This window comes from Argopecten irradians, chromosome 3 (genome assembly GCF_041381155.1).
Source record: "Argopecten irradians isolate NY chromosome 3, Ai_NY, whole genome shotgun sequence".
NCBI classification, from domain to species: Eukaryota; Metazoa; Mollusca; class Bivalvia; order Pectinida; family Pectinidae; genus Argopecten; species Argopecten irradians.
Genome location: NC_091136.1, coordinates 12123857 through 12237661, shown reverse-complemented (window position 1 = coordinate 12237661; position 113805 = coordinate 12123857). Strand labels below are relative to the sequence as shown.

At 35.9% G+C, this 113805-nt stretch overlaps 2 protein-coding genes across 9 annotated transcripts; one reads left to right on the top strand and one right to left on the bottom strand.

The window, feature by feature from the left end:
* Positions 1-1154: 1154 nt before the first annotated feature.
* On the bottom strand, positions 1155-110296 carry LOC138317559 (roundabout homolog 2-like). 8 transcript variants are annotated; one of them, XM_069259315.1, is made up of 25 exons: positions 110274-110296; positions 73724-73851; positions 24984-25307; positions 22220-22507; positions 21711-21849; positions 21338-21465; positions 18776-18918; positions 16723-16882; positions 16342-16536; positions 16125-16214; positions 15759-15952; positions 15344-15494; positions 15029-15132; positions 14460-14813; positions 14008-14173; positions 11491-11649; positions 11096-11185; positions 10567-10878; positions 9650-9724; positions 8431-9199; positions 7865-8073; positions 6579-6779; positions 6064-6273; positions 4956-5122; positions 1155-4336 (listed from the first exon to the last, which is right to left on the bottom strand). In XM_069259315.1, exons 2-25 carry the CDS (start codon positions 73788-73790, stop codon positions 4322-4324), a joined length of 4710 nt encoding a protein of 1569 aa, XP_069115416.1. In that variant the 5' UTR covers positions 73791-73851; positions 110274-110296; the 3' UTR covers positions 1155-4321. The 8 variants fall into 8 exon arrangements, with proteins under 8 accessions (XP_069115416.1, XP_069115414.1, XP_069115420.1 ...); XM_069259313.1 differs by lacking the exon at positions 110274-110296 and adding an exon at positions 106179-106859; XM_069259319.1 differs by lacking the exon at positions 110274-110296 and adding an exon at positions 106179-106859 and having other exon boundaries at positions 7973-8073.
* LOC138319474 (neurofilament heavy polypeptide-like) lies at positions 87718-88146 on the top strand. The gene has a single exon (XM_069262629.1). It carries the CDS (start codon positions 87718-87720, stop codon positions 88144-88146), a length of 429 nt encoding a protein of 142 aa, XP_069118730.1.
* Positions 110297-113805: the final 3509 nt, after the last annotated feature.

Sequence of the window (113805 nt, the reverse complement as noted above, 5' to 3'; positions counted from 1 at the left end):
AAAGGGAAGTAACTCATAGATCAGGATACGACCATAAAACATTGAAGTCTAACTCCATCACTTGTTGCTGCTCTCATGAAAGATAATCATTCCCATTGTTGTTTCTGCATCATTAGCTCGCCTATTCGAAGAATAGGGGGAGCTAATGTTGTCACCCCGGCGTCGGCATCAGCGTTGGCGTCCCATTTCACGTTAAAGTTTTTGAGCAAGTTTCTGTTTCGTCAATTGTTTCAGCTTAAGTCATCATAAATGTTTATGATTTTATTTTCCTAATGTGTATGGATGCTGAACGTGATAATACAACCAATTTGGGGCCCTTTAGGTTTTTTTTTTGAGTCTGTTAATTTGTCATATTTCCATGTTAAAGTTTTTGAGCAAGTTTCTATTTTGTCTATTGTTTAAGCTTAAGTCATCATAAATGTTTATGATTTTATTTTTCTAATGTGTATGGATGCTGAACGTGATAATACTACCAATTTGGGGCCCTTTAGGGGGTTTTTGAGTCTGCTAATTTGTCATATTTCCATGTTTAAATAGTAAATACTTGAACATCAACTTCTTCTGAATAGACGAGCTTTGCTGTTCTCCAACAGCTCTTGTTTTGTAGTCTGTATTTTAGTTATATGCCATTAATTTGGGTGGGAATATTTTGTGTATCCTACAAGAATCTGACAACAGGCCAGGTAACAATAGTGGATGCTAGTCAGATCTTTTCACAAAATGACTGAAGTACTCGGGCTAATCCAAAACGTCACTCTGTCATTACATGAAATCTCCTTCTGTTCAATAAATAAATATTCGTCCGATCCAACTTCACCTCCATGCAGAGCTAATTTAATGAAAGTCTGGAAGGGAGAGAGGTAACTATAGTAGTAAATTAATTCTCCAATTTTTCTTTGTCCTCGGTTACTTACTGTAAATCAACTTACTTTGGATTTTACGCTTTTAATGCTCAACAAACTTTACACATGGATTTGATTTTGTGATTTGAAATTAAAAACTTTAAATGTTTTTGAAAAAAAAAAAAAAAAAAACCAACATTGTGTGACAATTTATTTTTGCAAATTCTAACCACACTTAAAAAAAATTTAAATGAAATTGAACACGAAAATAAGTTGTATATTACAGTATTAATCAAAATAACAAAATCAACAGAGATTTAGCAATATTTATTTTTTATTTGATGAGAAATTGACTGAACATGATATTTTAATGACCATGAGAAAAATGTGAATTCTGTATTCATTAACAACATAACGACAGATCTTCATCGCAGAGGAGCACTATAAGTGTGTCCAGTAGTCTATACATACAAACAACCTTCTGATGCAGATTTACACAAAATGGCTGACATGGGGACTTTATTTAACTCTTATACTTCACATATTCAACATAAAACAATAAAACAAAAAATACCATTGCTTTCTTCCCTAACACACAGACAGCCCTGAATTTTACATTAAACTTTGGATTTATATGGAAAATGTGAAATATAAAAAAAAAATGTCTACAACACGTAAACATGTCTTCTGTGGCAGATTACTCTTAACGAAATGATTCGAGAAAATTTTGGTTTGGTTTGATATTTGGCCTTGGTTATGAACAAAAAACTAAAGACATAAAAAGAATTTCTACACTACTGGTAAATAAATTAACAAGAGAACTGAACAGGGTTGAGCAAAACAAAATATTGCACTTGAGTGAAAGCATACAAGATAGTTGTCCTTCCCCGGAACCTATAACAAAGTTTATACCGTCATCTGAGAGTAAATAACAAATCACTTCAATATTTCGCTAGTTGTATACAATGTAACTGACAAGCGAACAATAAACCTGTAGAAAAATATCAATTCCATTATTTTCTGATAATTTGACAATGTGATCTTTCTTTCTTTAGATATCACACTTAACAAGGTTATAATCATATAGCAAAATCAGTCTAGAACAGCTAAAATTTTAATAAAAACTGCTCATTTATTAAGCGATTTGCATCTTAAATATTTCAAAATTTGAATGGAAAGCTTTATAAGTGAAATTTTTTTAAATAGTAGCAATTTATTTTTCCTTAATTTTTTTCAACTTTCAAGAAAAACAGCAATCCTGACACCTGGTGGTGAATTAATTTATGAGATATAAATTTACTAAAAGTTAGAATTGGTGATTTTTGGGTAATTTCATTTCTGACATAGAAATGTGACACATTAAGCCATAATAATAAGAGTGAAGGGGTACAATAAAACACTGAGGACATGGTTGTTTGCAGCAGTAAATGGTATATACAATAACAAATATCTATATACAGTTTGTCCATAAATAAATTAATTTTCTATATGTTGACTAACTTTAATACACATAAATGGCTGGAATAACACATCTATTGCTGAGTGTACAAGGATTTTGATGGGAGTTATCTCCCTTTGGCCAAGGGAAGGCAAAACATTACACTCCCATCAGTCAACTTCTATACAACACTTTGTATCAAGTTTATATTGCCTAGAATGGAATGAGTTTGATAACGGTTGCCATGGTAACATTAATTAAAGCCAAAAATGACAGCAAACGCACTATGTTATAGATAATCGCTATTCATTAAGCACCATTTTAAAATCGCTTTCTCTCATTCTCACTGCTTGCATGACTCTCGCTCACGCTATCTCATGAACCGTGATTTCACTCACAATAAATGTTACCAATAAGAGACACATTTGGAGAAAAAACTTTTGTTATATCTTGAAACATAATTTGTAACTTCCTCATAAAATGTAAGATACAAGTCAAACTGTCATCGGTTGTGGATAAAATTCCTGTGAGAAATAATACCCTAAAGTTTGTATCTACTGTTTACGCTAACAAGTAACCACTAAACACCCCCTACAGTACAAACATTGGAACACTCCATCTAACAATAGAATCTTCCAACAGTTTGTAAGGGGAGGAAAAAGATATAGAAGATAAACATATATTTATATATGTATTAATATATACATATATTATGCAAGTATTAAACATTCAAAGTACTGTTTCCAATACAACTTCTGGAAATTGTCACCATTCAGTCAGAAACTAATCTGCTAGGTTTGAATGATGTCCTAGGTTCTCTCTACTAGAGCTGTAATATAACAAGTGCATATATTTGGCGACAGACGCACAGAAGCACATGGTGCCTATCGGAAGAACATATTCCTAACATATAACTTTGGCAGTGACTACCTGACACCCCCTTACAAGGAATGGGATGGAATCATCCAAAGTGGCAGGTAAACATTCAACATCATCTCCAGAAATCTATAATACTAATATATCACTATGGTAATTGGACGATGATAAACTGTCCTTCTATTGTCTGATTTTCAATCGTTTATTGCTCGCACTTTATATAAAGTATACAGTCTTGTTTGTAATTTGGCCCACAGACTCAGCCATGCGCAGTTCCATTCTGCTGCATTGATGGTCCACATCATTTTCCGGCTAATCAGACAGACCACTAAATATACTAGTCCGTGGGCCAGTATGTTGGCCAGTCCGTGGGCCCACCACATGGACCAGCCTCGTTACATTGGGGCCCACCTTCACTATCATCCTTAATTCAGCCTCAACATGGACCATTTACTAAATATACGAGGAGTACAGGCCTATGTTACTGGATCAGTGGTCAGTATTGGCAGTCCAGGGACTAACACAGAGGTAGTACCATGTAGTGACCATCAGAGTCCTTCTTAATTCAATAACACAGCCGTCAAACGGACCACCAGGAGCAAAACAGCTCTCTCCTTCTAAAACTTACGAAGAGCACTGGCCAAACTTGGTCCTAACGACTGACCATGTTCTTGCAACCATAGTCAGATCGCAGAAATTTAGGTGGACAAAAGTCTTTGGCATATCACATAACAACAAGAATACTAGTCCTACACAACACAAGCAGCCAGTCAATGTTTTTCTGCACTAATCACATCACATGTAAAATAAGTTCAGTTCAGCAAAACGATTTGCATGGAAGATTGTGTGGTTACAGTTTCAGCACAGCAGCTATGGAACACTGGATTTCTTATGAACCGCGATGACCCTTGAGGTTATGTCAAAGGTGGACTAACGCGCAGCTATTGCCATGGAGACAAACAGATCATAATGACCTTAATCATGAATGCTGGACTTGCAATCAATCCAGTGCACTCACTCAGGTGACGTACAACACAAAAGTTTCCACAAACATCGAGTTGGATTTCCCTGATCCTTTGTAGAACAGTCAATTTATCACAGACACATCTTGTGTAACCATGGCAACCTCAGATGACTAGAATAGCTTGACTATCTCAGACTTTGGCTACACCACTGGTACCTGCAAAACACAAAAATATACCAGGAATTAGGATACATTTCTAATGCTAGACTGCCTACATTTTATTGTTTAAAGCCATTGAAATCTACATCTGTAAACACTGTTTATGATGGTACGATAAATCAGTTTTCCATTCACACTTTATTTGTTGGTGTTCAACCACCAATAGACACCTGACTATACATTAATGATTAAGATCAGGATATGATTTAAAGAAAGTATCTTTGTTTTAAAATAAGTGCTAGCAGCAGTTTATATAAAGATCAGAAAGCATATCAGCTTAAATATTTAAAGCTAAGACTCAATCTTGGAGCTGTTTAACATGAAGTAAAAGTCTAATATCTCTATGGGAGATTGTCTGAAAACTAAGCTCATTCTGATTTTAGGTTTGTACCTAATTTCAAATATCATGTTCCAATCTTCTAGCTAATCTTTCATTTAAAGCAAGGAATTTCCATTCATTTAATTCCACTACAAACAAGAATGCCAAAACAAGCTAAAATCTAATTGGAAAATACCAAAACCACAGTCCGAATGGCAGGCCAAACATATTGAGGACCTTGACAGTACCTATAAAGATGTGACTTCTTATAGATAATGATGACAGCACACGACTTACATTACTCTCAATTACCAGAGCACCGAAGTTGAGGGCGCTGTGGTTGCCCGGACTACGGGGTGATCTGACGGAGGATGTCGGGGAGAGGGACTTGTGTCCAGTTCGTGGTGATTTGTAAGGGAGTGGCGAAGGAAAGCTAGGCTTATTGTAGGAGGGGGGTTCAGGCACTACAAAATAAAAACATTCACAGTCTAACACAGCCATTATACTTCATGCAGGAGGGGAATAAAAAGCAATGCAAACAAAATGATAAAAAAGTATTGTAGCTGTATCTTGAGAGTATACTTATGCAGAATTATCTAATTTTTCTTATCTAGTTTTTTGTTTGTTTTTCATTCCTATCACATAGTAGATGGAGAAATACATCCACACACATGTTTATTAAGTTTAACAAGTGAAACATACATCTATTAATCATCAATACAGTCTATCAAATGTTATTTCTCAAAATTGTATTTCGAAAAATCCTTGGTAGATTTTTTTTTTTTTTCTAGATATATAAAATATTTTTAACTTGTTGAGCTTTTTCAGATGATGCACATGGATGTGAACTATTTTCAAATCTATTCAGATATTCTTGGATTACTTTAACTCAAATCAACGAATATCAGATAGTTCTTTAGTAAACTCTTTCTAATTTATCAAATAAGCTTGAAAGAGTTTATATCATATTTAATGTTAAACTTGCTATAATTTCTGACTAGCACCAAATGGCTTGAATAAATACTGATATCAGCAAGCATACATCATACAGTAAATAAAAATAGTATCCAGTAAAAAGCAGCTACAATTTCCAGATAAATACATGTCATGCAAAACAAACATCAGAAAAAGAAATAAAACGTTAAAAACAAATAAAAATGTTTCTAATTTGTAAATCAAGAAACACGACATTCAGGATATATATAGACCAGTATGCATGAAGTACAGATATATTTTTGGTAAAGCACAGAGCTAAGGTTGGAGAAATGGTTGTGCAATATTTAACACTTGAATTGCATACATTTAAGCATTTCAAAATAAGAAAGTTTAAAAAAAAATGCTGATCAATTCAAATGAAGACGATCTTCATTGATGAATTCCCCACACATCAGGCCTTGGTGCGTACCTTCTTGAATACCGTGTCGCGTAGCCTGCCCCTCAGGGATTGGGGAAGGGTCGTGTTTTTTACTATCACTCCCGCGTTTTCCTCTCTCTACAAGCTGTTTCTTTCGTTGTGACTTAGGATAAGGTTTATGTACGACTGCGCTGAAGTTACTATCTGTACTATAGGGACTACTTGGCCGGGCCGTTCTGTGGTGGCGCCGCTGTCGCTTCACTGAAAAAGGGATATAATCCATTCTTAAAACATTTGTATAAAAGAATATTCTAAATGTTTCTAGGGAGTGTAGCTACATGATAGACATTCCTGAGAGAACATTTAATCATTTCATAAAATGATTGTTGACATTTAAAATATAATGAATATTTTGTTAGAATGGATCCTCTGGATAATTTACAGTATTTTTTTTTTTTCTTTTTTGCAAAAATACCAAATAAAAAACATGTTTCTGGAATAAGATATAAGATTTGATTTCAATTGAATACATTAACTATTTAGGAATTACTGCGATGATTTTTTACCTGGTTTGCCTGTTTTAGGGTCACAGACAGTCGTACCAACAACGGTAAGACCAGACATTTCTGCCGCTTTCGCCACGGCACTAGCAAAGTCTGCCTCAGTAAGGAACGATCCGTCACTGGAACTGGCTGCACTTGACCGCACACTACTACAATCTGTATTACTCTGGTCAGTCACGCTCGCCCATGACGCTAACATTGACCCTGTAACACCAAGTGTAAACTAGTCAAACACACAATCTACAAAAATAATCGCCAGAGATGATGGTTATTTCAATATTTCCTGGATAAGTGAGATTGATTGATCTAGATTTTATATATAGCCTTTATTTTATTAAGTAAAAAGTATTTAAGTATGCAGATTAAATTACTTTCTATTGTTGAAATTTATGATTCAAGATTAATTAAACTGTTATTACAACAAAATTAAATGATGTAATAGAGATATGTTACAATCATATCATACATAATTGAATTATACTATATCTGTACTGTATACACTATACTAGTATAGATAATACATCTATGTACAGAATATATATAATATCTGTGATGCACCAAGCTAAGCAAGCCGAGTTTATATAAGCAACTACACATACCCGGTACATATATAGTGCTTTTTGTGCAAAGGGGAGGTAACTCTGACAAGCAGTGGGAATCAGACCAGACAATCTCGTGGTGAAAGCTGTCTATATCTCAGCAGGGATCACGGCAAAGGGACACGAAGGGGAAGGAACCGCACACAAACAACTTCCTTATTAGGGAGAGGACAAAATCTCTAGCTGTGCAAAGCAGTAACAGAAGTTCAAGGACAAGGGGACACAACTCCATGATCATTGAGAGGTGAAAACCATGTACGTGTAATTGTTTAGAAAATTATTGCAAAAATCCTTATAGATGCTCACCGTACCCAAAATTGCTTTAGATTTTTGATAAAAAATGTAAGTGTGTTACTAAATTCAAAGCTTTCGGGCAAAGGGGAAAATATAAGATATTAAAAGGAAATAAAGAAACATTTTCGAGGGAGGCAATTGGACACAATAATCAATGGCAAATTTCCAGGGTACATTATGGATAGTAGATATATATATATATATATATATAGGTACCAACAGGAGAACCGAGCAAGAAGCCATACGTTAGTTGTGTTAGTAAATACACCAGGCAAACTATTATTGTCTTTTGTCATAGTCAGCAAATGTGAAGATAAAACTGCAAGGTCAACTAGATATTGCCAAGGTCAAACTAATAGCTGGAAGCAACTCTATCACTACAGCCCAGGCGGGTACCTGAGTCAGTACAGCCGTCTTCATTATTAACACCCTCATGGCCCGGGGGTGGGGACGGACACTCGTGCCCCGGGGGGACTCTCCCAGAAATGTCCACGTCTGACTCACCAACATAGTCTAGACCCCCCTCAGAGGTTGGGGAGTCGCCGTTCCGATTATATCCCTCCATGGCTAAACTCATATGCTGACCATTGTCATTCACTTCATACCTGTAAAACAAAACCAGAGGATTTGTCAAACAAAATCAATAGTTACCATCTAGACTGGCCACCAGTCTCTAGAATATTAAAAAAATCACTAAAATTTGGCTTGATTATTTTTGTCTCTACTACATGCCTGATTCTAGATCTAAGTTTTAAACTAGGGGGAGAAAATCTAGTAAAGAACTCTGCTGAGAAAGTCTTAGCAGCATCTTAGGGTCCGGTGGCCAGTCTAGTTACCAACACTCACATAGAGAAAAAAACTTAACCACAACCCCATTCTTACCATCAATCCATCCCTCAAAACAGAACAAATACAATAACCAAGGGGAATTAACTATCAAAAGGGACATAACTCTGACTTACCTTGGAGGGTACATTGCTGGATGTATACACTCATTGGTTACACTTGGTAACGATGATTGACAGGCACGATCCATTGCCGTGCCACCGCCCCCTCCATCGGAGCCTGACCCCCCATGAATACTGTTCATTCTGCACCCCCTGAGGGTGTGATAGCCCCCTGAACCCCTGTCACTGTCACTTAAGCACTGATAACATTCAGCATCCCTTGGCCCGGGGGCTATCTTGTAATTATGTAGAGCAGGCATGGCTGCCTGTTCATGATCACTATGGCAGGTTCGCGCACACCTCACATCCACTGGAGTTCCGCGTGAGGACGGGTGCATGCATGCAATTGTTCTTTGCCCCCATGTGTCCGCGTTTCGAGGGGACTGTGTACGCTGTTGTATTACACTATAGTGGGCTGGGTTATAGTGCCAGCTCTCACAGTACTTAGGAGAGCTACATCTCACACACCCATTGTCTGAGTAAGCTGGAACATTCCAGTTCTGTGTACCATTGTGAGGTACTGGGCAAGAACACGAAGAAATCTTAGACATTGGAGAAATAGGACTTCTCGTCCCTCCAGCTCGTTCTGAGCTCACTTCCGCATATTCTAGGTTGTTACTTGGGTTTTCATTCATGACAAGATTTCCTGGATGTCCCATTTCATTGGGGGGAGGGTGTTCTGGTGGTGGGGGTAAAAATTCGGCCCAGTTCACCATCGCCTGTTTGGGCTGGGCCATCTGTTTCTGAGATTTCTTTCCTCGCTTGATCAGTAATCCATTTTCATCTGGAACCATACAAAAGGCAGTTGTTATCTTAAGAATGTTCAAGCCCAACATTTAGACTGAATGAATGTGTAAGGTTAGGTGAATTAAAGGTAACACACATGCAAACAAGTATCTAAGTCATAATACAAGTTAAAACAATTACAATTCATTCTAACCCATATAAATATCTAGGCACAGTTGGAAAAAGTGACACAATGAATTAACTCATTTATACATTGAATTTTTCTGTTTTTCATAAAAAAATTTTGGGAATGAATACAAGAATATATCCCTGAGTTAGTTTGTTATGTCACCTGAGATACGGTTATTTGTGTATACAATTGGTGGAAAGCTAGTATCAGGCCTTTATTTGGCAACTCCTTCAAATCTACATTAAATTAATACACTAACTCAATATCCAATATAAAGTTGCTAGAGATTGTGAGAAAAGAAGATTAAAGAACATTTACCGTATTTACCTGTCGTATGGCTGCCACTATCGCTCGTCGGACTCTGCATAGCATCACTGTGATCGTGTGGAATACCTAAAGGGAGATAATCGCGGGCAGTTGCTATTTAAATGTCAGTAACCAGTCACCAAATAGCAGGCGTAGTGCATGTGTACAGGGTCCTATATCACATAACAACTCACAACTAAGGGGGATAACTACAGCTAAAGGGAGGCAACAGCATATCAATACTATAAATGCTATTTCAACTATTTCCAATAGGAAGTGAAAATTCTTATTAAGAGAATTTAACACCATTGTTTTGAATAAATGTTTGATTTGTGTTTTCTTTACTTGTAATGGTTTGAAACTACAAAATAAACAATCATGTGAGTGTCATGTGATCTTCAGTACAAATTTAACTAAATCGGCATCCACTACCAAGATACATAAGCAAATGTCAATGACAACTTTTTCTGGTATACAAATCTTGCCCTGATAGATTTTATCATTCAAATAAAAAATGCTTCTCTTGTCTAACTTTGACTATCAAAATTACAATTTGTGTTACACATTTGTAAGAAGTTGACTCCCTGTTTTCTATCAAAGCTGCCATCGACATTTGCCACACAAGGCGAGCTGCGATCACTATAATCACTCTCCTAAGCTTGACTAACAGTGGGAATGCATAGGCTAGCTTGCCAGGTAAAGAAAATCTCTCATTATTACTCTTAATTAGGTTGTTAATTAAGACAAGATACCCCAAATCTCCCCTTCCTTCTAGATCTATCGCAGATCTACTATCCTTATCTAGGATAAAATGAGAGACTTTCGTCAACAAGGCTATATATAAAGTCTATATATACCCAGTAGTATACATCGGCAGCTATGTGTAATGTGGGAGCTGATTGGTCAGTATTCAGTTAGTGTCCACCTACCTGTATTTGGTCGACTGTTGTCGGTGTTAGAGTCACTGCTGCCGTGTTCGTGTTTACAACAGCTGTCACCTGACCCTCCACTGGTGCCTGTGATTGGTCGAAACATGTGGTCCATACCTGGAGCTGGACGTCCCATACTGCCGGCGTTCACCAGACCAGCGTTTATCAGAGTGGTGGTGGCATACGGTGCCACAGGGTCCTTTTTGTGGTAAAATGTCTTCATTTGAGGAATGTTGTATATATTCTGATCTTGGAGTTCCATATCCTTCTGGTCGAGTAGATTAGAAGCCTCCGGAGACGGGGAACCCATGCCTGTATGTTCATAACAAATAATAGCTTTAACTTTGGCTCAAATATCACATTCAATGTAACAAACCATAGTTTCTTCATAAATTCTTATAATTTTTTTCCTGTAAAACAATACTTATTTTTACAATGTAGGAAAAGACCAATAACTGTGATTTAAATGAGATTATTTCTTCCTATTTTTGACATGTTTTTAAAATCGTAATTGACTAAGAAGACTGACCTCCAACACAACTGTGAATGTCCTTCTGTCCGTAACCGTTCCTGTAGAAAGAGTTGCATGTTTTCGTGTCCTCCGTTTTATGCATGGGAACTGTAACACAACAGACAGTATGTAGTTGGAGCAGCAGGAAAACCAGTGCTATAATACCATATACCAAAAGTATGTCTCTTCAACATCAGACATAATTGTAAAATCTCAAACAAAAGTTTACATAGCATCAAATAGAGGCACTCTGTAGTCACAACTGAACAGATCTTACATGCAAGCTATAGTCTTGTTGCCCGCAAGGGCTTTGCGTTTTAATAGCTTGCTACCTTGCACGGCACTGTGAACTACCTTTTAATCCCGAACCGGAGCAGTAATACTATGGTTCTTGATGTTTGTTTATAACTTACCACTGTACATGCCATTCTTCATCATCTTCTTCTTGTTAGATCGTTTGCGACAGAGCCAAACACTGAAGATACATAGTGCGATCCACACCGTTCCCCCTATCGTCCCGATGAGCATACCAATAAACCAGGTCTCATCCATGATACTAGGCTGTTCTGGGCCTGTGGAGTACATTATTACATTACTGATCACAAACTAACACAATATGTTATTGAAGCCATGTACTGACACCTTTATAATGAGCCTACAACAACTAAATGTTACTTCTAAGTACACAGGGCATGACACTTATTCAATATGTCAAAGTGCAGAATGTTAACATTAAATCATTTCTCGTGTACATTGCATATTGTTATATGTCTTTTTGTTTGATTAATATTGTTGTCTAGTCCCCAGAACTTTCACATGATAAGATTTATTATAGAAATACAAGAAGTGTTCATATGAATATACAATTTAGTAACCCTGAAGATCAACAAATTAAACAAAAATCTACCTTTACACTATTTTACAGCACAGGTAACATATTACCCATATTGATAAAGACTTATACATTTAATCAATACCCTTTTTATCTTAAAGACTTGAATTTAAAGTCAGAAGAATAAAGACTTAGTAACTATTAAATCTGGTAGAATTTGAATATCTGTTTATTTACTACAGTTAGGTAGATCTATACACATTGGACCACAGTTAGGCAGACATGCCAAATTTCCCCCCCTATATTTTCACTTGAAATGCTCTTTTAATTCAAGAGTTTCATTGGATTGTCATTAATCATTCACGATCACCCATGCGTTTGGAGGACTGGCTTGGTTCAAAGATGTTTCAAGAAGAAGACCACATTCATTCTGTCTACGACAAAGGTTAATTTGATCTGGATTTCTCCTACAGGGAGCTATTGCCAAACCAATAATGGTCTGCACTCACATTCGACTTGGCTATCTTCTTAATTGAAGTGTTTTATCAAATCCACATCGAGATATTCCGGGATATCCCTACATTTATGAAGTAAAATTTATCATTATAATTACAAACAAAAGAAATCTCTTTTGTCTCTCGTCCATCTCGAGTGACAGCAGCTTGAGAAATATCCTTTGTTTTCTCGGATACTCATTTTGAATGCTCTTTTGGTTTTCCACCGTTTCGACTCACGCGAATGACTTAAATTGCTTTTTTACTGAAAACAATATTGAACCAAATCCTTAAAGGCCCAATACTGGTTAAAGGGTAATAAAATGGCTTTGTTCCCTGGCATTCAGCCCCCATCCGTTTGTCGCGTTTATTGGCATCGCTAATGAACAGCATCCTGCTGTAGTGGTCCTGAATCGCGACACAAAACGTGCATTTTAATCACATCAGCACTATACATTAATAACCATGGTGTGTAGAGTTAGACTGTAGCACAGAACATCGGTATTAATTCACTGACAATAGCGCCCTCTATAAAGAGGCCAAATATAACTACAGAGGCCAGAAAAATAACCATTTATCAAACGTTTGTCGCGGCAACTTGGCTACATAGAAATGATTGAGGGATGTTTACACTGGGTTTAAGATCACCAATGATTCTCAACCTCTCCAATCATTTTTCGGTGTGGTGTGACCTTTCACTCCTGCGACCTTTGTGGTTTAATCTCACTAAATATTGTCACATGTTTTCTCTCTAACAGAATTTACAGAAAACCATTGTATCTTGATCTCTAATCAGACTAATCATTTTAATTCAATCATGACTGTGAAGATGTTGATCAGGCCTGTTTTTTTTTATTTATATTGTATGTATCTTAGGGTAATCAACACACCAGGGTTTAATCTAGGTTTTGGGGAAAACTAGCCTTTTTCAAAATAGGGGAAAATTTTGGTGAAATATTTGGGAATTTGGTCCAAAATTATATTCATTTGGAGGAAGAAAGGTTGTAAATTAATTTACTTTGTTTTAAGATTTAACAAAATAAGACATTTTAAGCTCAATAATTAAAAGTTTCAGTTTATAATAAAATATGCAGTAGCTGTATGATAAATGTGAAGGTATTTGCAAACAAAAGTTTAAAACGTTAACAAAACAAAAACGGTCCATTTTTTTTCAGCTTCAAAGAGGGGAATTTTCAAATCTTCAGCGGAATTTTAGGCCAGAGGGATATTAATTTCTTGAGGGGAAACTATCCTTAAAAAGTAGGAACTTGGAGCTATAGATGGATCCCTGCACATATATAATATAGTGACCTTGATTTTTATACATTTTACATGTGACCTGTCACCTATCATCACTTGTTCCAATTTTTAATTTTTTATCGTCAAATGACCTCTGACCTGTGACCTAGGCAGAATCAGTGAAAGAATAACAATACTTTTTTTAGGCTACAGCCTTCATTATCAGGTAAGATATAGATGAGATAAGTTTTCAATGAATGGTAAGATAAACCTTCGTAGTATGCTAATACCTAATTGTAATCAGACAACTTTGACATCGGCAGAACAACCTTTTACCTATATATGTACATAAGATTGAAACTTACCAACAATGAATGCCTTGCTCCATACCCCAGCCCCCTTGATGGTGCGTGCAGCTACTTTAATGGTGTAGGTCATGTCAGCATCCAGCCTCTTGATAGTGGCTTGGTTGGTTGTCCCATTGACTCGTATACTGCAGTTGTGTTTATTGTCTGAACTAAGACATTCCACCTACAGGTCAACAATCACTGGTCAGTAAAGTCATATTCCTTAATTACTACTTAAATTTTACTATTCATACACACTGCTCTCTCTCTCTCTTTCTCTCTCTCTCTCAACATTCCTCGACTAATAATGACATGTAAATCTGAAGCCCGACTTGTTTGGAATAAAGTAAAAGTATAACATACAATTCTCCTTGATTCTGTCTATTCTATTACTTTACTTTCTGAACAATTTGACAATAGATATGAACTATTATAGTAAAACGTCAAAACAACAGAATCAAACTACTAACCTCATATCCACGGATTTCTCCATTTCGATGACTTTTAGGGGGTGGTAACCACTGAATATGAATGCTACTGTCGCTCTCTTTGTGAATGATGATATCCTCTGGTGGCGCCGTGGGACGTGACTCGGATGTCTGTACCTTCAGAGGTGTACTACAGGGCGTGTGGGAGTTACCGTTGTAGTATGCCATGACACACACCTCGTACCAAGTGGAACTCTTCAGGTGACTCAGCGTAAACGCACGGTACATTGTGCCGACGGTTTGTTGGTACGATTTCCCCCGAAACAGTCGCTGTAGTTCTAGGATCTCTGTGTACTGGACAACAAAACGGTCAATCAAGTTCACCTCCTTCAGCACCTACAGGGAAACAAAGGGGAGACAACTCAATCACTACACGGTGAATTTATAAGCACTATGTTTAATATCACACAGGTATCTACACTAAAAACACAATGAAACAGCATCTTATGACAAGGCACTTGTTACTTGTAAACTATTTATATATATTTGTAGCAACAAACTACAGCTATAATTCACTGGTTTCAATGTCCCAATGTACTAAGAGTACCTACCCGCCATGTGACTCGGATAGCGCTGGAGTTGATGGTTACTCCTTCCATCATCTGAACAATAATGCCACTGAAGTTTTCATCTTGTGTTTCTCCTCTGGGTAGACCTACAACACAAATAAACAGATATAGACTGTTAACAATACCAAACATATGACAGACCTTGGGAACAACTTTATCAAGTAATATTGGAACTTATTATAAAATATAACAGATATAATGCTCTTAAATATCAACAAAAGATAGACAATTTAAACTTCTTTTTGAAATGTTTAGGATGACTGTCAGCTGATGTGAGATGGAGGCTGAGAAACTTACGTCTGGTGCGAATCGGGTCGGACAGAGGACTTGGCTGACCGATTCCATGTGAGTTCTTGCCACGAACAAGAAACAGATAGCTGGTGTCTGGCTGTAAGCCACTGATGGTATAGGATTCCTGCTGAACCATGTCTGATGCTACCATCCATCCCTGTTAACATAAACAAACATCTATATAAGTCTGTCAACATAAAAAAACATCTATATAACCCTGTCAACATAAACAAAAACCTATATAACCCTGTCAACATAAGCAAACATCTATATAACCCTGTCAACATAAACAAACATCTATGTAACCTGTAAATAAATATTGGATCATATGTAACCTGTAAATAAATATTGGAGATAAAATATGAATATTTTTTAACAATATGTGTGTTTTCATTGACATATAGTAAAACATCACACTCACATCCATAGTCTCGTAACTGAAGTACTCCACGATAAAGGCGAACACTTGTGAGTCTCCGTGATTTGCATTGGCTGTCCAGGACAATTGGGCGGTGTCACTGGTTACCTCGGTAACGATAGGTCGACTTGGAATTCCGGGATAGGAGGATGTATCGGGAGAGCGATGGTATGGTACAGTTTGATGTGAGGAGGGAGCTGAAAATAGAAATGTTTTACATTTATTTAGTATTCCGTCAACTGGTAAGAAATGGGTTTTTTTCAAAGAATTGAAGTATGGAAAATGAGCTGATTGCATTTTAGAGAGTTGAACACATATATAATTTATAAATCAATCATTGTAAGTCGTAAATTAACTTAAGTTATGCACCTTCCACCTGGAGAACAGCTGACCAAGTTGTCTCCCCTGTCTCACTAGTAGCCTTGCATGTGTAGGTACCACTGTCCGATTCACGCAAATCTAGAAAACAAAAACACAGTTCACATATTATATATAACTACTTAAAATTTGAGATATCAATATAGATGTAAATAAATATCTGTTAAAGTGTACTCTAGTTATACATATTTTATACAGTGAAACCTACCTGAGATCTGAAGAGTTCCAGAGTTAAGCTTCATTATTCTAGGGTCACTTTTTATGGGGTTGGAATCTTTAAACCACTGAACACGAGGTTCAGGGAGTCCACTCGCCTCACAGCGGAGGAAGCCCACCTCATCTGTAGGGAGAGTCTGGTTCTGGGGACCGATCTGGATGATAGGGGGAGGTCGAGGGTCACGTTCTGAAAATAACAATAAACACTTAAGTCATTATTTAGCCTTTCATAAAAATATTTATTCAAATACAATTTGATAGACAATTACTTAACATAGTGATTTACAATTCATTTTCATTTTCTTTAGTATTTCTATGAACATGTAGATAAAGTAAGAGTTATCTCTCTTTGTACCTATAGGTGACTATTTACCTCTGACAGTTAGCGTCACCCTAGCCGTGATGATACCCAGGGTATTGAGAGCTTCACATTCGTAGTCCCCTGCATCCTCCATCTGTACCCGCGAGATCCTTAGGGTCCCATCCGTGGCCACAGCATATCGACCCTCCTCAAAATTTGGAAACATCAGACTCTGTAAAAAAATAACACATTTAATTTTTATTTTCAATAATTTTAAAATAATATAATTGTAACTTCCAGACATTGTTTAGTCCTTATTTTCTCCCACAGAACTCCATTGTTGATTTACTGTATAACCAAACTGAAACCAATTTATCTGCATGTTATATGTTTTTGTTGTTGTTGAATTTTTGAAGTTTTCAATTTCATTTTGCAGGAACTTGACACCAAACATTTGGTGTTTAAACCTGCCAGACTTGTGATAAATAACTGGAGACAAACAGCCACAAATTCCTCAAAATAATGAAAAAGTGAAATCCCTGACGGTTGCCCTCCCCCAGATCCATACACGCGATAGCTTTCTCCTTACTCCTCCTCCTAACCTATCATCTTATCCGAAACATGTAATCTATCTTAAGTGTCAGAACTTTATAATTCTATTATATAATACAACACCTGCCCCCTCCCACTCCCCACCCCCCATGCTAGATTTAATTATTTTTGTAACAGACATCCGTAACAGCAGTTGTTTAATTCTCTACATGTCAGACACATACTTGTTACATAATAATGATTCATGAGTGTCAAGTCAAATATTTGGGTGTTAATTTAAAATACTTAATTCTTAACATAATTCTCAAAACTCTCATGAGTAAAACTTCAATATTTTTTTTTCTAACATACTGAGTATTTTTTATCATCGTTGAAGAGAAATGTTTTGCAAACTTGATAATTTTGCATTATTTTAATATACAAACAATTCTTATTGCTTAGCAAATGTTCTCTTTTATCTAAAAAATGAAACAATGAAATAAACATTTTAGCAGTTATGAAAATATAATTTAAACCTAAAAACACACGGAATAAAATCCATTAAAAATATTTTGTGGAATTTTTAAAAGATCCAATCAAATTCCTAATTGTGTGTCTTTGTTTCCCTTCAGGCTTTAATACCTTGGAAAAAATCCCCACCAAGGTAGCTATCTAATATTGATTTTGGCAGCAACCATCTTCTCAGACCGTCAAATTTGACAAAAATTTAATCATTGATTTAATTAGAAGCATTGCTCATCAAAAGCCCAAAAGTCAGAAAGAATTCCCAAGATTAATCTTCAAGATGTCAAATGTCAAATTGGACAAATCTTTTTACAGAAAGACGAGGCAACACTTAACCCTCTGTTGCTATGACAACAACAACGAGAAATCTTCTCTAAGAAGATTGGGAAATTCCTTAAGAGCATCAATTTGCTAGGAGACTGTTGATTGGAGGAGAGGTTCTTTTTGTTGACACAAGGGATGCGTTGAATCATGTCCATCGTATCACTGGGGATGAACAAATTCTTTGTCTCTTTTTTAGAAAGATTTCGTCACAATTTTTTCTGCGAGACACCAAAAATAATTCCAATCATGGAAATATAATGATGCTATTAGGGGAAAGGAACAAGAAATCAATGGCTAATCAAGCTCTACCACAGGGTTAGTTTGTAAACATTCGCAGAAAAAAGAACTCTTCAATCAAATCCGTCGATCAATTTAGTTTTTTATTGCCGAAGATATTTTAAAGCTAGTGATTTGTGTCATTAATATTACCCATAATCCCTGAGAAGGAGCATGGTGCACTTTTTAAGGCTTGCAGGGATGTGGAACTCTCGTGTGAAGGAGGTTATCAATCAAGTTCTCCTTCACCAGAGAGCTTCAGTGCTGCTTACCTATAAAACTCCTCATCTCACGGTCTGTGTGTATAAAAACTACCATACAGGTCAAACAAACGTTTGAATCCAATACAATAGAAGAGGAGCATTGCAAGATTATCATTTCATAATAGTAATTTGTAAATCTCTCAATCAAGCAATTTATATACATGTATGTTATGAATATCTCCTGGACAAACAACATATGTACATACCTCTTTACTAGAAGTACTGAGAGAGCGCTTCTTGTTCCAGTATATATTGGGGATTGGGTTGGCCATCACAGCACAGGGGAGAGTCACTGTCCGTCCCACCGCTACATGTTTGTCCTGGGGCTTCACAATGAACACAGGCTTAACTGGAAACGTAAAACACAAAATCGTCAACACATACTCAAGTAATGACCACAAAATGACCGAAAGTTCAACTACAAATGGTTTAGCTACATACAAAACTTTTTGTTTGGTGAGATTATAAGACATGGCCACACTTATAGTTTTTAAATAATTAATTAGGGAGGTGGGGATGTAGCCTCTGTAGCAGCTGGTGGCTAGATAACTGTAAAACACGAACGTCATTAAGTTTAGTTGGGGAAATTTTTGTCTTATTTTGAATTATGATGGCTTACGAACAAAAGCAAATGAGAGATAGCTATTATAGAACAGAATATAGGTGGCTTTGCATGGCCTGTAGTTCCAGTGAAAATATTTAAACAATTTCTGTTGTGTTTTAAACTTCAGTGACATTAATAGTTAAATAAGTAGACTGTGATATTTTGCTCATGTCAATTTCTTTAAGTCATAAGAAAACTTGACAAGAGACTTACTCTGACTTCAAAGTGCCCCATATAAGAAGCCAAGTATTCAACTCAAGATGTACACATACCAATTTGCATTTGTCATTTACAATCCAAACGACACAAACCATTTACAGAACTAGTCAAGCAAAAACAGCAATGGACATATATACCTCATTGCTAGTAAGGACATTGGACACCAGGTAAAATTTGTACAGGTAGCAAAAGGTGAGGGATGTTCCTTTGGTGTCGTTAACGAGCTGTCTTCTATTTACCTGTCTCTACGACTCCCTAGAGCTTGCTAATTACTCCAATTCCTCCGCATAAATTAAATATTGATTCCATTATCTTCACACCTTTGTTACTGAGAACGGCAGTTACGACCAACAGGACTTATAAAGTTCAAAATTATTTGAATACTTTAGAAAAAATAAATTCCTTAGTCCAATTTCAATGCGAGTATGTTGTATTTTGTGTAGATACTAACGGCCCAGCTCGGTGACAGTTATATACTACGATATCTTTTATAACCATTACAAACAGAAACCTTTTACTGTGGTCATTCAACTGGAATCATTTATTGTGAATATTTGACAATTATGATTTCAGCTTTTATGTTCCTCATTACTTGGTTGTCAACACAAAGCTTTTTTCATGGTGTGCGATATCATTTTGAAATAAGAGGCGGCTATAAAAGTGCGAGCCAGTATGATAAAGGATATATGAATCATATTTAAATGAGGAGTTTAAGGCACCAGGTCGGTGTGCTGCATAACTGATAACAGGTATTCAGAGATATCTCGTAATGATACCCCCACAAGCATTGTCTGACCTCATCCTCCCCCACATCTACTAGTCATCATCATCGTTTATCTCCCCTGTCTTTGATTGCAATTCCTGAAGTAGATGTACTGAAACTTTTGTGCCATTTCAAATTCTATAAGCAACCACTATTTTTTGCTCTACTAATTCTCACCTGCTTTAAAGCTATGGCTGAAAACCTAAAATGATTACTATTCTCTTCTGTTCTTTCACAATATATTTTCCCATATATATTCGCCTAACTTGGTTTATTAAATGATATTTTTTATGTGTCCGTTTCAAGAAAAATATTTTTGAGTAAAAATATCTTAATTCCTATTCACCTAAAAAACTATTTTTATCCTCTTCTTTCTAACTAAAACGTTTCTGCTTGAACCATTAACATTATTTTTCTGACCTTTGTTTCTGGTTTTATTCCCAATTATAAGAAGAAATGACCTATGGCACCAATTTCTAAAATTTTAACTCCCATACAAATGCAGCTATTTGTCTATTTCAAAACTGACACTAAGACAACATACCCAAAGACCCTGCAGCATTATAAATATCACAAACATTTCTTTACCTAAAACATAATGTCAATTACACAACGTTTAAATGTTAACATGATGAAGCACCAATCATGGTGTAAAACAGGTGTGTTAATAAATTGTAATGGTGATACTGCCTTGTCATAAAGACAAACACCGACCTAATCAGCCCGTGTCTGGCTAGCGGTTGACAAACGAGGGACAGATCACATGACAAGTATGTAAAGGTGTCGCAGGTGATTGAAGGTCCAGGCTCATGTGAGAGAAAATCAATTAACTTAAGCCCCAACATGTTGTGTTTTAATTAGGTGGATTTTACCCCCAGTGTGTAGTCTTCAGTGATACCTTATTGTGGGGGATATTGTACTATAGGCGGTGTTCATACAGAGGTGGACATAAGGAGGAAAATGTACGGGATATTAATTGTCTATATAGGTCAAAACAATACAACCTGTCTATAAAGTTCACTGCTCACTCAATAGGAACCTGCATTTAAAGACCTTATACAGTAAAAAATCTCCTTATTCGGTAACCTATAACAACCAGTTCAACCTGTCTATAAAGGCCACCTGTCTATAAAGACCACCCCATGTTAAAGATTTGACAGAACTCTCCATTTTTTAACGTACATTGAACTATTAATGTTGCGACAGCTTCAGTTGTTCCGACAGCATTCGTAGCCACGCAGATATACGTCCCTGCATCACTGGATTCAACATCTTCGATTCGAAGCATGTTATCAGGAAGCTTTCTCATTCTGTTAAAAGAATTGTATAAATGTTAGAATATTGATTTCGAATGAAAATAGTTCTGTGAAATCATTTGATTAACCTTGTTCTTGGAAAATTCTAATTATTCTATAATATATGGCCATGAATAGAAACAAATTAACCATTCAAGATAAATGACAGTGATACCTTCATCATTTCTCAGATTTGTTTTGGTTTTATGGTTACGAACATTTAAGAATACATTTTACAATTTTAATTGATCTCCATTTACCTTCCGTACTTGATCACGCCTCCTTCCTTCTTCCATTCCACGTTAAGTGGTTGGTCCCCGATCACGTCACATGGAAATTCAATTGTTTTGCCTTCAGTTGTCGTGACATCTACTGGGTAACGCCGAAAGCTTGGTTTTTCTGTAAAATTTACAGCTTCAATTACATTTCAATAAAGGTATTCACAGATTTTGACAACGTAATTTTAAACTTTCCATCACGATTTGATGTACACTGACATGGTAATTTCAATAATGTGTCAAACCACATGATATATTTTGACAAAGTAATTTTCATTGTTTTGTTAGAAATCTGAACATCATTATCGTAAACTACTTGTGACAGTGTAATAGACAAGGAAACTATCGCCCATACAAGTAATTACCAAATATCCATTGGTCGTTTGTAAATACATATTCACAAATCTGTACACCAAAATATGATATATCTTGAAGAACTGATATTTATAATTAAGCTGGGCAATGAACTAGATAATTCATGCCTTATTTACCTAAAACTTTGAGTGTAGCAGGGCTGCTCTCCCTCTCTCCAGCTTTATTACTGGCGATACATTTATATATGCCTGCATCTCTTTTTCGTGTTGACGTGATGACGAGGTCACCGTTGGGTTTGACCTGGAAGCGATTGTTACTACTTCCTGTCTGAATTTGTTCACTAGATTTCAGCCATAATATCGTTGGTTCTGGTTCCCCTTTTGGTGGCTGGCAGTGAAACGTCACAGTTTCACCGACGGCTGCAGATTGGCCCGATGGTGATTCTCGGAAATTGTCTTTCAAAACTACAGAATAAATGAAATAATCAAAGTCATCAAAGAAAATTTGTTAAAAAAAACATATCTTAGTACATGTTATTGTAAAGGTGTGAAGAATTTCTATAGCTTAATTAAAAGCAGAACAGTCGACAAGGTAAATAATATATACTTATTTCATGAAAAGAAAAGTTTGTGGCACTTTCAACAGAGTTGAATATTTGATGGATACCAAGGGAGTATTTGTACAGGACCACACATACTTAGCTCTAGACCACAGACATTGTCTCTCCTTCAACATTTCACATAAACATCCATCTGACTTGGATCATATATAAAACATCCGTCTGATTTGGATCACCATAATAAACTACTCGCATTTCTTATGGTCTGATGTCTAGCCTTTCACCCGTGATTTGTAGTTTCAAATTATGAACTCCACATACTTAATACGTTTTTCATAACTTTCGTATTTTTTATTGGTATGGTGTAATGTTTTGTTGAGCTACTTAAAATGATATCTATCAGATGCCTCCTGTTCTCCACTAGGGGGCGCTACATTCCCTGCGATAAGTCATCAAATTCAATTAATTTCATTTTTTGCATATTCCATCTTTGCTTGTGGTATTGAGTGGCCAATTGAGATAAGGAACCAAGCAGAAGTGCATCTCTGCGGTAAATGTCCAAAAAAAAGACGACCGTTAAATTAAAACGATACATCATTCATTGGGGAGCAATTTGCCGGTTTTGTAGTTATCTTTTTCATTTGTTGTGATTTTTCTTAAATTTGTTTTTATAACACAATAAAAATATTTCGTTAAACTAAACAGGTGTTTTTTAAAACATTTAAAAACTTCTCAGCTCCGGGAACTTTACAGTATCATAGCTGATAAGAATTACCCATAATGCCCTTCATATATATCTCAATTTACTCTGCATATCTATACGAAACCCATCAAACCTGACCTAGCTAAACAGCGGGCGTCATGCTGAGGACAATTTCGTCTTCAAACGTATAATTTTTATACAGTTTAATGATTCTATGAAAATGCTTTGAAGGAAATAAATTGAATGGAAAATTACATCAGCTTTTCTTCCTTTAGAAAATTAATTTCTGTGTTTACTTCATCAAAGAAGGAAGCATATACTCATGATGAACGACTGCACAAGGCGAATCACTTTCGATTCCTCAGTGGAGCGTGAACTTGACAGAAGATTTAAATTTCGCGACACAGCAGTGCTAATGATACTAAAAGTCAATGTAAAATCGTTTACACTATGTTAACAGTATTTTTCAAATTGTGCTCCTGGAAAACATTAGTATTTTTGCATTTCTCAACTTGAATGATCATTGTGAATACAGACCCATGCTGTTAACTGTATAGAGAACATTGATTTTAGATTATCAGGAATATATTGTAAGGAAGTCAAATTTGACTAACATTTGGTTTAATGAAGCTTACAGAACCTCTCACATCTTACAACTCAAAACTAACGCATGGTTAACTTGCAACAATAATTATACAATTTTATATCAAGCTATCAAATCATTCCCCCTAATATATCAATATGGAAGCTTCCATTAAATATGAAGCATAGTCCATTTTAAAATGTTAGGGATGGAAGTGTTTATGGCTTTACATAATAACAACCACATGAGTTAATTAAAAGCATGAAGAAGGAGCTGTGGGATTTTCTGTTAATGATGGAAATTGTTTCTTTATGAAGTTGAATTGTTCCATTATGGCAATGTAAAAGGGGGAAAAAACAAGAGAATGACATAATCTAGCACTTAAATTCTCTCTGCATGTTTCTCCCCACACAGTTTGTGATTCTGATGGCAGTGTTCAACAGCAAGTCATCCATCTAAATACAGGATCTCACTTCAGACAACTCCGAGTTGTATAGTTCCTCAAAATCGATCTTGTCCCCGATATTTTTATTCTGTATAAGTGTGTACTTCATAGGGAAATGAAGACACTAGAGTATAGAAAATGATGCTAAAAATAGCAACTGAATTTTCACCTTGACCGGAAAATCTTTAAAGTTATTTTCAGCTTACAAAGTATTCAGAAAGAAGTGGCTAATTTTTGGGCGCACAAAACAGATGGACAGAGACTCTAGTCTCCCATAGTGTCATAACAAAGGACTGTTGTAACTGATCGTTGAAATGTTAAAATTGCATGAATCTTTAGCATCAAAGCGTGACTGAAACATTAAAAACATCACCGTAGGAAAAAGATCTTTCTCATGGTTCTAACATCTCCCAAGGATTGGTTTTCTTTCGCACAGTTCTAAAAATCTTTTTTTAAGAACCATTTTCGTTCTACATTTCAAACAGGTTCCACATCACAACCAAAACATGTAAAGTCTATAAAGCTAAAACTACAAATTTCCCTACAGACGTGAATGATAGCATCTCCTGAGGAATTGGAGCCTACTAAGATATTGGTGCATGTATTTTGTGAGGATTTTAAAATTTTACTCATCAAAGTGAGATACTTACCAGCGATTTTAAGAGTTGCGTTTCTACTGATTGCACTGCCGTGTATATTGGTAGCATTACAATAATACACTCCGACGTCCGATTCTTTCCTGTTATGCGTAACACTGAGAAAAAATAATTTCCTGTCCTCGATTAACATCTTTGGCGTTGATGGATTTTCAGGGTATGTTATGACCCTCTGGCCATTGTGGTACCATGTTATGGTGGGTTTTGGCTCGCCCTCAGCCCGACAGTCCAGAGTTTCAGGGTTATTGGGTGAGAGGTAGTCATCTTGAGGATGTTCCGTTATCCGAGGGTTCGGTAAATTCTTATTCGGAGCAGCAGCTGTAAAGACACAAACAAACATTTGTATAAGTAAAAAAGTTATAACGGAAAGGCACAATGAAAAAACACACATTATCTAAAAGTAGAAAATGACAGCCATAAATCTGCACTCTTTTTCATACATAAACCTTAAATTTTCACATATTCAGATGTACAAAAGTTTTAAAAGCTAAACAATTTTTATCTCATAATAAGATATCTCCCATATTCATTTTTTTATTGAAAAAATGACACATTCCATTATAACTAACGAAACAATACTTTTTTCAATTTTTAATGGCAGTTTGTGTAGAAGCTGGAGGGTGTTTTCAGTGAGGTCTAGTTGCCATAGAAACCACATCCATGACTACAGTGGCTAGGGTTACTGTGACATCATAAAACAATGTGGTGGGAATATTAATGTCTGCTTTGATGGACAGATCCAATTTGATCTGTTAAATGGAATTCGAGTGACCAGCTCATTAACATGCTGACCAGTTCAGATGACCACTACAGGTTTATTTGTTTTAGGCTGTGAATGGACTGACCAAATGTCTATGGAGATAGCGGGCAACTTGAAAAGGTTGGAATTACAATAATGATAGCAGCAGACCTTTGGTCAGCCAATAAATGTAAATGGTCATTTTCTCCAGCCACTGACCATAAAATTGACATTAAAGTGAGTGAGGGATTGGTAGCATTGGGTGAGAAGCACCTGTTCTATAGCCAGGCTTGCTGACAGGTCCAAAGTACTTGTGACATAAGATGGCTACAGACAACTGTCCATCCATCTGGGTACCAGCATAAGGGGCAATAATCCAGTCAAAGAGGCCATCATAATATGGCTTTAATGATCTATCAAGGGAACAAATATTTAAATATTTTACAAGGTCAAAGGGACAGAAAAGGCCAAAATATCAATATCATTATAACTTGATTTACATATCTCAGCTGCCCCTAAACAAACATTTTCAACATATTTCACTACTGACCATCTGTTATTGGTCAAACAGTAGCTATTACATGGATGGTGTGACAACACCAAAATAACCCAGTGGTTTGTTAACTGTTAGGCTCCAGATTATCAAAACATAGCTAGTAATCTTATTTTATGGCCCTAAATAACATATATATCTGGACCCTTTCATCTATCTGTTGTCAGACTTATAAACAGGATTTCTTTCAAAGGGGCCTACTCCAGGACTCCTGTAACACAACCAGACAAAAACTAGGTTCATCATACATTTCCATAACTCCTTCTCTCTATCTGCGTATAGAGAGAAAAAGACGTGATAGGCTACACATAGTTTTTTTTCTTAGGTGAAAGCGTATAAATTTTATTTTGATTAGCATGGAGAATCACATGTAAGATAACGGGATTGATGAGCATGGAGACATTTGTGGATAACCTGTAAGAGTTGTAATTGACAAGTTGGTGGGTGATAAGCCGACTGATCAAGACGTATGAGGCTAGGATCTGATAACGACTGACAATCTCTTATTGGCCTAACATCACATATAGGTGTTCAATCATAGTGTGGTCAGAGGGGTACAACATCAGTACGGTCATCTAGGTGTTTGTACAGCATCTGTGTTCTTAACATAGGGTCATTCAGGTGTTTGTATTGCCCATCGATCACTACAGAGAATCGTCCCTGTGAATGCCCCTACACTATTGATGATCGTTCACCTCTATCGTCCCCCCTTACTACCTTTGATTGTACCCTGAAGTCCTCCCTCACAACCCTCGATTGTACCCTAAAGTCCCCACTCACTACCCTTGATTGTACCCTGAAGTCCTCCCTCACAACCCTCGATTGTACCCTAAAGTCTCCACTCATTACCCTTGATTGTACCCTGAAGTCCCCACTCACTACCCTTGATTGTACCCTGAAGTCCCCCCTCACTACCCTTGATTGTACACTGAAGTCCCCCCTGTCTTCGGAGAATCACCCTTGTAGTCCCCCTCACGACCCTCGATTGTACCCTGTAGTCCCCCCTCACTACCCTCAATTGTAGCTGTATTCCACGCTGTATTCCACTTTCACTACCAAGGATTGCCCCTGCAGACTGGACCCCCTTACGACCCTGGTTTGTACTCTGTATTTCCCTTTCACTACCGAGGATCGCCCTTTTAGTCCCCACTTACTACCCTCTTTTCTATCCCATCAGTACCCCTGGCGGACACCTCATCTATCATACATAAAAGGTAACTTTAAAAGCCAGTCTATGTCCTACAACTTCAAATAGCTCTATTTACACACAAATTTACAAGGTGGGGATTCAGTACTCGTGGGTATAATCCCATCCCTGTGTTTGTGTTGTCGCGTACACGTGTCTAGTGTCGCCTGGTGTCGTGTGGACAACTGTAAACAGACAGCACGACTCTGCCCGTGAATGTGAGAATGTTTGACCCCGAATGTTTACCAGAGAATAGACAAGGCGAGAACACCAAGGATTAAAGGAGTAAGATTAAAACCCTACAAAACCTAAAGCCAAATCTTTTATAGAATAGCATTTAATCGAAATAAATTCTTTTTTTATAATGTTCGAAAAAGATATTTGAACAATGTTTTGAATTACCTTGCGTATATCTCAAATATAATAATACAAATAAAACATGAGAGCCGTGATGATAAAGAGGCTGTAGAGGGAGCTAATTTAGTGCACACACTATGGCTATGATGAATGTGTATGTCTACTTTGTGAGAAAACAGATAAATGTTATAAAAATGTTTGTGTTACCAGAGAGTCATGCCATTGGGATATGGTAACAGTACACACAGTGTAAACACATGCAGTGTGGACTGCTGAGAGACACTACAGCATACACACACTACATTGTCTGTTTACATCAGGCAGAAGCTGCATCTTAGCTTCAGAATCCTACACTCCAGAATTGTAGAATATCACAACGGGTTCTCCAGGACTAACCTGAGGTGATTATCATCCTATTGGCATTGACTACATTGAGTTTTTCTTATTTAGAATATTTCTTTTTGGATTATCTCATGAAATATTCTGTATCAGAAGAGGTTCTACCCTAGTTGTAGGAGACATAGAGGAATGCCTTACACCCCTGAGCTTTGTAAACACTGACCAATGCTTCATCTCAGAAACACCCAAATGGTCATCCTTGGTCTCTATTGGGCACCTGCTAGTTAGAACTGGCCAAATATTTACACCAGATCAGGGCAGTACTGACTAAGAGAATTATATACAGGACAGCAAGATCACTAACAGTCTGTGAAGTGTTAGCATGTAAAGCTAGATTATCATAGTTTTAAAACTATATGACCAACTCCACTGTTATTAACTCAGAATTTTGCACGAAAATGTTTTAGATTTGATTATGTCGTTTCTGAAAGTCCATATTTACATCGTACAATGTAATACACCACATTTAACACCCTATTTGTGTTATTATTGTAATGTCTCAATGTATAGTGTAAAAAGGCCATATTGGTAGATCTATCACTAAGGACACAATGACCAGTGGTCATCATAAACTAGGAGGTGAGGACAGAATGCTGGCAGACTGACCATGATGAGGTGGAGGTTTCAATTACAATGGGTGGGAGGTGTTGACAGATGACTGATAGTGGACACCTCCCTGACCATTGTGTGTGAGATTGTGGGTACAAATTGTTCTGATATGGTGATCTATGGTCAGGGCAAGTGGTACATTTCACACAGAAACCCTGAACTTTGGTGAGGTCAAGCGGACTGGTCAGTATCAGATGTGGTCAGTCTCTTTTGTCACTGGACTACAAAACTGACCAATTTGTCTAAATAAATCTCAAATGTTGATAGACCAATTGGAATATTGATAAAAATGGCCTGTAGCAATTCGCTAAAATGATCCATTTGTAAATGGTGAGTCACTGCAAGTTCCTTCTGCTGTTTGTTTGTTATAACTGGACACACATCGATATATCACACCCATAATAAAATCTTCATCTTCAATGCTCTTGTCACATTTGCATAATATCACACAATTTACACAAGAATCTATATGACAAAGATTGATGGTCGGACAGAAATGGTTTTGTGGAATAAGGAAATAAGTTCTCGGCAAAGATCATCACTTCATCTCTCCGCATCGGAAACATTGGGGAAACTACCCCATCAATCCATCAATGTTGAAATGACTTGGAGGTTAGCCCCGGAGTTAATAAATGTTGAACTATTGGGTCTTTGGCGAGTTAATAAACATGCCACAATTTGGTCGTATCCTTGTAAGCACTCCGCTTTACTATTTCCTACAGGCTTGTCACTTCAATAAGGCTAATTTTCCTCTAATGATATTTCAGAGGAAATTTGTGTTGGATATTGGCAGTCGGCTTACTCTACAGGTCTCTCCTGTACGCTAATGCTACCAATTTGGTAGAAACTCGCCTGGCAAATTATTGATAATGTTAAAAGGTTCTGTAGCAAGTGGAATTACTACATCGTCTACCAATCACTGGGGCTACTGTGTCTGGCATCGGATTTACTTCATGGAGCTAAGATCCACAATCCAACGACTAAACGAGGCTTCATCAAAAACTATCAGCACTGTTGGAGTTTGTCTTAGAGAAACACAAACTAGGGAGAAAAAACTTCCAAACACATGTTTAAATCTTAAACAGATGAATCTCAATTTACCATACACTATATATAAAACTAGAATTATCTCCCCTGGTAGTTAAATCTACAGGCATTAAAAGCCTGAGAATTTAATTATAATCAGATGTTGAAAAGCACGACCTCATCTACCTGTTTGTCTTAATCTCTCGTTATCTTTGATAAAGCTACACAGCACTGCATTATAAAACCTTAATGTCCCCTGCCAGCAAACAATTATCAAGATATGCTATTTTTGATAATGATTTTTATGAGGAGAAGGTGAGCATTTACTTTCATCACCAGACTTACAGGCAACAAAAGAGCCGGCAAGCTTACACATGGCCCTTACACACACACACAACAGGAATACAAGTTATTGTACACCAGGAAACATGGGTCAACTCACACTCATACTAAATCCAGTTCTCATAACTTTCCTCCGCACCATTAATTCCCTGTACTTTTTGACAACTAAAAAACCTAATCAAAATTTAATAATATTTCATGAAACCGAGACCTGGAGGATACACCTGTTGTATAAACACACATACGTTTAATGTCTTCAACTCATTCCATTACCACGTCAAGATTTTCCTTTTCCTGGCATGTTTTAAACTTTTAACAGTGAATTAGCTCGACAAATTAAATTTTCATTTGAATTATGAGCGAACTATTTCAAAAGAGAGATAAATGTTTGAAATGTTAACTGCGTGATACCGAGTATTATATGTTAAAGATGTGTAAACAAACAGCGGTGTTAACACTCACAACTTCTAACATGGGGCATGAAATGATAATATTTGCTGGAGTTTTTTGAACAGAACGATTACCACCTGATTCACATGATGATGAGAGCGTTAAGCGACAATGATTTATTTACATACCAATGATATTTAATTTGTCTTGATCCTGTTGTAGCATCGGAATGCGAGTTCATGGTCCAATATTTACTCCTCAGTCACATGACCCACATACAACACTCTTGTTTAATTTATTTACAATTTAACTTTTTATAGAAATCTATCAGGTGTCTGTGCAGAATATTTTGATATATATCAATGAAAACGGAAAAAAAAGGCCAATAGACTCAAAATAATATATCAAACATGTCAGATAGATACGAAAAGGAGCTACATTTTTTCATTTCTTGTTATAAAACCAAGTGCCATTATTGGATTTCAATAATAATTTATTGTGAAATATTGTAAATGGCAATATTAGAAATAACTTCATGACCCTGGCCAAATGATAAAAGGGGCATAACTCTATAAACCCCTAAATTGCCATTAACAAATTATCCCAATTTTCTTTTTCTGATATGTGGGTGGGAGGGATAATTAAAATGCAAATATTAGAAATAGCCAGACATTTTGACAACCCCTGGGATATTCCACATGGTATTTTAAAATTTTGACATGCCGATTAGTTGGTAGCACCACCTGGTGTGAAAACTGGCATGCAGAGTTGTTAACGCCACCTAGTGTCAAAAGTTTGACATAGTGACTAGGTGCTGCCACCTGTTGGTAATGAACTCAGATATCCTAATAACTGATACTCTTACAACACTTGCCATAAAGCAGACATTTTTTATAGCCTTAGATCAAATTGTCTTGGCCTTATCAAAGTCATATGTAGCTTTGGTCAACTGTAAATTTGAGCTTGTGATTTCACCACGGAGTTTAACCTGGTGGAAATCGGGGCCACCCTGTAGCTTGTGCGGGGAGAGGTCTCATTTTTATGATGAAGAAAGGCGTGAAAGTCTTGTTACTGGCTCAGCTCTTTGAACCTTCCCTACAGCCCGTACACCTAACATGTGCAAGTCCAATTTAAAATGCAAAAAGGCGAGAGACACTTAAGGGAAAACCAGCATGTAGGTGTTTTAATATCCTTGTCCTGTTATTGGATACACAGAGAGAACAAGTGGTAAGGGTACTGTTAGCGGAGATTATATACACCGCTTTATGATGTTATAATTTGAATATATACAACATAACAAACATACAAGAAGTTCAATCATTTCTATATACACGAACAAATTAAATGTCACAAAGGTGATGTGTTTCTCAATCCTTTCTCCACTGTATTCAAACGTTAAAGATGAGTTGTCCACTTGAAGACCCCGTCTGTCGAGGAGGAGGCGAGGAGGAGGTGAGGTGGAGGCGGCTGTTACTGCTCTGTTAACACCCTACCAATACCAACTGTGTAATACCATATGTCTTTGTTTCATAACATGAAAGTCAATGTCTTGTTTAACATCAAACAGGCTTTAAACATTGTGCTATAAACTTAACAAACCAAGTTTGGCTATATTCCTTTGAATACAATAGAAAGTTGGCTGTTGTTCACTTAACCATTTGTGTATTTCTAAAGTTCATTCAAAACGTTGGGGAAAAGGCTCCAATGAGATTGCAATATTTCTTAATTGTTGAAATTTAAATCCATCCGGATTCAATTTTGAAATAATAACAAACTTTTCTTTATTGTTTTGAGTGCATGTCTGTAAAATAACTACCAAAGTTAAATGTAAAACTGCATGTAAATGTGACAGATGAGAAAGAGTTCGCACAAAATTTATGAGAATTTTTCATGGTTAACTTACTAATATTCTTACACCTTCAAACACATTCTTGAAACAGAGTCAAGCAATTACATCTCTCCTTGATGAGCTCCAATACTCGCTCTCTCCTTTAATTACATGTAAGTCCATGGAGAACAAATTTACCGTTTTGTTTGGCACATGTACAAAGAGACATGGAGAAGAGATCGCAAGTGTTTTGAATTAAAAACATCTTTGCAAACGAGGGGAGAAGCAACTGTAAAGTGCGCCAAAACCATAGCGAATCCAAACGTTTGCCACCCCACACGATTGACAAGTCAGGCACCGCTAACACTGTTCTGGTTTCAAGGGTTTATGGGAAGTTTCAAAATGTTCTACTGGGTACTAATTATTTGTGATGTTGTTTCGGCACTTGATTTTGTGTAGGAGATGTATAGGTTCAGATGATGTAATGCCTTTAGTTCCTAAAATATTATACTTATGTTTTGTATTTCTTTCTCTTAAGCTTTGCAACTGTCATTGTAAACTGGCACATAACTCGCAGGGTGAGAGATAGCAGAATTAATAATCAAGCAGGTAATGATATCTAAAGCACCATTTCTTATAACAAATCAAACACCAAAAATCTATTTTGAGCAAAGAATTGAATTTTCTTCAGCTCAAAGTAAAAATAAAGAGATTTTTCGCAAAAAAGACTATATTTAGAATAAATGATTTGTCTTCAGCTTAAAGAGCACTTAAATCCCATCATGTGGGAATTTAACGAAAACAAAGTGTATAATCTTCTTACGTGTAGAATTGACTGCCAGACAGTAAGGCCGGTTATTACAGGCAGCTTTTGTTCAGTGGGGAATTGTGGGACCAAGATCAAAGAAATTCCTCAAGTAAATTGTTATATTTCTTTCAATTAAGTAAATTACAAAAAAAAGAAAAGTGCTTCTGATTATAAATAGAAGATTTTCATTTAAATCAATTTTGTATGAATGTCTAGACTGAATCTGTCACAATAAGCATTAACTGCGGTTGACTGTGACAATTATACGTCTCTGACAAATGGTAACTGTTTCCCCTGGAATTTCCAGATAAAATCAACCCTCAACGATAAAGGCCTTAATAACCATACAATAATAAATTAAGGAAGGAACCCATTCCACCTCAGAACATAAAGTTTATTGGACAACAAAATAAACCACACAGAACTGCTGTAAGGTTGGGAAACTCTTGATATTACCCTGGCCCAGAACTCTTCTTGCAAAGAAGGTAAAAAAATGATTTCAGTGGATGTTTGGAACTTTTGCAAATAAAATCCCCTGATAAATGATAGTATAGGGTCTTTGTATGTAAACATGGCTACCTTTTAATAGCCAGCTTACGACGATGCCTCAACGGAGCTCTTTGGGGATGAAAAACAGAAAAGTGCATTAAGATGCACAAGACAGCCTACATTTTACAACATTAACTTAATCTTTTAACTGATCTCATTTAAATAGGCAGACACACAGATTTTATTTACAATTGATCTGGAATGGACCAAGGTTTTACTTGTAGCTATCCAAACTCTGAAATTCTGAGACGAAGCTGAGAGTTAAATGATGGAATGCAAAAAGAATATTTTAGAAATCTAGTGGTTAAAATGTTTTTAGTTACAAGAACCATTGTTTCTTTTATTCCTTTGTAATCTTTCACTGACCTATTTGTAGTATGGCTTAATTCTACATAGAAATAACAGCTCAGGATAAATCCAGTATGTTGCAGTATCTTACTATAGTTATGGTTTCCTTGGCTATCAGTTACAGAAAACAAGGCAAAGATGCAGTGAAGATTGGGAGGACCACCTGAGAAAACAAACCTCCACTTGTGAAGAGTTCCAAGCTGTGCAAACATAGATAGGACTAAGATCAATGTAGTTATAACTCCATGTTACAAACTGACTGAGGTGTCAATATACTCTACAACAACAAACAGAGGTAAACATGTGTAACACTGAACACAGGGTACATCTTTACATCAAAGATTTCTAAAATGTGCACCGTAGTTACCAGAAAAACCTATAAACCTACAGAATGGTACCTGATGCCGATGATAGTTCAGATTATGCAGTAAGGTTGTAGACTTCGAAAGGAGGATTTTTGTATGTCCAGCAAATCTCATTCTGTTAATACCTACTGAATAACACAAAACTATGAACTACTTAAAAAGAAGGTTAAATCAAATGTTAGTTAAAGCTTTGTACCACGGGAAAATATGTCCTCCGAAGAAACTTTAATATGTAATGGAAAATTGAAAGTTTTTAAAACATTAAGTTCACTCCTTTTGAAACATTTAAAGACATGTTTAAGAACTTGCACCTGCACATGAGATGTAAAGATATCAAAACATGTTTGGTGATTTTTTAAAAAAAAATTTCTTCCATCCTTTAAATAGTGAAATTCAAGTTTTATTTCCCAACCCACCTTTCTTTTGAAATGATCTGGACAAGATCAAAAAAGGACTAGCCCATCATGGTCAGATAGGGTTAAACAGGTTTTGGCATCAATAGCAGAAACACCAAGAGATCTAGATCAGTTATGTGTTTGAAACACATGCATTTGATGAAGCTTCTCAGGGGACCAGACCAGTATGGAATCGCCATCCATAAAACTAGGACTGAAATTTCCTGTTTAGTTTGGTTGACATGCAAGTTTACAGCCTTACAGCGATCCTGTCATAGTTTATTACAGTATAGCGGAGTTACAGACAGATACAGACATTTTGTGTTTATAGAGACAGGTTTACAACAAAGTCTCCATTTTCCAGATTTCCGACTGGTCAACCTATTGGAATAAAAGCTAATCTTTATGTACCCTGTCTCGACAACACAAATTCCTTTCCTTGCCAAGAACTGACAAGAATCATTCATGTATATATATTGTATTTCTGCTTTTATTATCTAATCATTCTGGAACTCTCCGGAGAAAATGGTCTGGAAAGCATCCCCATTTCCGATATATCTTACTCAGGTTTTATAGACTTGTGTTCAGGAACAATTATCTAAATAACTTGGAGCGAAGATGATCTGATAGGTAATTTGAAGTTTTCAATACAGACAGCTCACTCTTGACCATGATATAAGTGTTCCCCGAGTCCCTTCCAAATATTGATGTTTTTATGACGGTCTAGGTTTTCTATTTCTTCTGTCTTTGATAGCTATTTCTCCAGTTACACAATGATTAGCTGTGTTGTGGTGTTGATAAGATGACACTTTTTGTTACTGGTTATACCAGTACTTTCATTTGTTCCTACTTAGGTCTGGCAGATCCAGATAAGTTGTTTCCCTGACAACAGTTCTCCATTGGGTTTCCATGAAAACAACATCTCTGAAAGACTTCTGACAACAGATAATCATCTCAAGTAGTTTGATTTACATTTACCTTTATATCTAATGATGGAGTCTGTTCTACAAGTCTTTTCAAACAATATCTTTATCAAAGAACTTCTTTAAAAATTAGACAGTTTTGAATGAATTGCTAAATGCATCTCACACTCTGCCAAAAAACAGGTTCCCACATCTTATAAAACCACCTTCAAGATGTACTTGAAGCTGTCATGGTAGACTTTGCAGTTCTGGACTAGCTCAGCCTACGCTGGTATAACAAGCTTTGACAAGTCATTAGCAATAGCAGGCAACTTGCATGTAAATTCATTGGTGTGTGACAGGGAGTGTTGAGAGGCAATACCTGGTGATGTATGGGCTAGATGTGCCACTGTGGCATCAATGTGGCAGAGTCCAGGTTCATCAGCGTCTCCAGATTAGTGACAAATGTGGAGCGGTGAGGTATTAACAATCAATACTCGAGATATATTAGGCAGGGATAAAACTGGGGATTAACTGGGGAGTTTATTACGCTGATAAAGTGTTAATTTGCTTCCATTTAATGTCCTGGCTTCCATGATATCTGGCCACCACGGTCCAGGATGGTCAGCTGTAGAGGGGGACTGAGTGATGGGTACAGCCTCCCAGAATGACCAGTACAATAGCAGTATCACACCAATACTGACCAACGGTCACTAATTAAGGGGACATAACTACCATCTTTACTGGCATGATTGATAGAAAATTTCAGTGCCTTGCTGTAATTGCCAATTAGCTTGTGTCTAAGTATTTCTGCGGCATGTCCAGGGAGGTCTGGATCTTCCTGCCCATGTTAACACTACATCACAATGAACACGTAGCATCAAACCAAACTGATACAATTCTCACCAGTCCCCGTTAACATCTGAAAACCATGCAACACAGAAGGCAAGACATGCAGATTTGTCCTTCAGGTCTTTTTTTATTCTAAATTTAAGACATATGCCAATCTGCCGCACAGTGTGTACAATATGGCTGGGTATATGTAGTACATGTTTTATTAATCATAATATCCATTATACTCCCCAGGCACAAATTATGCATTTCTAGAAAAATAATTTCCTCTCAAACAAAATCAGAATTCTTCAACCAATCATAGATTATGTATAGAAGAAGCCAGTTTATAGAAATCAAGTGAGCATTTTCTACTCCCATAGACATATGGATATGTATTCAACACATGGATGTTATGACAACATCACTCGCTCATCCATTTTCTCGTTTTATATAAAACGGGGAATTAATTCTGTATCTAATTAAAGCCAATGGTGGCGTAGTCAGAGGGAGTTATCATTGCACATGTCAAAGAGGGAGAAATCATTATTCACCTTATTTCCACATGAAACAACCATAATGTTATAGGCAGAAAACACATGATGACTGATACTAAAACGAGCCTCTCCCTGCCACATGTTCAGGTAGCGGAGCCACTTCAGTCTTTGATGGGATCTGCGGCTCTGTTGCGGAATTTTATTGGGTACGAAAGGGAATGTAGGACTCCGCCTTAATGTCGTTAATTATACAACATGTAATATATATAATAACTTGTAACATACATTTCTACTACACCCAGGCCATCTATATGTCTGTCGCCAAATTTCTCTCGTAATTACGAAAATAACATAAAATCTACAGAACTACAGACATAACTCTTACTGTTCAGTGTTAGCACATCATGTGTATTACAGAGATGAAGTTTTTGACAATAAAAATAAGTTTTTGTTGTGTAGATTTTAGAAGACAAAATCAATTTGATAGCTATATAGTTTGTCAACATTTTTCTGTGTAAAAATACAAACTTGTTGACCTTTGTGCTAGTTTGACTTTTAAAAGAACAATTTGTAACTGCGGGCAGCTTACGTGGGGTCTGGTGTTTGTCAGACAAAATTAATGAGAAAAGGAATTTGAGCTATAATTGAGTAAGATAAATATAGAAACAATACAGCAGGTAATTGTTGCAAAAAACAAAAGTCAAATCCCAGAGGAACCAGTCAATTTAAGCAAAAATATGGCATGCACCAAGTCATTAAAATGCTTGACATGCAATGATGTTTACACAGGCGTAACAAACATTCTACAGAACCTGATCTATTATTAACTGACCAAAAAAGACACAATCTGTCCGTTTCTTTACAAAACAGTTTGACTTGTTTAAGATATCAGGATAATTGATGTGTTAGAGATATCAACTGATCAAAAACAGTAACACTTCCTAACGGGCTCTATAACACAAACAAAGTCAAGAAACTTAGGTAGTCAGGCCTAAACATTATCAACTGACCTGTAGCTTACAACACAAACTGCTAACACAACTACTTAAACAGCTATTACTTCAGAAAGACATTTAATACCACAAAAATAATACTGATTGAAGAGAGGGCGGTCAAAAGTCATTTAAACAATATGACATTTACAAAGTGACGCATACCCATAGAAGTTCCATAGATGTTTCAGTAGGAAATAACTCTTTGACGTTGATTTACAAGGAATTTGACAGAGCAGCCAGAGTGACCAGAATGAGAGTGGATGATGATGACGATAAAGTCTGTCCACAACGGACAGTGTCTGGTACTAACCCAGACAAAAGGGGCCACATGATGATGATAAAATATCCAGAAAGGACAAGCTGCTAACCCAAACAAAAATAATTTCTGAAATATTTACGAGCAGGAAATCACTCCCCGTGAAATTACCAGTTTCCAGTTAAGCAGCTGTTGAAAGTTGTAGATGGCAAGACAATTTATTTTCACAAAGGAAATTCTGTTAATTAGTGGTCACCTATTCTGAGAGCTAGTGGTCATTTAATTAAAGCACAACAGTGGTGGTTGATGTATGAGGTATCTAATTTATTTGACTGGACTGTGATAGGGAGAATCTGGGAGTTCAAAGCCACTAGTCCGCTCTTACTCTAGTGACTGGCCCTTATCGCAGGAATTCTACCATGACAAATTCTACCATGCAATCAAGTTCAAGCTAAAATGTTAAAGCTAAAATGTGAGGAAATTCTCAACATTCAGATCAGAGACATTGAAGAACACTTACAATTTAAAAAATATTACTATTAAAGAAAATAGAATTTAAATCCTTTTGAGGTAGAAATTATTTATAAAGAAAAAAGAAAGACAGAATCTAATTCAAATCAAGGTATAACAGTCTACACGTCAGAAATATAAAACTGGTAAGTATAAAGTTAACTTTGCACTAGGAATGGGAAAATCTACCCCACTTTTAATTGTTGGATGTTCTTACATGTACATACATCTAAATTTGGCCAACCTTGCCATGTTACACGGGACTCGGTACAATGACCTCCGACCCTCTAACCCTAGTGTATTCAATCTTTTAGATTCATATACCTACCAAGGTGAATCTAAAAGTTCACTTACAGAAAAGTTTCAACATTTAATCCAGTCTCCAGTTACAATAAAAAGGAAATCAATGAGAAATCAAAACAATTCTGCCCTGCCCTCTATCACTACAATAAAGTTTGAGCACTAGAAGTCTAACGGGGTTTTGTCACGGCAATGTTTGAATGATGTATAAATATATTGTGGATAATGTTCACCGGTACGCCGTCTGCTCTGGGCTAAATGAACTAGATAAACCTCAATGTTACTAAATGTGAATTCAATTTGAGAGAGGAAAGTCTCTAGAACGTTTGTGGCGTGAGTAAATCAGAAGAGATTTGATTGTAATAATGTATTATTGCATGTTGTGATATATAACCAGAATTACTGGCAGTCAATATAGAAAACTGGCAAAAGTTATTTCTATAACTGATTTAAAGAGACTTCAAATGTATCCCATCATGCAACATCTCACATATGCCGTATTTGACTCAATAAGAATCTAGCTATCACAGTCAAAAGAAATACAAGCAATCGTAAAAGTGTTTTGCAGTCATCACAATACTGAAAGCTGTCTTTAGGTCTGCCGCTGGGCTGGACCTTCTAATGGTTACCATGACAACTTCTAAGGTGACAGATTTAGTAAATAATACATGAAATTTTCCTCCAGAAAATAGCATTTTACTTAACTAACATGTCTTAATAGTTCTAAACATATATGATTCTATTGTTAGTAGCAACAAAATATTTCGTAACTCAGAGAAAAAAAGCACTCATATATGGACATAGGTCCTATGTTCATTAGGTACAATACCGTAGATGGTGTGATGAATATTATGTTGGAAATGTTTTTTACTGATATTAACTTCAGCAGTTACAAGTTATATTCAATTTCACCTCTCCCTATTTATTTGACTAAATTTAATAATGTTTATAGTGCAATTTGTCTCCTTTATACCAAACATTAAAACAGAATTAAATGAATCATGACAAGTTTGCATGCATAAAACCATGAATGCGTTCATGTGCATCTTTCGGTATCATTCTAAATAGATATCATTAAATGTATTTGACAGAAAATATGACCTGACAGCAACAGCGGCTAAACTCTTCACAGGCAATTTAGCTATCTTTGAAGTAAGCTTCACAAACTTAATTTATATCCAGTTTCCGTTCATTTTTCCACATTCTAACTTTGATTTACAAGAAATCAGGTGAGTTTGAACACAGAGGTATATCATGCTGAACCAAATCAGTTTTTACTGATGATACAACCCATCAATTTATTGGCCTCCTCTAAACAAATAATAAATCGCTATCGCCATAGCAAACATTAATATGTCTACTCCATTTACTGCGAGATCCCAATATTCATTGCGAGACATCTTCTCAAATTTACACAGGAGTGTCATATATATACCACAATGACATCACTGATATTGAAAACCACAGAAAATATTTTAAAATTGGTTAACATTTATTTTTTATTTTTTTGATAATCAAAGCATTTTTTCGCCTTATTATTTTTTTGTAAATTAATTTTAAATGTGATGGGGTCATCAGTGGTATGATTCAGATCATTAAATCAAAGCTCAGCAAAGTAAATGTAATGTTGGTGAAGAGAAGTGGACATAGTGACATGGGCTTATCACCTTTGATATGTGAGGTTGAAAAAGTATCAATTAACTTTGCTATTGAACATAATAATGATTCCATTTGATTTTCACTCTCTGATTTACATGGCAGGAAATTTTTGGTATCTGTTCTGCACTTCTGAGTGATTCCCGAGAGCTAATAGTTCTATCGAAGTAGGAAATGGGATTTAGTTTCACATAATTTCAAAGTGATGCTCTGAAAACATGGCCATTTTCTTTGCTGGTGCAAAAGTTCTTTTGAACCTGAGTACTAGCTGATAACTACATGGTTTCAACCAACAGAATGTACCTCCTGAAACAGGAGAGCTCTCTAACACCCCTGATAAGGCAGGAGAAAGATACAGCAGGTATTTACACTGAATTAGTGTGACATCCAAAATCCTTAAGATATTTAACCCTTTCTCCCCTTAAAGTTAGCTTATCACCTTGGGTTGTTACATATGAACTTTGAGGGAAAGCTTAAGACTAAATTTATCACCCGATTTTTATTAGATAAATATACATAGGCTTTCCTAAGTCCATGAAACTCCATGAACATGAGAAAAGAAATGCCTGGCACCTCATTGTATACATATCAAGGACAGAATTATGTCTGAAAAGAAATGCTGATGATTTTTTCTGGAATGTACAAGACTATTGCCTGACAAAAACCAAACGATTTGTGATGGATCTGAACTCTTTTGTACCTACCCTGTTACCATGACAACCAACACTAGACAGAAAGGTAGCTAAGGTAACTATAGGAAAAATAAACATTTGTTATGTCTAAAGTGCTAGGGTAACATTTCACAAAATCATTAATAATCTGTTTTCTCAATAGAGTACAAGGTACCTCTACTTGGGGAGACAGCTTAAGTCAAAGATAGAGTGTTTTCCTAAAGAACAGGTACAATATACATTAATTTTACCAGGCGGCCATCTTATTTGCCTTGAATATCATAACAAACATGTCAGATCTGCTGGAGTAGTATCATCTTATCTTATTTTCAATGATTGTTTTTGAAATGAATAAAGCACTTGAAATTTTAAGATTATTTTACAAATCATAAATTTGTTTTAACTCTGAGGTTATGAATACAGAAAAAGCTATTTCCTCAGAATTTCTTGTGAAATACAAGATTTCTCCACAAACGTATCAACTAGTCATTCCCACTCCAAACCAGAAATTAATGTCAAACATGTCTTCCGTTACTATGGTAACACAAGAGATTGGAGAATATGGACTACTAGGATTAGTATCAATCACACATACTTAAGGGGGTATGAGACCAGAGGAAGTGATCCATCATGTAGGTAAAACACATGTTCCATGTTTGTAGTGAATGGTTATAGGGTACATGTGTAACAAACATCAGGGGACCCAGATCACAGCTCAAGGGAGAGACAGTGAAAAATGAGTGGTCTATCTTCCTGGTCTCTTTGATGGTCATCTGTCTTTCTAAATTACATCCAGTCTTGTCCTGTTGAAGTTTTTGTTGCTAGCTAAGAAAAGGACAAAGATATTGATCAACTGACCAGTGGTCAAAGAAGGTAGATGATCTCTGATGACCACTTTCTAACAATGTAACAGTTCTGATGATTTGATCAATTTATCACATTATTTATGAAGCATCAGAACACTTTCTACAATGTAAAACCCAGTCACACTAAACAAAAGGATGAGATTTTTCTTTGCTTTTATGGTACGTCAAATAATGTTTTGTCAAAGCAATTTGTAGTAGTTATGCATTGTATTGGTGTATAGCACCTATTAAGTCAGGCCCAGTGGAACAAGTATTTCACTGACCTGGAATCAAGTCCTGATATTGGCGTGCTGTGCACTCAGAGGACAAACATTATAGACAGTTTTCTACTTAAGGAACTGGTTATTATAATCAGGTTACGTAATCAAGCTCTGTGATACAACCCAACACTGTACCAACAACATATCCACATCATCCTTCAAAAGGTCAGGAATCTCCCAAACTCCATTTCCGTAGCAACCAACGTAATTGCCATGACAATAGTATAGCTCTTTTGGATGGAGGTGAATAAGTAAGATTTTTGTTCTTCACGCCTGATTGGTAATAGAATTAATGAGAAAACATAATTTCTACAGAAGGAATTCCACTTTTTCCTCATTCCTAATAAGCCATCAAAGTATCATAACATTTCTGGCGTTGTTGTGAAAGCATGGATAATTTCCTGTTATTAATTGAGTCCATACATTTGGATCACAATTAGCCTACACTGTTATACAAAGGAATCCCTAACATGTCTTTTATAATCAAAAAAATTATTTTCCATCTAACTGACAATTAAAAAGCATTATAAATTTGCAAACAGGAAATTTTGAGAATATTCTTAACACTATGAGAGAGTTTCTAACCATTTCTAGCATACCACTTAACACTATGATATATACAAGAAATTGCATGGCAATATAATTGTACAAATTGTAGGTTCTTGTTTGGTTTCCCACCTCATTGTGCCACACGGTTAAAGGGATGAAATTTGTTTTGATGTAAAAAGTTTTCGTACACTATGAAATTTCATGTCTGCTTTCTATTGAGTACAAAGGCACTAAGAAGTCTAACTGAAACAAAACGACATCTGTTACATATTTTTATGTTTAATTGTGTTTATCCAATTAAAAACTATTTTGTAAGCAGAAAAATGGGAGTTTTGTAGAATTTGTGGAATACTTTGAGCGGAGCCTGGGGTTTGGAGAGTAGAGTGTGACCCTGGACCATGTAGGAAACACTCATTACATTTAAATTGTTCTGTGACATTCAGCCATTAAGATTTTCGCTCAAGAATTCTACTCCGCCCATTAAAATGATGAATGTTAGTGTCTTTGTTTTAAGTTAGTATCACCATCTGCCAAAACATGCCATCTTAAATTGTTTGCCTGCCGTTTCACACCCCTGTAAATCCTTGTCCCAAACCCTGACTACCCCCCCCCCACCCCCTTTCAAAGTTCTCCATACCCCTTCACAAGAATGTTCATCCAAAACAAAATCCTCTGTAATTTGTAAGATGCTTACTCATTTGCCATTTTCTTTAAAGGAAGGAACGGTTTTTAAATCTAGTACAACACTTGGCATGTTTCTTTATTAGTTGTGAAGCCCCTGTCCATTTGGTGCGGAGTTATTTCCCTTTGTTTGACCCCCATAACCCTTTAAACCCATCCATCCATGTCATACGTGGAACTGTTCCACACAGCCATATCTCACTAAATGATTTGTGAAACATTGTATTTCCAAAGACATTCTGAGATTCTTTACGAGTCCAAAGATATTGCTGAGCTACATCCCTTTACCTCCTGTCAGTAATTTATTTTATGATTGTTGAAACACCACAAGACTGTTTCCTTCCTTTGAAAAGAAAACTTGGGCTATTAGTATCTGTGGACTGTTATCCCAGGGGCTTTCTCTGGTCTCACTCTGAACAACTAATCATACCACTTCACAGTCCAGCTCACCGAGAATTACGTTTTCAATGATTATCCATTTAAAAGAAAACACATATTATAACTCTTTATGAAATTATATTTATGGACTAAAATAAATCTCCGAATACAAAAGATTCCTGAGTGACAAGACCGGAGAGTCGTTGAGTCTTTACACCAAACTTTACCATAAATTACTGGTGGCCACCATAATTGCCAAAATACTTTTAGAGAAAAGAATCTGATTTACAATGACTTTTCTTTATAACCCAGGAAACTACTCAATAAATCTTAACTACAAATGTTCCACTCAATTTGTCAGACATTAGTAAAACCAGCCAGAAAATTAATCCTCAAATTCAAAACCTTCTGTCCTTCTGTTCTTTAAAGGAATTTCAGTAAAATTCTTTGTAGCTTATGGTTTGTGAAAACAAGCATGGAAAATGAGTTTAAAACTGACAGTGACAACTGGTACTTTACATAAAATCATTCACCAGTAATTTTCTTACAAAGCTGTCATATTAGTGAATGATTTCTTAAATACCAGTGATGAATTAAACTATTAAATTCTGATATTTTTTTATTTCCTATGACTAAGTTTTTCTAAATCAAATTTAAAGACATACATTAAAAAATTCTAAAATGTCCGCTTACAGAATTTCTTTATTCTTTAACAGATCAATATCAACCATATCTTTGTAATATATTCATGACCATGTGATGACATCAAGCTTTTCAGTAACCCTGATTTGCTATCATTTATAGTGTATCGTTAACAAATCATCCTTATCAGTTTTTCCGAGGATGAGAAAAACTACAGAAATGAAATCAGCAGCAATATTTGACCAGTAATAATCCCTGAACCCTAGTGTTATTGATCCCGTATGACCAATCATGTATCATGAGGGCAAAGATGACCTTTGTACAGTACACTATGAATACTTGATACATATTCGATCCCGCTTAAATAGCGGAAAATTTGTTTTTATCTCAGGTTGGCAGCGGCTAGAAAAGGGCAGTGGAACCTGTCTCAGCATAACTGGGTAGGAATAAAGACACTGCTTCCTTCTCCTGCAGACCTAGCATTGATCTGTTGGTTCTGGCATCTGATCAAATCCAAGGTTTATATTGTAAATACAAGTGGAGACATTGATATCTGAGAGGGGCTATATTTCAGTTCTGACTATTGGCATAAATATGCAGGAAGTTCCATATTGTCTTTTGTTGAGATGCCCATTTCTGAAGATAAAGGCTAAATGAAGTACAATTATACCATAGTCTATGGTGGAATATGGACTGCCTAGTATAGCAGCCATTTAGGCCTGGCCCAGCTGGTATAGAACCGATTCCTTGTCTGCCCTAAAACCTTGGTCTGATCCATCATAACACAACACCATCTTTATTTATAATTGATTTTTATTAATTATGGAAATAATTTGTCATTTTTGACAAATATTCCATTGATTTAACTGTGCAGTGTATAATTACGGTCGAGGTAAGCCCAGAAAACGGTCAGGCGGGTCATTTGGTTCATTCAACATTAGTTTTTTTCCCACATGCAAGACAAAAGCATTTACAGTTTGTATTCTTTCATCCTCGAAAAAACTCTACATTTATAAGGCATTTGATTGATTGGGTTTTAATTGCGATGAAAGACAATCAATCAATTCCTCAGTCCCTCTGTATCTCTCGTAAACGATAATATTAAAGGACTGTAGCATCCAATCCCCTATTCATGTGATATTAAGACAATCAATATCGTGAAGGATTGCTAAGGAAGAAGATTGGCAGATCAAAATTTAAAATGATTTTTGTTTTCTGTTTTCATTATTTTCACATCAGACTTGAAATCTGTCAATAAATGTTTACCAGGAGACCGTTATCAAAATTTAGGTGCAATTTCAAGACACCGCTTATAATTAAATGAACAAAGTTTTTTTCATCAAAATTTTCACAATTTTTTTTTTAAATTTAAAAACTTGCTTCAACTATGTAGAATATAACTATTTGACAGCTATAAGATAGACCACACAAGCATCCTCCGTTTTTTACCAAAACCTGAACTATTCATGGCTGTTACTTTCTCACCATTAACCTCGGCCTGCATGTTCTCTGACCTCTCCGTTAAGGACACTCCCTCCCCTCCCCCTAAAACATCAGCAACCTAACACCTTGTTTTGACCATACACACCAACCTCTTAACGTTTTTGCCAAATTTAAGTCAAATTATAAAGTCGTAAATATGTGGGATAAAAGTGATCATAGTACACCATAACAGTATGGCCTCTTGTCTCTATTTCCCATTTATGTGCGACATCTGCCCAACACATTGCCTTTTCCAGATTTTTTTTACTTGAGATGTCAAGTGATAGCTGCCTCCACCACCCAAATCCTGTGTACCAAACTAGAGTGTGTATAACCCCAACTCACATGCATGGTCACAGTCCAGTGTTTCCATGGTCACAGTCCAGTGTTTCCATGGTCACCGTCCAGTGTTTCCTTGGTCACAGTCCTGTGTTTCCATGGTCACAGTCCAGTGTTTCCATGGTCACAGTCCAGTGTTTCCATGATCACAGTCCAGTGTTTCCATGGTCACAGTCCAGTGTTTCCAAACATAGATCCAATTATTCTTTATCCTACAGACTTATTTTCTATTAGAAGTTTTCAGTTGGTTCATTATGTATCCTTCTCATACAGCCTAGTTCAATACCAACCATTATCAATCAAGTATTAGTTTATAAATGTACTATAACACACCAAATTTCAGTAAATAATTTAATCAAATTTCGTCTAATGAATTTTTTTTTTCAAACTTAAGTAACCCCAGTCCCAGTAGAATTTAACTTGGATGGATTCCGTGACTCGGAGCGGTCTGGTCCACAAACCGCCACTCTGATACCTATCAACTTTCTCTTGGAACAATACTACGTTTGTCAACAAAAAATTGCAAATTTATTCATAGCATTCGTCAACCATTTTAATCCATCTCAATTGGCTGCTGTCAACATGAAAAGTATGCCTGCCTACCCCTTAACTTTCTTCTTGGACTGTGCTTACTAACAATTTGACCATACCAATAAGTTTTTGTAGGTAAGTCAGGTTTACAACTTATACAAGTTTTTAAGTCAACACTTCTAAATTACAACACTTTAAAACTAAAAAGGAATCTGAAACGTCAATTGAAATTTAATATTGGTGTCGTGTTGTAGAATCAATTACTCAAACAATGACCTGCAGCTGACATACCAGCCTCTTCAACATCTCCCACACAAAGAAATCTCTGCAGCATAAATTTATTACTCCTTACAAATTTACCTAGACCTTTTATAAAATCATTTGAAAAGGGAAAACTATCAAAACTTATTATCATATCATTTCTCCCGCATAAAGTATGAATTTCACTTTATTTTCCATGTCATGTTTTATTCAGAGACTTTCAGTCAACAAATAACGATGCTGATTAATTTGCATATATCTTGTAGAAAATGTTATCAGCCGATCAAGACATTTGTCATGGAGTATTTGACTAAATGTCACATGATATGGTAATTTCTGACAAACATATCTTTCTAATCCCCTGAAATCATCTATTTGATGGTAAATGATTCCAATTGAATGGTTCAGACAAGTTTTCAAGCTGAAATTAAGTATGAAAACAGGCTATTAAAAGTGTAGATCATCGGACATGATATTTCGCCCCGATGAACAAGGTAACTCACTTGATTATGATTAAAGTTTTAAAAGTTACATCACTAATGTGATGTACTCATGATTACAGACGGAAATTGTCATCGTCATTTTTCTTCTGATCCCTACTTGACAGTGTCCATTAATTTCACCTTGAACAAAACATTAAGGTGACTGAGGCCTTAAGCCTGCAGCCCCTTAGGACATTGCTCATTATTTGTAAAGGCACAAGAGACATTAGAATGATGGACATTGCATCAGGTTGTATAGTGATATGTGGGCTAATTTTGTCCCTTAGGGATCTGTTGGCCAAATAGTCTAGGGACAGGAAGCTTATCTGCTCATGCATAAAAAATGCTCTTTATTTTTCAAAGATATTTGTCTCCATAGATGGATTATACTGTTGTATCCCAGGCTAAGATAGGGGATATGGATAGCCAAGACGACAGGAGATTGATATGGCTTGCTTAACTATAAAATCCAGCAAAAGTACTTTCATATACATCTTAGACCTCTTTTTTATAAACAAATAAACTTCCTGGAAGACGGATTCCATTTGAACATTTATAAATTTATTTAAATCTAGATTGGAGTTAAAAGTTTTTGATTCCAACAAAACATAGATAGCATATTGCATCAGAAGTAATATGAAACAGGAAATTCACTCCTTCCAAAAGATATCAACAGCTGATAATTTCTAAAATAAAATTTTATGAACCAAAAGAGGCAACACTGCATGGTATTAATATAATACACACTTTGTACAGATCTCAGAATTCTATAAGTGTAGACTCTCACTCCCGTTTATTGGAGACATTATGGCCTGTCCCTGTACTATGATGTAACAGCAGCATTAAGATAACCTCTCCATGAGGGGTCATTACCATGGTAACACATCACAACAGATGGTTTAATATGTTTGAAGATTCCGATATTACTTCCCATAATTAGCATAGATAAGAATTATCAGGAGACCATTCAAGGGAACTAGAAAGAGACCGAGTTTACATGACGTCCCTAAAGACCCCAATCTAAGCTAAATCCCTGTGCTACAGCGGGATAACTGTTCCTTTAGATAAATCCAGAGGGATTCAGTCAAATGCCCCGACATTTTTGGAGACAACATGTGTCATTCTAATTTGAAAGGGGCCTGGGACCTAGAAGGGTCTCTGGGAGCTGAATGGTTGGGATTACAATAGCTTTGCTGCTGATGTGACCATCAAAGTCCATGACTCCTACTCCAGATGTCTCATTGGTCAGGCTTACATCACAGGGATTTCAGCCAATAGGCTAGACTATTAGGTCATACCATGTAAGGGCAGGTGATTACTGGATACTTAGGGGAGACATCAAGTAAACCTTCAGGGCTCATGTAAAATTAGCCTAACAATTAAATCTTTCACCTTTTACAAAAAGACCAGCTATTGAATCACTAATGGATATTCAAGTGTGGATTAATCAAAAGCAATCTGCTCTAGCTATAGTAATGCCATGCTTTGAGTTTCCCAAAAACTTTGGAACAATTTTGGAAATTAAAAATCCAAAAGTTTTATATGTAGAAAACTACAGAATAATTTTATGAAATTCTATGAAGGAAAGCTTATATTTAAGTGTTGATTCAAGAAAATGTTACACAGAACTTGTAGGATTTTTTTCATTTGAAAACAAATGACCAAGCTGGAATAACATTCTTTAGATGTTTTCATTTTAACTTTGTAGTTTATTTGTTTTTTTTATTCATGAAACCAAAATTTCTTATCTGAGAAATCCAATAGTTTTCTTCTCTTGTTTTTGTTTTAGTTATCATGACAACAACAAACCATACAAATATATCACAGTCGCTTTGTTGGCTTTCTTTATCCCACAAATCTCAGATTTTGCTGATAAAACAATTTACTAGATTCTCACTTGTTTTTCTCTTGAACAGTTGTGATGAATTTTTCGACAGTGAAAACAAATCAAAACTTTAAAACCATCAACATCACTTGTGCGTTTGTAATCAAGGACAAAATCTGAGATCTTTTCTGATATGGACTACTATCTCAAGTTTCTCTCACTATTTTAGAGAATGAAACAATGAAATGTTAAGCATCCTGTGGACCATGATCATTAACGGGACACTTCACCACATTCCTGTAACCAAATCGGCAGTCAACCATTTCCCATAATTCATCACTTCATTATACTGCTCGTGCCATAAATGTCTGCCTCAATCGCTATGGTAACTGAGCTTCGACTTACCTAAAGATACCTATCTGGATTCTGTCAGTATAAGTTAGAACAAGGCGAGGATTTTTTAGAATCCACTTTGACCTACTGCTTGCAAACATCAACTTAACCCTGACCTGCTTCTTACAAGCCTGAGATCTACCTAACACTGAACCAGCCTATAAATGTTTCTTTGTTCCAGACTCTTGATAAACTTTTCTGGGTAGAAGTTATCGGTTCTATATCGGAACTGCAATGATTTCTAAAGTGTTTTCTTTGAAAAACAAGGCACACATGCATTCATATCATAATGGTAAATTTGCCAGATGTTTTTTTTCTGTTAAAAACTGAGTTTTTATTTCAAGTAATAATTTTCTTTATCAGTCATTTTTTCCTTGTGCAATTTCTTAAACAGAGATTGTTGTTAACAAAGATGCAGCTTTTTTTCATAAAAATATTATTCAAAAGTAAATAATGAATAATTTATTCCATTTTTTTCTTTCTGGTTTCCACATAACAATTTAAAAACAGATAAATATATAGCAGCTGCAGTCGCAGGGGGAGGATAAAGCTACTTTGTTATTTTGACAATATACTGTGAGAATAATTTTGTGTATAGATAATGTTCTATGAGTAATTAACATGATTACTGAATTGTCTGGAAACAATTAACAATGATATATTGGTAATACTCCTAATTCATTTAACCTTGTTGGTGCCAGCCCTTGACTTTCAACGTTACAGATAGAACCATTTATCCTAAACATATTGTAGATTTTCCGTCCTACATCATTGTGTGTTCTAATGTCAACAACATTTAGCAGGAATGTTTCTTCATCGGCCATCAAGATAAGAATTTGTACCAACACAAATACCTGTATCCCCTTAAGCACCACAAAAACCTTTGCAAAAACTGAACGGCTGCTTTGAGTGGAGTATCTGATGTAATATGGCCTGAATGTAGAGAGGCTTGGTGATACCCTTGTACCTTGGAGTGGCCCTAACATAAAAAAAGTTCTTAGTTTTACTGCCATATCCTTGCCTGATTATCGTTTTCAGGGGCTCTGAGTTAATGCTCTCTGACTGTGTGTGATAAAAAAAACAAAGAAACAATCTCTCGGGTGACTATGACTTTCGTAGACTGTTTTTCCCTTGACTGTTCCTGTCTTGTCTACAAGACCTATTTCTATAGGGAATTAGATTAGATGCTTCCTTACAATGACACCAAGCACATGCTGATACTGAGAACATCAGCCATTAGCTAGACTTGCAAAAATCTTATTCTCGTCTTGCAAAAACAAAATTCAGAAATTCAGATCCAACAAAATGTCAACCTTTAAAAAAAAATTAAACAAAGCAATACAGCAACCTTTATAGTGACTCTAAGATGCAGGCAGTTGTTTGCCCTGCTATGCATCAAGTCAAATCGAGCTATCAAATTACCAACACCAACAAGGTATACACACAAATCTGAGATGGTTTTGTTTTTGTTCTGAGACTGTGGACTGGACACTGGTAAAGAGACTGTGGACTGGACACTGGTAAAGTGTTAGACTACCCAGCAGGCCACTTGACCTCTGTCCACTAAACTTAATTGACCATCTCTAATTCAAGGCTTCTGTACTGCCCAATTGTCCTGGATGATTGCATTCTAATTTGTCTAACATGTCAAAGAAAAACAGAATCGGCCTAGACACATCTACACATGTTACACCAGGGGGTACTGCTCTCTCAAAATACATAGAGTGGTCTGAATGTTCTGAGTAAATTACAAGCCAGGGTTATCTTTTGTGACCTCTGTTGTATTGGTCAGTTTATAGTGGACAATGTCCAGTGACTATGAAGGTATAATTTTCATACAGACTCTGCTCAGTAAATGGGATCCCCTGTGGTTGGTTGGCGTAAGATTTGCTAACTCGCCTCCAGTTGTGTATAATGGTACTCATTATCTCCCCTGCCTTTGGTAATAACAATAATTTAGGTGTCGGAGAATATTTGATCAGTTTTCACATCATTGTTGGATTTCTTGTGACAAACACCCCACATGGATCCACAGATATATGTTATAGCTGTGTACTAGTCCTGTGAAGGGGCCTAACACCACCAGGAAGCCATCACCAAGGGTTCTAGGGATCAATCACAAGGAGCCAGGCATCAGAAGTGGGCACAGCCAGAATGGTGTGCCAGTGTGTTTGATAGGGTCAGGTTACAAGTAATTATGAGTTTAAGGGTTAATTGCATCACTGGAGTCTGCATTCCTGTCTCTGAGGGTCTATGATACACAGGCCCACTCCTTAAGGGGCAACATCTTGTCACCTCCAAATCATTAATGAACTTCTCCTTTACTTTCATCTTTCCTGGGTCAATAACAGCTACAAACACTTGCAGGGCTTTTTCTCACTGCTTTGGGAATGGGGCCTGTGGCTTTGATTTTGGGAAAATGTGCGACAAAACAAGGATTTGGGGAAAATTATGAAATATGAAATAAAGCATAACAAATAAGATTTTTTATTTCAAGTGTAGTTTATGTACTTTTTTGAATCCAATTCATAAATATTTAAAGTCTTAACCAACTAAGTTCATGTAATATTTTTGGATAGTTTTCAAGAAATTTTGATTTTGGGAAATTTAAGGCTTGAATTGGGAAAAATTTAGAGGTTTTGCCTTGGGGAATGGGGCCGAATTTCGGCCCCAAATCATGTTGAAAAAAAGCCCTGACTTGCATAATCTATCTAACCTCTATATTATAGATCTCTTCACAGACCAATTTCTCCTAATGAAAGCATCCGGTGATGAATTCTCTAGGTTTTATTCCTCAAGATTAAAGATAAATATTGTTGTAATAAGGCCATTATTGTGAGGTACTATAAATAATCTGGCCTGGTACCAGCTAGGATTTGTTATTTTTACCTGTGATTTGTCTATTTTCACCTGCTGTTAATCAGTGGTTTTTTACCTGGAGCAGACATTAATGTTCATATAAATAATGAATCAGTTCAAATTTGTCTACAGTATGACCAGGCTACTGTCTGGTGTTGGGCCTGGGAGACAAGTTTCTGACCCTGGTACTGTCACAGGTGTTCTAACCCACATACATGGTCCTGTGTACCTACACACTGGTATCATCAGGAGACACAAACAACCTGTAATGTCACATTTACATGTACATTGTCATCTGTTGTTTGTAAACAATTAATTTCACCAAAAATAAAAGCAAATTACCGTCATAAAAAAATTCTTAATAGATAGTTAACACTGTCAGGACATCATTTTTACCACTCTGAAAATGATAATTCTAAAAAAGCATACTTTTTTCCGAGCTGACTTCAGAATTAGGAGGAAATAATAGGGTTTTTTTTACCAGCAGATAAAACCACGAAACAATGTTTGTCCTCAGACACGATACATGTGTCTGATATATGAACTACATCTCTAATAGTCCAAACCATGGTTCGTCATCACATACTGGGCTACATGATAGCCCTGATCCTCGGTCCTCTTTTGTTCTGAACAAAACCCTTTTCTTTGAGAGGCCTAGTGAGATAGAGTTGCAGGTCAAACTTAATCTATAATCCATAAAGCAATTACTGTTTCCAGTTGATAAAGTGAATACTATGGGGACCAAACCAATATCACATGTTTTTATTTAAGTTACATTTTCATTGTAGCTATCTACAAATTAATAATTTGATAGAAATGTGTTTGTGATTGAATAGAGCTGTGACAATAATTAATCACGAGGTCAGTTTGTAGGGAGTTTGTTTGGAAGGTTATAGAAACCCGTTTGGGCTATGGATGGAAAGGTATTTCAAACCAAACCAGCAGAACTCGATGATAAATCACCAGCTTCAGAGAATTACTGTCAAACAAAACAAATTGGCTCATTACTTAGTATAGAAATTAGCTTGTTGCTTTAATTATTTTGGTTGGATTTTTAGCATATTCTTTTTAAAACATTTAGCTTTCTATTTTAAACTGACAGTTCTTTGAAAAACTGGAGGAGGGGAGAGCTTATTTGTGGCCAGGCCTTATTTGTGAATTTGGCTTATTCATGAACAGGGTAAGGATTTCTTTAGTTGATAATTATGGTAATAATCCTGAATTATATGAATTATGAGAAAGATAAAGATTTTAGTATGTCACTGTGTCCATACAATCGGAAACATTAGCAGTTTAGTTCAGGTATATCGCTGTCAGCCTTCAGCGACTTCAGTCACACCTCATTAACTTAAAGATGACACCAATGATCATTAACTCTGATGTCAGGGTATATCAAATTTTGATAAGAATATTTTCATTATTTAGATTGAATATTATTTACATTGTGCTGTGTACCTGCTGTGATAGCAGCTGATCACTGATCATGGTCCTAACCAACCCATTATCATTATGTAATCTACCAGTGTCAAGCATTCAGCAGACAATGACTCTCCTCAATGTTTGATTTGTATGTAAATTGGCCTGTGTTTGTGTGGCTAGTGTCACAGTCATTACAATGTTTCAAATCTATTAGTATACAAATTGGCTAATGAAGCATTGAGATGACATACTTCAATTAATTATGGAGGACAGACATGACCTGTGGATAAAATGGCTATAATATGGACCATGGAACGACATGTCAACACTGCCCCTCATACAACCAACACACACTCAATGTTATCTTCTCTGGATCGTCAGCCATTGTCTACAGTAGCGGCTATAAACACCAACATACATAGGAATCACTGCAGTTCAATTGATATCAGTGATTTCTTTGAATTACTTCTAAAGTCAAACTTGAAAAATCATCATGTACACATTTCATCCTTATTACCTATTGTTAAATCAGGTTTTCCTGAACAAAATATTCTTTATTTTAAAGGAATGAAAAAAAGCAAACCAACGAAATAGTTCGAAAGAAAAATTTGAAAATTATTTTGAGAAAAAATTTGCAAATTTGATCAATACATCTGTAGCCCAATCTAGTAATAATATTTTCTGACAGTTGATTTTGAATAAATCCTGCTTATATAGATATTTTACATTATCCGCACCTGTCAAGTTATCAGAAGTCAAACTGTGCAAATATTCCCAACATATTTACTGAAATATAGACATTTTGGAGTGCCAGAAATCACCAGAACACCAAAGCCAACTAACAAGACATGTTTTCTACCGTAAGTTCTAAGTGCTATGTACCAATACAAACTCCAAAACGTCTTGATGTTGAGTCGCCATTTTTCCTATACACATACTATAATCATGTAAAAAATTCCTTGGTAACCATCCAAAATGTTTGATTTGACAAGTTTACACCGCGATACAGTTATAACTTGAAGGTGTTGGTATTTTGTAATCGTGGAATCATGATCTATACAGCGCATGCAACTGAGAATTGAAGATTTCACCAAAGGGAGATAAATCATAACTTATGGTCCTATTTATGGCTGGCTGGGGAACATAAATAAATGCCTCTGACATTAGCAACTCGACAAAATATGACAACATCTTCGCTACATAAACAATTTGCATAATAAGAGCAAAATGATTTATATTGATCCTGATCATGTTCGGTCCCTATGTATACAAGTATTTCTCAGCTGTGAATGGATAGCCACAGAATATTTGCCCAAGAACATTAAACAATACCTATCCTGAGAATTTGCAATAAAATTTTATTGTCGATCAATCCTGATTCATGTGTTCTGTTTTGAAATGTTTGGTTGGGGAGTTCTGTTTGGGTATCGGAGTTCCCCTGGGGTTAGGAGGCTTATATTTTGCCAATTTAGCCCTACCCCTGGGGTTACAGAGGCTGATATTGTGCCATTTCAGCCTAAGGTGTCAATGTTCCGATGTGGACCAGCAACCTCTGGTAAATCGCAACAAACATTGTGGAGTCAGAAGTCTGCTCCGTGGAAGAAAATTAGATGCAATCTGTAGAAAAAGACAGTTTGTATCTCTCTCTGACAACCATCATTATGGAGTAAAAAAATACACCAGCAAACTTTTATCTGTGGTCAGGGTTCCTGAGGCTGTTTTCTATAGCCTAGTTGGAGACTATTCCTATTGGATCAGACGTTTTGGAAAAATCACATCATTTCAAAAATAAATATGTTTGTAGTCATCAGCAAAGCTCCATCATGTCAAAGCGTAGTAATGGGATGATTGAGATAGAATTTCAGAGCATTTACCCCATTCCTTCCATGAAATGATTCACATTTCTGGGAAATTCTATCCCCTGTGAATCACATTTCTGCAGATCTATTTGGAATCTTCCTTTTTTTAAATTCTTTTTAAGTTTTTAAAATGTGCCAATGATATAGAAATGGCCTTGAGGTGCTCTCATTCCTGTCTGTATCATTTAGTAACACACACATAAATGTTCATTCTTTTTCTGCTTCTTAATCCGTCTAAATCTTGAGTGTACAGAATATCTGACAGTTGTGAGTATTTCTATAAAAATTCACATAAAGTTTCAGAAGCAAGCATTTCAAACTCAGTTAATGCATTATAATGTGGATTGTAAATAAATTCTTCCAGATATCCAGCGTTTAATGACTGCTCCCTCCACCAGGAAACTAGGTATTGACTTCTCCCCTTTTGTAGCCACACAATGTCATAACTTAGTACTGTTAGGTCATAAAAAGTATCCAAATGGAAGACTCCTGCTATTAAACCAGAAGTAATGATGTAATTCATCGGTAGGGCCATTCAGCTTTAGTTTGATTGCTTCCCTTAAAGCTTGCATTCATTTGTAATGTCATTCTATAATTGCCCTAGCAATAAATTCCAGCAGTAAAAATCAACAATTGAGCGGAGTAGGCAAACAATTATCCTGTTCTTTTGATTATAATTATAGCATACAAATGTTCATTAATGCAATTAATGTTTGACTTGGATATCTTAAATACCCTAATTCTATCATTATTTTTTCTCTATTTTTTTTTTATTCTTTTTCTTTTTTTTTCTCTTTAAGATTTGTTGAGAAAATAAGATGTTAATCAACCATTTTAAAGAAATAATGTAAAAATTTCAAGAATTAAATCGAAAGATTGAAAAGATCGAAACTTAAACAGATTATAAAAATTGAAAAACATGAAATCAGATTAGATTCATTTTTTTTTCTATTTTTTAAATGAGTTTGATCTTGTTGACGACTAATCTGATAGGTTTTAATTACTTTGTATTTGACATTACATACATGTTTATAAACATGGTGACTTGTCATGGAACAGGTGCCGGGTGTGAATTCCTTGGGCTGTATTTCTGTTGAAGTAGAACCCTTGCGTGTGACCTCTGTCGTCTGAATGCTACAATATTCCTGTTAAACCAAGGACATTATTATGCTATTGTTAAGTCGTACCATTTGCTCAGATCAGGTTTTTGTCACCATGAAATATTCACGCCGGACTAGCTGTACACATTGGAACTCTTTTGTGGTGGAGATGTGAAGATATATACCGATATGCGATAGATTTCTACGATAAGTCACCATTTTTGGCAGTACACAGTGGACATACATGAACATATTCTACTCAAAACAAAAGTAAAATTCTTTTTCTTTGTTGGTGTATTGTGGTGACAACTAAGAGCTGTTGATATTGTCTATGTGCTGCACCGTATTGTTAAGTTATATAGGTCGGAGATAACACATCACAAAATAGTTTAAATATTTTCTGTAGATTTTAAATCAGGGTTTGCATGTTTGCTGTGCGGATTTGTGATTAAACTACAAATAAATAACAAAACAAGATATATTTAGACCTCATTATAAGATTAATTATGCGTAGCTAAGTGATTTTGAAATAATCAATTAGTAGAATCATGTTAATTGTTTTAAATCCTCCTTAATTGTCAACATTAAATCAATATATTATACTGAAAACATTACAATATTCAATTATTTTTAAAATTGTTTTTGAGGCAAGAACATTTTTTAATTATGGAATTTTTATCCCTATTAACAAACAATTAATAATATCCACAGAGTGCACGAGGATTAGGGATGAAACTCTGCATTTCAATCAGATGTTGCATTCCTTTTGTGACCTTGAACTTGGTCAATTAAATGTACTACACAGACATAACTCATCAATTAGTTCTACGCACGACAATTAAAATTTCAAAATGCCAGACGGTGGTTAGAGGAAGGAAGTTCAGGTTTTTGACATATCCGGACTACCTGTTTAACTTTCAACCAATCAAAATAAAGATATTGTGAAGTAATAACCAATGAAAATCCTCCAGCTTTCATATCAACCAATCACAGTTAGTTTTTGATAATTATCAAATTGTCTCTATTAGTGAATTAGATGTTCAAATCTAGACACAGATGCTTAATTGCAAATGTGAATGGGCAATTTGAATGTCAACTTTGAGTACATTTATTTGTTTCTATATAAAAACAAAACAAAATTCCAATAATTAAACAAAATATTCCAAACTTGCATTTCTTTATAGAGCACGTTGATCAAGCCAGCTATTTTGAAATAGATATGACCAAGTTCATTTACTCAATGAAGAAAGGCAATAAGTTAAACCAATAAACTTTGTAGCATTTTTTTCTGATATGCAACAGGAAGCGGCCATTTTTACTGTCAGAGGAACAGTATCTGTAAATCAGTGTAAGGGATATTTAGGTGTGTAGGGCTATATATATATAGTAACTACAGATCCTTAACATCTCCTCACTGGACAGGACAGCTGGAGGCAAAGTCCATCCACACAGCTAATGTCACAATGAAGCTTTCTATTTGTTTTTTTATGTTTATTTTCGCTCAAACAGAAATAATATTTAGCAAATATTGTCCTAAAAACTTCTTTTTGTTTCTGAATAACAAACATTATGTACAGATATAATTGACATTGAAAATGTAACCACTCAAGTTTAGTTATGACTTCAATTTTATACGTAGAACAATCTTTTCATTAAATTTTTTTATGAAAATTCATTTTTTATATATACTAAATTCCACAATTAAAAATTTCACAAGAAACGTGACCTTCTGAAGTCAAGATCAAGCCACTTCCTAAAGGTTAAAGTTATCTGCAGGAAATGCACACAGTGGGTGGGAGGGAAATCTAGTAACCATAGCAACCAGTATCAGACAAGATAGATGGACTTGAGAGGTGGTGAATTTATTCTGTTACAAATTGGACAAATTGATTCTTATTTCCAAACCGGTGCCATTTCCCTATCTTATCTACATATTTCATATGCAGATGACCTTCTTCTTTCTCAAGGTCATTCAACCAAAGTTGCAGCTTTATTTTGGGCAAAGGACGTTTGGTGAGGCTGTTGCCATAGCAACCATTACTTTAGCGATGTTAACCCTGGCTAGGTAGATTTATTTTCTTACAAATTGGACAAACGATCCTAAGAAAGAGCATTCCTTGTTGGAGTAACTTGATAAAATGCTGGGGAGAAGTCATTAGTGGATACAAACACAGGGAGCGTTTATTAATTGGCATGGACTAATGCTGAGCTGCAGAGTAGTTACTAATGGATGATGGATAGCCTGGTTTATCTGGATTGTCCTTAATACTCTCCTCTCCTTCACACTCCTGTAGACTATAGCCAAACTATACTACTCAAAGTTAATTCTGTTTATTGCTTATTCCATATATATACATCTCGTTATCTTTGGTTGTTGGTTGACCTTGCCGTTGTTGGTTGAATTGTTAAATTTAACAAATATAACATAGGATTTACTTTCATTTTTATGAGACAATATATTACCACTTCCAGTTATCTCCCCCTATTGAATAGTTCCCTATTGACTGGGATAAATGTGAGCCAGTTTATCTGGGATAAATGTGAGCCAGTTTGTGAGCCAGTTTATCTGGGATAAATGTGAGCCAGTTTGTGAGCCAGTTTATCTGGGATAAATGTGAGCCAGTTTATCTGGGATAAATGTGAGCCAGTTTACCTATGTTTCTGAACGTCTGAACTCATCAAATAAATAAGGTAGGTTAACCCCAACATAACCAACACTAATACAGAGATACCACGCCACAAATAATTTTATACTCGCTATTTGGTAGCAAACAGACAAACTGTAGTAGTAGACTACAATTTTTGAATGAAAGAGAAATCGGAGTGTTTTAAAATCCACTCCGAGTTGGCCTAATCTTTCCACTATTGCACGCTAATGATATGAGTCACTAAGGTTCCCATACATTAACAGGAAAGTCTTGGTTTTTTTCGTCCTGTTCCTCCGAGATAATTAAGATGTTAAAAGATTACAATCTTGTTGAATCTGTGCGGAGAACAGACTGAGATACACTTACGTATACATCGTGTAGGTGATTATTGTAGATTTATGGGGAAGAACATCAAATGTTACCTCGATATCTTGTTGGAATTCCACGCTAAACTCGTGTTCCAACCCTCCCAGCTCGCCTAATCAGAGACCAGGTCTTGCTCCCTTTTAATGAACACAGAACCATATTCCCAAAATACTTTCCCTTTCATATTTTGAGTGACAAGAGCCAAGACGATTTTATCTCATTTTCATGTTATATTACTCAAAACTGTGGATAATGAATAAATTTGAGATTCAAGAGATTTTTCTAAAGAATTCAACCTAAAACTAAGGTAGATGTTTTTAGAAATACAAAAAGATAAATAAACAAAATGCTGGAGAAGAAATCCTTATTGTATCCAGGGTTTGAATTCGACACCAACGGCTAACTCAGTAATAGAGAAGCTTAATGTTGTAGAGTATCTATTGGCATTGGTGAAGTAAGGCCAAAAACCCAAGTCGAAATGTGATTATCTCTCCAACTTTCATCGAGGTGTCAGGATGTCAAAACTCCCTGCTGGGGGAGTCTACTCCCAGCAGGGTTTTACACTGTAGACCTGTACAGGGATATAATCTTGGCATGCTAAACGGTGACCTTCATCCCCGATAAAACATGGTTTATCGCCATACAAACCAAGTAACCTCCCTTTCCTCCATTTCAGCTTTTTTCAAATTCCTGAGCTAACGACCTTGTCAACAGTGATGACCTTCATGATTTTATCTTACTTAAAGTACAAGTAAAATTTACATTTATTAAAGTAGTTATCCATTGGAGTTTCACTGGAATTATGAATTTCAAAAGCGGCGTTGTGAGAATGGATACCAGGGTTGGATGCCATGTCAAGGTCTCTGTGTGAGGATAAAACATTGATATCTGATGATGATTATCAAACAACAGCTCATTCCAAAAGAAATGATTTCATATCAGAATTAAAGGGCGAGGTGTTTTCTTTCTGTGACTCAAAGATAACGACAGGGATTAATGACCTACCACACAGAAAACCTTGGAATACCAAAACATCTGCCATCATTAAAAATGGCCACCATTTCTACATTCTGCATTTTGATCATGTAACTTTCCATATTTCTTCCATAGTTGCAGTTTTGTTTGGTAACCAGCGGATGAAAGGGGCACCTGGCGTCCTAATCAGACAGGAGGGAGACGCAAACACTTCCCATGATTCAACTTATTCAGCGCAAACTAGTCACAAACAGAAACCGTTGACTTCCCTCTCTTAATACGGCTATTGGACTGATCCATCAATGTTCTCTAAAGGGATTTAAAATTAATCCTAAAATGGTTTTCTAACTTTCTATCTTCATTACCGCACACCCATACAAGACTTGGTGAAGGATTATAGAAATCTTTACAAATATCTGTAAAACAGTCTGTGTTACATGTGAGAATAAAATAGCTAACACAAGCTTTAACCAGCATAAAACACCAGCTCGCCAACCAAGGAATTTCAGATGAATAAAGATAATTTGTTATTGACAAAAAAAACTGCAAGCTATGCAGGAAAGCTTGAAGGCTGGTAAGGCTACTTGACAAGGCGTTAATTCAGAAATATATTATCTGTTTTGCTGTGACAAGCTCCCTAATAACAGTTGTGTCTGTGAGAAAATGTAGGTTGTGTAATATTTGTTTATTTCATTCCTGTCTGATCCTTCTGTCAAAAACTAGATAATATCATCTTAAACGAGAATGAAATTATCTACCAGCTCATGTTTTCAGCGTTGTGGGATTTTGACCTTTGCTCCCCCTAACCTGTCCTGACGATATTGACTCCAACAGTAAACACCAAACCGGAGCAGAATTCTGACAGAAACACCAATATTTCACTGAGCGAATTTTGCAACAACTGCCAAAAAATACTGGAGAGTACAATATTTATGTTCGTCTTAAAACACAAGTAACGTAACTTGTACATGACCTTGACATGACCTCCTTATAGAGATTATCTGTCATCAGAGAGTCAGAGTGAACTCTCCTCTTTTAGGAGGAGAACATCCACTTATCTGTCATCAGGGGAAAACTCACTTAATTACAATTTTACAGGTTTTTTTGGCAAAAGCTCATTTTTCACATTCCCTATGACCTAATCTTTATGAGATATTTTCACTTGCATTGATACTGGTATTTCTGAATTTTTTTTTGTGTCCATTCTTGTACAAATATGAAAACAATTACAAAATTTAATAAAGTGTCTAATTGGAAATGAAAATTCTTTAAACACAAATTTTGGTGATTTAACAGAAAATTTCCATTCATGATTTACAGACATAGATACTCAGATTGATACACTGTAAGGTATAGTAGCTTGGTATGTCCCCCTCGACCACCCATGGGATACCAAATATACATCTGCCCCTTAGAACTGATAAAACACAAACTACAAAGGATTGGGCGGGACCTTAGGTCGACTCCGTGGAATAACAATTGGAGGTGGGGCGGGGTTACGAGGCATGACGCATGTGCTTTACTCTATCGTAGCCAATTTGACCCCTGTATGAAGAGCATTGTAACAAAATAGCAGTGACCTCAAAAAGCACTCGTGACCACAATGGGTGTCGAAAGTAGCGACTATTTATGTTTGGTTCGGGTCTGGTGTTGCACACGCTAGTCTAAAATCATTGACACCCATACAAAAGCAAGTTTAAACCCAAAACAGTCAATGTATCACATAAAATATATACTTGAACAACAGATGTAAACTGTAAATAACCGTAGTTCATTGTTATATACCGGTAGGGTCAAAAATTGAATTTGAAAAAAATATATTAACAATCAGATTTTAATCAAAGATTGCCAATCATTTCCGCCCTTACAAGCTATCATAACAATACTCTACAGTACCATGAATACTTTTTACATGTTCCAAGTCCCCATAAAACCACAGTCATTAACCTTGAGAAAACATCCTTACATGTCCAACAAGTTCTGCTGACTTTCTCCAATTTCATTTCTATCAGCCATTTTAGAATTGAAACAATAGTATCTGTTTAGATTGATGAGAAACTGATTTCCCCTACGTTCCATGAGCTGTGTGTACTGAACGCTGTAAATCAATACAAAATATACAAAAGATTCCTGGAAATTTTGATAGACCAGTAATGAATCCTACGGAAACTGTCCTTAGAGTCTTTTATTCATTTTAAAAAGAACATTAAAATATTAATGTTCTGTACAGAAAACAATGTAGATTTCTAAAACAGTTTTAATTGAATGAAGGTCAATATTAAGAATGTATCTAGATTGAATGGATATAACTATATCTTTGCATGTACCAAGAAAATACAAAGCATAGAACTAGTCCCATGATTCTCTTTTGACAGAGACGTTACAGAGTTTATCCCAATCACACAAGCACCAAGGTATTTTATTCTGAAACTTTAATATTACCCTGATCTTAATGGTACTGCAATATTCCAACAGTTCTCCTCTAGAGAATAAGTTACCTGAATCAGACTAGTACTTCATCTACCCTATAATTGTATAAATCTTATTTCTATGAGGAAACTGTTAAAACCAAAATATCATAAAAATTATGTGAAAAGTGAGAGCGGCTCCCTTACCATTATTACAGTTATATATGTTATATAGATGGGTCAGGTCAGTTTATACCATGACAACCAGAAAAGTTACCTATTTCTATATATAGAGTGGTTGCATTTCTACTCGTTTCATTTCTACTCGTTTCATTTTTTTTTTTACATCTAGGGAATTCAAAATACCATTATAATTGTAGCTCATTAAAATTCATTAAATGGAGACAAACTAGTCCTAATAAGTGGCTTTATTGGCTAAACGTTTTTGTCCAATTTTCACAGGAAATGGTTTACATAAATAACTGACCTTTTCGTTAACATGACACATTATGAAATACAAAGGAACAATAGAAGAGCTCTATATTTACACCTGATTTCCGACACCGATAACACTGATTTTCTCATTTATAATGACTACTTAATTTGTGTGTGGTGTCAAATTAAGCACACCTGTATTTTCAAAAGACAAGTTTGATATTTTGTTGAAAGACATTTGTTAAATTTACCCAGTAACAAATCATTATTTATGGCCATAGCGATACCCAACCTTCTAACGACGGCCCTAACATACACCTGTATTCTCCGGTATCAAAGTTAACATTACCTACTAACTGTACTGTATATAAATCTATGAATAAAGTCTTACAACAATCAAAACAGATCTCCAGTTGAAAGTTATACCGTTTTTATTACTAAGTACAGCGCACCTGTAATTTGTACTTTGTGGATGAATCAGAGCTCTTCAAGTATCAAATCAATGATATGGATACTAGATCTGCTGGCTAAACTTACCGCTACACGCTGAAGCACTGCATGTAACCATCCATTGCTTCATTTAAATTCAATTTTCTATTACTGGGGTAAGCTATTAAAATAAATTTAAAATAAATATGCAATAAACCAGTTATTGTTCTATTAGGTTAAACAAATTTTGGAAAAATAGGAAAGAAGATGTAATTATTTTCATGATTGAAGAGTTTGATAACTGTAGATCGTGAGTCTGGTTACTAATAGGACATGTTACAGTCGTGCTTCAGACTAATGTGTCTATGAACATCTTTCTAATTGTCCGCCTCAGGTAAAACGAGTCAACACCCAAACAGTTTCTTAATGGTTTCCCAGGCATCAATGGAGAACCTAATTCTGTAAGAGTCGTAATTAGCATGCTTGGCCTCATCAGGGTCGTCATTATGTTTGGTTGCCATTGGATACCTGCCACCTCCTAGTGCCACACTGCAGCACCCAAGTAAACACCAGTTACTATCTTCCTCACTAAAATTTCCGGGTCTCCAGTTCCGTGTTCATTCGTTTAATTTACGTTAATGCTATTTTACAGTAATAAAATCCAGATCAAATTTACCATGCCCATGGGAATGGATTAAACTTGGTCTTAAACTCTGATTAACTACTAGAGAAAATCGAAATAATCTATCAACTAAAATGTTAATTTTCATCAAAATCATGTTTGGCAGCAATGTAGGATAAAAAAAAACTTTCAAAAGATTTTTGAAAATAGTTATCTCCCTTTAAGACAATAATTATGACGCATTAAAGTGATTTTATGTTATTTCCCTTTCAGAAGAACACAGTGCATTTTCATATCATTCAATATTAAATTTAAGAAATATTTTTTTTCACAGTAAATCTTTCCCATGTCATCAAATCTGGTACACGGACATTAAAATCTAACAATGACATGAAAATTACAACAAAATACAACTCAATGTCAGGAGACAGCAAAAAGTGGAAACTTAAAACCTGTTGTAAAGTTGTTGCTCTGACATTAAATGTAGGTCAAATGTGAATCACATGAGTTAAAACATGATCTGTATGTATCTGTGCATTTATATCTGTCCTGCAGTGTGGTATTAGATTATCTTCAGACAGAAGATACAAATTAGTAAATTCCAACCTAACTTCAGATTTGTCTCTGTTCCATCAATGTATTAATTTAGCTGCTAAATCAATTCAAATAGCAAATTAAGTGAGACTACATGATTTTTTCTGCAATAATGTATCTCTAACTATACTGTCTATTTATCTAACCAATAACTATTTATTCATTTTCTATGTGATATAAGCTATTCCTTTAAATGATATCCCTCCCTTCTTTTCCATCTCCTTTAATTTAACATCCTAATGCTTAGCTTACTACTTGTATATTTCTTTTTTATATGCAGCTATTCTGTGAAATGGTCCCATTGAAAATTTTTGTGGGGGTCAATGTTCTATAAATAATGGTCAACTTCACAAAACAATGTCAGAGAATTATCATTCAATATTGGGTTCACAAACTTTTATAATTTTCTACCAGACATGATATAAATAAATCATCCGGAGGGATAAAAAAAAAGAAAATTAAGGTGCTAATTGGAACCATCCAGATATTCTGTTTAGTGAGCTTCATCCCTAAGAGTTACAGCTGTTCTATGACATGATCCACCCTCCCCCACCTTTAGGGGTCAATGTACTCTTTGGACAGAAGTACAATTCTGGTAACTGGACAGTTAAATACAAATCTTTCATCTTTACTGCAGAGAAGCGCTGCCATTATCACCGAATGGAGAAAAACAGTAAGACATTATCAATGAGAACTAAGGAAAGCATAAAACATAACACGCAAGGGTTGGGGTGGAATAACAACTACAACTTCGCTGTAGGTCAGTAAAAAAAACATGCAAAAATGCTAACTGCCTTATAATGTACTATTAATGGGGTACAAAGAACAGTCGTCAAACAGAAACTAGCCCGTAAAATGTTTAGGACCAAATAGTAGATAGGGAATGACTCTGTTTCAGCCATCTTTGTCAAAAGATTGCCTTCAACATTGTACTATTAATGAGAAAATATGGCCTCTCACCATCCAACAGCTCTCAGCCGATCGTGATGTAATCATTTTTTTCCCATTTAGTGTGTCTCATCTAACAGGAGTAATTTTCACAAATATTGAAATCTATTACATGTTAATATTAAGTACCCTGTATCTCTCTGATGTCGACGGAACACCTTCGCATGTAATGCCGTCACCTTCATGAAACTGATTTGATTGCCACTTGTGGCTACATCCGCAGGCACAGCCACCGTGGCTTCTGTCGCCCTAATTGTGTAAGAGATCACTAAAGAGTCCTTGACGATAAAAAGCATTTGATGATTCTGGTTATTTGTTAAGACATGAACCAGTGAGAAGTGCATTTTATACGACCACGATGAAAGAATCGGAAGAATTCTTTATTCATAATCTCCTACAGTTATGAATCCGCTATATTAATATCCCCTCCTACTAATTGCCTCTGTAACCGTGGACATCTCAGGTCGCCACGACAACAGAAGTACAGGACAACTGTTGCAATTAAAACAGTTATCACAGTTATTAGGGCCATACAAAATGTATTAACTGTCTGAGAGTTCTGACAAATAAATATTCTTGTATATAACTTAAAAAACCCTGAAATCAGTACCATTTGTGAGCGCAGCTAACACCAGGTGTAGCTGACCTCAACACCGAGATTTAATATTCCCTTCTCACCCAGGTGCACAATGATATAATTAATATAAAGACATTTCCTTATCTCTGAGTTTTATTGTGGAGGCGTTCATATCGCTCCATGTCTAATTATTCCACGGATGTGCCACATCATCAGTCGTGATTAAATCACAGAAAAAGAAACCAAAAGTAATTTTGTTTGGTCAGCAAGTTCATTCACGCATTCCAATTGTTTTTTAAAAATCCTTTTTAGAATTGTTCTGATAGGCTAATGAGAAGATGGTAAATGTGTTTTTTAAAATTTAGTGTAAAAATTAACACTGAATTCATTTAAAAAATGATCTAATTAACAAGATACATCAATTTTAAAATCTCTGTACAAGTAAAATTATGACAATATTTTGATGGATTTATTTCATATCATTAAGTTATTGGTTTATAGTCACTTTTAACATCCTCTTTTGTAACTATTACATAAATGTTCACTACTTCTTTTTGCGTAGACAGTTACTTGAACGGTATGATAGAAACTGTGGTTACTATGGTAACAAACTTTGATAATATAGAAGGTGGTGAATTTTCACCTGTAATGAGGTAAAACTGATACGCTTACTTAATTGAACTTCAGTTGAAATCGATTCACACGCAAGGTAATTAATAAAAGAGAACATTGCATGTTTCCATTAGCTCATTACAACAAGTGTACATCGTCATGGCGACCACACACCCTGTTCCTGAGAGTGACAAAGTGACGCGCTAAATCTACACAGAAACAAACCAACAACTCCCTAATTACCACTTATAAAATAACGTGTTTTTTTCTTAATTGTGACAAAAAACAGGAATCCCATATACTTCATCTGCTTTGGAGTTACTATTTTCCAGAATATAGAATAGCTCCTTCCCATAAATCCCTCTCGTAATTTCCTCTCGGGAGAAAGTACCGTGCTGCCACCACCGACAGAAAAAATACACAATACACAGGTGCAATTTGCACTGAATGTAACACGATTGCCCGACCCTCTCCTGTAATCAATCGCCAGTGAATAATAGGTCTGATGTACTTGTTGGGAAATGAACTCTCTTCATTTGTCCTCCATTAAGTTTTTGTAACATTTGCTGGTAATTTTCTGCTAAATTTCTGTGGGAAGCAAAGCACATGTTAAAAACATCAAGTGTTAGAGCCAGATAATCGAAACTTGAAAAGTCTCATTTCATACAACAAATCACGGATGGAAAGTGAAGGCAATTAACAGGGTATTTTAGAATAAAAATCGAAATCTGTTCAAAATATTGATCTACATGGCTTAATTATCTTTAGATCATATTTTATAAGGAAAAAGAGAGCAAATCAGATTGAAGGACACTTGGAAAACTTAGTAAAATAACATCTTAAAACTGTCCTACACAAATCATTCCTTTTTTTCCCTAAATGAAATGTGTGCTAATGACATAATGAGTGATATTCTTTAACCTTGAAGACACATTCATACTCAATTCAAAAGCTGGGACTGAGAAATCAATATTCATCTTTAATTTGTTTTGATTGTAAAAATCTGGCTAAAGGGTAAGGGAGCCCAGTAACAGTATCGACCTAATTATACCCCTGGTGACACACAGGGGGCATAAAAAATGTCCAACTTCCTGTGGAAATGTAACTCCAGTCAAAAGCGTACACACAAATGGTTTCCGTGAGTTCCGCTCCCGCAGCCTAACAACGGAGCATCACCAATGTTTCACCGAGATCGCCACGCTGACAGTTCGAATCATTGTCCTCCCTCTTAGATAATGGATAAAAAGCTTCAGACTTTTAGTAGCCTGTAATTTGACAATCATTTATAATATGCTGATCGTAACCGGACACATTAATTAAAACTTCAATAACGTCAAGGGTACAGACTTAAGTATTTATATCTTAATCTTTGTCACTGTCTAGAGAACCAACCCGCTTCCATTACAAACGCACACCAGATGTCATTAGATTTGGTAGAGGCCTATAATCTCCCAGCTACCATGTTGGGGACACAAAACAATAATTATATATCACTGCTAAAATTCCAAATCTTGTATACAAATACTGTCACAACAAAATTTACATTCCCTCAACACTGGTTTGAAGAGTATGTGAGCTTGCAGCCTTCTAGCTTTGCCATAGATTCGATTTTTAACGGAATCAACAAAAACGTTGAATTTAACAGTTGTAATGACAAGACAAATGTGGAAAGACGCTCTGAATGTGTGGGGTTTGTGGACCACTGCACTTACTAAAAGGACAAGTACTACTATATACAACAAACCATTTAGAGTATCATGCCAATTCTGTGCGTAATAACCTACATAATTATTCTAATTACCCTCCAGAATATTGGAGAAAATTCTTTTTGAAATAACATGAATGAAAAGATGAGCTGTCACAGGGTCAAATACTACTACTTATTTAATCTAAAGAAAAGATCTTTTGAAGTGAAAATTTAATCATAATTAATGATTTAATTGTAAGAAATTAACAGAATTCAAAAGATTTAAATCTTCAACTTTTAAATTTCCATTTAAATCTAATACTGTTTAATTAAAAACTATTACGAAGGTGAAAACCGTGAAGAGTGCAAGATATCAAAATATGTTGAGATATAATTCATTCATTAATTTCAGAAAAACGGGTGTGTTATTCGAATTCCCATACAAGCTATATGTATATATAGAAAAAAAAAATTCTGTTATTATGTTAGTAATATTTTTCATATTACTTTCACAGGAATCTGAAAAATTCACTTCCTATGAAGTCATTGTGAACACAGTTCTATCATTAGCTTATGATGACCAACTATGTCCTGTGCTAAGTTAATCATTCAGTCATTGTTTGTGTTAGGACTGGGATGGTTCTATAATTAGCTATACCTCTCAGCAGGGGGGGGTTGACAACATTGTCTAAAACACCATAGATATTTGAAATACCTGTACCAATAATAGTCAAATTTTCAATAAAAACCTGTGGTGAAAAGCTGAATAGTAAGGGCCAGTGAATCACAGCCATTTACTAATCATGCTCAAGGGAACGGCCCAGCCTAACAGTCACCAAACCCAGATTAACATACTACTAAAAATTTAAAATGGCTGAATCAACATGTACATTATTATGAGTATATCATGTGTTTTAAATTCACTTATCTATGATCTATTAGGTGGTATATCACTCCCTCAAAATACAAAAAGTCGAGTCTCGATCATAACAGCAATCCTGACTGAATTTCCTGATTTTTGTTGCATTTTTTTTTCTTAATAATATGAATAAAATATATAGAGAGACACCTATGGCAGATGGTAGATGTTGATATGAAAATCATAGTAAAAATTCCACTGCGTACCAGGGGATACTATAACCACAAAGAGACATGGCTAGGCCGTCCTTACGAAATTTCAATTTGTTAATTTTCTATGATACAATTTATAAATATTTAATGCCTTGAATGCACTGGATGACTTCTACTGATAAAGATTTGCAGACGCTCAACCCCAGAGTCGGACTGATGTGTACATGATACACGATTTTTGCTGGAGATTACGTTGTAATAAACACCTCCATATATTTCCTCCTCGTTAGTAGAAAGTGTAACAATCTCTCCATCAACCAACGTGTTTCCCATTCTCACCCGTTAATTTTACGAACTTTTTTCAAATTGATAAGGCGAAGAAGTCAAAATGAATTTCCCTTGATTTTACACAACATATGGTGCATGAATACAGGTTTTTGCTATCAAAACAATGTTATGTGATTTCACACCATTCCACCCGACAGCAAGGCAATGAAAGATAGCGAAAACTATAAAAAGAGCATGATAGCAAACCTATCTAAAGGCTGTCAGTTGATTAAAATGTTTATTGAAATTTGACTTTAAAATTTTCAGTAAAAATTATTACAAGTAAATGATTTTGGAGCAGTATTGAGTTTTTCTACACTGACACACCATACAAGGTGACAATGTGAACCGACAGATTTTATCAGTTTTAAATATGACATTGACAACTTTAGAAAATTGTCTTGATTGAAAAAAATTATATTCTAATAAATTTAATTGATTCAATTATCAGATAAAAAAAGGCAGGTGGCAAATGCTTTTAAAAATTCACGACTGAAATCTATCTTTGAAATGAACACATGCAATATGTCTAATAATGGTTTGGTCACTGAACCTCTCGTTAAAGAGAATATTATCATATGAAATTAAAAAAAAAAACATTGTAAAGTGTCTCATAGAGGAGAAAATTATACGTAGATGTAGATTTCTACTATTCTGTACGCTCCTGTGCATGGCACAAAAAACATCTTAAAATCTCATTTTCAGAATATGTTAAACGTCATAAGGAAATACGGCTACAGGGCAAGCCATTGACCCTTTTTGGTCAACGTTTAAAAGATTTATTTCAACAAAGTTTATGAGAACACTGATACTTGAAACGCAACAAAATACTAATTTGAAAATTTTGTATTCAAATTTGTAGGTCTGGGTTGAGTTAAAGCTCTGGAACTTCAAGCTGGTAGGGACACATGATACATTTAACTATATAGCTGGACCGTTTACTGCCAGATTGTCGAAAGATAAAAAAATTCTGCATGCTAATTAAATCTGACATGTCGACTTGTCAGATTTCCGAGTTTTAGAAGTTGATATTTAATGATTTAGTTAACTTTACATAAATTGGATGAGATAAATTCCCGTTTTAGAAGTTGATATTTAATGGTAATGTGTATTCACATCCAGAAAAAGAGCGTTTTGACATTGATGTTTTACCGTTTAGTTAACATACCGAGATAAATTGAAATCAAAGTCCTCAGAACTCTTCAATGGTAGGTAAGAATCTGGACGGTGCTTCGATTAAGTTACACTAAATGAAGTGCTGACAAACTAGAGTACAAAGTAACAAAACTTGTTAAAGTTACGTGAAAACATTACCAGATTTAAATTGGAAAGATAAGCCTCATGTTGGGGTATCTGATACGATAATTTTGTATTGTCACTTGATCAACAACGGTATAGTATCTCCCAGTGGGTGGGATGGGTCATCCCACTTTTACAAAGTCACTCATGCATGACTGCGGATCTATACATCCCTACCCTTCATTTGAAATCAAATGTAAGTGTTTCCAATTCAACCCGGATATCTCACATTTAAAATCTTTTGTCTTTATATAGGGTGTGAAATTGACAATAATGATATGGAATGCAATCTACGTCATACTGTAGAGAATACAATAAAGAACCCCACGTAAACACAAAATACGCCCAAGATCAATCACCTAAAGATCACACTGTCCAAAGTTCAATAACAACACAATTTAATGAGGTTTTTTTTCTAAAGTATTTTTGTCTTTATATGATGATTGAAATACCCATGTTTGTACAGTATAAAACCCTACACAGACAGGCCAGCAGAACTAAGAATATTAACTTTAAATGATGTGATCTTTGAATCTCTTCTTTCATATACTCGTGTTTTGTTTGTTTCAACTTGGAATTATGTGAACATTTATGAATGACCTGCATTTAAGATAAACCATATTTATGGCTTAGTAGAATATAGAACAATTTCTGATTTACCATGGCAATAAGTGTTTTTTTATAAACACGTATTAGATTTAAAATAAAGGTCACATGGTACGAGGAATCATCCTTGCGTGCTTGAGCCTGCTTCCATTTCGGGAGATGAATCTGGTTTGATATTACGCCTTAAGATACTAGCAGGAAAACCCTTGATCGTCTACAGTTTACAAACTACACATGTATCGATCAATAACAATGCCAAACTATGACTAAGAAATGTTGAAAGATATTTATACTTCTCATGAAAAATAATAATAAAAACAGTTGGAAAGACACAAAAAAAACTTTGTTCTATTAGCTTCTATAGGAAATTTATCTTGTTTCGTACAATTATTTCCCTTATTTATGTTCGATTTGATATCATCTTGCAGTTCTCATCATTATAAGCGAGCCTTTGGGAGTGGAGTAAATTACTCCAATTTGATTTTAAACTCTTTAGCGTATAACTATTCCAGGGCAGTTAAGACGGATTCTTCTCTGTGAAGATCTTATTCAGATGAAAGAGAAGATGTTAAAATTGATGGCCTTTTTTTTCCTCTCTGCTAAAAGGTAAGAAGGAAGCTCACGTCATGCAGCTGGGCCAATAGACATTTTTTTTCGAATAAAAAAGAAAAGGAAGTGTTTGATTATCTTACCTCCACACAGATACAGTAAACTGCCGATATACAGAAGGTGGGCGTTTCTCCAACGTGCCCCCACCATGTTTACTGTGTGGCTGGCAGTCCTACTCGCATCCTGTCTCTACTCTCTAACTTGTGGTAGCCTGCAAAACAAAAACACACACATCAAAACAGAGACAACTCATTCTTAGTGAGAACAACACAGACAAAAGTTGGTATATTTGAGGAAAATTGTTTTCTGGCTTTATTAATGCTAAAGTGAGAACTGTGAGATGAATATTGTTGATATCGTTGCGTCATCATTTCCATTAAGTGCCCATCCTAATCCTTCTACCTTCTTTGAAAAGGCTGAAGACTTACTTTGAGATGATAGATCACTTTCATAATAATTCTAAAATTCCAAATAATTTTCCATCTAGAGGTTTCTACTTATTCTGACCACAGCCGACGTTTATACCTTTCGGTTTACACTGGATATCAAAGAAACATCACAAACATTAACCAAAACCGAACTTCATATAGAAGTTTGGTGATGAATTCTCCCGTCGTGTTTGGAGCACCACATATACCACTCAAGATAGATGGGGACATTACATCAGGAATACAGGCTAGGCTTGTAAGAGTGTGTAATTGGGTACATTTGTTACAAACGTACAATTGATCTTGATGAAATTATACATGGTATATGGTACGTTTGTTCACAGTCGTAATCAGCTTTTTGTAATTATGCAGTAAGCTTTGAGGGCGGAGTATCTCCCCCTCCTTTCTCCCGACTGAAATTCCCCTCTTCACTTCCCCATCCCGCTACACATTGTGGCTCACCAGCCAAAAAGAAATGTAATTCAGCTCCATTTGTAATATTCCTGCTAAATGAATGTAATTCTACACAGACCGTATACATCTTCCCAACATCACACCATCAGCCCCAATAGAAGGGCAAGATGTGTGAAAATATTTGCATGAAAAGATTTCTTAATAAACACTGCCTCTGTAGGATATTAGTTCTAATGTGAACCATGCCAATTTCGCAGCTCTCCATGGTTAGGCCACTGTGGCTGATTTAGCCATGATGCCACCAGATCGCATCCTTTTTGCCAGAAACATGACAAGCTCAGGCCAGATCAGCCTAGCTGCTTGCTTCATTTAGATGGTGATAAACCCAGCCAGCAGACCAGCAAGGCTAATACTGGATGATTACTTGGACCTAAAACAACTCAATACAGACCTACAGAAACCCTATACATATACAAAATATGGCTGTCACTAACATGCAAATACACATGCTTTCCAAAAGAACATATGACATTCATTTCCGTTTCTCTACCAGACACACAATAAATTTTTAATCATCTAATCAAACTGATAAATTTCTAATCTTTATACCACCCAGGTACTATGACAACCAACCAAAGATATGAATATAGATCCCATGGTTGTCATATGTTTCCGAGGACCGAGCATGTCCATGACAACCCTCTACTATTCAATATTCATAGAGGAGCTATGTAATTTTATACTGATGCAAATGCTTCGAAAATTTAACATGTACTAACAGCTTTCTATGCCATGATTTCTAGAGTTTCAATGGTAACAAATTTCCACATCACAAAAGGTTCCCTAGTAACCAAATTCTACATAAATTTGATTCTTATATTGCTATTTATAATCTACATGACATACTGGAACTGTTCCAATGTCAATACCATGGTAACCATGGTTTCTATAAGGCAAAATATTATTGTCCTTAGCTTCATCAATTCTCTTGGCGTTTGTTGCCATGGATTAAAAAATGCCAAAAAGTTAATCAGATCAGGGATACACAGGGTAACGTTTGGTCCAATCTACTTTGGTTTGGTCCAATCTACTTTCGTTTTCCTTACAGACTCATTGACTCTGATTTCTGCCAGCCAGACAAGTTCGGAGTAATCATACATGTACACTTGACTTTAATAGCAAAGATAATCAACATAAAATCAGAAACCTTCAGATATGTTCATCATATTTCTGTGGAAAACAGATAAGATTCAGAGTAGTTTGGCAACCAATATGGAGTCCTGTATCAACCTGGATGGCGATGAAATATTGAACATGTCTGGGATTGATCTAATTTTCTCTGGAATGAATCCTTCCATCTATAAATACATCACATAAATAGACCATTGCCTATAGTAGTATGATTTGGTGAAATGGCGATTCACAACACTGGTGGGGACCTGGAATCAAGGTATATCACACACATGTAGCCGTCTCAACAAGAAGCCATGTTTTTCCCATCAGAAATTCTGCACTTAACTTGTACTTAAAGATATGGATCAGAAAAGTACAATATTTTGTGGCTGGTATCTGTGACTTTCTCTCTTCCTTTGATCAACATCTGTTGACATCACTTTCTGAGAAGGGTTCTCTTTACTCCTTTCCTACTATACCCTCATGTTTGACAAGACAGTGGTAAAAGCCCATTTGGCCTTGGGTCCTAACTTGTTCCTTCTGCCTTGTATGGGGGAGGGGGCCTTCATCCCCTTCAATCCACCACCTAACCTGCTATTCCACAACTCCCCTTTTATCCCTCATTCCCCCTCCCCCTCCATGTGACCTATATATTAAGGATCTATCCCTAGGTTTGATCCCCTCCCCCTGTGTGACCTATATACATAAGGATGTCCCATTTCCAGTTTTTATCCCCTCACCCCTTACATTAAGTAGTCATGTCAGTTCATGTGCAGCCTCAAAACACACACTTCAAGATACAGATCTCAATTGAAAGAGTACAAATTCAATATTTCTCCTCCATCAATGTCATGGTTTTTTTCCACTTGATGATATTTTCCTCCTTCCACAAAGATTTCCGTGATAATCCTAAATCTTCATCATACCTACTTTGTCTTCAGGGGACCATAAGTCGCTGTGTTTACAAAATAATTGAAAACACACTCCAAACAAACCATAAATATTCCTAAATATCCTCTGATTTCTCTGGCCATTATCACTCTACATTTCCAAACTTTATAAACACACAATTTATTCTCTGCACCTGAGTTCCCCCCAAACTCAGAGATGTGGAAACTGATAGATGGCAAGCCCTGAAATCTCATCTGCTCTGGTTTCAGACAACTTTCTCAACGTCAAAACAGAACCCACTACCATAAACCAAGTGCCTCTGGTTCAACTTTCTAGTAATTTTCACAAGTCAAAATATTTAATTCTGTGTTTAACTGTTCATCTGTCAATAAAAGCTTAGTCAGATTTATGATTATTTGAAGGAAAAAATGTTTAGAACTTCTCATAAGAAGGGTATCTATCCAAAGAGAAACCGATGTAGACTGTAAAACAAATTGGCCATCTGTTTTTGTTAGACTGCAAGTTATATAAACTTTAAACCTATTCTGTACACATATTCCAATGATGGGGATCGCACTGAAGAAAAGAGAAGACGGATTGTGTTGATAACATTAGGACACAAGTCGACAATGAAAGGGAAAACAAAAGATCTGTTACAATTACTAGGAAGAGAAACATACCGACATGTTCAGTTAGCAGGCAGGCAGTATTTGATAGTTGTATATGCACACATTTGAGCACTTAAAGCTATTTAACATGTATTCTCTATAGGCTTGTTATCTGTACCAGCCATATGGGATCTGCTGCATGTCTGTTGGAATCTTCAAGCTTTCGTTAGATCAGTTTCTGATGAGCGTTAATGGGGAACTTGTCACATTGTTTAGATAAAACATCAAGCCGATCTGTTGTAGAATTCTAAACAATACCATATTGTCATAAAAACTTTTTTTTAGATTAAATATTCCAAATTGTCAACAAAACATCCTTCAGTTATCAAGCCCAAAACACAATCCCCTGATCCTACATTTATCCCTGAACTATGACCCTTGACCCATGAACCCTGAGCAGCAACTTCGTAACTTTTACCCCTAAAAACTGACCTTGAATTTTACAAGACTATAAAACATAAGATATAGTATCAACAGCAAAATATTTAATAAGTAATGCTGAATTGGAGTTCTCGAATTGAAGAAAACATTTTGTATGATCTTTAATAACCCATTTTCTACCCATTTGATTTCTAAAATATATTTGATCATATTACATTAGAGAAGGGGTACACCAGCTCATTTATAGACGGACATGGCAAGATTTATTTCTGGTTGCATTAAAATTACAAAAAAAAAAAAATCAATTCTTAAGACCAGTATGAAAGGACTTCTAATTATAATGGACACTAATGACAAAATTTGTTGTTGATTTCTGCGATGTGTTAGTGTCTAGTTTGACCTCGCGTTCCTTGTTTTAATCAAAACCCTTATCCCCTTTCATCCTCCATTCGCCTCATGATGCAGCACTCTCTATTCTTCATCCACAATATTATTTCCCTCACATCGACCACGTTTATCAATTATACGACATAAATGGATTTCAGTAGGAACAAATAGATATTGAACTAAAGTCATCCATGCATTGGAAATCTTTTATACTGAAAACCATGTGAAGTACATCAGCAATACCCGAGAGATTCTATCTCGATCTGTTAGGAGTGACAGTTATTGATCCATCCTTTCAAATGTTTATCAATTTCTCTTAATGTAAATAATACTCAGTTTAATATCGTAACAAATAAATACAAAAACCCTGACTCTCCGAATATCTTCCATTCAATAATGTTCTATATGTTTTGAAAGAGATTTCTTGTCCCATGCAAATATATTTTTATGACACCATTTATTAATGCCTTAAAACAAACACTCCTTGTCACTTAGCACACAGACAACAAATATTAAAATTGGAAATCTGTACGAATTCTACCCTAACTCCTTTATATAACAAAACATCAATAACCTTTTAACAAAAAGTATTGCCAAGTTATTCTCATTCTCTAGTTATAATTACTAATTTACCATGATATTGATAATCAGCATTTTTTGTCAGCTATCGTTAGTCGACCTACCTGTCCATTGTTTGATATCAACAACAGGTGTGACAATACATCCACTCTCTGAGTATCCGAAATACTTAATTCATAAAAGTCTTACAACATCATGCACTACCTAATTAGTGCTCTCTGTCATATCCACCATTCCAGTAATTTCCAACTATATTAACTTGCATATATCAGGTAAAGAAAAAGAAAAAGCTTCAGTACTGAAATCCTCAAGCCCAAAAAGATCTGGTCATATAACATAGACTTCCTCTAAAACCCATACAGATATATAAACGCAGTTTTCCTTGGGCTGCAGAAAGAATATTCATGAGATTTGGGCTAGTGACCTAAGTACATTTTACCATAAATCATTCACCTTTTTGTTTGGAATTCCATTTTTAGATAATCCTAAACTGTTTGCGATAGATCAATACACTTACAATATTTTTATAGCTAATCCCGATCTGTATGACAAGGACCTGTTAGAAGACCCCCGTCTTTGCGACACCCCAGAACATGGTTGGTTTTGTTGGGTAATCCCTCCTGATTTCCATACACCAGACATCCATCTGATTTATGTGTCTTTTTCCTCGTTAACACAGGTATTTTCACAGATTGAAATAATGAAATAAATCTCCTGTCAGGATATCGGATACCTGGAAACATTAAATAAACTACAGCTGACAAACTTAATCAATACAGACAAGATAGAAATTATCAGAGGACTTTATTTACAGGTACCAAATAAAGAACGGAGCATCCACACCTAAAATACTGCCACTAGGTATGAAATAGGATTAAAGGGATTCAAAGCCAACAACCAATGGACAGGACCAGAACTGTCAGTCAATCAATATAGGCAAAAACTGCTGAAAATCAGAAAGTAAATTATATCTTACCTTGATTCAGAAATATACATCCATGTGAAACACAATCATTAATTTATCCAGGTAAGCCACACTTACACAGGTAGACCAAATACATAAAATGTGGTCTTAGGACCAAAATCAATCACAATCCACAAATCTCTTGGTAATATAGCATGTTCATCAAAGATTGATGTGTGTGGACTACCAGGCTCCTACTCACACTGGCTTTGTTTATAGGGCTAAACAGGAAACCATCGTGTTATGTAATGTTACACAATAAGCCGCCCTCTGCTCTCTAATCTCAGGATTATTCTTTACTGTATAGCACACAGAAACCTCCCTGATTTACATTGATTAGTAAACAAATACCTGTCAGGTAAAAACCCATACCTGTCAAAACGTACCAGATAAATTATAATTCCTGCTAATCAACAATCCAGAAAGAAAATGTGTGTTTAACGCTTTCGTGGATTCAAATGTGTTTATACTCCAGATAAAAGTCTGATTTTTTGTTATTCCAAAGCAAACCCTGTGCTGGTCAGCTGATAAACTGACCACTGAGTGACCATGAGCTCCTTGTCCAGTGAGCTATACAAACACATTAAACACTTCCTTCATAAATCTGCTCGTTACTCAACATTACATGTGGTTAGGGTGTACAAGTTTTTTCCTTACATAAATGCTGGTAACAATTACATTAGGAACCGTCTAGCTAAACCAATCATACCTCTCACCTGGCCAATTTAAAGCTCTCTCGTTAACGAAAATACAGGTAGGTATTTAAACTCCCTCGTTATCCCAGCAGGTATACACGGGCATGTCGGAGACCCTTCGCTATTTTGGAGTTAACACCCAGACTTCAACATGATCTCGACCATCAAACCGTGAACACCTTACGTCAAAACACCAAACAACAATGGACTGCTACAAAAAATTAACGAGGGCCTCGGCAATAAATTACAACATACCAATCAGAGATTTCTAGGTGGGCTATCCCTGGTCAATTATAAATATTAATCAATTAATGTACACACCCCTAAAGAAAATAGTGGATTGATCTACATATTGTTACTGGATAGTACCATTAATACTATATGGGTATAGGCAGGTTGTATTGTAAAGAGTTGAAAGATAAAATGATAAACATGTATAAATATATACACTATATATTTAAAGTTCATTTTAGTTCAAAATAGGAAAACTCTCAAATTACATATAGTTTTACAGACAATAATAATGAACCAATATCAGCCAGTCTTCATGCAGACATATTTTTTTTTTAAATTGCATTATTGTATGGATAAGATGAAGAATTTAGATTGTATTTCAGCTCAATTATTGGCATTGAATTTGATAAATGCACATTCACCTACATGTCTAATATATGTCAGACCTACCTTAGGTTTGGTTACTTTTCCCTATAAATATACACACAATTATAATCCTCATAGGTCAGTGGCCTATAGTGGTCAGTATCAGTGGTCAGTAATGTCCGGAGATGAGGATCACATGACACCTGATCACTGTTACACCTCTACTACAGCCATTACAACAGGTTTTCTCCACCAACTGTAATTTTTACCTGACAAGGTGTCCATAATAACACCTGAGTTTTTGACAAATGGTGATTTGGCCTGACATGACTGGGTAATCTGATTGTAATGAGATAGCCACACTGACCATTACAGTACAGAATTGACCTACCCCGATAACATCAGTGTTTCTCACTCTACATATCTCCCTAAGGCTGATAACTCTATGAAACAAGATCAACATTTAATGGACTGTGAAATGGTCATGCATCATTGAATTCCCTCACTGTATCCTTCTACTTGTGCTACCTGCATTTGTGCCTGCAGCATCAAAGGTACAGGTAAAAAGTATACAGGTGAGACCAAGTAATGTTTTACACTGTCAGGTATATGACATCTATGCCCATTGGCATGTCTCACCTACAACTATCCTACATAACAATTTCCTGTACAACATGTTAAGCTCTTACAGTGTATCAACGGTAAATACTCGTCAATTTCAAAATTTCTTTTTTAGTATTACAGCTAATTCTTTATGCTCAATTGTGAATTGGTCGGTTGTTGAAGTTTGTAAAACTTATCTTTTGAATTTGATCAGTCCTAATAAAATTTAAATGTTATATCTACAGGATACTAAAATCCAATCTTGGCTTCGGCTTGTAATATACCGGTTCATTTATTTGACATTTGATAGGGTTTAAGTGTGTAACAAACTACAACTGACTCTTGTTCCTCACTTCTCACCTGTAACCACTTACAGTCATGCACCGAGGTAAAATTCTCAGGTAAAACTACTGAGGTGGCCAACCTAGGGGACGGTCAAACACGGTCAGTCCACGTACTATTGTGTTCGGACACACGTAATGATGACCATTAGTATGATAAAAGACTTATGACAAGATCTAAGAATGCCTTGGACACCTTTGGACTTGATATCTTCAGAAAATCTCTCATTAGTTAGCAACTTGAAAGTGACCCATGATAGATAAGTATAGTGCAGGTGACATATCCAACATAGATCAAAGTGAAAAATGAAAACTCTTACACAATCATATATCTAGGTAAAATCTCAGTATCATTAACCACGGAGAAGAAAGTGAAATATGGGCCTGTTTATCTGCTGAAGGAATCTCCTTCTTGTTATCATAAACATCATACAAAGAAAGAGATCAGAAGCAAACATGACAAATTATAACAATACACAAGATAAATACTCCCTTGTAAATCTCAACTTTTATTTATTTAACAAATTTACAGATATATCAACTTGTATATGTAAGAGACATGTTGGTCCTGATAAAACTGTTGGGGGTCTTTGTTGTACTTCTGTACCAAAGTGGGATCCCTGGGTGGTAAAACCAATGTGTTTGGACAGGTACGGAATTTGGCTTTCTAATTATGATATATTGTTTCCAACGAGTATGATATTTTATTTCTCTATGGTATTGTATGATAGTCATGTTTTTCATGTTATTATAAATTATAATATTCTATTTCTCCCAAGTATAATATTCTATTTCTCACAAGTATAGAGTAAATTACTTTATCATTAAAGAGAACATTAATTCTTTCTGCTCTAACAATTCAGTCCTTACCAAAACAATTAAAATCTGTTTCATCTTTGTAGAAACTATCATGATTATTTTCTCCCAATATTAATAAATCCTTTACAATCACCATGAGAAGAATTTATGTGTCATTTTCATTCCACTTTTTAAGTTCTCAATGCAGTTTATTTTGTATTACCAATGTTTTACTTTCCCCTTAAGTAAAATAGAGTCATCAAGTACAATCTGCCTAGAACATTTCACAGCCATATAATTATTCTTCATTTATAAAATATAATGTCAAAAGCTTCTTTAGTAAATACACTTTCTGTAATATATGATTTTCTACAAATGGCGACAAATTGTTGACATTGTTCATTGTTAAGTTAAAATAACATGATTTTACTAACCTAGAAAGATTGGCAATATAAGTATAGGCCTGTGTAAATTGAAACCGTGACAAAATCTTTGGATTTCAAATTTATTACAAACTAGATCAAATTAATTTACTTTTTATTAATAATCATAAAATAAGTGACATATTTGAAGTATGACTAACTGTTGCTGAAATGGTGAGGTATGTATGTTTGTGATTTATATTTACCCAGGTGAAAAAGTTACACTATAACATTGTGAGGCAAATGTAACACCTGTGACTTAAACTCGTTAGTTACCTGTGAAAACCTGGTTCCGCCTAACTTAACCACACTTTTAAATGTACCGGAACACTACACAACTTTGATGCTGATCATATCAATTGACTTAGAAACATATAACGATTTTATCAAGTGATGAAAAATATATAATTTTCAACAAAATATCATTATCACCTGAAAATAGGTCACCTTATAAAACATATGTTGTTATACTGACGCCTATCACTTCACACGTACAATACAAAGTGGTTTAACTTACAAATACCACACATTTATAATTACTAATCCAGGTTTCTCTAACCTTAAATAGCTAGAGTTGCACTACATGTAAAGAAACAGACCCTGATTACATCGTTTTACTTTTCTTAATAATAGCAAGGTTGAGACTTTAATTTCCATTTTGTAACTATCTACCTTACATGTACGTGCCTGCAGTATGAAGGAATGGCTTTTATGTATGGTGCATGCCTCTATAAACATATGTGTATATGTTTTATCAAAGGTTATTATAGGAAATATTCTAGTCAAGACTGGATTAATATCCTAGTGACACTTATAGTCTATCATACATAATATATATCGTAATTTGGTACGTGACACCTTAATACACAATTTTAAAATTACGTTCAAAGATACTCCGAGACCTCGCATGAAGAACACTGATTTGATGTACAACACAATAATCCAGTGGAGGACTTTCACTTACATGCCTCCCCCCCTCCCTCTCTTTACCCCTCAAAAATATATGTGTGACATTTCAACATCAATGAAGGATCTCTGCCTTTTTACAGACAACAAAAGAGCTCATGAACTTTACATTTCAATTAAACAGATTTGTCAATATCGTGAAAAAGAAAAGAAGTGTTAATGGGAAAGGAGGACTTCCTCTGTATAAACTGCCTCGGGCCTACTCTTATAACTCTCCACCTCAGATTGACGATAAAACCTCCAAAGTCTCGCTCATTTTACTAGAGCCCTTAAGATATTTAATAGTTTTATACAATAGCAAAGTGTTCCACATCCCAAGATTATTGATAACAATTTAATTCTGATTTTTTTTTTCAATTACTGTACACCTTTACAATTGTGACTGTCGGCTGGATTTGTTTACACAAGTATAAAGATCTCGCACGCCTATCTTTTAATTGGCATCGTGTTTCTGATCTCCGAGAAGCTTGAATGTCAATGTTCAATATATCACGGAAATACCTACGACTCAAGTGAGACAGCGACAGGTGAACCAGAGTTAATCTGTTTTGTCATTTGTCCTTTACACAAAAAATAATCATTTATTTATTTTTATTATAGACCAAAACAAGGAGGATTTGTATTTTTATAATAGATTTTATTTAAACATTTGCAGACATCCTTTCCCATTGATCTATGTGCTAATGTTATTTCATTTTTCCATTACCTTTTTATCTTTTTACATGTACAAGCCATTTTAACCGGTCAAGTTTGATAACATGTATTGTTAGAAGACAACATAAAGGACTTCTTTTTTTAATTCCTTTCCCAGTTTTTAACATTCTTCTCATTTACCTTCTTTTTTTAATTTCCTTTCCCAGTTTTTAACATTCTTCTCATTGACCTGCAATCTTTGTTTCTTTGGTGGCTGGTAGCCTGGTTAGCTTGAAGGGAAGGTGGAAGCTTTTTACAAAATGTGTGTAAAAATCTACATTCTATAAATCTCCATAAGCTTGGTTTGTCCAAATGGTTTTTCTTATAAAGCTTCCTGTATAAGAGCACCTTTTTAATAACCATCAATACCGCTACGAAGTAAAGTTATGATGCAATGATGTCGGAGTTATAGAGATAGCATCTGGCTGAATCCTACATACAACTGCATACTGATCAATATTTACTTTAACATTAAATAAATATTTAATCTCGCAAGAAAACTAAAAACGAAAGAAAGTGTGTGTTTACAACCAAATTCACAAGTTTATTGAAGCAAACTCGCACTAAACACTCCACTTAGTTGTCAAGTAGTTCTGGAATGCCGACATCTATTTCTGCAAGACCCCTTATATCATTGCTAAGACAAGATTTAGAGTACCAGAGGAACACTTCTATGCACCCTACATGGCCCCTTGTATCATTGAGAACATAAAAATTGTCATGTACTTAAAGAACACAAACCACGAGGCCAGGAAAAGGACCTTAGAATCCTTGAAAAGATTGAAATCCACAAGTTTGTATGTTAGTGGTGGTTGTTTGCAATGTCTCCCCACTTGAAAACTCTACAGTCGATTACAGTGTCAATCGTAGATTGAATCTTTGTAGCGAAGACGGTCTAGACGCCAATTACTTATATATTTCAGTCATTCTTACAAATCGGTTTCACACATTGTGTTATCGTTTTACAATAATGTCACCCTCCTAAAGGTCCAAAGACCTTTAACGCTAAATCCCGTTAAATTAAGAATACCTAGTTCAAACTTTTATCTACTTGTCAGCTCCTCGAGATGTACTTGAAGCATTTTTGGAGAGTTTTCAGGAAGGTCGAAATCTGTGTTGTTCAAAGACTGTACCATCAGACCGAGACACTTACAACTACCGCTACAATGATCTGGAATTTGTTCGAAGTCATTTTCAGTTTAGGAAGAGTTAAAGATTTTACAATTATATTTGGTTACAATCAAGGTTGTATGGTATAACCTTCAAGGTTAGAGTATTCACTCCTCTTTATATACACCAGTAATATAAATCCTCATCAGACATTTCTGAAGAGTTCGATTATATATACCAGATATTCTGTCATTTTATAGTAAGAGTTATGTGCTCTTGGCAGCATACAACTTCATTGCTAGCTTATATTAGTTATATGTGAGAGCAATATCATCAGTAATAACTGATACTCGACAATAAAACCGAGCAAAAATCATAAATCGGGTGAGAAATTTTAAAGTTATAATCATGAGCATAACAATGCTTTCAAGCAAAATGATCAATCGTTGACTATATTTAAACATCATTTAGAAACGGCCTAACTTCCTGTTAAAGTAAAACGTTTGGTGAGAATACCAATAGCTTTAGATGGGTGTTTAAGTGTGGAGAACTGACAGAGAATGATAAACATGCCGGTGATATTCAATAACGTCGTATATAAATAACCATCAAAAAGCATCACGAAGGAAATATTATGAAAAAAATCTGAAAATAATTACACAACATTGAACAAGATCATTTATAGTTCGTTTAATGTTTTATATAATAAATCATGTGACTTCATTATACAATATAAAGTACGCTCGCTTGTACATGAATTTACCTGAAGCTCGCTTGTACATGAATTTACCTGAAGTATTTATTGCACTTTTGTTCAGAGAAAAATTCCACAAGGTAGATGAGCTTGATGAAATGAACTGAGAAAATACAATGAGGGAATATATACAACTCTTAAGTAACGGGCTTGTATACAGTAGAATACAATGAAGACTTGAGGATCCCTGGCTTCTTTATCTCGGGTTACTTATATGTATTGTTTTCAACATTATAATTAAATTGATTGTATATTGAACTTTCCCCTCTCCTTTTTGATACCAGACGAAAAGGCTCAGTCAAAATCTTGAAAACTTTCGGTAGCCGTGTGCTGCCAGATGAGACAAATGTATCCGGTAAATTCAGGGAGATTGGCGCTATTAAGAAGCCATTTTGTTATATTATTCCATAAAGTGTCGGAGATGTTGCAAATCTTGACAGATTGATTACTAATGTCAGCCATTTTTCAGACAATTTTTCAAATTTGCGGGTCCGAGCATAGCCCACCAATGGCCAATTACCCTGTAAACATAAAATGGGGTCCAACATGCAAGCGCTCAATCAATGCAGCTATTTTAATTACAAATTATGAGAGGTGCTTTTCCCCACACTTGTGCCCCAGTAACAGACTGAGTTTAACAGCCCGACACATTGTGAACTTATTTGACCTTCGATTTCAAAGGCAATAACGGTAATAGTTGTTACAATGACCACCCGCAGGAAGTTCTAAGTATGATGGTAAACGTGTTTCAGCCGTAACACCCAATAACTACTTAAATAGAAGATAAGCGGATACTGCCGCCAAAACATGATTATTCCCTTTGATTTCAGACAATAAATAAATGTCCAAGTTGCATCAAACTTTGTATTGCCTTATAAAGGTGACAAATACATGCCATTCTATCAGTACAGCTTGTCTGTGCCCTGGTAAAGTACAATTAAACTTGTCTACCAGGACATTTCTCCATCTGGTTAACGATTAGTCTATAATGGAGAAAATCAACCTAAAGGTTAACAAAAATCATATTTTCTAAACATCCTTTTTTAGGAAATGTTTTTTAATCCTTTTGGAAACAAGAATCACATTCCATAGCATTTCTACTTTTTTTCTGAAAACCGTTTTGATCCTATGGATTAAAATCACTTTCTTACCCAAGAGAACCATCATTGTTGATATCACAAAAATTTGGTGTCAAGATAAAGAGGAAGCTATGTACCCAAGGAAATCTGGATATCCAGATAAAGAGGATGCTATGTACCCAAGGAAAACTGGATATCCAGATAAGGAGGACTCTATATACCCAAGGAAAACTGGATATCCAGATAAAGAGGAAGCTATGTACCCAAGGAAAACTGGATATCCAGATAAAGAGGATGCTATGTACCCAAGGAAAACTGGATATCCAGATAAAGAAGACGCTATGTACCCAAGGAAAACTGGATATCCAGATAAAGAGGATGCTGTGTACCCAAGGAAAACTGGATATCCAGATAAAGAGGATGCTGTGTACCCAAGGAAACCAATACTGTACACATCTATGGCAATCTCCATGGAAGCAAAGTGGTCCCAGCTCTGGCAGAATGGACCCAGACTTGATAGAGTGGTACCAGCTAGAACAAACTGGACCGAGACTTTGTAGGACACGAGGAACATTATCTTGGTTGTCAGGTGCAGCATGTGTTTGGTTCCAGTCGCTATGTGCCTTGATGTCATGCAAGATGGTGTCACTGCTAATTACAGGCCAAGCGCCATCATTGAGAGATAATGATTAAGACCCTAGCGACATTGTTTTTGAACAATGAATAATTATAAATCTGTGGCTTGCGTGAGCCCCGGTTGCTACAGCCTTAATATACAGGAGAGCACATAAATCTAATGTCTCCCAGTGTCCGCCCGCCACGCAACCTCTGTCTTTGTTCACGTCCCTCCTGCTTTTCCCTTACACTCTGATCTAACATTAACGTCTAAATCACATGTCAAAATTGTTCCTTTTTAATATTTCATAATACCTTATCAAACACGATAAAAATTATAATATTTGCCTCCGAAATGATCATACGATAGCCTATCCATGAAAGTTTCTACCTCGAAATTGTCATGGCAATTCCATCAATTAGGACTTCACATAATCCTTTGATTAATTCTACAAAAAAGTGATAGTTACTCCATTGACTGCGAGAGTTAAACCTCAGAGGATCTTCCGTTTATTGCAATGTACCCTCTGAGCTCCCACCTCTTCTCGTCCTACGCTATGTACAATTGGACCAGAGGGACACCGACCCATCGTTGTAACTGTCTCGGTGCGACTGAACTTGTAAAAGTCGTAAATCGAGATGTTTATAGTGCTTTGTTATGTCCTCTGCCTGTTCTGGTTAGACTCAATTTGTAGTCTGCACAAGATGAACATTTAATTCACCATATTCGTGACATCTGTCCAGCCCATACAGTGTTGTCTCCTATGGACCCCTCAGAGTCTCTACCGAGTCTCTACTGGTTATCAAACAGGCCTCGGACATTTCCATAGTGGACGTTTATACCTCCGAAATGGATTTTTATTGTCATGTAACTTTTATATGCTGTCAATGTTCATTAATTACTTGTAGTTCTTGGAAATTAATATTTTCTGATCTTTTCAGGTCTGTACACCTGACGTTCGTAGGGCACTTGTTCGCCATTGTTAGGCCGAGCTCCTCTGGGGAACAAGCTTTTGTTGGGCTTCTTGTTGTACCTTTCAGGCTCAGCTGTGGCGGTCATCTTTTTGTGGACAATGGTCAGAGATTGTCTTTAGGAGGGAATATCACACAGATGTTGGTCAAATGTCATTTTGTATTGTCTGCTGACCACCCTGCAGTCAATCTGGACACAAATTAGCAACCATAGCAAAAGTCTGATGTAAAGATTTCCTATAACACCTATATGATAAACAGTACATGTATTATCATTACAGCATACCCTTCAACAAATATCTCAGACTTAGTTTCCTAAATAGAATAGTTAATTCAATTGAGATCAGAAAAAAGCATGAGTCTGGTATTTTTTCATCAAAGTTGTCATATTTTTTCTAATTTCTTAGTTTCATTGTGCCTTTAGTTTTTTAACACTGAAGTTTCTTCATGAACTCTTTTGGAAATGGAAATCGAAACTTCATAGGAGACATGCATCTTAAATCCCCAACCAAAACTCTCTCTTTGTCAACAGATTTCAGCCTTGAAACACCCAAATTGATGAAGAAGGTCAAGGTAACCTTGCAAGTTGGTCAAAGTGGTCAGTCCCTGACACCTTTAAGGTCAAACAACCCAATGATTTTAAACAAATTGTCCTGTAGCAGACTGAGACTATCAATTAAACAAAGAGGAGTTTAATGATGGATTCCTCAATCAGTTCCTGGCTAGCACAGACCATTAATAATTTATTGTCTCGTATTTACACTAATATCTGTGTGTAGTAGCCTCCGGGTACAGGTCCAGTGGATCACCAAGGCTGATGAGACAGCGATTATCAACAATGTATTTATAACTCTATACAGATAGTAGAAATGTGGCTCAAATTCGTCTCTGTTGGTCCTTTCCAATGCAAGTTATTGGATATTTTGTTTGTTTTTATTTATAGAATTTATTTACTTCTGCTTAACATGGAAACTAGAATATTACAATACGAATAAAACCACACTTAAAAATCCATACTCGTACTATTTCTAGCTATGAGCAGTTGAAAAACTCCCAATACCTCCCACCTTTATTCAAAAGTGAAACATCCCTTTAATTTGAATAAATCCATCCCATTATCACAGGGAGGGATGCGAGGGTCTTTCACTCCATCAACATCTGTCATTTAAGGGCACCACGAGAAATCAGTTGGATAAGTTCTTTATTCTCCTCTGAAAGCTTGAGAGGCTGTTCATTGATTAGTGCAGGCCTAAACACCCAGCAAATCAACGTCCTGTATAAAATACTATCCACAATTGATAATTAGGTTTTTAATGCAATTAAGGCCGATTTAGAACAACATGCTTCAGAAGACTGTTATTATCAATTTTAATTATCATCTTGTCTGGGTTTTGTTTTTTTAACTGAAATCCAAGGTCCTTGATATGACAGTTGGACAATGAATTTCTGCCTATAATAATCTGTAACTATTCACAGCGATGAGGGAGAGATTATAACAATCATCGCCGGCCCATCCTATGCTGATCTCAAACACTATAACAGACACCATGTTTTTCCTCCAGCTTCCTTTGTTAAGTAAACCTCAGATTTTTTTCTGTCAAGTCCCTGAAATTTTTTGTCACGTCCCATTTTCCTTTGTTAAAGTCACCCCATAATCTTTGCATTTAAGCCAACCTCTTTGTTAAAAGTAAAACTGTAAGGATGAAAGAATCAAGTTTACAGAAAGGGGAGACAACTGCTAAATCAGGGAGATAACTCATTGCATGCAATTTTCTGCAAATATCTTATAATTTGTATTTGTTCATCAAAAAAAACTTGTATCTATTTTCCTATTAACTGGCAGTATATTTCAGGTTCAGAATTCTGCCAACCAGAATGAAAGGATGATTTATACAGACTAACGATACATTATATGCCATTTATAGCATCAACATGTTCGGCCTTTGACTTCAGAACCTTATATATGTGTGTATTTAGTTCCACAAGCCTTGGGAAATATCAAAGGTACCAGCATAGCAATACAGAGTACTTTAATCTCCTTACATTCAGGAAGTTGTAGTTTCCTCCATTACAGGGCTTTTTGGCAGTTTAGGATTTGTTCACATGAATGTCAGCGGCAAGTAGGTCCAATCCAAACAATCACATTTATACCAATTAATCTAATTAACATAATTAGTTATTAGCTCCAAGTTTATACCACAATTAATTTGGTTCTCTTTCCTTTAAGTATTTTTCCTATAAATCTGAATCCTTAAAAGGTTGTTTCCTCTACTCGGATGTCATTTTTGTTGACATTTTCAAATAAAAAATTTTGCACAAATTTATTTCCTTTGAGTATGTTTTGCTATAGGATTGCTGACCCTTTGGCCCCTTTAACTCTGATCCCTGGGGCTGTAAAGGCTGTAAACCCCTATTAGAGAATTTCTATGGAGGTATTACCATGGGGAGACATATAAACCCATTTTATCTCCTTCTGTTGGTGTAGTAATCTTGGCCTATATTTACCAGCCTGGCCCCTCAAGTCCCACAACGACTCCCTACTCCAGCTCCTATAATAAGATGTCTGGTCCTTTTCCCCTACTTAATGGTCAGAATGACATCAATGTCCACTAAACACACATGGTCAAGCAGGAAGTGTGTACTTAATTGACCCTGGGTCAATATTTAAAATATTCATTAGGTAGCTAATGTGTTCCCATGGCAGCACGGAGTTATGTAAGTATAGGGGGAGGTGGTAAAATATTAGTCTACAATACTCTGGAGAGAGTGGTCAACTAATGGTCAGTCTAGTCATAATGACCAGGTTTATAATATGTGCAAAGTCAGAGTGGACGACAGATGTCATTCAATTCTCTTACACAGAAAAATTGAATCGTTTTCAATAGGTGGAGTTATCTCCTCTTGTTGGCTGGTATTTTGTCTAACATTAAGTTTGCATAATAAAAGAAACCTTGTTCAAATTCTCATAAAAATTGAATTTAATAACTATGATGTCTACAAAAGGCTTCTCACACAAATTTTGATGATTTATAAGTAATTATAATTACCAATCCATTTAAAATCAGATGTCCAAAACTTACTATCATCACATTTCCACATTTGCACCCTTCTCTAACATATATATTTTAGTCGTATCAAAGTTTATAGATAAAATAGCATATTCCTATTGGATGATGTACATTTCCCTTCAAATGTCATGACCATGAATCCCATTTACCACAGTTAAAGTCACATGACTACAGAGGTCACATGCTAACATAAGGTCACAAGGTACAGGGTTAACCTTTTTCAAAAGTTCATGTGCTTACATATGTCACATGATTTCCTAAGTCAAAAGTCTATAGAGGTCATACTAAAGTTCAGAAAAAGTCAATGGCATGATAGATCTACCATGGTGTCCTGAAAGCAAGGAAAGGTGTGGAAAATAAAGACAGCAGCCAACCTGGCCGCTAAAGCCCTATATTTACAGTTAAAGCCGTATATTTACTGAGATATATAGTATATAACCCCCTGGCTAGTGTTGAAACAGATCCTGTTGTTTATATCCACTAAGGCCGACTAGCTAATTAGATTACAGACTACTATATCGCCTCCCTCACAAACTCGCTTCCCATGAAAAAACTGTAAACATATTTTACATAAGGTACAACGTTGCTACTAACTTCAACCAAAACATTAACCAGTCAATTCTAAAAGTTTATTTTTTCAGCCAACAGGGTCTGATGCTAATTTAAGCGTATAAACACACTAAGATATCTCTGTGTCTATACAAGATTTGTAAGGGAGCACTGCAGGTTATCGTATTAGGGTACACTTTCTTTACCACAGTGAAAAAGGCCAATGTTAAAATCTCGTAAAGTTGATTGACATATTCTAGAAAAATTCTGAAGCTTTTAAACGCAGGTGTCCAAGCTTTCACACCTCCATGAAAAGGGAGCATCAAACCTTATGAATGCAATTATGACACAAGAACAGTTCGATAGGAAATGAAAAGTAATTCAGACAGGTGCCATAATCGTATGAGTCTGTAACTATTTATTTGGTTTTAATGGCATACCCGGGCATGTCCGCCCTGACTGACGCAGACCAGTAAAGGTATAACGGTCCACGATTTCATTAGCACTTTCTCTCAGGTACAATACAGTATGGTGTAAAAATATTTTCTCTCCAAATAAAATCACAGCAATTGTTATGACCCCTACTTGAGACAGGATAGGCCGGATTCTGACCATCATTCTGATGACCACTTGTGAAAACCCTTGTTAGCTTCAGGACAGAAACAAATTGTATGTAGGATTTTTTTCTCTTCACGATTGAACTATTTGTAAGAAGGAGAAGTTTTGATCCTCAGAAATGTTGCATCTATATTAAAATTTCATACCTTTATTTCAACCATTCACGTTTTACTTCTATTTATGAAAACAAAATAATGAAAATTATAAGATCGCCCGAGAAAACATGTTCCGTAATCCAAAGTTACACGTCAGCTTAAGCTGACCAGCCCTATGATACCCACAACACAGATACCCTAGTCACTAACCTTCCCCGATCACCGTCCAATTTCTAAAGATATTTAAATTGATTCTGTAAACACGACTGTTTGGCCGTTAACACTGAATGTAGATATATGGTCAAATAAACACATTTACGTATTTTTGTGATCCCACCATAAACTACATGTAAACAGAACACCCTTAAAGATATATGTAACTGATTCCACTTGCGTCGGTACTTTGAAGTACCATCATCTTTATATTTGTGTAAATCTCAGACGGTCTCAAACATGCTAAACAATTATTGACCATGTTCATTAAAACAGATTGCTGAGTGGACTCGTGCTTTGAGGACAATTACATGTACAAATACACAGTATTTTACAGATAACCATCAGCTTGTAGACAAACTAAAGCGTACAGTAAAATTAACTGCCATGATCTCAAACATAGAGGTCTGTCTCCGCGCTTGTGTGACAGTGCAATCAAATGCAATAATGGCGCTCCGTGTGCACCAGCAAGTCGATCCATTCTACAAGACATGACAGCAGTATTAGTGCTTATGAAGTATATAGCTATATACCTTATACAAAGTATATGCCCCACTGGTTGAGCAAGAGAGATCATATGTCTTGTCAGTTGAAATGTAATAACAAAATCATCCAGACTAATTTGTTACTTCCAGCATTTGCAATTTATATCACACACATTCCAACTGGGAAATCGAACCTATTCTGCAGTGCCAGGATAGTTTTATAGGGTAGATAAGATCGGCTATATGATTATCTGTTGTGTATGTATACTGATATTTCACTACATTAAATGTTTACTGTTTCCTACATGGTATAGTGTATGTCTAGTAATCTCCATTCAGTTAATTTAATTAATAACTGTTTACCAATACTGCAAACTTAATTACATGAAAATTTAATAACATATTGTAATAATGATCGACTTGCAACACATGACAATTTGTCTAATATCTGGTGATACAATAGTCGACTGGGATGTTGGGTACACAACACAGGGGAAATGGGCTGGAGAGTAAACGGAGATTTGGTGAGAAAGTATATATAAAAAGAAGAAAGAACAGTAGAGATGAGAGAAGAAACCAAGTTATAAAAGAGACTGCTTACTGACACAAGGAACAAGAATTAAAAGTGATTTAATTTTTAAAATACATTTTTCCTACACAAACTCTGGTTCCCTTAAAAATTAAAGCATTAAAATCCTTTTTTCTATATTCCAACAATACCATTGATGTGAATGTCTATAACACGTTTGTGATTGTAGAATAAAGATCATTTCATGGAAAGCTCTGAGCTAGGTTTTAACTTTTAAACTGAATACAGCAAATATGACTGAAAATTACAGACCATGATGTGAAATGATGTAGCGAAGAGAGAGCAGACATGTAAAGCATGTGTACACATACCTACATGTCTATGAGGGGCTGGTGGTAGCTCCCTAGGGTATTATAAATGCCTACACCATCTGCTACATGGGAGTCTGCACATGCCAACATGTAATATACACATGTACATTATAGGATATACATGTCAGTTACAACCATGTCCATCCTAAATCTGACACTTTGCATGAAGCACGGAATTAGGATATTTCAGAAGCTTATAGTATAGCTATCAGCTTGCTTTACAGATTTGTAAAACAAGACTTTTACATGAGCTAATGTTTTCATTAATTTTTTTAAATGTCAGAAGAGGTCTGTTGTCTACTTTAAAGAGTCTGTCTCCTGTCTCATATCACATGAATGACATTGCAATTGATGGTTTAAAATGGTGCGTGAATATTGAAGGGATATAACTATACTGTGATCAATTTTTTATATCAAATTGAAATAATCTAATATTTTTGAGAGGAGTCCATGCTCTACATATGTATTAGAAGTAACCCCCTCCTCTTCCTATATAAGTGTCAGTTCTGGTTCCTGTGGAGTAATACAGATCAGTTACACAATGTCCTCACTGGACAATGCCTGACTGACCTCTCAGTGGCAGGACGCCTTACTGACCATTGCATCACCACTAATGGGCTCCCTGCTACTGTGTAAGCTAAGAGCTGTAATGGACAGGGTATATAACACTTACTTACAAACATTCATCTGACCATTATACAGGTACCAGATAGAATCAAGCTGACATGGCTTTCATTTTTCATCATCATTAAACTACAAAATTACTAAATTTTACTATTTTAATGTTTAGATAAAATATTACTAAAATTTGCTAGATGATATTTATGATGGACCTGAAGGTTGTAATGTCAGATCATATTAATTATGATGGAAATTACGTAAGACACAAGAAATACTCCCAACAATCAATAAGCAATGGACATCAAATATTAGGATGATATGGAGACTTGACCAGTACGATTATACAATGGTCAGTATTGACATACTGGACAGAGGAGGTGGCTGCAGTGGACATTAATGTCCAACATTTATGTCCACACACAAAGTTCTGAACAGGAAACAAGACTTTTAGTGACACGTGTCCTGTGACACATGTCAATATCTATCTGTTTACATCCCTGTGTTTACAACTGTAGCAATGTTTACTGTTGTAGCAACCAATCTGTATATAGTTTTCTGATTTTATAGGCAGGTCCAGAGGATACTTAAATGGTTAACAGCCATTACCTTGGGTTTAATATGCTGAAATGTCTATTACTTAATACACACACAAATATTAAGCCTTATGGGGCTATTTTGATTGCCTTACAAATTAATTAACCATACAGTCATATATTCCTGTAAGCATGTTCAGCCAATCCCATCATGCACCCTGGTGTGATGTCACTGTGTGTATTACATCAGGTCAGAAGGTCAACTTTTATACACAATTTCTTCAGACAAATATTTATTGCTAATAAACTTCAATATTGATCTGGTACTGTCATATTTATCATATTTCTATAACATTTATTCATAGCAGTTTGAATGAAAAACAAATTTAGAAAGTACATCTGACAATTTTGCTTCTACGTATACCAATAAAATGAAGTCATACTAGTAAATATTGGTTTAATTTATGTACCATATTATGTAGAGACTCTATTAATATGTAATAAATATAAATAAAAGTACAGGTTCCTTGAGTTCAAAGTCATGATTTCTAAGGCGGAAAACTCGTTGGATTTCACCTGGTGCTGCTAAAGATTATCAATACGGAGCAGGCGACAAAAAAAGGCAATAATGGACCTGAGCCGAGAAACACTTCGACTGCAAAATGATATTGTGGAAAGTTTGGGACAATAGGAAGAGATTTTGGGCTGCAGTCACAATGAATTAATTATAGCCGGCTTGTTCATGGTGTCAACGTGTGGGATTGCTTTGTTGAGGACTCCTCTGACCTTATGTAATAAATCAACATTATTATTGGACTGGTCCGTTCACCATATAGGGGCACCACATATTTTATGAATATGATTTTCATAAAAGAAGCTCCAACGACCCAAATTTTAAGATGTCCAGCATTCTACCACAAACTTTCATTGCCATGACTACTATATAAAGTTATAGTATTAAATATTGTGATAGTTTAAAAGTACAAATAGTTTGATATGTATTAATAGCTTCTCATGAACTCTGACTTTTACCCACGACCAAACAGACAAAATTTTTTTTAGCATCAAAATAAAATAACAAAATATCGTATGAAAAAAATTATGTGTTATATATCACATATTTCAAAATTTTGTATATGAGTTTTATATTAAAACTTAATTTAGGAAAAAAGTCACAAATATTGTAATAGTTATATAACCATTATGCATTTTAGTCAATTCAGCACTTCCCATTCAATATTTTGTGTAAAGATATGCATGTGCATAAATACAATCATTCATCCCAGGTAATATATATAAATATATATACCAAGTAACAAGCAATCAATCATGATACTATAAAATATATTGTGTGTATGCTAAATTAAACAATATCTACAGGTAAATCAATTAAATATCTATCATAATTATGTATAATTAATGAAAAATGACTTTTTGTTAGTGTCCTATAATACAACACTACAGCTAGCCTCTATAATGTATATATATATAGGTAATAGACATTCTGCTGTTCACAACACTACAGTTGTCTCTTCATAGTCTCAAATACATTTAATCATAATCGTACACGATATTTTTTTTTGTAATTCACGGTTGAGAGATTTTGACTACTCATCGAGCGTTTATGATTTCTCAGCTGATATTGTACGGCACTATGTATATTCCACTTTAATGTGATTAAGTATGCACCCAGAATTGGCAGACCAATCGACTGTGAATGACTGCGTTATGAATTATAGATAAACGACTGTGTGCCGGGTACCTAACCGAGATTAATTGTCACCTCATTAACTTGAAAATTATATACAAATAACCACTGTGTTTTCACAAATTATTTCAATAGATTTAACAACAAAGTTGAGATGAATTTTAGTCAATTTAATTTCAATGCTTTAGCTGCCATATTTTTTTCAATAGATAAAATTAAAATATTGAAATGTTAGATAACAGAGACGATAATACATCCGAAAAAATCCATAACATGGTACACAAAGATTGCATTAAATCTTAATATGCATTCATTCAAACCTTTACAATTATCAGTACTGATTTTTGTATGGTTTCATATCCCAAGTGAATGTCGACAAGTGTCATTTTTCAAAATACAATAAAAATCGTTGTTGGTAAAAGTTTTTATGAATTAACTATGATAGGTATCAAATGCTTGAGGAAACAAAAATAATGTGAAATTTGATACGAGTGGAACATATCTTGGTTAACAACTAATGAATATTACTGATATATGGATGGGATAGGGAATACTCCAGGTTATAAATATATATAGGGAGATACAGAGAGACAGAAAGCTCCCGAGTATGTAGATGAATTCCACAGGTTGTGAATTTCACATTTAATCGCCAAACAATTTGAACCTTAATCAGGAAAAAAATCTAAAATCAAATAAAGAGTAAATCTGCCACAGAAGCTATCAGGGACAGCGTTATAGAGCTTCAGCACTGGCTTTAATTCCAATATCTCGGGAGTGCCTCTTTAAATAAATGTAAAAAAACATATCTCCCTATCACTCTCGACTCGGTATTCCAATCTGATTAATCCGGATGATAATTTCATTTTGTGCCTCTGGTGGGGTTGAGCTTTACTGATTACATGACTACCCACCAGTAAATATAATCCATTTAAATTGACCCACCTTTCACTAAGCAGAACTGAGTACTTAAAATGTGTTGTATACCTATCTTAATTTCATCATCAGAAAAATTTAAACAAAAATAGCTGTCGGGCAAGAAGATAAGTAGACTAGAGGAGGCAAGAGGGATGGATATATATGTATATCAGTAGGTCTATACTGAAGTCTGAATAAATACCAAAATATACTGCCAACCCTGGGGTCTCCTAGTCTGTCCTGGGCATAATACAGGCAGACAGTTTCTGCCCAACTTAGGCTCCCAATATGCCCCTACTACTATTATTGGGTTTAGAGGCAGATCAACTCCTCACAGAGGCCAGTAGTTGGTATCTAGGTTTGCCAGACACACTGGGCTCCATTTCCATATAGACTTAATTCCTCCTTATCAAACTCTATTTTGTTATACTTCATTTTTGATAATAGGCTAGATAAGTTAGGAGCCATTACAACATACTTGGGTAGCTTAATTTACTATCACCACACTGGTCATACAACCATAATAATTATTATATGTCCCCACTATCAACATCTTCTACACCCTACCATCTCAAAATGAACTCTGCTTGTTACTGATATGGACCTTTTTGATATCACATAATGGGGGTGTTACTTCAAAACTGTACTATATAATTTTACAAGAACATTCTGGCCTCTTGATTAAATCTTCCAGGATATTTGACCTTTGACCTTGTTACAAAGATCTTTTCAATCAAACTCACTCGTACATGTTATTTGGTTTATAACTTAAATCTTCTTTACAACTTTCTCACAACATATGTTGCGGTAGGTATCTGCTCACCATCAGTGAGGAGCTTGTATAGCATCAGATAAGTCATAGGTCATAAAAATGTTTGAAGTGAACAGCCTTCTTACACAACATTAAACACAAATTAATTATTTTCCCGGTTTCCCTTTTTTTATTTCGTGTCCATTTAAAAGATTGTAGATAAATACAGAAGTACTCTAAAGACAAACCAATTACTTTTTTAGGTGTTTCCCTTCCGAATTAAAGTAAAACACTCTAGATATGACAGTAAACACTTTTTATTTCAACCTTGTGACACAGATATAAATGACTGACCCAAGTCACCACATATGAATTTCTTCTATTTCTGACATATTTCAATTCTTACACCATCTAGGGTAGAAACAGTATTTTCTTATGCCATTTGAATACCAAATGTAATAGAACATGTGCATTACATGTGTTTGTAAGTACGGACAAGAAATAAAAAGGAAGGCATAAGTACGAACACCAAACGAAAACGTAACAGAAAGCGTGTGTTTTGAGTGTAACCATTCTTATACAAGTCGGCACCACATGTCCATTCTCCATTGTCTTCTATATAATTAAATGATTCATATTTGTACTCGTTGACCATGACCAAACTTGTCCCCTGCTAGATGGTCTGAAGAGATGTTTTATGACTGGTCATTTAAGTAGTGGACCATTTCTCTGCCACATGTTGGAGATTCCTAGATTGATGTGCGCTCTGTACCAAACTGGGCCATTACATTAATGATTGTGGTCCTCATGTATGGATTGTTGTTGTAGCGGTAACAATAGCACTAATTAGCGGGGGAACGAGCTGGAACAACCCAAGTACATCCCTAACGTTACATTAGACATACCCAGGGAGATACTTCCCCCATACTTATATGTTATCATACAATAATTGGGCAAGCTTCCGCTGGCTTCAGCCCCATGTTCCATCACCAGATAATGTGTCCATGGTTATAGAGGTGCCTGGGGAGGTTCAGACACATAAACTTAAACCTGGTTTATCACAGATAATGGGAGAAGTCATAATGTTTCAGATTTATTTCTCTTGTTGAATTCCATGGTATATATAAATTCTGTTATTCCAAAGGCAGTAAAATAATCATTTTAATGGTTGTTACATAACATTTGGGTGGTATTACCATGGTAACGATCGACAATCAACACTTTCTAAGGTAAACAATAGAAAGTAACCAATCAAATTCAGGGTAACCAAGCTATAATTATGGCATAGGGTCAACTAGGTCATAAGTGATGTCAGCTGTCTCTATACTACACAGATATGTACCATTCCATGAAGGCATGTAATTGTAGCCTATAGTTACTCCCTCCCCACCCCACGATTACATGAATCCCACCCCCCCCTTCCCCCAACCCTGTCTGCCAAAGTCATCATCTGTTCCAGTGCACCCTCCACAAACACATAACCTTTATTGAATTGGTCCCCATGCATGCCAGCCTTTTATTGAATTTCCAGAGCTCCCCTATCAACATGGCTGTCCTTTGTTCAAGTAAATAATTCAATAAAAAAGCAACAAAGATTCCTCAGAACAATGTTTGGGTTCCTGGCAGCCTATGGCAAATGACAATACAATTATAATTGGAATTATCAACATTGTTTTTAAGACGAGTCTGCAACTTCATCGTGATCATCTGAGATAAATTTCTGGACATTTTTCTGTAGCTTTGATTCTCCTTCCATATACAACACAGAATAATATTATATTTACATGTACATTACACATCAAATAATACAGAGAAACTGTAAATAAACAACCGACTACATCATCAATCTTCCCTGCTACTGGTCCCTATCCAGTCATCCACAACTGATTAAAATCCATTTTGTAATAATTTGAACCCTGTGAAGGACACATGGCCATGATTAAATATAACAACAATTGTGTGATTCGGTCCTTTGATGCCTCTGAACAATCTGGCCTAGCCAGCCCCATCAGGGACCAGCTGAGAATTGACACCCTGGGATCCCTGTGGTATAGCCTTCATTATTACACCATGTATATGTGTGGTTCTGAGCAGGTACTCTGGGTCGAATCCTTTCATTTCAACTCACACACTATCATATTAATTAATTTTCAACAATGATGGTGTGATCTGCTAGCTTTGATGTAAATGTTTACTCAACTGTGTTAATAACTAATACTGAAGGGATCCCTAGGGATCCACCCATCAATGTACTGATACCAAAGGGAGCCCCGGAGAGTTCAACAGCCTAATGATGCCACTAGGGAAGGAGGGAGTCCCATTGAATCCCTATGAGAGTGTCCCTTTGATTGCCAATAGGGTTCTTATACCTACAATATTGATACTGAGAGGTTGGGACCCTACAGAGATGTTATTGATTCATCCCTCCCCTGTATGATTGATAGTCGCTTAGGCTTCCCTCATGAATCCTATACATCTCCCTTGGTCCTGTACCTACCCCAGTATTTACCCACTCCCCCGCCCTTGGTCCTGTACCTACCCCAGTATTTACCCACTCCCCTCGCCTTGGTCCTGTACCTACCCCAGTATTACCTGTCTACCTCCCCACCCTTGTCCTGTACCTACCCCAGGAGTACCCACTCCCCCTCCCTTTAGTCCCTGCTGTTGCCATGGCCCTGATGTCCAGCCCCAGCCCCTGTTGTTGTTGATATATATCCCTATGTCATCACCATGCCAGACCCTACATCCCCATTCTCAGAATCTCACCCTTCATTTCACTCCCTAACTAGATCCTCAGATAGTAATTAAGGGGCGATAATGAGCTAGGGAGATTTGCTGGACTTTTCTTTCTCTACACATAATCTGCACATTAAAATCAATAATGATGAGGCTGGGCTGGGAGACAGAGCTGGAACTGGATCTACATACAGGGGGCCAGGACAGTGTGCATACAGAGTTGTCTCACCTTGATCGAGACAGTAAAAGGTTGATTATACATACTCTATGCGCTCTATAAGACAGTCTAATTTCTTTTCACACCCGACACATACAAGACACTCAATCCACCCGTATATACTCTCATCTTGCAATGATCACATTTTGCAATCAGTCTTAGAAGATGTAAACACTTCCCTTCATAAGCAAACCTTACAGCTTCTGAGCCTTCTCCATACATAGACACTTTAGAGCTCAGAGGACGGAATCTAAGACACCTTCTATCCAGCTCCTTCTGTCTGATCAATATCTGATACTTGACCGTCCTTTAAGACTTCCACAGGCAATCTAGTCATTACCCTCACACCTTACACAATCAAAATCAATATGATCAAGAAGTTATAATCCAAGCCATAACCCCTTTATCATCCATACACTCACCTTGGTGAATATTGCAGGCTAAGCCCCAGCTGCAGTTAAACAGAATATTTTTGGGACCTTTTGGATCCAATCTTATTTGGCATATAAAATTTATGTCTGGTACCTTGTATACTCCCCTGTATGGAGCCCCACCTATACCTCCTTCTACCCAGAAATCAATAAGACAACTGTCTTGCCCCCCCACCCCAATTGCTCTCTATTTACTCCACACTGCTATAGTCAGAGAACCAAGATCCACCACAATCTATACAAGACAACTTCACTTCTATCATTATTCCAACTTTTGAGACCGTACTGACATCCCTAGGTCAGAATTCATGTATCAGTACTTTGGCAAATGGAAAAAAAAATTAAAAAGAAAATTCTGAGTAGTGCATGTGGTAATGTAATCATTAAGAAACACTTTTACAGACTATATATGTCACCATCCTAAGGAACTACGATATATATGTCACCACCCTAGGGAACTACGATATACATGTCACCATCCTAAGGAACTACGATATACATGTCACCACCCTAGGGAACTACGATATATATGTCACCACCCTAGGGAACTACGATATATATGTCACCACCCTAGGGAACTACGAATATACATGTCACCACCCTAGGGAACTACGATATACATGTCACCACCCTAGGGAACTACGATATACATGTCACCACCCTAGGGAACTACGATATACATGTCACCACCCTAGGGAACTGATATACATGTCACCACCCTAGGGAACTACGATATACATGTCACCATCCTAAGGAACTACGATATACATGTCACCACCCTAGGGAACTACGATATACATGTCACCACCCTAGGGAACTACGATATACATGTCACCACCCTAGGGAACCACACCCGGATGGGATGAAAGAGAGGGGATATCACACATGTACAGTACATGAACAGGGAGAGTTTTATACAATTAAAATTTTACAATTTTTTTTTTCATTTTTTTGTGTGTGAGGAAACCTATCTATATTGTTAGAGTCATATAGAGGTAGTATACCTGTTTCTACATATGAAATGTACGAAGAATTAGATAAATAATATATTTTCATACTTTGGAGTCTAGCAGCTATTATCTGCTATCTAAATTATTCCATAAAAACATGCACAACACTTTGGTTTATTTTCTGATCTTCTAGATTTTCCTCATCATAAAAACAAGAAATGTAGACTTCTGTTTCTAATCAACTGTTGTCAATCTAGACGTTAAATCTTATAATTAGTGTATTCAACATTCGTCGACTATCACACAGACTAATTACCCGATTTGTCTCGTTAATCAGCTATTAGGAATCAACTAGAAGATAATTTTATTATCGTACAGCCACAGATTTCCAATAAAATAATTATTACAAATGCAAGCATCTCCCACCATCTCTGTCTATGTAAGGCACTAGATATTGATTCATATTTCCCTCTCTTCCTATAAACATATTGCCTATGTTTATCAATTCGAGGAATCTCTGGGTTGTAAAGCAAACTATCATTAGTGTTTGGTTTGCGTGTGATGTGTGACATCACTGGAGTCCTTAGTTAGTCCCAGGCAGACTTTGTTAGTCAGAGATTGGTATGTAACTTCATTTCGTATTCGACTAATTAATTTTTTCTACTGATGAAGGCTACCGCGAGCTACACACGTTTAGAGTACAGATCGGGAACATGTTTGTGTCGTGTTGTTTCAAAAAAATATTAAATGTTAATTTGTGCTTGGTTTTTTTTCTGTTTATCCTGATAAATTGTTAATTTTCTCTCCTTGAATACGAGATAAAAGTAGACTTAACACTTCGTTTAATTAAACACATCAAGGTCATCTTAACGTTTTAATGATGATTTTCCGTGATAAAAGTGTTGTCAGCCGACTTAGGTGATAATCTAAGATAAGAATACCTGACAACACATGCATGCATTCTGTAGTTTACCATAGAATCTAGCTATAAAGTTAACATTGTACAAAATTTATTAGCAGAAGATTAAGAAATTAATACAATTATTACAGATTAACAGAATTACCTACAGACATAACATTCTTTGTAATTATAAAATAACTGTAATAGCAATCTTTAAGAATACAAAATTTTGATTTAATAAAACAAATAATTCTATAAATGATATGGGGATCTAATAGTTTTAAAAATATGTCAAATTGCATGAGATAATTTTTACTAAAGTGGCAAGCAGACTTGATGGAAACAGAAGATTATGATAGTACCGAAGCCAGAGAGACAGGGCTGCATGGGTAATATGCCACAGGGGGCCAAGCAATGATTTTAAATAAATGGCATAATGACGTTCTAGAGATTGTAACAATAAAGTATTGTGTAACAACGCTTCTTTATTCCTAACTTCAGAAACAGCTGGAATTTGGAACTGAATCTAGACCGTTTGGCGAGTTTACTACACAACTTATCATAAAGATTAATTCTATAATATTCCCTTCACAGAGTTTGAGTTGAATTCCTTTCAAATATAGTTGGAGCTTTATTGAAAAATAAAATTGGTCCCATCACTTTCCAGACCGATATTTTTATCTGATGAGGGGTTTCACCGATACACAAACATGACAATGCTTTTTATAGGATTTTGAACTTCACTGATATCACAAATATAATCATATATTTCTGCTGCTATATCATACATTAATGTAAAATTGATGTTCGGTTTCAATGTATTGAAATAGTATATGTAGTTCTCTGTTAACCGATCTGGCTTCATTCATCAGTTCATTCTAACACCAAATCGATGATAGTAAAATCCGCTACATTACCGGTATATTATAAGTTTGATATGACACTAGAGTAGAGGGTCAGTGGATGTCTGACCGGAGTATCCCCGTAAAAAACACCCCTGTGTTAAGTGTATAAAGATTACTGTCGGAATCATTCAATTCACTTATATTTGTAAATCCAGTCCCCGATAACAACAGATAAGAATACTTGTATTTCAAAGGACCAACTGATAGCGAATCCTCTTTCTGAAGAGGAAAGGGGCGCTAGTTTTTCACATCCATCCAAAAAAAACCCGCCCCGTGTTTAACCTTCTGAAGCCCAATTCAGCATCACAATTTACATGTGTATAGTATGCTCCCGTGTTGTGGGCCTATAACAGACATGGTTTTAATCCCCTATATGTAGCACAAATGACCTCTCTGGTCCATTACTTACTTGCTCACATCTGCTCCTATAGAAACTGGTCATATAAATCCCTCTGGAAGATATCAATAAGTTAATCCGATAATATTTCCTATTACTTTTCGACAATCAAAATCCCAAATGGAAAACCACGAGACCGGCACACGTAACGTTTTCCGCTTTTGAAATCAAACAAATCCTTTCTCCAGTATCTGAATGGTCAGAAGCTTTTAAATTATAACTCACTGTGGTCCACGTTCAATAGCTGTACGTCCCAAGATTTGTAAATAAACTTTTTCCACATGGATAAGATGGATCACAATAGGTCGTGCGCAACATGTGTAGTATCGGTACAACTTCAATAGAATAAAGTCGTAGATATTCTTTCCAGGTAGATCATATATTATAATAATCCAATCCTTTAGAATGTCTGTATATTATAAATGTAAACACAATATCCCCGTGGCACACGCTGAACTGTATCACTGCGGATGGTTCATGCAGTAACAAACTGGCGGGGGTATGACAGCCTTAGCAGTGTGTGTTATCAGCCCTATATCCCGTGTAGGTGCTATAATCCACAAATATGACGGGTACTGTACAGTTAGTAAAGACACACTGTGTATTCTTCTACTTCTTGTGTACTATCTCACTAGTCTGCAATCTACATTGCTGACAGTTCACGAGCAAGTCGCTGTCAGCCACCAACTAGAACGGCTTCTCTTGGCGCTGATTGGTGGAAGGAGGTGTGGCCTGGTTCAGCCAGACCACTACAAATAGCGCTGGTTAACACACGAAGCCCCGCCTATTTGGGGGCGGAGTTACAATGACTGACAGGTGGACGGACACATTTTTGCTGTGGTATTGATTTTGAGCTACACGGGCACATGTCTGGCCCTGCTATCGGAGGCAGGGGAGCCAAATCCCCAGGGTGCTGACAATGCCGCAGGGGCTCCGTTAACAAACCTCGCCTTTGACAAATTTGATGATAAATTTTATATATTATTGGCAATGTGCATGTAAAGATATAAATTGAGAAAAAAATGTTGTTCCTGTGTTATGTTTTATGGTAAACAAAACCTACATCAGACTTAAAATCTGATACATGCAGAGATTAATGTCTCTTCATACAAATCCCTGATAAACATTATACATATCTTCTGATAATATTTATAATTCAACACAGCAAAAAATTACCATATAGGCATAACTATTTTAATTATACAAGTAATTAATGGTCTTTATGAAACCATATCTACTGAATTCCAATTAAATTCATACTGTATATTAATTATTATCAATATGACACTCCTTTAGATATAATCATACATCACCTCTGTATAAAATTTGTTATTTGATCATTCTAATTTTGAAATTAATCAAAATAACGTTTAAATTACAATAATGTATTACTGTCGGACAATTTAGATAAGAATTGTACTGGCTATCTTTGTACACAATGTATAAACTTCTAACCTGTATTTAATCTAGCAAACCTGATAAATTCATGACAAAATCAATCAATTTAGACAGATTTGATTAGGGTCCATCTTCTGTACACAACAGCCCATCTCAGCTCCCTAGATAAGGTATCTGTTCTATAAATAACTTGGTATTTACCTGTATTTAGGGGAGATACAGCCATGTAGAAGTAATCCCTAGCCAGATAATAAGTAAAATAACAGCTCCCTCTTGCCAGGATCATAAAGCATACCAACGAAATCTCCCAGTCAGATAAGGTAAATAACTTACCTGAGACAGTTATTAGCTCACCTGTACACACTAATTAACTCACCTGTTTATTGAGTTACCTGTGTATAACTGACCACAGTGTGACCTTGCCCTTGTTTGATCTCATCACTTGTAAACTACAGATTAGGGCATTATCTCACCTGGCTGAAGCCCCATTTACCTTACTTCATACCTGTCTGTTAATTACAGGTAAAATTTTCAGGTACAGTAGGTTTGGGTTTAGGTACCCTGGGTAGTTGGTGTTTGATCATAGGGTGAAATCCAGTATCTGTATGCTTCTTTTGAAATATTTCAAAATCTAAAATTCTTAAAAACAACGGACCAACATATATATCTTGACTATATTCTATAGTTTTTGTGTGTTGTTCTCCAATTACATATAGCAGTAGGTTGTGTATCATTGTTAGAATTTAACCTTTTACTTCAGATATTACTTACTTTTGTAGATATATAAAAAACATGTTCATATTCACTTAATATCCAGTTATAGGTCTGGACATAATTTTTACAGCACACAAAAATCAAGATTACAGAGCATAAATTATATTCATCATTTGAACAATAATTGGTGTTTAATCGTGTATATATGTCTAATTAAAACAAAAAATAATATAAAATCATTTATTTCGCCTTTGGTGCATGCGCAATAAGTACTTCATTCCATATAGGATATAGTGACACAGAATTTTTTCGGGATCCGGATGCAATTAATTATTTTTCATGTTTTTAACTTGAAGTAAAATTAGAAGCTCAATCTTTTCAATGGTGGTAATAGTGTAAAGTAAGTAACTTTTGTAACTGAAGAAAAATACTAAATTGTCTACTCCTGTTTTTGATAGTGAAAAAATACCATTTATAATTTTAATTGTCAGCGGTGGAGCAACTTTAATTAAAAAATCAAATTTTCATCGTAATTAAAGTCACAGAATATTATAACTAGTTGTCAGTGAATCATTTACCCATTACACCTGTTAATTGACTGTTAATTAGGTAACAGGTGATATATTTATTTACCTATATTGCACCAGCTCAGCTTTAAAGCTATACCTGTACACTGTACTCGCCTCACCCTCTCACCTTTACTCTGCTAATTCAAGGTATGAACTTTCCCATGGCTTTTTTTAAGCAAATGAGACTTGATTTAAACCGCATGATAAAGTGTGTAATTTGAGATCTTTTCAATATGTTTTTGAGGATAAAGAAAAGCAATATATAACAGCATTTCTTCTACATTTTTTGGCAATTATTTTGTACACAATATACTGAAGTATTAACTGTTTTAACCAAAGCACTCTGATGTTAGACATCATGATGAAAATTAAGGTAGTTTTTAACATTTATCAAATAAACATGTAAATATATCCCATTATCATATCCCCTGACTTTTTTATGATAAGACCAGATTGATTTGAGTATGTACATAATAAGTGGTATTGCATGGTTATACAACAAAGGCCATTTAAGGACAATTACTTTTAAGAGTGTATGAAAGCTGGAGTACCCGATGAAAAACCACTAGGCTGCAGCCAGTTGCTGGCAACTGCCCCACATAGGATTCAAACTCACGACCAAGAGTTGGAGGGCTACCTCTCCTCCACCGTCCACCGTGGGCCCAATATGTGGGAACTACTTAGGAACAGAAAGCAGTACTTATAGGAGGACGATTACATACTGGGTTGTTTTTTCTAATAGAATATTTGAAAATTGTCCAGGTAACAAATATCCAGAAAACAAATGGTACAAAAACATACCTGTCACTGTGGTATGTATGACAACAGGTAATTTACTAATCCTAGGTAAATAAGGTGCTGATTAAAGGTAAACAATAAACAATAGTAGAGATGAGTATGTGTCTATCACAAACAATACACAGTATGTTATACACCGTCTCACCCAAACCTACGCTACATCTCTAATTATACAAATTACAACAAAAACAACACTTGTGTCGCCTATACAAAAATATGATAAGTAATACAGGTAAGTAATAAACTCTATACAAGAAGGTAGGCATTAGTTTTAGCTATAAATCATTTTTATTAAAGAACTTCAGGTGGGGTGATTATCTCATCTCCATCCCAAACCCTCCTCACTGACAATTCCAATCTCTGTGACTCCACTCATTTGTACCCGATTCCCTCTTTGCCCCTCCACCCATCTTCACCTGAATCCTAGCTTCGTCCCTCCACTCATCTCCACTCAACACCCATCTTTGCCCTTCCGCCCATCTTCATCCAACTACCCCCTCGCCGACCCCCCCCAACCTAACCATACTGCTAGATAAATATCTGAGCAGCATCTATAAGGGCAGTAAGTTAAAGCCAGGTGTGATGATTGTAGGAGAGCACCTGTACAGAGAACAGATCAAAGACTTACCTGTATTTGAGTAAAACAATGAAGCCACAAGATCCTGTCTTGTCTAGTCACAGAGGCATGGCTGAAAAAGAAAAGAACAAAAGAATTTTAGAGTCATTTCCTATACAAATACAGGAAATGGAATTGATCCAATAAAAACCCATGCCTGGTAAATAGCCCAATATTTCATTTTCATTGTCCTAGCTGTAAAAATACTGTCCCGGACCTTTCAAGGTCCCCCCTTCTTTATCTCTCTATCATATTTCCTTCCCTCGATCTCCTCCCATCCCTATTGCCTCTTCACTTCCTATCTGTCAAGCCCCTCTCCTCTTCATCTTTTTCCTATTCTCTCTGTCACACCTCTCTTCAGAGCCTTTCCCTTTTATCTCTCTTTCATACCTTGCTCTCATTTCTCTGTTCTCACCTCTCTGCTCTATCTTAATTTCCATTTCTCTCTTTGCCTCCATTCTTTGAGCTTTCTCCTACTCATTTCTTCTCTTATATTCCTTCTCACTTTTCCTTTCCCCCTTATTTACCTGTTATCTGTCCTTCTCTCTTTTCTTTCTTTCCTTTCCCTGCCTTTCACTATCCTCTAAGAGGCTCTCATCCACTTTCCCCCTGCCTTTTTTATTCCTCTTTTATCATCCATCTCATTCCTTCCTCTCTTCTCCCATTACCTACCTTTTCTTAAGCTCCTTCCATCACCTTCCCTTTCTTCCTTCCCTCCCCATATATATATCCTCCCATTCCATCACCTTCTCGCTCCATTCCTACTTCTCCTTTTCCTCCCCCTCTTTTATCACACCCCTTCCCTTCCATAACAATACTTTTCCTCTTGCCCTTTCTCTATAACCTCAGAACCCTTTTTACGTGAGAAATATCACCAAATTCTCTAATAAAGATAGTTTTACCAGTAAAACTTAACAACCAGTGAAATAAAATATCATGTACTGTATAAATGCCAGAAGTTTTTATACTATTTAAAAAAAAGTGTTTACCAAAAAATAGCATTGATGCCTAGCACCTAGAAAGCTGATAGTACAAGTCACCAGAGAAAAGCCAGGTGAGAAACAATTAGATAAAAAACTGGATGTTTATCTTTTTATCTGCTACATTCACAGGCCATATTTAGTTCCACAGGACTGAAACAACACAAAAACCACTAATAGAATTTGTTATAAAGCATTGTATGTGCCATTCAGATTTTTCATAATTTATAAATGCGTCAGGCATTGTTACCAGTGTATGGGCATGGAGTGATACTCTAAGTTACATTTCAGTTGTTCGTAATTAAAGTACAGTACAAATTCCTTTTACTGCTGGAGTAACAATACCAGGGGTATGTGGTACTTAGTAGTATATAGTGGGATATATTCGTAACAAGCAGTAAGAAGAGACATTCCATTTTTTTATGGTGAGAAGTATACGTATATCATTTTTTTCTTGGAGTACTAGATATTTAAAGCAGCATTTTTTTTTATATGTAAAGGATAAAAAGCAATTTTTTTCATCACTTAGGTAAAAGATGAGAAAGAACATTTTCAAAAGATAAGCTAACTTATTTTTCATGGTTAAAGATTAAAAAATTATTCAAGTAAAAAGAAGGGTCTTTTTTCTTTCTTCTGAACACAAATTATTTTTACAGATTATAGGAAAGAACTCATGCTTGTGCAGCGCAGTTCTAGATTAGGTCAATCACTTGCAACCAGGTAGCTCAATTGGTAGAGTATCGTGCTAATTTCGGAGGTCTGAGTTTGAACCACAGTTTGGCATCTTTCTACTCCTATGACCAAACCTTGTTTCAAGTGCGGTGAAGACTGGACAAGGGAATACCAGACCTGAATTGTACTTAAGGCTTTAGGGACATACTAGAAAAGAGAGAAGTCTGGATCAGATCAATCGCTGGTGACCAGGTAGATTAATCAGCTGAGTATCGATCAGTTAGTGGTCAGAGTGTCCTGACTACAAACCCTAATCTGGAAGTGTATTTTTCTGCTCTTGATATACACACATGATTAAAAGAAGCTACAAATATACTGGTTTAAGGTTGAAAACAACATCTGACATGGTTCAGACGTTAGAAGAAGCAATATTTTGTCATGGTTTAAAGGTCACAAGTGTTACTATAGTAGATTTATCTAGGGTTAACACCATCAGGCCCCTTGTAACACTTGTGTAGTCTATTTACTCAGGGGACACAATCTTTGTATGTATACCTCTCTCTATTGTTTGATATGTCAGTCTTTCTAGCCCTATGATTGGTCAGTAAGGTGTAAGTGACCAGTGGTCAGTGTTACGTAATATTTATTGTGGGAGGAGATGACAACACTTGATGTTGATCTAGAGTGTCAGAACTATGTACACATGGCTGTTGTACATCAATCTTCTGTTTACTTTCTATGTGTACCTGAGACTCGGAGTGTAAAGAGAAGTAAGGAGACAATGCTTACTCTATCTGTGTTAGAGGGTGATTCCTACTGACCACTGAGACAATGCTTACTCTACCTGTTATAGTGGGTGATTCCTACTGACCACAAAGACAATGCTTACTCTACCTGTTATAGTGGGTGATTCCTACTGACCACTGAGACAATGCTTACTCTACCTGTTATAGTGGGTGATTCCTATTGACCACAAAGACAATGCTTACTCTATCTGTGTTAGAGGGTGATTCCTACTGACCACTGAGACAATGCTTACTCTACCTGTTATAGTGGGTGATTCCTACTGACCACAAAGACAATGCTTACTCTATCTGTGTTTAGAGGGTGATTCCTACTGACCACAAAGACAATGCTTACTCTATCTGTGTTAGAGGGTGATTCCTACTGACCACTGAGACAATGCTTACTCTACCTGTTATAGTGGGTGATTCCTACTGACCACAAAGACAATGCTTACTCTACCTGTTATAGTGGGTGATTCCTACTGACCACTGAGACAATGCTTACTCTACCTGTTATAGTGGGTGATTCCTACTGACCACAAAGACAATGCTTACTCTACCTGTTATAGTGGGTGATTCCTACTGACCACAAAGACAATGCTTACTCTACCTGTTATAGTGGGTGATTCCTACTGACCCACAAGGAGACAATGCTTACTCTACCTGTTATAGTGGGTGATTCCTACTGACCACAAAGACAATGCTTACTCTACCTGTTATAGTGGGTGATTCCTACTGACCACAAAGACAATGCTTACTCTACCTGTTGTAGTGGGTGATTCCTACTGACCACAAAGACAATGCTAACTCTACCTGTTATTGTGGGTGATTCCTACTGACCACAAAGACAATGCTAACTCTACCTGTTATAGCGGGTGATTCCTACTGACCACAAAGACAATGCTAACTCTACCTGTTGCAATGGGTGATTCCTACTGACCACAAAGACAATGCTTACTCTACCTGTTATAGTGGGTGATTCCTACTGACCACAAAGACAATGCTTACTCTACCTGTTATAGTGGGTAATTCCTACTGACCACAAAGACAATGCTTACTCTACCTGTTATAGTGGGTGATTCCTACTGACCACAAAGACAATGCTAA

Bases quoted from the DNA above. Each gene is read 5' to 3' on its own strand.
- LOC138319474 (XM_069262629.1), top strand. From the start codon at position 87,718: ATGTACCCAAGGAAATCTGGATATCCAGATAAAGAGGATGCTATGTAC.
- LOC138317559 (XM_069259315.1), bottom strand. From the start codon at position 73,790: ATGGTGGGGGCACGTTGGAGAAACGCCCACCTTCTGTATATCGGCAGT. The intron at 16,883-18,775 runs GTATGTACATAT...ATTTTTTTACAG, and splicing joins TCAGTACTTCTAGTAAAGAG to AGTCTGATGTTTCCAAATTT. The intron at 9,200-9,649 runs GTAAATGTTCTT...GTATGGTTCCAG, and splicing joins CCATACGACAGGTAAATACG to ATGAAAATGGATTACTGATC.